The sequence below is a fragment of the Rhipicephalus microplus genome, chromosome 5 (assembly GCF_043290135.1).
Source record: "Rhipicephalus microplus isolate Deutch F79 chromosome 5, USDA_Rmic, whole genome shotgun sequence".
NCBI lineage: Eukaryota > Metazoa > Arthropoda > Arachnida > Ixodida > Ixodidae > Rhipicephalus > Rhipicephalus microplus.
The window spans coordinates 204,432,640-204,576,818 of NC_134704.1; the positions used below are offsets into that span (position 1 = coordinate 204,432,640).

At 45.3% G+C, this 144,179-nt stretch overlaps 1 protein-coding gene across 1 annotated transcript; it reads right to left on the reverse strand.

Moving 5' to 3' along the window:
• Positions 1–5,362: 5,362 nt before the first annotated feature.
• Positions 5,363–80,947, reverse strand: LOC119173557 (lanC-like protein 3). The gene is made up of 5 exons (XM_037424360.2): positions 80,117–80,947; positions 77,435–77,561; positions 50,114–50,237; positions 28,760–28,975; positions 5,363–17,832 (listed from the first exon to the last, which is right to left on the reverse strand). The coding sequence occupies exons 1-5, from the start codon at positions 80,545–80,547 to the stop codon at positions 17,471–17,473; spliced, it is 1,260 nt and encodes a 419-aa protein (XP_037280257.2). The 5' UTR covers positions 80,548–80,947; the 3' UTR covers positions 5,363–17,470.
• Positions 80,948–144,179: the final 63,232 nt, after the last annotated feature.

A 144,179-nucleotide genomic window follows, 5' to 3' on the forward strand; every position in this document is an offset into this window, starting at 1 on the left:
TGGGAGGATGCCAAGAGCACTTTGCCATGTGCTTGAAACAGAAAGCGGCACTCACTTTGAAGTTATTCTGCTGAATAGAGGGTACATCGACAATAAACAGCATTCTGGAATGTTGCACTTGCCGATTTAATTACAACGCATTAGTAGTCGAGCAAGACAAAATGCTTTCGTACGTTGTTTCTGGCATACGTAGAAACAGTTACACTCGCGCTTACATAACCAAACAAACCACACTTCGAGAACATACATGACGTATGCGCACATAGAAACACGACGTGGCTAGCAGACGATGCACAGAGCAATCCACAGTTTATCTCTTCAGCCAGTCGCCTCCAGGCGGCGACTCTGCTCGATCTCGCAGCCAATAGCACGAGAACAGAACGACCTATCGCACTCCCACCAAAGCGGGAAGGGAAATTGCACACTCAACCAAGGGTGTGCTGGTGAAACCCACACAATCCTTAGCAGACAGGCAGACGCTGCAGTGACACATCAGTTTCGTATCTTCCGTCAAACAAAACTCAACATCACACGCACAAACAATGTTGTCATTAATTTTGGAAAGCGAGTCGAGCGTTTGGAGGCAAGCTATAAAATTCATTTTAAAAGAATCTGCAAAAATTTCAAGCTTGCAAATTGGCATGGATGGCACAAGCATGCAAATCAATGTACCTAGTGAATTTCATTGAAATCCATTGACCTTGAAAAATTGCCGGAGTTGGACTTTAACTAAAGATATTTACGAAGCCACGTACATTTACCCCTGACAGTGAAATTTTTGTTTGAGACTTTTTCTACTGTAATTTGTGGTCTTGTGTCTGGTAATGCTGAAATTGAACTGTAAATGCTCAACCGTAACAAAGAATTATTGCTAGCATTATTAATTTGTGACCGGTTTAGACGCCACTTCAAAAGGCCTGTGCACAAGCATGAGAAACCAGTGCCCCGCACCGGAGGAGCACTTGAGACCACGTGCGACCAACACAGTTTTCAAATGCGCGGAAATGAAATGGCGTGGGTGCTATAGGAATGTCTCCCCCTTAGCAACAAGAAAAGGATTCGTGCCTTAATCAGCGAAAACCGCCTTGAGGGCAGCTCGACTAAAGGGCGAGAAACAATAGCCCTCGTTGGGTAGCAACAATGGTTTTGTTAAGGTCTTTAACGTTCACAATGCTAATTTTTTTTTTCTGTATGTGTGTAACCTCTGTCTATGCCATATTAGTGGCAATGCCGCGAAGAGCTAACTCAGATAAGCACTCACGGTTACTTTGAAACTTTCATGAACCGTCCAGAAACCTTGCAGTGTTAGTTTTGTGCCTAGAAAGGGCTTATTTTGAAATAAAATTGCGTTTTAGTGGTCCGCATTTGGTTAGCACACTTCTAGTTACCCGCCTAAATAATACGTCTGACGTCACTGCTGCCGTGAGCAACCTTCTCTGGCTTTCCTGCGGCCGCGGACACTATAATAGGAGCTGAGGGAAAATAGCAGGAGCCACAGCAGTAACAACAACCATAGAAAAATTTTAGTCATGACTAGAGCCATGACCTTCATGGTTGCAAGCGTGCTTGGTTGCACTGGGCTTCGCTAGATGGCACAGCCTGTGCAGTTTAACCAGGCGAAAACCAAAATTTTGAACCACTCGCGCCATTTCCCATAGTAACGTCCGGCGATTAATTTTTCCATGAATCAAACAGAAATGAACAAACAGCATTTTATGATGTCTCTTGATGCACTGAAGGTTCTTTATTTGGTGCAGCTAAATCGACAACTAGTGATTCATTATAGGCGGTTTGTCTGACATCATCGGGATCATTTTCTGAATGTCCTACTGTGGCGCATTTGTTCACGTGCATTTACCTTAATTTCTTCATAAGTAAGCACTGCTGTTGATAATATTGTCATTTTAGAGATCGTCATACATTGAGCTTTCACTCTGACATAAACTATTTGAATTTAGTGTCTCTTTAAGGTATGTGGCCATGTGACAAAAACTCTTCTTTAAAAGCAATAATGATTAGAAATTATTAGTCTGCAATATAAAGCACATCTTTTTAGACACATGTGAACATTATAAAGCAAGTCGTATGTTTCATCAATTTTTCAAATAAAAATTCCACTAAAAGTATGGCTTGCACAAACACTCCTAACTAAAGTTTTACTCACTGAAAACATTTGATTTTTTGCAGAAACATAAGCAACGTATTGGTCTGTGCAAAGAACAAAAAAAAAGTGATCTGATGAATAAATAAATAAATAACCAAAAAATGTATGCACTCGCACTACGGGCACCTTATAACACCCAGCTGCATTACATCTTGTGGCATGAATTTGCTTATTGAGGTTCATTGCACACCTGCTAGAGTGACAAGGAAGTGTGCTAAGTTTTAATTAAATATGTTCATTAGCAAAAGAGATAAGACTGGTCGTGTGCAAAAAAATACGAAAAATACAATTGCCGATATGAACTCGACAAAACAAATATTTAAAACAGGTGTAGTGCTTACGCAAAATGATCAGAAGGGCTAGAATTCTCAACATTTATTGCCAGTTCGATCGTGGACTTTACTACCGAGAGCCTTTTTTCGAGCAGCAAGAATAATTTTTTTTCTAGCTTTTTTGGCAGCATCAGTGCCACAATGGGGCGCTTTCGCACTGCGGTGCTAATAACTTGTAAGGCATGCTTTCGCAGTGAAAGGGCCAGGCTTCAAAATTGCTTAACATTATTATTTGTTCTTCTATTTCCAATACTAAAATGCCACGTATCATAAAAAAAAAGCAAATTTGATGGTTTACAGGCTGCTTGTGTGTGAAAAAAACATGTACCAATTTATGCATTCATCTAGTGAGAAGCTTACGACTTTTGCGATTGAAAATTATGTGTTGACGATGTTTTTAGAGCAATATGACATGTTTTCGATTGCTAATCCTACCAGTCGAGTCACTCGGTCTACGGAAACTTGGCATGTAGGCAAGAAAGAGGGTTGTGCTTTATTTAAAAATGAACGTGCTTGCTATGTCCACAAAAGGAGATTGCCAGGGCTGTTTACTGCCTCATTGGCAAGTTTTTCCAGGTCGGAGCCTGTTTACTGGCCCTTTAACATAAAAGAAACAAGTTCTGTATAAAACACTGCAATGAAACAATGAAATATTCAGTATTTAAAAATGCCAGACTCAAAAGCGATAAACTTTTTAATTGAATTTGAAAGTTACACAGATTTCATGTAAGAAATAAATAAAATCACAATGCAGAGGAGCCTAAAAGCATAACCGATAAAGCAGTTCTTTCAGAGCAGAGGGAGGCTGCACTGTGCTGCTTGAAGCCTGAAGAACAGCTCAAGCAGATCAACAGAGCTCGCAAGATGGCAAAGGCCATCAGCAGGAGAATTTCTTTGAAATATTTTTCCACTTCATTCAACACTCTTGTCTCGCTACTCTCGCAGCGCCATCAATGAGGACAGCCTGCCGCTGCTTGCCGAGCTGAGGGGTGGCAGGCTTTTCGCTAGTGTGTACGTAGCAGGTGCATGGCACTGTGATTCTTGAGAAAGACCTTTGTTGTCAGTGGGAGAAATAAATACGAAATAGAACATTTCTTTTTCTTGTCTGCTGGGGTTTCGAATTCAAAGGTTAATGACTTTTGTTACCATGTGCCAATTTTAACCATTCTTTTTGCGTTCATCTCAGTGTTTGGCACTACTACGCAAAATCCAGTACTGATGAATGCAGACAAAAAAAGCATTGCAGGGCCCCCTTAAGCGGACAATATGCCTCCCACTAATACCCCATCATTATAATGTGCAAGCGATGTGTCCCTTATTGTTTCATATATTACAGGCACTAGAAAAGCGTTAAGAGGAACATGGCTTACAGAAACAAGCGTTACCCAATGAAATTAGTCTGTTGTTGATACTACATACATACTTTTAAGAAAGAATAGAACAAAATCGAGGTAATTTACGGTGATGCCGAAACCTCCACCAGAGCCGGGCACTGTTCTGTACGTACAGAAGATCAAGCAATGAAGTGGGTGCCACATATACTATTGACAACTCTACGTTGATCACTTTGTGGGCAAAAAGGACTGACTGGACAGATGCATGCATTGCCTTATTTAAAAATGGCCGTGTTTGATCTGTTCACTAAATAAGATCGCCGGGGCTGTTTAATGCTTAATTGGCAAGCTTTTCCAGGTCGGGGCCTGTTTACTAGCCCTTTAACATAAAAAAGTAACTTTTATATTAAACACCGCAATGAAACAATGAAGTCTTCAGCATTTCAAAATTCTAGACTCAAGAGCGATAAACTTTTAGTTTGATTTCAGAAGTTACACAGATTTCATATAAGAAATAAATTTACAAGGTAGGGGGGGCTAAAAGCATAATTGATGAGGTAGTAATGTAAATTTGGATGGAGCGTAAAATAATGCTATTGCCATATAATTACTCAATACTAACATCTTGCAGTGAGTTACACGGTGAGAAAACTAAATAACCACATTACACTAGAGAATATAAAACATGAAATGCAAGCTTGTAACTGATGTGACAAGACGCAATGCCCAAAACCAACACTGTCAACGGCGAGAACAGCTATTTAAAATCTAGTGCCCACTACAGCAATAGAACGTCATATGGATCACATGGCATCATCAAATCATTAACATGAACAAAACCTCTAACATTAGAGCGAGCAAAAAGGAGGCAGAGATGGTGGCTGAGGATCACGCGTAGTGTGTTTCTAAAATTTTAGAATTGCTACCACATAAATAATATTATAGGCATTAATAAAAAAAAAAGTAGTTACTATAAGGTAGATGACCGAGCTAAATAGTGTATGTTTTTGTCAAAGAGCTTTCTTTGATGCTTCGAAGGAGCCACAGTGACCAGTCAGTCAAGTATTGTGCCGCAACATCACGGTCAGTTGAAGAGGACACAGAAGTTGGGCATTCTGATGCAGCTATGCTCCCCACTACGGCACACTCCACACAATGCACCAGTTATTAGTAGCAGCAGCAGCAGCAGCTCTCTGAATAAAAATCAGCCTTGTCTGGCCATTGCAGAAGAACGGAAGTTTCAGAAGCATCCTGGATGTTCAGCTTTGGAACAGACGTGTCATTACGTACCACTATATAATGGTTCTTGTTTATTTTTGAAGTGCTTAGGATTGCACAAAGGCTTGGCAATTCTAGAAAGCCAAACTTGCGACACCTCTGCCACAGAACCGGATGATGTACAACCTGCACCGCCAGGTCTGCTGCTCACACGTTCCAGCTTATCGCACACCCGATATTCCTTCAAGTCTCAATTATCGCTTCTTCCACCCTAGTGTCTGTATGAAGCCGAAATTCAATGAACACATCACAGCTGGAGACAGCACATGGTTTACTCCATTGGAGAGATGAAAATAAAATTTTGTTTTCAACGCATTTTATGTTGCGAATGACGAGATAAAAGTTCTTTTATCTACAATAATGATACAACATTTGTACTACAGATATACCAAACCTCTTTGTCCACGAAATATATTTCGAGTGGGCATAAGGGGCAACACGATTGTAACACTAGTATTTGAGGAAGCAATGTGTAACTTTCAAAAGGCTGCCTGAGGCTTTGTCGGGCACATGGTTCAGCTGGAGAACACCAAACAGCTGCACAACATGCATGGCATACTCGACGCTACATTGGCTTTTCCCAGTGGGACGAGGTCAAAGAACAGAAAAAGGACACTGTGCAGCTGAGGTGAAGCTCATGTGTATGGGATGCACATACTTTGGATATTTCTTCACATACTAAGCACTGGAAGCTCAGTCTGTGGTTTCAGAAAAATAAAGTGAGAACATAAGAACATCTGCCTACTTAGATAAGGCAAAAGAAGCGTGCATGAATACACTTTCAACAATAAATCACCTATACAATTTTCTTCCCAAATTTAAGAACTGGAGAAGACAATGAGCACCATCTCAGAAAATGTAGAGCAAACTGCAGAACATTCAAGAGAATGAACATATAAAAATTAATAGTTGGAGGAACTTGAAAACCTTACCTGGAATACATGTAAATGACAGAGTAACGCACATTTCAATTTGCAGGAAGATGTAGAGGCTGAAAAAAAAAACTTCATTTTTTTGCATAAAATTCAGTACTTTCCAGACACTTGCAATTTGGATGCACTGTATAATCCAGATGAGATTGAATAACCTTTCAAGTCGGGAATATTCTCCTCTAAGTATGCATAATTACTACCTCCGATCAGCAACTGCATTTGGTCACGACTGCTGGAATTAACCGTCCATGAAAAAAATGACACACTTTGAGCCCAATACATAAAAACCGATTCATTTTGCCACAGTTCACAGGCAGCGTGGTTTTGACCTACGGTCAATGCTGATCTTATGGGTCAACCCGAGGACAAATAGGAAACATCTGCCTGTGATTCAAACTTGTCACTCCAACACAGCAGTTCCAACCACACGTGGGCAGTTGAGTGTCACTGACTTGTCATTTCATAAAAGACAAATGATGACAGTATGTATGAGCCTTGCCTTTGTGTGCCTTAATGTACTAATAATCACTCGTGGAATGTTGCATGCCAAAACCATGATATGATCGACACGCACTAGAGGAAGGCCACGGAAATTTGAGCCACCTAATATTTTTCAGCGCTCACCATCAGGTCTCCAGCATTCCGCCTCCACTGAAGTGAGACTTCAATGGCTGGTATAATTTTTATGCTTTGCACTAGCGAAAATGCAGCCACAAGCAGGTTTCCATAACAAGCATTTACAAACTGCCTTTCGGTTTTTTATTTTACTTTCACTGCTCGGAAATCAACAGCTGTATAGGTGCATCCTCCTGAAGGAATGTTGCATCATCAAACCTCATTATGATGTTCTGTTAATCAGGCCTCCATTGTGTCTGAAATTTCATGCCATGCCCATATCATAGTGAAAATAATAAATTTTAGACATACTTTGTAATATTTACGTTAAATATGCCAAGGCCTGGCTACAGACAGTATTGAAGGAAAAAAAGTGCAATCCAGGTAGCACAAATTTAGGTGTACATTACGCAAATGCAACCAACTGGGTTGCAGTAGGTCTTATTCTATATGTGATGATGCTATGGGAGGGAGAAGTGGTCATGTGACAGGTGGCACCGTCCCTTGAGAGAGTCACACCAGTAACATTCAACTAGGCCTTAACACCGGTAAAGGAGATACAACACTCCCACACTGCAGACATTGCATCTATGTACATATTTGGGCTAACAAATGGAACTTTGGTATGTATACCTAGGCCCATTGCTAGCAGGGTAATTTAGTTTTATGAAAAGAAAACCCACAGGAAGCCACGCACCTTGACAGGTAATCTTCCTTAAGGTGAAAAGCATGTGGCATTTGTACAGAACTAGCATGTGGGCCTGAGCCTTTGATACCAGGGACATTTGTAAAAAAAGTGATGCAGGTTGCATTGCTACAGGTGGGGGAAAACATTAGTACTACATTCACCGAAAACGAAATGATTCTGGCAGCTATGATGGCTGTTCTTTTAGTTGAAATTAGGCAGAAGGAATGTAACCAGGGCTTAATGCAGACGACCAGAGGTCAGTTAGGGCCACATGAGGGATAAGAGGAGATGCACATTACAACCAAAGACAGCAGAGAGTTAGATGGAGCAACAGAACTATGAAGCTGATAAGCATAAATGAAAGTGCTTGCACAAAGTGGGGCGAAACAGGGGGCCGTGCAGCACACCCAAGAAAAGCTGGTTGATGACTTATCACTAGATGTCTGACAGAAAAGATGAATCAGCTGTGCTTCCCAAGGACCAGATTAAAATCTTTATGCCTGGATTAGCCAAAGAGCAGTTACTCCTCCCTTCAAGAGTTAACATTGGGATGCTAGTTTTGGTATCACATGGCCTAGGCGCAATGTGCATTAAACACTTCAATGGTTTGTCATCATTGTTCAGAGTTTTTGTGGGCTACCCAGATCTGTAATAATGTAATTGCAGCAACAGACGTGCTGCACATCACTTGTCCAAAAGAGGAACAAGCATATGGGAACCAACAAGCTTCTTGAAGGTTTCAGCAATGTGGAACATCCTGCTGAAAAAGCTAATGAAAAAGCTTAAAAATTGAGACTTTTTTGAGGAACATGATAAGAGCTTTCTGGGTTTCTGGTAATGTAAAACTAAAGAGAACCATTTTAAGGTGAAGCAGAAGAAATAGTGTGTATATATTTTTTTTAAGATAAAGTACCGCAAGCTTCATGGGACAGAAGCATCGCGAGAGTGGACACTCACCTTCCAGGTTCACTATGTATATATTAATACCAATCTAATTACTTAAAATGTGTAATTTACGATTACCCCAAGTCCACACAATTGCCCCTACACAACTAGGAAATTGGTGCCTTCTGTCTCCAACAAGTAAGCCAACGACTTCCAGCTGTCCTCATTTCCAGTGCCAGAAGACATACAGTGAAGACAGCTCTGACAGTGGATTCTACACCACCATCCCCTGAAGGCTTTCTATAATGCAATATAGAGGTTTGAAATGCTACAATGTGCATGCTAATTTTGATTGTCTGGTTCTTTTTGAAGAGGTATTGCCACTAAGTGCAAGTAAACAATAACAAATGATATGGTGGCTAGAGGTGTCGGCATAGGCGGAGCTGCGCCGTGCAAGTCGGTGTGGCATTAAAAGGTGGCGCATTGTCGTCTGCGAGAACTCTTGCATTTCAACTATACGAACAGTGCATACGCATGAGGCGGCGAGTGCGTGCGACCAGCTATCGCAATATGACATATCTGCGTGTATGGATTGCACGAGTGTGCATTCATCACGCGTCTGCAGAAATGCATTTCTCGGCTGTCTGTGCAGACGTTCAATTTTTCAGCATTCAGTTTTGACCATGAAAAGCTGAACAGCTCTGATGCGATGGCACTTCTGTCAGCTACAAGAGCCAGCGGTGCATTGTCTTGAAGGAGTGCTGCATCTCCAGCCCACCATTGCTGACACCTTCGCCTCGAGCCACTATACAAACAATGCACTGCAAGCTTACAACGGCATTATATGATGACTTCGTTCTGGGAAAGCCACATTTATGCGAAAATTAATGCCTCATACCAAAGCACGTATAATACCTGCATCACATACCTACCTCCTGGCCTTACCACTGTAGCACAATGCACATTCCGAAACTTTCACTACCTAATTACAACAAGTAATATTACAAGAAACTTTACGGGTAATCAATGGTGGCACATGTGTACACCAAGGTGCTCTTAATTCTTCTCCAGGCAAGTACACAACTCTTGCATGAAGTGCAGCAGCCTAATTAAGCAAGATGTGTAGATACCAGATGCGGCACATCATGGACACATAAGGTGAGAAGAGTGCGACTTGTGTTTGTGGTCGCAAGGGCTCCTGATGTTTACCTCAAGGAACGTCATGGTACTTTAGAGGCTAGCATTACAAAGGCATGGGTCACACGACTGTCATCAGTGCTGTATGAAAACATTACAAAAGTGTAGGAGCGAACAGTAAAAATTGCATCCACAGGCACTCAGGACACCGCCATCACCAAACCTAACCAAGTAGCTGCAGAAAGAAGGGAAAAAAAAGCGAATTCTCTAGCAGCCAGATCACCAGTAAAATCAATCACAAGACACCTTAGCAATGCTCCATATCAACACGAGACAATGTCCACACCAACAACTAGAGAACACACAACATATTTTTTTCCCCTTCTTGAGCATTAAAAGATTGAGACTTTATTATGTGGGCAGTTAAGAGTGCATGTGTTGTTCATGAGACATACATGGAGACACTACATAGGTATCACATAGAGAGTGCATTTTACGACAGTGGTGTGTGCCTTGGCGCATTACACAACATTGAGAGGAGAGAGCATGTGAGCAACAACAGACACCAGCAGCAGCAGCAGCAGCAGCAGCAGCAGCAGCAGCAGCAGCAGCAGCAGCAGCAGCAGCAGAGTTGCGTGCGGCCACACAGAAAGGCCCAATATATATCGACCGCAGCTTTCTAAGCCATTTCCCGGCAAGATCCCTCAGAGCAGTGCATTTCTTCAGCAGCCGAATGGACAGTTGCCCGTCTGAACAAACTGAGCGGCAGAGTGTGGTGAACTGAGTGCCCCTGTTCTGTTCCCGCTGTATACTGCCCCTGCCTTTTCTAGGGTCTTAGATGGACTGCACCTCTGTAACCAAGAAAGCAATGGACTTCCTTGCTTCAATAAGCTGGGCTTGACAAGTTCTACCCAACTGTAGCACATCTTGGTTTTTTAGAGAACTAGTCAAATAGACGTCACACTCGAGTCCACTGATTCATTGGTCCCTGACACTAGATACATGACAGTACTTTTTAAATTTATTATCGTAAGAGTCAAGTCAATCCTGTGCACAAAAATGACCAGCCCGGTTGGTTGGTGAGCATTAAACATCCCAAAGTGACTCGAGCTACGAGAGATGATGTAGTGGAGGGTTTCGAATTATTTTCATCATCTGAGTCTTCTCAATATGGACTGAAATCGCACAGCACTAGGGCCTCTATGATATTTACCTTTGCCGAAATACGACCGCTACGGTTGGGATCTAACCCATGTGTTTCAGGTCAGCAACCGAGCGAAAATGATCATTATTCAAGTTGATTGCCTCCGTAACAATGAAGACTATAAATAGATCACAGGATTCCGTCAGTTCGGAAAGCAAAGCAGAGAGATAGGCTTTGCAATGAGAAACAGTATTGAAAAGTTGCTATTAAAGACAACAATAAGTAAAACAAGAATTCGCACTCAATTTGAAACTGACTTTGTCAAAATGAAATACACTTTTCCACGGACATAGTAGGATGTCCTTCGTGCAGATTACCAGTGTTAATAAAACATGGGCTCTTTCCAGCTAAGCACCCGATTCCCATGAACAGAGGGCCACACAGGAGTCACTAACCTTTGTTTAGTTTAGCCCCCCCCCCCCCCCCCTTGTATCTCCTACACAGGGGCTCAACAAAAAGCAAATCCACCTCACAACCTGAACAATCATCGACATCTGAAGGTATACTACAGCTTCCGCCCCTTCGTGGAGGGTCATTCCAACGACCAGGTCAGATGCACCTGAATCTGGAGTTTCCACCATTCTTCCACGTCACTAAAGGCATCAGCAAGAAAGGCCTGGTTTTAATGTACAGACATTGTGATGATGCAGCAGACCAGGCAACAAAGAAAAACGGCAAAGACACTGCGCTTCATGCAGCAGTGAAGCTACCGCATAAGCTACGACAAAAGCAGCCAAGCAGGCTCGGCTACGGTGAGCAACTAATAGAACCGCTTAGGCAGGCACTGCATCCAGTCCAAACCAGAAATTCCTAAACTTGCGAAAAAAAAAAAAGGTATTCAGGAGGCCTGTGAAGTACGCTAGAAGAGTTGGCTGTATTTTGTCTGTAAAGACTAGTATAGCTTCTAGCCAGTCACAAAACCAGCTTGCTGCCTCTCCTTTGTGCAATGAGTGAAATTCATGCATGGCCAAAGTTGAAGTGGAGATGGCAGTTTCCAGTAATGACACGAAATTCTGCTGGAGCAAACATATAGATTAAACAAAGTGTGAAAATTGGGTCCAGAGGAATTCCCTCTTCAAGAATTTCTCATCACCTCAAGCTAAGTGAAGAAACATTGCTGTATGTCTAAACAAGCCACTCGTATCATCGTAGCTGAATTGCATTAGCGAAAAGAGCGTACCATATATTGCCGCGTCTAAGACGATTCGTAATAGAAGACGACACCCCCCTCCCCAACTTTTGACCACGAAATCAGAAAAAGATATGCAAGTAAATTATTTTAAGCAATGGCTCACAATGACAAAACAAAAAATTTATTGCCAGCAAACTGCAACTTTAAGCCTTCATGTAGCAGTTGTGATCACACACTTCACGAAAGCTTCGTGCACCATGCTGTCTGGCAGCTCGTAACAAGCGTCGGACACCCACTGTGCCACAGTGCTCAAAGGAGGAGCCCGCCTCATACGCCCCGTCGGCGTCTGGGAATTGTCGACCTGGTTGGTCCATCCAGTCTTTGTAAAGTGCTGCCACCCGTTCCTTAAATGGCTTGTTGAGTACCTCATCGAGTGGTAGTAGCACAGGGGTCAAGCCGGCTGGGTTTATCACCAACTGGCGATCCGCGTTCACCACAGTTCTCTTCAAGCATTCCATGATGTGCCCTCGGAACAAGCCCAGCACAAGCATGCTTTTGGGCCTGAGGTGACCACCTGGGCGCCGGAGCCAGACGAGGCGTAACCATTCCAGCACAGTCTCCTCCGTAAGAAAGCCCTCCTCGATGACGCAAAGAATGACTTTAGGGGGGGGGGGGGGGGAGAGGAATTTCTCTTTGGGCATCGTCTTACACTTGAAAACAATAAAAGGTGGCCGCTTGTGGCCATCGGCGGTGCAGCACAGCATTACCGTTAAATGGTTGTGCTCATTGCCAGTAGTAATCGGGCGCACTGGCTGACATGGTCCTACTAGGCATATCTAACAAGACAGGTGTTTGATCGACGTTGCCAATCTGGCTGAGCATGTAGGCATGTTCCAGCTTCCATTCACTGACGAAGTTCAAGAAGGCCTATTTTTTGTCGTCATATTCCTTAGGTGTCTGACAAATTGTCGTGCACTGCCTAGGCTCAGCCGTGCCTATTCATGAAATTGGTCACCCCTTTCTTGAAAATTTCAAATTCACTGTGAGCGATTTCCAATGCATTCCCAATGCTGCAATCCTTTACCTAAATGTCCTCATAAGACATGCAAGGTTTTTCTCCCGCTGTTCGCAAACCCATTTGTGGACAGCTTCCTCGATGGCAGGGTATTTCCCTTCTGTGGGTTCCCGGAACAACTTTTGCAATCCAGTGCACGGGAGAAGTTTATCTCTTTGTTGCCGCCAGCACCGCACACATTTCTCCAAAACGCCGAATTCACGTTCTGCTGAAAGGATGTTTGTCGAATCAGCATAAAGCATCACAATGCGCTTCAACGCGGCACTGTAGCTGCGTCGATGTGTTGGAGCCATTTTGATACAGACGGGAGGGCGAGCACAGCGTGAGCTTGCCAGGCCTATGCAGAACGACCACGCACTGCCCACAATGCACTCCGATGGTCGCGAACTGATCCAAAGCCCATGCCAAAGCCCATGTCGAAGCTGAAGCCATTCGTCCAGCCTCCTAGAACTGTGCGTGCAAGAGGATCTCTGAAGGCTACATTCGCCACGTTGACCTACCGTACCGTATGAACAATCAGTAACGTACTTAGAAATTAGGTAAAATATATTATGTTAATTGTTTTTGCTATATAAAAATATAAAATATATGCATAGTAATAACCTTGGTAAACGTTGGATGCCTTGTGATTATTTTTTTTTACGTATAAGCCTACCCCCATAAATTTGGCACTCCAATTTAATAAAAATTCGACTTATATGCGGCAATATACGGTATGTATTTGCCATATAATATTTTCACCGCTACTTTAAGGAACTAAGTTAGCACACAACAATAATACTAACTACAACCAGTAACATACTAGTAAATCAAGCTTATGATGGAGCACACACAAGTTGTTAATTATTTTCTATAGTTTCCTTGCTTTTAGGTTTTTAAAATAACGGTTTTCATGCACTTTTCTCAAGCTATGACATCATCACTTACCATGGCAGTTCCCACGGAACGTAGCTTTGCAGTTTCTTAGAAAGAAATCGCGACAGAAACAAAAGCTTAGTTGACAAGAATGACCACAAAAGAGAGACAGAGCCTGTTCTGTTTTCTTTTCAATCAGTTCCACGTCTTCATGCACTGTTTACGACTTGAGCCTCTTAACACAGCAAATTCCAATGCCTTCGCAGTTTTTGTTTCATTCAGTTTAAGTATTATGAGCCTGTACTATCATCAGGGCCCCCTTCGACCAAATTTAGGCTCATGAGAGATACAACATGTACCCCAAAGCCAGTAAAAAGCCTTCTAGTGGTGTGCCTAAATGAATAATGTGACCCACCAGCTAGAATGCTTCATAGAATAAGTTTTCACCATTGCCAAAAAAGACCACTGGCCACTGAAATAAATTGTTGTATGCCATAATGCCGACGTGAATTAACCAAAGGTAGCATTTCCAAAGAGCTAGCATTCCTGTAAACAGTGCATACAGTAAAACTACTTTATAAGAGACATTGATGTAACAAACAGGTATAAGAGACACCAGTGTGCCCATGTTAAAACAGGCATTGATAGCAAAATGCAGACATGCTACCCTGCTTTTAAGAGACATTTTGTCTCTTATAACTACGAATCCACCTATTTTACTGAAATTTGAAATGTGAGGTTGGTAGTTGTCGACTAAAAATTTGAACCCAAAGTAGTACCGCCATTTATGGTGGAACATAAAAAAAATTGGGCCACTGTGGCAGGAACATTAGATTTGCTTTCTGGCTTTACCTGTAGTAAAAGATCATTCCAGACATCTGTTTCAATTTAATTTTACATTCTCGACTTTTATAACATTGCTGTTTGCCATCAAGGGTGCCCCTTTGATGAGCAGCTTTTTCTTCGAGAATCAGCATTCGCATAAGAGTCATGCACACCATTACAGAGGTGGTGGTGGTTCACGGAGGAGCTAATTTTCTTTTTTGATGCGTCCGTTCTTTATTATTTGACGGCTCCACACAAGGACTGGAACTGAATTCAGGGTGCTTTGGCTCCTCCTTGCAACACCCTCACGGCCTTCGTCTCTCTCCATGTGAGCATTATGAAGAGTACCGACACTTCCCAGGGTCACCACCCACCAAGGTTTCGTTACTTACTATGTGAGCGGCCGTGCAAAAAGGCACCACCGGCTCCTCTGGGCTGGGTGCTACAACTGTGCTCAATTACTGTGCTCTATCATCCGCTTGTTCGCAGTAGCGTTGAAATATGCCAGCAGTGCAACGTTTATACCAAAAAAACAAAAGAGACTCAGCACACTGAGTCAGTACATCATAAATGTCATGTTTACTTTGAGAAGATTGACGCTAACAAAGCGGTACTGTCTAAAAAATGAAAAGAAAAGCTAGGCAGTCTTGCAAAGTGAACAATAACTGTTTTTTATCTATGACATTACACAAAGGTGCGAGTCCTATAATAAAGCAGCATTTATCCTTCAGCAAGGTCAATAAAAAATTATAGGTAAACTTAGGCACCATTCTTCAACAGGCACGCATTTCGTTTTTGTAGATTCCACAGTGCTGCCAAAAAAAGTTGTTGTCAAGTACAGTGTGCAGCAAAATGCGGGCAAGTTTTGACGTGTGATGCTATGCACAAGGATTTTTGTGGCCTTAGGTCAAGTCAGGAAACTTTCTCGAGCTTCTAGCAAAGATAAGCAGACTACCCAATCTGTCAATAAATTTGCACCATAAAATGAATGCACACATATTTTTAAATGCTAAAAAGTGGGGGTGCTGACCTACATTTGAGTGAACTTACCATAGCGTAAATACGGCATCTTGCACAAAGCCTTTACTAGCTGGCCTGAAATGATGGTGCCTGCAGCCAACTTCCATATATTACAGTCTCTAAAATGAAAATAATAACCCCACTTGCAACACACAACAACAAACCAAATGTCACTGGTTTCATTGCTTTGCTGGTTAACCACTTTTTAAAAAAATATTTGGTCTGAGTTATATGAAAAACCCTGTATACTGCCTTGGTGTAACGATGAGGTCAGGTTAGGATGACCGCACCATCTCGAATGACACATCTGACATGACAGCTTGTTTCTTTTGCATTCAATGCTTGCTGTAAATATGCTTATTGTAATCACTAACAGCCCAGTCTGAAATGCATTGTAAATGTGTTTGTAGATTCAAACGAAACTTTCGTTCAGCCAACAAGAGCCGATATTATGTGAGTACCACCTATGTGCTACCTACTTGGTCAGGTCTCTAATACAGCAGGCCACTTAAAACTATACTGCCACAAAAATTTACTGCATAAATAGCAAATGTTAGTGTAGCGCGTGGTAGCCTTGCTGCATTTATCTGATCAATGTTATCTGCAATAATTCATTCTGGGCACTAAACAAGAAAGAGAGGTCTACAGTCATCTATAAAGAGCACTGAAGAGAACTAGAATGAAGAATTCATTTTAAGAAATTTTTATCACAGTTGATTTTGTCAATTCATTTGTTAAGACTCTTTGTGCAAGCTTAGAAATGACACCCTTGTAATGGTGAAATAGACGTAAATAGTATATGCTATTAATGAGCTGTGCTAAAAAAAAATTCAGTGCGATTCCATATTACAATACAAAGTAGCTTCAAAAGCAATATTCTTCTTTCGTAACTGCATTCTAAGCACTTAAACTGAGATTTAGCTCGATAGTAATTAACTTCTGTACACTGCAACACACTGAGCAACAGCTGAAATACTACTGCTTTCAGTGAACTCCTCAACACAACAGCACTTGTGCATAATCTAGTCTATCTTCGTTTGAAGCAGCAAAGTACTAAGAGAGCTCAATGCTGAATACAGAACATTACCTGTTTATGCATTATCTGTTTATGAATACAGAACATTACCTGTTTATGCAACATTACATTACCTGTTCTAAAAGGAAGTTGTCATTCCGCAGTTTTATGCCACTGGAATAAAGGTGAGTCATGCCCCCTGAAGGATGACACTAGAAAAGTGGAGCTTTGTAACATACACACTCACTTCTAGAGTGCCAACACGCGGATGCTGAAGCCCAACTCGCCAAAAACAAAGCATCGATTTAAGCAATTCTTTCATTTCTTCATATGATCACTCGATAGAGTGCAGTTTCTTGACACCACCACACTCTTTGTGCTCTACCGATGACAATGCAAACCCCTGCGAGTTTGCTGCAACAGTGTCAAAAGAGGAAGGCCACTGGTACTGCTGTTAGTGGCAGCTGCTTACAAAGCAGCAACATGTGGATAACAGAGGCCGTTATGTTTCCAACAAGCATGCACAAAATTTGAGAACCACATGTCCATTCAATGTTAGCAGAGCAGTTTTTGCTTAACCCCAGCAGCTATGACAAGCAACTGCACTGGAGTTTTCTAAAATGAGCAACAGTGCCAACTTACACCTACCTCGAGTTAATGTGACATTACACTACCTCTTGTTGAGAATGTTTGTATGTGTGCCTAATGTTATACGTGCCTAATGTTATACTAACCAGGTGAAGCAGACAGAACACATGACTTAAACACTTACATATTGTCAAAAAAATTGTACTCTCCTTCAGAGTCAGCTCTGCTGACTCACCTCATTTTCAAATGCCCCCTTCTCAACTTGCCTCCTGTGCCTGCTTTTTGTCGGCCGTGCTGGTTGGCCATTCAGACTCCCCATTCTTCGGCCAATCAAACAGCAGGTTTCTGCGAATTACATGGCAGATTAGGCCTGGAACATTGCGGAGTCCTCCTAGAAGGGATCGATGAGTGGAAAGGTGGCGCTGCGTGGTTCCAAAAGATCGGCCAAGAAGCACGCTGTGCCGGCCAGCCCTTCGAACAAACTGTAAGGGCAGTCGGGCGTGCGTGCCTGCTTGAACTCGTCGGTGAACATGAACTCGGCAAACTGGCGTGCTCGGTGAAGCCAGCGCAGCTCGGTCGTCAGTCGATAAAGCAGCAAAAAGGCGTAGCCGCTGCCCCCGATGCCGTGGCAGATGCTGGGGCCCTTGCGCAAGAGGCCCCGCTCCCAGATCACCTGGCCCGAACGCAGGCACGACTCCAGGTAGCGTGGGTCTTGCCAAGTCAAGTACGCTTTTGCCATCAGCTGCATCACACCTGGATAGACAAAATAGCAGTAAAAGTAATGGTAAACCATAGCAAGGGTGGTTTTCTGACTACACTTTCTTTCAGCGCTGAGGACATTAAATAAATGAGCAGGGGTTATCATCCAATTTCTTAATCGACCATGTTTCTGATAGCCAGAATACAAGCTAAGGGTAGCCACTTGGTGTGCTGACGAATGCTCTGCACAGCATTATGCCTGTGAAACAAACACATGCTATAAACAAGTTCAGAAGATTAAGGCTTGAAGAGATGAATGTTCTTGAATGTTTCAAAGAGTCCGCTTGCCAAAAGGTTGGCTTCAAAAACAGCCTATGCTCGAGAACATTATACTGTAGACAGGTGTCAAAGGCACTGCGCGAGTGTCATGTGGGATTTTCGCTGTGTGTTTTCGTAAGCTATGAGCCCAGTGAAAAGTGAGAATAAAACAAGAATGATGATGAGGACGAGTGGCTTTGAAAGGAGTGGGCTGATCTGTGAGACGAGGCAGCATTTCTTTTCTTTTTTCACGGCACCCAATGATTATGTGTTAGTCATTATAAGAGAACAGAGTTTTATGTTTCTTCATTATACTTGTTTCTTTAGCTATGGTTCAAAATCTGTCCAGGGCAGCCACTTTAGCGGATCATTCTGCCAAGGCTCTGAAGCCAAGGTGTGCACAGTGCTCACTTTTAAGCCCTCCTACAGCGCCATCGCCGCACTGCCCCTTCTGCTAAAAAACAACCTTTTGCATTTAAGCATATAATGTATGTTTTAATGACATATTTTACTTGCTGGCATCCTTCGATTATCCAAAACTTGGTTCTTAAACAAGCTAGTGTGTCTCGCACTCCGCTGTGAAATGTCTCCCCATGCACATGTCTTATCAGTATCCTTGTAAAACGATTTTTTTCCAGGTGTTACTATCGGGTGCTTTTTGTTAAATGTCATACTTGTCTCTTGAAATCACCCTTCTAATCTTAGTATGCCTTGTTTATCTGTGAATACCTGACATTTCCTTATTGTCTCATGTGCTCTGACTTTCTTCAGTTCTTTGGTAAGCTCCACATTTTGTTCTTGCCAAGTAATACGATTCTTCCCGGCCTCAATCTCTTGAGCTCTTAGAGGACCATATACTTTGCCCCGTTGAACATTGCTGTAGAAGCAAAACACCCAAGCTATTACCCCTTTCTTAAAACACTGCTCCTTTGGTCAACCTTTCACTCACTTCTGCTGTCACCTATTTTTTCAAAGGATAGCACAATGTATCATCATCCATATTCCATGTCATTCTTAGAACGTTGGTTTCACTTAATCATGTAGGAACGGCATTTTGATTCTCAAAAAAAGTATCTCCACCTCTTCCCTGTTCCATCTTCATTTCGTTAGGTTTATTCCTGCTCTGCCAAAAATTTCTTTTGCGTCGCCGTATAAACCTATTGCTCGAGTTTCGTGCTTTGCTCCAATCAAGATATCATCAACGTAAATTGAATTTGGAAAATTATTCACCATTTTGGGAATGTTTTCCTGTTCTTGATTCAGGCAATGCTGTATTTATGCTACCAGCAAGAAACTGCTTGGCATTGTCACCAAATGTCGCCCTGGCTATCCTTCATGCAAGGATGTCTTCTTTAGTTAAATCGCACTGTTCGTTTTTCTACCCCCCCCCCTCCCAAAAAAAAAAAAAAAAAAACGAAAGACGTCTAGATCTTCTTCGTGAATACTGATCTGCAAGAATGCTTTTCCCACGTCTGCGGTCATTGCAACTATGTGTTTGCGAAAGTTCATTATCAGTGCCAGTATGTTTGGATTCAAGTTTTCTCCTGCCTCTAGGTTTTATTTCAAAGACATTTCTGGTGTCATTCACGACGTAGCCTCAAACACTATCCTCTCTCTTGTTGTCAGTCAATCTTCTTTAATGACTGCTTGATGAGGCATGTAGTATGCAACGTGCTCAGATTCATCCGACGTCGCTAGCTTTGTTACTCCCGATGTAGAGTACCGTATTTACTCGATTCTACCGCGCCTTCGATTGTAACGCGCACCCGATTTCCACGACGAAAAAAAAAAAGTAAGACATCGATTGCAACGCGCACCCATTTTTCTCGCTGGCCCGCGCAATCACACCACTCGAAAAAACGACTCCTTTCGGAAGCGTTTTCCATTTAAATATGAGGTACGGGCGAAACTTGTGCCCATCTGACGTGTAACAGAGCATTGCCGTCACTGTAGTTTTACCGTGGACCGATGTCAGCACGCAAACTTGCTTCGCCCCCTTCTTCTCGACAGTTGTGGTGCCAGGTATGTCGAAGTAAAGAGGCGTCTGATCGGCATTCCCGATTTGCCCGAACAGGTAGCCGTTGTTGTGCCGCAAGTTTAAGACGAACCTCTGAAAACTGTGAAGCATTTCATCCTACTCCTCCGCAAAACTTTTCGCATATGCCCATTCCCCTTCGGAGGAAAAAGCCTTTTCTCTTCATAAAGTTAGTTAGCCAGTACCTGCTCGCTTTAAACTGGCTCCGCATTAGACCTTTTTCTAAGGCTAATTGCGTAGCCTGCGCTTGGAGTTCTGTCGTCACGGGCTGCTGTGCCGCTTGCTGCTCAAGCACATACTCGCCGAGCAGCTCTTTAATTTGCGGAAACCGACCCTGCTGTGGTTCACTGAAGCCATTGTGTGAAGCTTTGCTGTCGACAATCTTCTGCTTTTGTTTCCGCCAGTCCCGCACGCACGTTTCGGGAACTCCGAACGACCGCGATGCTCCCGATTTCCGTCCGTTTCTGCACACGCGATGACTGTTCTTTTAAAAGCAGCATCGTGGTACACTCGAGTTTTTGGAGTCGGCCCTTCCATGCCGTCGATGCTAATGCACTACAAGATGACAAACTCCTCAGCACACGTACGAAGTGCCGCACATGGGAAACACATAGGCAGAAATGGCCGACGCGCCATGCCGACGCACGTAGGGGGCGGCCATTTTGGAAATACCAATGGCAATAGAATGACCATATTCATTTTTTTTTTCGTACTCAATTCTAACGCGCATGCGATTTATGAACTCGCTTAACCGGAAAAAAGGTGCGCGTTAGATTCGAGTAATTACGGTATTCTTTCATAGCACGGTTGTATCTTTCTCTTAGTGCAGAGTATTTCTGAAGCCATTTAGATATTTGCATCAATTTCCCAATTGCCATTTCTTTGTCATCTTCCATGTTCACCATTTCTTACCATGGTAGTCTTACTTTGTATCTATCTCCATAACTCTCCACCGTCTTTTCAAATGATGCAAAAAGGTGCTCAACTCTATGCAACCTGTTCTTTGTTTCTGTTACTCCAGTGTTTTCGAGCTCCCAAAATTTTTGGATGGCATTCGTTATCTTGTCTGTTCTTTCTGTAGCGTAAAGAACCATGACTGATTTTGCTTCTCTGACATACGATTCTGCATTACATGGTCCGCATACAATTCAAACCAGAATGCTTTCTACAAGCATTGTGTGTTCCTTTAGTCTTTTCCCTTGTCCAGTTATTGCCTGTCAGTAGAAATCAGATCCTGGGAGCTAGCTTGTTTCTTACGTCGTAAGTTTTTTATGGTTGTCGTCAGCGATTTTCATTCCCATCTTTTTCTTATAGGACTTTGAATAGTCATTTAGGCTACAGAGTCTCGTTCTTGATATCATGTCTATTTTAATAGCCTCCATTACTAGTGATTCTCCATCTGGATTTTCCTTCTGTGCAATTTCGACAACGTTCATAACACTTTCACTTTTGTTTCCTCCAAATGATTCAACTGTCAGTTTTTCTTTGCAGAGTGCCTTGCAACCAATTCTTCGTGACAGACTGGTTTGCATGAATGATCTTTGGCTTCTGCTGTCTAATAAAATTCTTGCGTACTCTCTTTTACCTTCACCTTCTGTTCATGTCATGGTCGTCTGCAACAGAACACGATGGCATTCTTTTTGCAGATTAGAAGATGCTAGCATGTTTCACGATTTGTTAACAGCCATATTGTCATTCTATCCCTCACTTTTATTATTATGCTTGCTGGCTTTACTGACCTTTGTTCTGCACATAGAAGTTGCGTGTCTTGCTTTGCAACGCTTACAAACCACCGTGTCTTTACAAACTCTTGCACTGTGATTTGGTCTCGTGTACCTAAAGCACCTGTTTCTTCTCGAAGTTTTTCTTTTTTGTCGTCATATTTTAGTGACCCTCTACAGTCTTCAGTGCTGAGAGAAACAACATCATTTTGTGATGGAGCTCTCAAATATGAAAGTTTTGCTTGTGAAGTTTGATCGGTTGGTCCATTTTCTGCGAGGGCGGTCTTCCCCGTCTTCGAAACTTTCTCTGCACCTTACTTGTTCTTGCAAAAATGTTATCAATCTTTTTAGTCTATCTTCACTAGTACCGATGTTGCTCTCTCCTTTTGAAGTTGCTGCTCTCTCTTGCGTACTTTGCCTTTTATTCTCGTGAAATTGGTATTCAATGAACAGTTCTTGTGGTGTGCAACGCTTTACGATCAGCATAAGCATCATAGCGTACAAACGCACAACAACTCCAAGCGCTCCCAATGCGTTCGTGTGCACTTGCACTGTCTGGCAAAGTTCGCGTAAGCCTTTGACATCTTTTGGATTCTTAACTGGTGCTGATTTGATCAATGCATTCATGTGAATTTCTTTCAAATGTTTTTCATAGCCAAATTCCTCTTTCAAAAGCTTAACAGCTCTCTGGTAATTTTTATTGGAGTGTTGTCCTCTTTCAATAAAAGCTGCTGCCTTTCCGTAAACGACAGATATTAGGTAGTGGAACTTTTCACTTTCCGTAAGTTATGCCGAAGATGTATCGTGCTTTCAAACTGCATCCAAAATCTTTGCCACATCAGCTTGCTGCAGTTTAACCTGAACATGTCTATTTTTGGCAATTTCCCGTAACAATCAGTAATCTGATTTCCTGACACTGTCTGTTCAGTTCTTGTTATTTCCATGAACAGTTGTCCATCATGCACGGTGACTCTTTTTGATGCGGGACTCTATTCTTGAAATGGCCGTAATAATCTTTACATCATATTCTACTATTCTTACGAGTTCATCTGCTGCTGTTTTTTCTGTCATAAATGACTCCATCTGCCCATTTCCCGCTTTCAAACTCTCCGCGATGTTGTTGATTTGGCTAAGGGTTATGCTTAGAGAGTCTACGCCTTCTCCATCATTCATCTTTCTTTCCGCCTCTGAGATGAGATTCGTTATTCGTGTCCTCAACATTTTCCTCTTCTGCAAAACGATGTTTCGATTCATGGTGAACAAGATGCAGGCTTGTATTCACGATGTAACGATGACCTCTTCCTTGTCGAAAGCTCTCGGCTCCACAACTGCGGCTCCCGGTGTCACGTCTGCTGCCTCGATTTCTTTAGCTTGGGCTCTGGCATCCCGGTTTTCTCGATGAGGGGAGGATGGTCAAAGCACCATGTTGCGAAAGAACAGACCAAAGAGCCACGACGGTTAAAACCGTCTATTCAGATAATTAGAGCGTGAGTAATGTAATGTTGATAAGTCTTCTTTCGCTTCTGATTCTTCGTTGTCTTCCTTTTTACTTTCCTGTTTCTACACCCATAAAACCCGGGATACGAAAAAACCTTTATATGTGAGACGGAGCGAACTTCCTTAATTTCTTTCGCATCTGTAGCCTCCAGGAGTTTTGTGAAGCCGCCGAGAGTGAAGCTGATGTGAGAGACCTGACCCTAGCAGTGATTCAGATCATGCAGAATGAAATCTTGACGATGCCCAGATATTCGTTGTGCGAATCATCTGCGATGAATGCCATGTTGACTCTGATTTCGCCTTGTAACAAAGCCAGCCAGTAGTTTCTCCCGTTCTCGACACTAGGCCAGATCATGGAGACCCTTCATAAAGTGAAGTACACAAGGCTTTCTCACAAGCCATTACAAACATCAAACGTCTTGTGCATATGGAACACCCACCGCTCTATGAAGTGAGAAATTTTCAACATATTTTGACTAACCAGTATAACGTTCTAAGAAGAATTGATAACGAAGAGGAAGATGCAGTTCACATTGATCATTTGGAAGCAGAGATGGAGGAAACCAACATTTATGAGCGCCAGATTATTCTAGCAAGGGTGAGAGTAGAGTATAAGATCGAAGATGCATTAAAATCTCGGCAAACTGACGTAGAATCAACATAACAAAGGATGAGAACAGAAGTAGAAAGAAAAATACTCTCTTTATCGGCAACAACCCATCAAGTATTATGTACCGGATAGCAATCTTTTCCCACAGAAGCTAGAGGAGTCGTCCTCGGGACAAATACTGGAATATATGGGCAGCATACAAACCAGGGTTTCCACGACACAAAAGGCAATCTGAAAACCCAACACCGAAGAACATCTGCCCAGTCTAGAGATATCTTTCACAGCTTTAGGATTCTCGTCAATGAACTGTTCCCGCGAAGCCAATGACAAGACAGCGGCTGCACCTCAGGCGTAGCTGGAGAAATATTACTGCACAAAATAAAAACAGCATGCATCTGGACAATGAATGATCCTTCACACCTTGATGATGATCGCATGCCAAAGAAAACAGATTTGGATTTCATGTTTGCGCATTCATGTGCCCAGAGGAAAGAAACCAGAGCCAATTAATGAAGTGAAAAGAAATGAAAAAAAAAAGTAAGAGAAGACCGTGATGACACAAAAGCAAGCCCCTTGTACTGGTCAAAGCATCTGCTCATAGAGACAGCTTCAGAAGTCAACATTGAAGGGAATGCGTACGGTGCGCTTTACTTCCGCAAGCTGCCAAATGGCGAGACGTCACAGCGGCGAAAGAGAGAGACCAGACCAAGCCAGAGCCAGAAAGCTGATGCTTACAAGTTTAATGATGCCAGAGAGAAAACGAAGGAACAGGTTTTTCAGAAAGAGCGGCACAGTATCTTTACGGAAGAGACTTCAGTGGGATTCATCATTTATATAGGTATAGCCCACAACGACAATAATACAAAGAGAGACACACACACAGCGCTCTCTTTGAGTTCTTGTCGTGGTGCTCTATACCCATATAAATGATGAGCCCCAACCAACTAGCCCGGCAACGTGTCTTAGCGAACTTCAGTGGGAGTTTTTATGCCAAGAAAACCTGCTCAGCCACATAGCAGGTTGTGATGATAATGACAAGAGCGCCATAGGGGCAAAATCAGAGCGGGAAATTAACTGGAAAAAGAGAAGAAAGAAGACTGGTGCAGCGAGCGTGCGTGGCCGGCTTCGATGGTTGTCGGGGCTTTCGACCCCGTGTCCTGGGTGCTCGCCCCAGTCGAGCAAGACCTGGATGCCAACAAGACGTCATGGTGCGGGACAACGACTTAAGCTCGAGCCAGCGAGCTACACGAGAAGGTGTGTCTCACCGTAGACGCTACTGCAATGGACTCAACGCCACATTGCCCGGTGCTGCGGTCACTGCAACGACGGTGCGCGTGAGTGTGGATTTCTAGACTTGGTGTCGCAGGAGGGAAGCATGCTGACCGTAACGACATAGACTTTCTCCTCGCACGAAAGGAACTTTATTGTAGACTTTCCATTTATCATTGTGAGATTCTATCATATGTGTTGCTGTCCTCGTCCGATAAAAAGAACGGCTTCGTGTTATCGGGTTGTCTAGAGTGCGTCCGATGACCTGGGCCCATTGAGTAAAACCCTTACTCACCACATGTGTACATCATCAATGTCAACACACTAAATAGCACAAGCAGGGCAAAAGCGCCGAAAACAGCGCTGGAAGATCATGTGCAGGAGCAGACCCGGATGACGCCACTATAGCACTGACTTGGAACTCTTACTATTACGAAGAACATTGAGTACTTGGAACCCATTTGTGCATTTAGTTTTGTTCGTCGATGTTGGGGGTGCAAGGATGTTGAAAAGTGCATAAAAAAGGAGGAAGCAGGAGACTTAAAAAGGTCAAGCACATTCACATGGGCTTCATCAAACGTGGAACTGACATGCCTTTTTTTTCTTACCCAAAACAAAATTTTCCACATAACGATACACAAAAAAAACTTGGTCACGGTCGAGCCCTTCGTTGACTGCGCTGTCAAAACCTGGCAAGAAAATATTGCACAACAAGGGGCAGCTTAAGACCCAAAGAAAATGCCCTGCTTCGGCATGTAGTACCTTTCTTTAGATAAGAGTATAGCCCAGATAAAGCTTTAACGATGATAAAAACTTGTAAATGGTCAAACCGGCAGAATTCTGGAATGACAAACTTCTCCACTGGCTTCAATGCAACTACAAACAGCCTGATGCAATGATTACTGAGGTACAGAGTAAGAAGATCTTCAATGTTAATAGAAAAACATTGCCAATGATGTTACTCCAAGGCAGAAACGTAATAACACCCAAAGAATTTTTTGTTTCAAAAGGATTGTTCACAGCTATGTGCAAAAAAAGTTTGTGCGAAAACCTGTTTACTTCATTTTGCCAAGTTCCCCTCTCAGCGTGATAAGTGTGGTGTGCTTTTGAAAAGTGCGTGTCACAAAGAGCAAAACCTCATTGAGTGCACATGCGGTTCAGCTCTAACGAGAATGGCGATATTGAAAAGTGGCGTGCACAAGGACAGGTGGCGCAATAGTAATAATAATTTGAGCCCACTTATAATGAACCTGAGCCTGACATGGCATCCGTTCGCTGTATTCCGAAATTGCGAGTGAAAACACAAAATTTTTTGCCCAGAAATGTCCATGATGCACGTGTTTCGAAGAGCAGTAGCGACAAGGGCAGTCTCGAGTTTATTTCAAGCGGCAGCGTGCTCTTCACCGAGGCCCATGGTATAAGCTGCACGAGGCACTGGCTCCAAAGTTTCGTTGTTCTTGCATTCAGCTTCCTACAAATTGCTCTTTCTGCGTACTTCATTCACAATGCCTTAATCCGTGCAAGGTTCCGCGGTGCCGGCATCATGAAACCATCAAAACAGTTGTCCCACCCGCTCTCCCATGTCGGAGTCTATGACACGCTGCCACGAATCGCCGCAATTGTGGTCCTGTTCGGAAGCTTCGGGCTCGGCATTGGGCCCGAGGTCGACGAAGTCGGACTCGTGAAAACAGTTTTGCGCGCATGTAGCCGTCATCACCGTCCACGAAATATTCATTTCCACAGCTGAATACCGGGACATCCGAAGTGACAAGTTGGCTGCCAGGTGGTCAACAGCTATGAGCAAGCACTTTTCATCGTGGCACCTAACGCACAGATTATGCCCAAGCCAAGCGGTCACACTTTCTACGTTTTGTTGAGCGACAGGAAAAAAGAGTGCAAGGCCTCCCGTCCGCCATCCTGACAACGCACGCACACGAATAGCGAGCAAGACACGCACACGCGACACACATGCCAGAACACGTCAAACAGCTCTGGGCCTGTTTCTAGTCAGAAAATGAAACTTCTGAATTCGAGCCAGCGTGGCTGGCATGACAGATTGGTGGAGACGGGCGAAGGGATTGTGGTCAAGAAAAGAGAGCAGATTTGTGAGAGAAGGGCAAGGAGTTGCAAAAGAGTGAAGAGAGGGGAGGATACAACGGGAAGGCAACCTTGAAAACCAAAACATGTGGAAAGTAGGCCGGTCAGGTAGCTTGCTTGAAAGGTCCGCGAAACCCGCAACTCGCGCGTAGAAAAACTTGAAAGAGCGCCAGCGCGAGCAAAGGTCAAAGAACGGCCGCCTGAATCGGCGCACCTGACTGTGTTCCTGACTGTGACTGTGTTCAAATAATCGCACCTGACTGTGACTGTGTTCAAATAATCGGCGGCCATGGTTAAAGAATCGTATTAATGCGCCGGCGGGTTTGCATGGTCTCACCAACTTCGATATTTCGCGATTCGGTCCGTGCAAATAATAGCCGTTTTTATGCTTCGGAATGCGTGCAGAGGGCTTGCCCAGCCCAGTGCGAAGTGAGCAAGAACAGGTCCTAAACATGAAACAAATCGCGAATCATTAGAGTCGGTGGGATAGCATCGCGTGTGCACTAGAACGATACGACAAGACAAGACGCAGATGATCGGATACAGTTGGCGGCCGACGGTGTTGGCAAATGGTCTGGTCACTCCAGGCCGGCGACGCCAACGACAGTACCAGCGATCAAAACTGAGGGGAGAAGGCCGACCGGTCTTTGAAAAGTCGGTGGGAAAACACGGGCCTTGTCTGGCGATGCGGGGTGCTCAGAGTAGCGGGGGGACAAACGAGAGAGGGGTATGTAACAAAAAAGCGGGCGGGGAGAGCAGCAACTAGAGGGGCGCGGAGGCAGGGTCGGAATTTACCAATAAGAATCTATGGTTACCTCGCCGATGCCTGACCGGTAGTCGAAAGTGGTTTCTCAGGAAGTCAGCACAGTGCAGACTCCGTTCGCTGTAACCGATCGGTGGTGCTCAGAGACATTCGTTGCAAATGGGATTTTGTGCCATTGAAACGATGTATATTTTCACGGTCACCCGGATCTTGTCCGTTTTAAGCGAAAGTTCGTTTTAAGTGGGGCCGTTATCTGTGGACTCAACTGTAATACAAAAGAAGAAAGGGCCAATCACATGCCAACATGCTGGTTTAGCCGTCTCCAATCAGGACGAGACAAGTGGGCCGGAGTGCCAGGAAGAACCTGAGTAAAAGAGAAGGGGAGTTTGAAGAAGACGTTACATTACTGATGTTCACAACCCTGTTGAACAGTGCTTGGGTGGTAGGGCCACTGTCAGGCACTTAGTCTGCCTTGTACCATCCCTTGAAATACATTATGTTGAACAAACAAACACGATTTCCAATGCCCGAGGTATCTACAAGTGGTTACATGCAGACCGTCTCGTCCCCAGCTCTGTAGCTGGTCCTCGCGTTTCCCATTCCCAAGCTAAAGATGTCTTCTCATCGACAATTCGGACTCATTCTCGCACTCGACCAATGCAGACACGTACCTGGTGCTCCGTGGCACCAGTGAATGAGCTCGTCCTGAGAACGGCGCGGCTTGGTGACATCCTCCAGGTCGCACGGAAAGTTGCCCCGTGGTGTCTGCACGTGCAGCAGGAAGTCAACCGAGGCCCGGATGTCATGCTCCACTGTTTGGTCTCCCGCAACAAACCACGGGAAATGGAGCAACGTCATCAGTATGGATGACAGGCCATGGGCAGCACCTGCACGTACAGTATTGTGCACACAGAAAGAAAATATGTCGGCACACTTTGGTAAGAACTGAATCAGAGCCAGTACAGTTAAACCTGGATATAACAAAATTAATAAATTCCCACAAAAACTCATTATAAGAAGATCACTGGCACGCGTGCTATTCTGACAAATATCGGTGCACTTTTGAGGTGAAGCGACTGTGAAAAAAAGCACTTCTCGCAGGACCGGCCGCATTTGCTCACACCAGAGTTTTGTAGGAGTTCTGCGACATGCCAGCAGTTTCAGACATGGTCTTAGCACCATTATTGAACTGACAGAATTCATTCATGACATCAGCAGCTCTTTAGACATAGGTGACCTTATTCATTGATTTTGCCAAGGCCTTCGACACTGTATCTCATCCTAAACTATTGCACAAATTGTTTGTCATACTAAAGAATGCACCATTGGTTGGCTGGATATCTGACTTCCTTTTGCAGCGTTCACAATAAGTCCCATATACAAAAACGCTCTTTGCCTTTAACTTGACTTAAAACCGCCTTCAATGCAGTGTGTTTGAGACGGGTATGTGCATTAGTGCTGCCTTGGCACTGCCTAAATACAGCGCGTTCAAAACGCGTTTGTGCTGTATTGAAGTCAATGACAAGTCAAGTTCAAGTCGAGCAGCGTTTCTGAATGCGGGGGCAAGTCTGCTTCAACTCTACTGACTCGCCTTTGATGCCAGTTTCATCAGGAGTTCCCCAGAGTTCTGTGTTAGGACCCCTCCTATTCCTGCTTTATATTTATGACTTCCCCCTGCACACTTCTGTGGAAATACGCCTTTTTGCAGATGACTACGTCCTGCATCACACTGTTGAATCTCCACTGGATCATGCCATTCTTAATTCACTTCCTCGTTTTAGTAGCCAGTGCAACTCTTTCCAAATGATATTAACTTCTCCAAGACAGTCATTATGTCATTTACCAGATGTTCATGCCTCATAACTTTTGACTATAGTTTTAACAATGTTAGTTTGTGCATAGGGTGTCTGAATGCAAGTACGTTGGTGTTATTATGACACAATTTATCATGGTCGAAACATATGGATCTCACATGTAAGGTTATTTTAATATTGATCTCGCATGTAAGGTTATATCAGTTTAAGTTATTAATATCGTACTTGCTCCTTAAGAAAGAAAACTGCTTACTTATAAACTCTTATGCGCCCCATTCTTGAATATGGTAGTGTGGTTTGGAACCTCCATAAATATGTTACGTCAACAAACTTGAATCTGTTCAAAAAAGAGCTGTGCCCTTCATATGCAAAAGATATGACAGAGATTTTTCTTGAACGAATTTCGTTCCGCAGCTAGATCCCACTGCACCTGAAAATTTTCTGAAACTTTCCAGACTTTTGTATACGAGAAGTGACCATGCAAATGACATTGCAACTTTTTTTACCCACACTGACATGTTCAAATACAGTTCTTTCTTTCAACTATAGAAGCCTGGAATATGCTGCCTGGAAGTGTTAGTTCTCCACCACTTCAAGAATTTTCCTAAGCCTGTCCATGAATATTGATTTGTTCTTGTTTTTTTTTTCTTTTCCCACTCCTGCAATAGCCTTAATGAGGCTGCAGTATGTAAAAATAAATAACTAAATATAAGATCCAAAACAGTTGGCCGCCAGTCTTGCTTTGTATAACATTAATTTGTTGCTATCACGTTCATTGCATTGTATTCAATGCGCCGTCATGTTGTTGCCAGATGTATTCAGCAAATCGCAAAGGCTATAAGCCTGCGAACTCGCGAGGAATTGGAAGACAGAAGCGCTTGACAAGTCAACCTCTGCAGATATGTCGTCACCGTGGCCTCGCACAGTTCTCATCAGCCCCTAATCTGACATCCCCTCGGTAGTAACGACACAGTTGTCCGCATTTTTAAAGAAGAAAGAAAAAAAAGAAAGAAAGCTGAACTATGTGGGGCCACACCATGCGCACGCAGTGAAACCATGCAGGCGCGCAAGCCATTGAAAACAAAAAGCAAACGACACGGATACCGCAGAAAACTATTCCGTAAAGCAACCTTCATATATAGCACACTGCCCACGTTTGTGATGCTAACTAAAAGCCAACGCAAAAGTAGTTTTTTTTTTTTTTTTTGTATGAAGGGGGTGGGGAGCACAGTTACCCATGCGCCTGTGGCGGCAAGAATGGTGGCAACACCGGCTTGAGGGATTGGGATGCAGGCCAGCCTTCCTGCCTCTCGCACATCTGTGCAATAATGAGCACTGGTAGTTGCCAGGACCACAAGGGCACCATGCGTGCCGCCGCCACTTCATACTTCATCAACGGCGGGGCGTACGCGGAAGATGCATGCTCATACCAAAATGACAAAATCCGGGGCTAAATTTTTAGATTGTCCACAGGGAAAATTCGCTATAACGAATTTGTGACCGCTATGTAACAAAGTAACAGCAGGAGACAACCTTGATATACATATATATTGTGAGCATACAGCGGGATGCCACTTCTATAGCGGGATGCCACTTCACGGGAAAGAGTTATTGCGTATGCTAGTCGTGCTCTTACGGCTGCTGAACAGAACTACTCCATAACTGAGCAGGAGTGCCTTGCTGTCGTTTGGGCAGTACAAAAATTTCGACCGTATCTTTACGGACGCCACTTCACAGTCATTACAGACCATCACGCCTTGTGCTGGCTATCGTCACTGAAAAACTTGTCTGGTCGCCTCGGTCGTTGGGTGCTCCGTCTACAAGAGTACGATTTTGACGTGATCTATAAGTCTGGCAAAAAACACCAAGATGCAGATGCTCTCTCTCGCTGCCCCCTTCCACTGTCATCATCGAGTACGCCAGGTGATTGCTGGTCTGGTGGGCAAAACTCTGCGTCACCCCTCACATTATCACAACTTGCGGTTATCGACACGCCGGCTTCAAATCGCTACACCGAGTTCGCCACACGCCAGCGTGATGATCCATATTGCAATAGCATTATTCAACGCCTAAATGGTATATCATCTACTCCTAATGCTAGATTGCGCCGACAACTATGGAAATTTAAGCTCGATAACAATGTGCTCCATCGTTACATTTACACTACTGATGGACACCGCTGGGTTCCAGTACTTCCGCATTCTCTACGTCACCAAGTCCTCGAAGCCTTTCACGACGACCCATGTGCAGGCCACTTGGGATTTCACAAAACACAAAGCCGCATCAGGAAACGTTTCTTCTGGCCTGGCATCTCTACCTTTGTGGCCAAATACGTTGCATCTTGCCATCTGTGTCAACGGCGTAAGCGGCCAACTTCGTCTCCTGCCGGCCTTCTGCAACCCATCCTGTGTCCCGAGACTCCTTTCGCCATCGTTGGCATAGACCTACTAGGACCTCTCCCCATCACACCAGCAGGTAATCGTTGGATTGTGACTGCTGTCGTTCACCTTATACGGTACGCAGAGACTGCTGCACTACGCACAAGTTCTGCTTCAGACGTCGTAGACTTCTTTCTCAACGCCATTGTATTGCGCCACGGTGCACCTCGCGTCCTCCTGAGTGATCGCGGCAAAACGTTCCTAGCCACCATAATCGAAACCCTGCTCACAACCTGTGGTACAATACATAAGATGACGTCAGCCTACCACACTCAAACTAATGGGCTGACAGAGAGATTTCATCGGACACTAACAGACATGCTATCGATGTACATCGCACCAAACCACGACAACTGGCATACGATTTTGCCTTTTGTGATGTTTGCCCATAACACCGCTGTTCAAAGAACTACTGGCCACTTGCCTTTCTACCTCGTGTACGGCCGTTCACCGACATTTACCATCGACGTCTCTTTCCTAAATGTTCCAACTGACGCCTCGGCAACCGTATCAGAGCAGTTCATCACAAGGCTCGAGGAATGTCGGCAACGGGCTCGCCTTAATACAGAAGCCAATCAGCAAGATCGCAAGCAGCGCTACGACAGCTCTCATCGCGACGTCTCCTTCAGTCCTGGGGATGAAGTGTTGCTTTATACGCCCATTCGTACTCCAGGATTGTGCGATAAATTTCAGTCACGCTTCATTAGACCCTATACAATCAATGAACAAACGTCACCAGTGAACTACCGTGTCACTCCCAGAGACCTTTCTTCGGATCGTCGCTGTCGTGGTTCGGAGATTGTCCACGTGTTGCGTCTGAAGCCATTCGTTCGACGTTCCGTTTCCATCTAAGACGCGTCTGGGCTGGCCGCTCAAGCGTGAGGGGGAGATAAGTGTGAGCATTATTCATGCGCGTCATTGTATCATATGTACATACTCATCATCATCAGCCTGACCTGTGTTATGGGGCAGAGGCTCGACAAGTAAAAGAAGTGTCTTGCAGCGAAAACGTTGCCTTACAATATATATATCAAAGTAGTCTGCCACAGTTACTCTGTTACATAGAGTTTGCAAATGCATGTACTTCTATGGAACGATGACGGGGTTATATCGAGGAATTCATTATATGGAGGTTCGTTGCAAGCAGGTTGTAAAAGGATAATTCGCGTCCGCTTTCTGGATCGGCCTCTCCGCTTTCCGAATCCATGGCTCAGTGTGAATGTGCCTATGGACTGTTAATACATCTGCCAGTCTACCCAACATACACAGGACCACATGTCGGAGGTGCTATACTACACACCGCAATGTTTATCCAATTAATAAACTGGAGCTTGTAATGCTACATTCCTTTTGTACACTGCTCAGTTTTGTCTCATTTCTAGTTAACCAATGCACACATTCTCCTCTGATCTTGTTTTCGGCTGAAAACATTACCTTTACATCATAACTTCCAGCTAGCTTTATTGTTCTGTGAGATAGCCCGCGCATATAAGTGATCGCTACCACCTATGAGCTAGAATCAATTTGATCTCCCATTTCAGAAAATGGTTCCTCTCCCTGCTTAGGCTTCTTTAATAGCCCGACACCTACAGCCAGCATCACGAATAACGGATACCCTGCGTCCTGGAGGCTAAAACCTGTTCACGAAACGAGCTATGAGCAGTGTGAATGCAAGATTTTAACAATGAAGACCGAAAAAAAATTGTGATAATGCCATGCTTGACGAGCTTTGAATTATTTGAAGCGAAATTTATGAGCGGCTTTCTGGCCCTAGGCGAAAAGGTCTAACACACATGATCCGACAAAAACTCCAGCTTTAGATCCAAACACTGTAGCTTCTTTTTAACCAAAACTTCTCATGTAAATTTTAATCCCATTCCTACAGGAAATGCAGCATCAAACACAAGAAATGCAGCATAAAACACAAACACAAGTTTATTGAATGCGCACACAATGTGGTGTATTTATACCTTTGACGGGTGGTGGTGTATATATAGGGCAGATTGGCAGATGTATTAACACGATGCTAAGAAAGCAAAAGCATATGTCCCATCTGGAAGGGCGCCCTAATACACATTTAGCACAGCAATGCAATGAGTGTGCATGATCTCGTTTTAACAACACTACCTTGAAACATAGGCATTCGAAACAGAATTTCAAAAGAAATGTTGGAAGCCTTTTTCAATGACAAGTTGAAAGATAAGTGCGTTATAGCCCCCCTTCGGTTACCTTACTAGCGAAAGAATTTCACTCCTGTAGTTAAATCAGCTTGCGATCGTAAGCTGTGACATGTGGGCTGTTCAAACATTTTTTGGACGTTATGAAGTGACCCTCAATATATGTACAATTCCACGCATAGAACATGACCGTGCAGGAGACTACTCAGATGACGCCATACAAGTTGGTCAACGAAGAAACCTGGAAACGACGCTCAATGCCATGCTGCCCAACGTCACTGATGATGAAAACTATGACGTCACTGTCTACCTTCAGCACGCTGAAGATGAGTGACAACTCGCCCGCTTCCCCATAAACAACCAACAAACGACCCGCAGCCGCCGTTACATTCTCCGACAAACCTTATCTTCGTGAAATACCAGCTCGGTGACCGCGTTTGTGTGTGGATGCCAATATGCCGACGTGGACTGAGCGAAATACTTCTGCGACAATATTTCGGACAGTACAGGGTAGTTCAGCGTGTCAGCCCACTCAACTACGAGGTTGTCCTCAAAGGCATTATAAACTCTCAACGACGCCATGCACAACCTTAAGTGGTTCGCCTAAAGCTATTTCATGCGCGTCAATGAACCTGAGGATTGTATTTTTGTTGTTGTTGCTGTGCTTTTATGCTTGTACTTACAGTTTGTTCTCTTACTTTATTATGGTGCTTTCCTCTTTTGTTAAAGCATAGGGACGATGCTTTTTTTCAGAGAGGGGCAATGCCACATTCCTTTATTATGTTTTGTTATTTCCCTGAACACTGATAGTAATTCTCAGTGCAAAACACGCCTGTAGTGTCCGAGAAGCTTCAGGACTGACGTAGATCGTTTTGTTAAAATTACGCCCATTTTGTGAACATTATAGATTCTTCTGGAACCTACGCAGCCGCTAGCGGTAACGCTAGACTATTCGACGGCACATGTATAAATGCCGACAAGCTTCCCCGCTTGTCAGTTTATCGACAGCTGACGCTCTTTTCACCACTACCAGAACCAGTGTCTTGCTGTAATCTGACTTTCCTTATACGTGGTCACAAGTTCGGCCAAATAAACAGTTTGATTTTACCATACAGCCTGCTTCCTTTTGCGTCACGACCCCGTGACAATATCATCCTGGTTGTTCTGGCTTGTGTACAGTTCTCAGTAGAATTCCTCCACCACCTCAACTATCCTATCCATACTGGTTGCAGCTTTGCCTTCCTTGTCTTTTAATGCATATATCCGATTTTTTCCTATGCACAAACTTGCCTTCGCAGCTTTCAGGCTTCTTCTGCTTTGTACCGCATGTTCCATTTCTCTATGTTATACCTTTTTATGTTGGCTACCTTACACCTATTGATTAACTTCAAAAAGCTCTATAGCTGTATATTGTCGGTTGCATTTGAGGCTTTCATGGTTTGTGCTCTGTAAATGAGATTTTTGGTCTCCTGGGATAGTTTGCCAGTGTCCTGTCTAGTGACTGCACTTCTGACTACTAAAGTAAATGCGAAAAAAAGCACATCTACATTACGTACTTGTAAATTTAAAAAAAGTATTCTGAGGCGGCTGATATAACAGGCCACGGCTGTTAGGGTTCCGACGCACTTGCTTGGCGTAATAGGCCAAGGTCACAGATTCACTGGCTGCCGTTCGAGTTTCCCGGTGGCATAGTTTTTCTTGCACTCACGCAAGAAAAACTTCAATGCGTCAACGGGGAAGTTCAAATCTGACTGCGTTCCCTCAACGGTGCTGCTATGGAAGCACCACGAAAACTCTTGTCAGGAAGCTGCGAGAACTCACTTCCTGCACGTGGACGACAGCCGCTTTCCCCAGAGAAACTGCACTGCGCCAAATGATCTCAGTGAAAAACATAATGATCGCAGTGAAAGGCGTCTGCTGCTGCTGTCATCTGTGATGACAACAGCAGACGACTTGTACTGGACGTGCGCACAGTCCTCTGCTCACACTTCACTCAACTCCGATAATGCTTGTGCTTTGCTCTGCTCATGTGCATCTCATAGGGGCAAACTACAGCTCTGGGAAAGATTAGTGTGCAGACTACCTTTTGAAGCACAAAAACCTCATTGCAATGAAACGAAATTTTGCAGAGTTACGGACATAAACCACACCTTAATGCTGCAGCATATCAAGGAACCCCACGCGTACAACACTGATTTCTAATCACTCCTTATGGTGTCTATACAGTCAACTCCCAATAATTAAAAGGCACTTAATTGAAATTTTCGGTTAATTAGAAGACAAGAGGTGGTCCTGTCAGTTTTGTATGCAACACCATAAGAAAAATGCTCGATAATTCGAAGTTGAAAGCAGACAATATTGGTTAATGAGAAGCTATTTTTTATCTAGAGCCTCGAGGCAACCGTTATTTTAAATAAAATGTGCAATATTTCAAGCGCAAGAGCCGCTAGCGCAGAGAAGCTTCACGAGTACACCAGTGAGTATCAGCCGGAAGACATCTTTAACGAACACGAGACTGCGCTTTTTTATTGACAAGACTCTGACGTTTAAAAACGACGATTGAGCTGGTGGTAAACAAAGTAAAGAAAGAGTGTCTGTTATGATCGCTACAAACACGACTGGCACTGAACGATGTTGCCTTCTTGTGATCGGGAAGGCCGCTATGCCTAGGTGCCTGGACCGTTTATGTTGACTATGCTTTAAACAGAAAGGCGTAACTGACGTCTGATATTTTCAGGGACTGGATAAGCAACCTTGATCAGAAGTTCGCATCATCAAACAGCAAGGTGTTGTTCTTTGTAGACCAATGCAGAGCCCACATGGACGTACCAGCCTTGAGTGTAATCCATCTTGCATACTTTCCAGCAAATACGACGTCAGTGTTGTAGCCCATGCATGGACCAGAGCATAATAAAAAATGTAAAGGTCCTGTACAGGAAGCATCTTGTCCAGCGCATGATTCTGAGCATGGATAAGACCTCGCGATTCGAGTTGAGTTTAATTAGTGCCATCGACATGCTAGCACGAGCGTAAGGCCACGTGAAAAATGAGACCATTACCAACTGCTTCAGGGCCTGTGGTTTCGTGGCAAATACTTCGGGAGAGGCTTCTCCTTGTCCGCTGGTGGAAATGCTAAGTGAGCTCGACGAAAGCAGTTTTGACGCCGCTCTCGGTAACTCCTGCTTTGAAGATTACGTTGGCGTGGACAGCACAGTCGAAACGTGCGGTGCACTGACGGACGGCGAGATTGTGCAGATTGTTCGGCCCCACGAAAGCGTTCATCAAAGCGACGACGAAGATGACATTAAAAGCGAGCCACAACTGAAGGCTGCCGATGTAGCTGCGGGCCTTGCTCTTGCACAGTGGTTTTGCTTTGGGAAAACAACGCTGAAGAAGCACTTGGGCACGCCTACTCCTTGCAAAACTTGCTTTCCGCAGCTAGATTCAGCAAACAGAAGCAGACGAAGATGACCCACTACTTTTTGTAAAGAACTGCCAGCTTTGAACCTAAGAAAGATGCCATTTTTTATGATTTCTGCTTAACTAGAAGTTCATTTATTTCGAAGCTTTGTGTGGTTCCCGTGAACTTCGTATTAACGGGAGTCAACTATATTAGCAATTTCGTAGTTCTGAGCCATAATTACTTGACACAATATCACGCCAAATTGAAAAGCCGTACGCATTCACAAGTGTAACACAATGTTCCCACCTACACGATGCCCACAGTCTTGCACAAGGGCTTTATTTGACGGGCTGTAACTACAAGTAAAACAAAATTATGCAACGTGTTTTAGGGCCGAAGTTCCTAAAGGAGTGGGTCATGCATCTCCTGTATGCAGTAGCGACCTCTCGTTTTAGTCCTGGAATGTCTGCTGGATGGCGGTATTTATATATGATGAATATATAATGAAAAGATGCAAGATGGCGCAACTTGGAGTGTTTGCTAGATCGACGGACATACAGGCATGCGAACAGACGGATGGACAGACAGATGGATAGAAAGACAGACAGACATGTGAACAGACAGACAGACGGACGGACGGACGGATAGACGGACACGGCCAGCGGATGATATTAGGTTTACCGATAAAACCCTTCGAAGCTTCACCCCACTCACCATCATTCAATCCGTGGATATGCTGTGATGTTTTTATTGATTGTGAAAGTTGATGTGCCAGAGAATAAGTGAGAAAGCTTAAAAAATATCAACTGTGATTGTATGCTTTTTGTTGAAGTTAGCGCTATCATATCTCTCTGAAACAAAGATCTGCAAAGTAGGCAAGAAAACTTTTCTAGGTTGAATTTGTCATTTTTGTAAAAATATGTACACCCCAGAGACACTAAAAATAACCAAACGCAAGTGGAAACATGCATATATTTAGATAAATAGACTTGAGGTGGGTAGCTCTAATATATCTTGTGTCACCAGGACCTGCAAAAACAGCAGAACAGGTAAGCATGGCACTCCACCTCTTCGTCATTGATTTTCAGTGCTTAAAAATTTTTTTCCCCAGTAAAACGGACTGCCAATCTCTTTTTCGCGCAACAGCTTAAAAAGTTTTAAAAGCAAGAGGTTGATCAGCCATGCATTTTTTATCTTATGTAGAATTACCCACTTGAATACATTTTAAATACATTTTAATACATTCAACTTGAATACATTTTAAAACGATTCATGAGTACATTGAGTATTGACTTCCTCAGTGATGTAAGCGACATTTTTGTTTTTGGAGCAGATTCGGAAGGAGAAAAAATAGTCTTCTGAGTCAGCAATTAGTGTTTTTGGAGCAGAAGAAAGTGCTAGTTTCAAGCAACTATTGAAGTTTTTGGAACAGATGCCAAAATATACCAAATGACTCCTGGAGCTTAAAGCTTCGTCTAAGCTTCTTACAGCAAATATAAATACTTATCAAACACATTGCATATATAATAAGCAGTTTAAATAGCATGAAACAAATAATTTAGCAGACAGATGTTCACTGAATATTCAGTAAGATGAGCTACCTATATTTGAAGTGGCAATACTTGTGGTGGATATCATATAAAATTGATGCAGCAGAGCACTAAATTGGAAAAGCAGCCATCAACACATGTACTATTGCCAAAGTAGCAGTCTATAATTGGTACGAGTACAGTATGCTATTTTCATAGTTCACCTAAATAACCAGCCTTGAAAATTTTAAAAATAAGCTAAATGAGCCATAAATTTCAAATGCCAGTTATTGTGACATCATTTGTGACATCATTTCGTCAGTTATTGTGACATCATTTCGTCTGGCAGCGGGGGCAGTGGAGTGCTCGGAAGAGCAGAATCTGAACAGCTTGTATATGCAAGGCGTGCTGTCAAGATTTCACAGCAGACGATGGAATTGATCCTATCAAGCCGCCTGCTGAACAAGGAAGCCTACCGACAAGGAGCGCCTACCGACACGTGCAAAACGGCTACCATCAGTGCGCCCCGCCCCCCACCACAGAGTACTTAAAAGGACCAGGAATCACGGTGACTGCATCATTTCGTCTGGCAGCGGGGGCAGCGGAGTGCTCGTAAGAGCAGAATCTGAACAGCTTGTATATGCAGGTTGGTTGTAACCTCTATTTTTTTCGAACTTAGCTGTTCTTTAGTGCTGCCTCTGCTGCCCCTGCTGCTGCCGCCGTTATTGTTGTTCCTGCTTGGGTGTTGTAGCGATGGCTGCTGGGGAAGGAGATACTTGCTTATCATGTTATCAAGATTTTCACGACAATGAATCAGTGATGAAGTGTGCTGAATGCCTTCAAAACTACCATTTTGGGAAATGTGCCGAGATAACTGAACGCGTGTACAAGGGTAAAAATGAAGATGTGAGGAGAGAACTGAAATGTCCCGCATGTCGTATATCTGCGTCTCGCGGCTATTCCAGCCCCGATAAACAGTCTGGCGCAGCTGACAGTTCTCAGCAAGCAACTGAGTGAAATAACTAAGAACCTGGCCATACTTACAACAAAAGTAGACGACCTATCCGTTCTAAAACAAACAGTAGCAAACATTAAAAAGTCAGCGCAATACATTTCAGAAAAGCATAATAATTTGCTTGAAGTATCTACAAGACATGAGAAGGACATTCAGAACCTTCGAAAAAGAGTCGATGCTGTCGAAAAGAGCCAAGAAAAACAAGAAATAACCAAAATTAAGCGAGAATTGAACGATTTGCAGCAGTGTAGCCGACGCCACAACTTGGACATCCATGGCTTGCCCTACAGCGAAAACGAAAACTTTCATGAAAAACTGGACAACCTTGCTCAAAGGCTTGGATTACCACCCTTAAGCGACAATAACTCAGAAACATTCCATCGCCTTCCGCTCGGCAAAAAGAAAGACAAAGTGACAGTTACACTAATACGCTTTCATGCGTTGGCTACCAAAGATGCCTGGCTTGCAAAACGTGGTAGTCTGAAAGACATTGGAGACAATATTCGGTTTTTTCCCAATCTGACGGCCCTGAACAAAAAATTGCTGTGGCTTGCTAAAGAAAAAGCAAGGGAAGCAAACTATCGCTTCGTGTGGTCTTCAAAGGGCAGGATCTTTGCAAGAAGTAGTCGAGAGTTCGACGGAATGCCGTCTGGTCAGGTAAAGGCATTGTTGAATAAAACAGGTCACTGACCAATGTCAAACAAAACAATGACGTTTCGGGACCCGTACGGATCCCTTGTTCACAATGGAATGACGGCTGAGCAACAGGTTCTTATGTAACGTTGAGCGCATGACGCAAAGTCCGGGAGTACACGTGGTTTAGTGTGCCAGATGATCTATTGATTGTGTTACTTGTCGTCTGAATGATTAGTGATTCGAGGTTCAGTCTGGTTGTAAAATTCTTCTCCGTGGCCATGATGCGTGCGTTGTCCCAGCTTATCTCATGGCCCCTCTTCTCGGCATGCTCTGCGAGTGCATTTGTCACTGTGTGGCCCTTGGCGACGTCATTCTTGTGTTGCATCAGACGTCTGCAGTAATTTCCACTCGTGCCAATGTACACTGATTCGCAATCGGCGCATGGTATCTTGTATGATGACCAAATGCCGATTTCACGGGGTGCTTTAGCTGCAAAGATTTTGGGATGAGTTGCTTAGACTTACAGGTTACGTTGAAACGCAGGTGCGTCTTGAAAGCTGCCAGTCGTGTAGATGCCAGTCGTGTAGAAGAACTGACGAATCCTGGTGATAGCCGATTGTCCATACTTGTGGCGGATGCTCACGTAGTCGAGAGTTCGACGGAATGCCGTCTGGTCAGGAAACGTCATTGTTTAGTTTGACATTGGTCAGTGACCTGTTTTATTCAACAACATCTTTGCAAGAAAAGAACCTGACGCCCGTGCAATAAGGATCGCCTCAGAAGACGATGTAGCTAAGATCTCATGAACTGCTGCCAAGAGCAGCAAGAAGTGACTGTAATCTTCAGTAGCCATGACATCATACTTTGATGCAGACCTCTTTAATAAATAACTTAAGAAGCAACGATAGTCACCCTCCTAATGGAACCCTTTCCCTATACCATTTAAGCGCGCAAAGCCTTAAAAACAAAGCAGAGGAATGTGAGGCAAATTTGCAAATATTAAAATACTGCTTTGACATCATCGGCTTCACAGAGACGTGCTTTAGATCCAATAAGGATGTCAGGCATTTTCCTGGTTACGACATTTCTATGTGCCGTGAAAATAAACGGGGAGGTGGTGTGGCCCTGTATGTAAAAGCAAACATGCTTTATGACATTGTTCATGAGTTTACTGTTATCAATGATGCCTATGAAGCAATTTGTATTGTTACTAACAAGGTCGCTGTTCTTTTATTATATCGTCCTCCTCATAGTAAAGAAGAAGCATTTTTAGAATTCGTTGCGTGTTTTTTGGAATTTGCTGCTCTCAAGAAATGCAATGTGATAATATTTGGTGATTTAAATATAGATTTACTTGCAAACAGCAATGTTAAAACAAATCTGATTGAGGTAATGTCGTCTTATGGGTGCGAAAATGTCGTTAATCAACCAACAAGGGTCACTAAACAATCTGCCACATTGCTTAATGTCTGTTTGACAAGTTTTCATCCGGAAAACATAGTGTCTGGTGTGTTTTCATCGGGAGTGAGTGACCACTTACCATTTTTTGCTCTGTTCACCCTAAAAAAAACAAGTATCAAAATCTAATTACACGCGTCGGATAATAAACCCCACTAGCATTACGAACTTCCATTCTTTAATGAGTGAAACTAGCTGGGATGAATTGTACCGCGAATCTGATACATCAAAAGCCTATGATATCTTTATTCGAAAAATCAGTGAGAACTATAATTACGCTTTTCCACGTGTTATGGTTAAGAAGCACAGAAAAGCTAGAAAAGAGTGGATCACACCGTCATTATTTAAACGCATTAAAGAAAAACACTTCATGTTCGCTCGTTTCCTGAAAACAAAGAGTCAGGCAGATTTAGTCGCGTTTAAAAAGTATAAGAATAAATTAAGCTTGGACCTAAAGAAGGCAAAAAATGCATATTATCAAAATAAGATTTCACCACTAATTAATAACCCTAAACGGCTTTGGGGTGCTGTTAACAAAATTATAGGAATTGAACAACAACGTATACCTACTGAACTACACATAAATGGAACAGCCATCTCTGGCACGACGCTTACAAATCAGTTTAATATGCATTTTTTGACATCAGGTGCTTTTCTTGGCCCCAAGGTAGCATCATCTTTGAAATCTGCTATTTTCTACATTCCTACAGCCTACAAGGATTCTATGTTTTTAACACCTACCTCAGATGTAGAGATAGCATCTGCGGTGTTCGCATTGAAAGACACGTGCTCGCCCGGTTACGATGAAATCAGCGTTTCGCCGGTTAAAGCTGCTGTCACATTTCTGCCCCACTAACTTATATCTGCAACAGAATGTTGGAGACTGGAATTTTCCCTGAGAAAATGAAGGTTGCGCGTGTTACTGTCATTCATAAAGGCGGCAGTAAAAATGACTTGAATAAGTATCGACCAATATCGGTACTGCCTCTCTTTTCGAAAATCGCAAAACGTTTGTATGATTTCATTCAAGTTAAAAATATTATCTCGAAACACCAGTACGGCTTTCAATGTGGAAAATCAGTGGAATCTGCTCTACTGCAGGTAAAAGAAAAGATACTTAGTAATTTCGAACAGCGATATTTTACAGTTGGAATTTTTCTTGACTTTCGAAAAGCGTTTGATTCGATCAAACACCAAATCTTGTTTCATAAGCTAACACCATATGATATCTGTGGACTGGCCCTAACATTATTAAAGGGTTACATCGAAGGCAGAATGCAATATACACAGCTTCAGGAATTAAAGTCAGACTTAGGTAAGATAAACTTTGGGGTCCCACAGGGATCTATTTTAGGTCCTTTGCTCTTTCTTTTATATATTAATGATATTGCTAACATTTCTTTTACTCCCGCCATTGCTATGTACACCGATGACACTAACGTTTTCTTTTCTGGTCCAGATCTTAGTTTATTAGAGCCCCGTGCTAATATCTGGCTAAATGAACTTCATACCTGGCTTAATGTGAACGAAATAAACTTAAACGTAACGAAAACACAGTACGTAATATTTCGCCCAAAAAATAAACCACTTCTTCATAACGTAGAATTGAGTATCAATAACAATATAATAACGCCCGTCAACTCTTGCCGCTTCTTGGGAGTCGTTTTTAAATTTGACCTCAGCTGGTCTGAGCACATAAATTATGTTTGTGCTAAGCTATCTAGATCTCTTGCTATGTTATACAGGCTAAAATATTTATTGCCGCTGCGTGTTAGAAAACAATTGTACTTCGCTTTTATTCATTCCCACTTAACATATTGTCACCTAGTCTGGGGTACGCGCAACAAGACGGATGCTGAACGTGTTTCCTCTATACAAAAAAGGAGCCTAAAAATGATTTCTTCCCATCCTCCCTCATCAACTGACTCTCTGTACAAAAGTCTGAACGTACCACCACTCTCAGAGATATATCAGCTTTCTTTGGCAGCAATGATTTTCCGCGAATTCAAACATGATCGCACCATGTTCTCAAGCAAATATCTAAATAGACAAGTGGCATATGACCTTCGCACTATTTCATTGATGGGATCAAGACCAAGAACTAATTATGGTACTAAAACTATAGATTATCAGATTATTTCATTGCTGAATGCATACCCATCCCTAATCGGATTGGCTAATCAGAACTCAAGTATGTCTCGTTTTAAAAAACAAGTAAAGCTACTTTTCCTGCCTCCTTGAAATTACAATTATTTTGCTTTCAACACGAAAATATGTAATTTTGTATATTTATGTAACTTTATAAAACTGTTAAACCTGAACAATGTAAAATTTGTATAATTTTTGTCCGAATGTGTTTTTTTACTGTTCGTTTTTTGTTTATATAAGTTGTGCGATGAGCATTGTACTTATTTTCTCTGATTTTGCTCCTGGCTGTCCGACGTGCAAGTCCGGTGTGAAGGCCTCGTCAGGAGACATACGAGTCTCCTTTTGCCTTGCCTCGTGGACATATTTCATGTGATGTAACTATGTCCGAAATAAACTGAAACTGAAACTAAATGGACTCAAAGCTGATAAAGTGGAAAGTGCAGTAATGTCATCGATGTCTGCTGATTCGAAGCATTTCTTGGGGCAGCAAAATTTACATTTTGATCCATTTTGGAGAACTTTAGAGCAGCAATATTTTTCTCTTTTGGAGCAATCCGGAGCAGGTAACTTCCCATCCTGAAGGAGAAGCAAGTCGCATTTACATTCAAGAATATGAATAATTATTTTGGGGCTCTTGTGAACAGCTAGAAATATTTCGATTCATTGCAAACCTCATAGAGCCAAATATCTTAGGAGCACTCCCTATTTCAGTTGATGATGCAAAAATAATGTCATGCTGTTCTTGTTCATCAACTTGTTCAGTGACTATTTTTGTAGCAAATAAACAGAATACTGGTTGAATAAAATAGTATATGAAAGAACATTCTAAATGCACCCTTGTGCTTATCAGCCGATTTGGTAGACAAAATCTGTGGCGTACAATGATAGATACTCACACAGTCCCAACTGCATTTCTCTAAGATGAATTTAAGGATAAAAAAAGTTCTTTTTCTTCACAACTGATTATACTGCTGGATGTAACATGACGTCATTTTATCGCTCTTGCTTAAACTAGACGTCAAAAAATCTTCAGGTATAGATGGGATCCCAAACGCAATTCTACACCGATATTCTGAGTGGTGCGCAAAATTTTTATGTCTGATATTTCAGAAATTCTCATCAGACACAGAAATTCCAAGAGACTGGAACTATGCCCGAATAACCCTGATATTCCAAAAGAGGGACCCATCATCTGTTGCATCCTACAAGGCGATTTCCCTTTTCTGCACTTGTGCCACACTTCACTTCTGCACTTCACTGCCACAACTCAAGGGACGCAATGATGGCGCTTTTATCACTAGTGCTGTAGCAACGTGCGATAAGAACTTCGCTCATGAAGCACTTATCATTACTCGATGTATTTTTTTTTTTTTTCAGTTATACCTCAGATAATACGAAGTGTGTTAAAATGTAAAATTCACTCAATAGACACTTGTATTCTTTTTTTTTCTCATGATTTGAAGCGTTAGACTGTATCATGTTAGATTATATCAAGTGTGACTCAGACACAGACACGGATACAGCCGAAAACTATTCAGTAAAGTCCTCTCTATATGCAGCACGGCCCAGATAGGTGGCGCTAACTAAAAGCGTAGAACTGCCAACTCAAAATTAGTTTTAATTTCTGTTTTTAGAATGAACGGGGCGGGGGCACATGTAACGACGGCAACGTCGGCTCGTGCGGCGCAGGCCCGCCTGCCTACCTCGCTCTCAAGCGCGCGCGTCGCCGCTGCATCGTGTTTTATCGGCGGAGGGGCAGCCACGGAAGATGCATGCTCATACCAAAATGTCAAAATCAGGGGCAAAATTCCTAGATTGCCCGTGGGGATAATTCATTTACAGTTGAATCCCGCTACAACAAAACTGACGGGGAGCGATAAAACTTTCGTTGAAGAGAAAATTTCCTTGTAGCGAAATCTAAAAATGTAGCTGATGTTAGCTAGCAAAACAAAGGAACGTTTGTTTTCAAAATTCAAAATGTGTCCACTGCTTCCTGTTCTTTCCCAGCAGCGTCACGATGCGATTCTCACCCACGCACAGCGAGGCCATGGTGACAAGCTCCCTGAAACAACACCTACCACCGCTTTCGTGAACAAACGAAACAGTTGCATTAACACGTTAACACCAGCAGCTGTCCGCCGTCCAAGTGTATCCGGCCGAGATGGAGGCAAAGTATCCTGGAGCGGAGACTTTTGCCTCATTCAATGCCATTCTTATCATCCACCACTCGCGGCTAGCTGATTTTGTTGATAATGCAGACAAACAGCTGCTCTAACTAGTTACCACAATAGCCAACGCGAAAAAATGCAATACGCATTGACATTGAAAAAGGCATCCTTCCGCACAGCTGCGTGAAAGAAAACCATGACCTGAGCGAGTGAGCTTGAGCTTCAGATTGTCTGCGGCTCAAAAGCAAGCCAGTGGCAAAAGCAGTGCAGTCTCATTCCCATCACTATCGAGCAATGGCGGCGCCCATGCTAATAGCGGAGGTTTCCGGTGGTGCCAACGCGTGTTTTAGACTTTGTCGACGTATTTTCAGGTTCTGAAAACGCGCCAAAATGGTGAAGATTGTGTTTACTGTATAGCAATAAATATCCGAGCCTGGAATCGCATCGTGAAATTTCGTTGAAACGGGACGGCAGACGAAGAAGTGTTCGTTCTGGAGACAATATTTATGCATTGGCTACTACGAACTGCTGACGGGAAACCGTGAATTTTTCGTTATAGCAGAAATTTCGTTGAAGCAGCGTTCATTGTAGTGGGGTTTGATGGTATCAAAGTTGTCTCCGGCTGTTACTTTGTTACATAGAGGTCGCAAATACATGTGCTTCTAAGCAGCAACAGTGGGGAATGAAAAACTTCATTATATCAAGGAATTCGTTATATGAAGGTTCATTATAAGCAAGTTTATTTGTATAGTAAAGACTATTATGCATTAGTTTATTGTGAAGAAGGCAGCTGTATTGGAAAGCAAAATGTCAAATTTGATTAGGCGTGCACGAATATTCGAGAGTTTAGAATATTCTTTGAATATTGCATTTGTAATATTCGTATTCACTTCGATAACCACATGCTCAAAAATTTCAAATATTAGAACTAACTCGAATATTCGATGTTCACGATTATTTGTTTGCATATGTCACGGTGGAGAACTTACGATTTTGCGTATTTGCAATAAGAGCCTCAGTATATCATGCAATAATTTTGACGGCAGTGCGGTGATGCCTGGATGGAAACTCACGGGAGCGTGATGATGGCTATCGACAAATGCGGCGACACGTCATTGGGACAAACCTACCAATGATAAACATCTCAATCAATCTGATTGATGTGTGGGGTCCAATGTCCCAAAACCACCATATGATTATTACAGACGCCTAAATTTTTGGAGGGCTCCGGAAGTTTCGACAACCTGGCGTTCTTTAAAGTGCACCCGAATCTGAGCAGACGAGTCTACAGAATTTTCGCCTCGAAAATGCAGCCAAAAATGCAGCCGCTGCAGCCGGCATTCAATACCGCGACCTGCGGGTCAGCAGCTGACCACTTTTAACCAACCTGATAACTGGCTAACCTCCCTGTCCTTCCTCCTTCCTTCCTCCTCCTCAATAAATCTACATCATGTACTGACTGCATGGCAGTATGTGTGCCTTAGCAGTTTAGCGCTGTTACGGTTCATGTAAGCATACTGATTACGGCATCAGCTGCCGGCCCTTGTGCGCGGGCCCAGAAGTGTGTATCACTCGTAGAAATGAATGCAACTCGCCGCCACCGCATTGGCTCGACAAAATTGACGTACGATAATAACACGTTTAATGTATAGCCATGCCAGTTTTTGCAAATGGATCACCGCAAAAATGTAGGCGCACATGTCAATGCCTGACGAGTCGTCAGTCAGCTGTGCCGCTACTTCAGCGTGTATACTCTCTTCAAAGTTCTGGAACGATTTCACGGTAGCGGATATGTTCATGCAAACAGGCTGAAGTGTTTTTTTGTACAATCGCAAATATAAAAAAGACCATGCAGTTTCCGTATCGTTACAATGGCATCATCACATATAGTCCTCCGTTGCTAATGGTGGTGCACGTAAGGTGACGGACGGATTAATGCCCAGTTTGGCTGCATTCCCAGCATGGGAATGGCTGCTGCATTCCCTGCAGCACCTTTGAAAATCTGTCGTGCACGTATCGCGCTCGCGCAGCAACGCCTCCTGCACTCAACTTTCCATTACATCATTGCAGTGATCTCGCTCTTTTGCCAACGGCAGTTTACTGCCGTCAGCAGCGGTGCACCGAAGGAGGTCGCGATGCAGCAAAATAGTGCCCTTGCCGCTGGGAGTTGTGGCTCCGTTAACAAAAAGGCACATTTGGGGCGTCTTTATATCAGACATCAGTAATCAGCCATCTTGCACGCTTAACTCGCCTTATTGCTGCGTGCCCGCTACACCTATCAGCATAACACAGCAATCGTGATCTAAAAATGGTGAGCACGCATCCAAGCAAGCGAGATAACGAGTATTGCTGAGTAGTTGAAAAATGCCCCAAATACTCCTATTTCTCTTAGTGGCTTGACCGGTGAGAACAGAGAAAAAAATTAAAAAGAAACTATAAAATCGGGGTCTTTTGTGCCAAAACTGATAGTGTGGAAACCTGGATAAATTGTGATTACCTAGGCTGCTTTAATGATTGCTTTTAAGTACCCGGGTGTTCATTGTTACACAATCAATCCAGTGGCCTCATGCTCACTAGTCATCATAGCGGGTGCGAAAGCTTTTCTTTTTTTTTTCTAATAAAGAGCTACCACAAAAAATAAAAAAGATACAAGAGGTTTGTTCAACTTGTGGATTGAACCTAAGATATCACAGTCACAAGCTCAACTATTAGTCTTACACTTTTTGGCAAGTACAGATGCGACATTTTAAAAAATTTGTGTGTGCAATAACCGACTATAATAACGATTGTACTATTTCCAACATAAAGATATGATTGAGTAAAAGATTACTGGTGGAAAAAATTGCACCTATTCATTGTTCGAAATTCGATTTGTATTCGCAGCTATGTATTCGTATTCGAAAATTTCAATATTCACACACTCCTAAATCGGACTTTTTGTGTTGTGTTAGTCGGTGAGTGCAAATTTTCTTCAGCACTGCTCTTCCCTCGCTAGAGTACTCATAAAACCCGAGGCATTGTAATCTCTGATTTAAATGCCCTCCTCCCCCGTGTGTTGTCACATCACTATGTGTGGTTGGAATGTGACAGCATTTCATCTTTGTTGGCTGTATGCCGTGAAACCAATACTGCGCCTGTTACATTGGCATTTAACTGTAATCGAACTTCGCCGTTTGCTTGTCTTCGCGCCAATTATGGGATATAGTTCAGCTGCCAATATTTCTAACTGCAGCACTCACCCAGGTACTCGACATCGTAGTAGGAGTACATGAGTGGGCAAGGGCTGCGGTGTTTCTTGGCGTATTCTCTTCCAGACTGCACCACCGAGTGGAGTAGCAAAGCAATCTTCTCGTCCGGTAGCACCTGCACCCAGAGTTACACTACAATAAAACTCAGCATCACTGTGACACATGTGTAGATTAATGGATGGCCAGGAGATAGTGATACTGTAAACAGTAGGCCATCAGGCCCGCGAAGAACATGAGAACATGTTGAGCCCTTTGCTCAGAACGAACTGTCATTTATTGTTTCCGAAATGGCCACCCCGTTTGCTGCGCAAGGCTTGCACAGCTCAACACAACAATCGGCGCCGCGTGGGGGCGCTGCATTTGAGCCAACATTGTAACACACTGTCATCCTCATTGAGACTATGAAACTACAGTATTCTATTAAGGATAGGATCGTGGTTCATCTGAGTTTTAAGGTTGTTTCGGGTGGACTACGTTATATAAAATGCACTATAATTTGGTGTTATACGAACGGTTCACCAGCCACCACGGATGATACAAACGCGTGATTGACCACTGCATCCGAGGGGTGGAATGAGAATTTTCTGCGGGAGAAAGGCCCGTTCACACCTGACCCCAAAGGGTGTGAATGCGGCTTACCTCCCTCACTTTGCCGCCTAAGTGGCCACAACGACATCGCTCAAAGGAACGTTACGTGAAACCTCATAATGTAAACAGCCGACCATAAATTCAAAATGACGGCAAAGGCGTCGACGATTACCCAAATCACCGCAATCGCAAACTACCCCCGCAGCACGATGAGGCTCACGGCCTCGACAGGGACGTTTTCATCGAGGGCCTGGTTTAGATTACAATCTCAGAAAAACAGCAGAAGTAGACAGTGCAGCAGCAGTGAGTCTACACACCTCAACCTGTCTCACTTTTCGACAGCCAGCTGAACCTGCTTGTGTCGTTTCTGCTGATGTATCTCCCGAAAGAACAATTCAAGAGGTGCGAACTGTATCATTTCAATGCTTTGCAATAATAACTAGAATTTGGTACAAAATAAGAATCGGAAATGGAATGACTTCTCAAAGTATCGAAGGCGGTGGTAGTGACGGCATGCACAAGGAGCAGAACGAATGTGAACGTTTTAGTGCACCCGGAGGTGGTTTTCCGGTCACTCTGGCGTTTTCAATTTCACTTCGCTTGCACTAGGATCGATATTTTTTGTCAACTTTGTGGCGAAGCGTGTGATCTTACAGCAAGTTTTGCCACTTTCACTCCCTTTTAGCAGCAAGAGTGAGGAAACCGCGACATGGTTTTATTCCTCTTTGGCAGCTTTCTTGAGAGACAGCGAAGGCAGAAAAGTTCAAGAACATCGTGGACTTTTTCAACAAGGAGCAGTTGACCCCAATAGTCCTTGTTCATCTCTATTATCAGCTTTAACTTGTTTCGGTTTATACAGATTTGGGATGATACGAAAATTTTGCATGCTCCCTAAGAGAATGTATCATCGAGATGGTACTGTATGTGCCCGTATCACTTTGCTGGGCCTTTGTATCCACTCGCATAATCCTCCCACTTTTTTTTGGCGGAAAACCGATGCAAAGTTGTGGGGTGCAAGAATTACGCAGGAAAAGCTTTCTGCGGAAACGTACAGAGTGATAAAGAAGTGGCTGCAAATCGGGATTCTCCCACCAGCAACTAACTGCTGCAAGCTTTGAGAAATACTAATCAATACTTACCTCAACAATAAAAGCACAGGTTCAACACAAGGCAAGTTTTATTTGAGACACAAAAGGTGCAAGCAAATAGTCGAGAATTAGAATACTGTACGCAAAGCTTGTGCGCGTTGTGGTAGCGTTCCTCGCTCAACAGGAGCCAGCAAAAGATTGGTGTATAACGCAAGTATTTGGCTGATGGCCATTTAACACAGATTCGTCCACAGTTGCAGTTGCCTTCAGACAAAACAAAGTTTACCGTCTGTCCCAGTTTTAGGCACACAGAAGGCCCAACGCGTCTTGAAGGCTTTCAGCTGCCGTCACAGTAGCGAACACAAAACTCGTCGACTCCGAAGAGCCCATCAGCAGTCCTTTTGCCATTGTTTAAAGCATGATCAATCACTTCTAACTTGAAAGCAGCGGTGTAGCTTCCGCATCGCCCTATAATGTAACAAAATGACGGACACAACGTAAAAAACCCGCCGCAACGCACACTTGCCACTTTGACTTGACTTGGATTGTATTGAGTTTCCATGATATAATAGTACGCTTGATGCTTAAGAGATGGTGCCAGATGGCATGCGCTATCATCATCAGTGGCTGGAACGAGCAGAGGACATTACTGCAGCAATTTTCGGGGTGCGATAATTAATTGCAAAAAAAAAAAGAAATTGTAGCTTTGTTGGCCGATGTAGGGCGTGCAAAAATTGCGTGAGTGTGAGGATTAGGTGAGTAAATAAGGTAGTAAATTTGAGGGTAATTCAAAGCAAATGCCAATTGGGTAAAATCATTTCAAAGTAGAATAGCACATATGACATATTATGAATAAATATTACCATATTTGTCATGGATCAACTAACTTGCACGTCTTTTTTTAATTGAAGCAAGGCATGTGCCAATGTCATTCTAAGAAGAGAAGCAGTTAGTATAGTAGCAGAATTTGACTTTGAGTAACATGCAAGTGATACCCTCTAGATATATGTGAAGTTTTAAAATTTAATATACTTGGAGCATATGAACCAGTACAACGAGCTTTTTAACCTTGAAAAATTATGAATCGATGAGTTCATTTAACAGTCGAGTGTGACTTCACAGCACAGTGGATTTTCCCTAAATAGGAGTATTCACTGTAACCTCACTACTGCAGTGAAACCACACTTAAAGGCAGGTTACATGCAAACTAATGTACACCTATTTGTTTATTTCGAATACTTTAATATTTACAAGAATTTAAATTCGAATCAAAGCAAACATGAATATTGTAATATTTGCAGGACTATTCGAAGTGCTCAAATATTCCCACAAGGCCACAGTTTTCATCAAAGTACAAATGTTAACTTTACAATGCTTGCTTGCAGCAACAAATTACAGTCAAGGAACAGGAACTTGAGCTCGTTTTAAGAAACGAAAAAGTGCTGCAGCAAGTGGTCCCTCTATCATCAAGTAGTCCGCTAGTTCGGTCTGCATAAGAGGCGTAGCCAGAATTTTTTTCGGGGGGGGGGTTACATTGACCCGCCTGAGGGGGGCACAGGCATCAGCTTTCTTCTGTGACGTCACTATCGGCAGTAGTTTGATTGTGTATATAGATATCAAAGTCATGAGACTGCCCCCTCTCCCCATGTGTATGCTTGTGAAGAGAGTAAGTAAAAGTAAAGTAATCGCTGTAAAACACAGTAAAGGACAGGTAGAGTGACCGTTTGGAGCAACGGCCTCTCGTCGCATTATAAAATGGACTATATAGTCTTTGAAAACGAATCATTGTGATGACCCGCCAGATCGGAGAAGGCATCGTTAATTGTGAATCTCTGTTAAGCGTGAATGGCCGAGTTCTCGTCGTGGCGAAGGGCGTTTCACAAGTCAAGGACGGCTCCGCTTACAACACCGAAATAGAGGTATACATAGCATGTTTTTGTACATTCATAATTACATTTCGGTTTTGCTCACTTCACTGAGCGAATAATTTGTTACTGTTAATGTTTACGACTGCATGCCTATGGGAAGGATTTTTACGTTAAACTCTATATGTCAAGCAGCGCTGACACAGTGATAGCTTTTAGTCAATGTTTTTTTTTTTTATTTATTGTGCGCATCAAAGCATGCTAGCAATATGCAGAAATTTTTTGTAAGTTATGCTGCGCATTGGCAACAGAATTTGCACGCGCTATTTTTCTGGCAGACTTTCTCACAACTTTGGGTGACACAACAGTTGTACTGTGACTTGATAACAATGAATTGCTCCAATTATAGAGGTTGTATTGTGAAATCTGCAAGTGCAAAATAATCAATGTTGTGAAATGTTCAGTTGATCTCAATCAAAAATGCATCTGGGACCAGACTTTACCTACTCACATAGAAACAGCTTGTTCGTCCCGTATATCTCTCTCTCTATGTGTATGTATGTACTTATGTGTGTATATATATATATATATATATATATATATAGATATGCACTAAAATAAATAGGCACAAAAACGCATTACGCTCTCGCTTTTTTTCGTATATTTCGTTGCTCTTTTCCCTGAAACGATAGCGTTACGACAAGTTGTCTTCCATTGTTTGCAAGCGTGCAGCTGTGATTTCCTTTTATGATCCAGAACTGTACAAAATATTTCACGAAGCAGCATAGATATGACATGTATATACTGTTCTAACTAGTACGTGCATCCATGCTTGCAGCAGTTACACTGACGCGAACAGAAGCAGCTTCGTACCACACAAAACCTCGAGTTATCTGTTCACTAAAGAGAGATTGAGACAACTTTTATGAAAAAAAGTGGTACATCACGGGTGGGGCCCTTCTTCCAAGGCTCCACTGACTATGCTGATTGGTGGGCCAGGTCCAGGGTCATCAGTTTGATTTCCAGGGTCCGTTCAGCGAACACAATGGGGTACTGTTACAGGTCACTTTCAGCAGCTGTAGGTCACGTGTGTTAGTGTAGGAGTATCCCCGCACCACGGGCAAGTGTTGTGATATCCCTCCAGGTGCATGGGTAAAGCTTATGCAGACTTGGGAATGTATTAGTCTGCAGGCGGTGCTAATCACAAGCTTGACGTTTATCGAGGTCCTTGTGAGGAAGTGCCCTGATGCGGCAATCTTTGTCAAGATTGCCACGCCCTTCATCTGTATCCTTTTCAGCGGTGGGCGATTGTGGTACTCGGCTGCTGAGTATCCGAGCTTGGAAATAAACTAGATCATTGCCCTTATAATGTAAATGCAAGGTAAACAGTGGTAGCGGCCTCGGTACCGAAGCAGCAAGAGCAGGCCGAGTATACGGGCAGCGTCGCAGCAGCAATCAGGCAGTCCTAGCTCGTGCCTCGCGCCCACGTGTCGATGTCGCTGCAGTAGTGGGCATTCCTCTTCCCTACACTTCGTCCCCCGTCGGAAAAGGAGCCATCCTGGCGACTCACGGTGAACAGAGTACGAGCGGGTCGTAATAAGGTTTCAGCCGCTGCACGTGAACAATTTCACGTCCCCGAAAGCGCTGGTCTGTGGATGGCGTAACGGGTTCGACGATGTAGTTAACTGGTGAAGTCTGCGAGACAATGCAGTAGGGTCCCTCGTATTTTGAAAAAAAATTCGAGGAAAGCCCTGTAGGCACAGCGGCAACCCAAAGCCACACAAGAGTGTCCGGAACAAAGTTGGGGTACGGGTGGTTATCGTCACGCCGAGATTTTTGTCTCCACTGGTCGATGGTTGTGAACGACTGGGCGAGCTTACGGCATTCCTCGGCGCGGCGGGCAGCTTCAGAGATGGGCGTAGACTCGGAGGAATCGGGGTGGTAGGGCAGAATGGTATCTAGGGTGGTGGAAGGGTCTCGGCCATATAACAGGAAAAATGGCGAAAAGCCCGTAGTCGCCTGTGGAGCAGTATTGTAGGCGTATGTCACAAAAGGCAGAATGAGGTCCCAGTCGGAGTGGTCTGAGGCAACATACTTTGATATCATATCCCCTAGGGTACGGTTGAATCTTTCCGTCAATCCATTCGTCTGCGGATGGTAGGCGGTGGTAGTCCGGTGAATAATACGGCATTCGGCAAGGAGTGCGTTGACGACATCAGAGAGGAACACACGTCCTCTGTCGCTGAGAAGTTCGCGCGGTGCGCCGTGACGGAGAATGAAGTGCCGCAAGAGAAAAGAAGATACGTCGCGTGCTGTGGCAGCAGGCAAAGCGGCTGTTTCTGCGTATCGCGTCAGATAGTCGACAGCGACAACAATCCAACGGTTTCCGGAAGCCGTGAATAGAAGAGGCCCGTACAGATCGATCCCAATGCGGTCAAAAGGCCTGGCTGGGCAAGGAATTGGCTGAATCGGACTAGAGGTGCGATGAGGCAGAACTTTCTGTCGTTGGCACTGCGGGCATGACTGAATGTACTTGCGCAAAAAGGTGTACATGCCTCGCCAATAAAACCGGGAGGAAATCCGAGCGTATGTTTTGAAGATGCCCGCATGTGCGCACTGAGGGTCAGCGTGGAAAGCTGAACATATTGCAGCACGAAGATGGCGAGGTATGACAAGTAGCCACTTTCGGCCCTCAGACTTGTAATTCCTGCGATAAAGGAGGCCATCGCGGACCTCAAAGTGAGCCGCTTGACGGCGCAACGTTCGAGAAGATGGAGAAGTCGACGGATCTGAAAGGAATCGCAGAACAGAGCTGATCTAGTCATCCTTGCGTTGCTCAGACGCCATGTCACAGTTATCTGGGAACGCAACCATTTCGTCCATGGCAGATAAACATGCAGAGCTTTCAGCGGACATAGGTGAGCGTGATAAAGCGTCGGCATCAGTGTGACGTCGGCCAGACCTGTAGACAACACGCATGTCGAACTCTTGCAACCACAAAGCCCAGCGAGCTAAACGGCCGGAGGGGTCCTTCAACGTGGATAACCAACAAAGCGCATGGTGATCGGTGACTACGTCGAAAGGGCGACCATATAGGTACGGTCTAAATTTACTTAGAGCCCATATAATTGCCAGACACTCCTTCTCTGTCACAGAATAGTTCTTCTCCGCTTTGGTGAGGGTACGGCTTGCGTATGCGACTACGTACTCCTGGAATCCAGATTTACGCTGCGCGAGCACGGCGCCGAGTCCAACACCGCTGGCATCGGTGTGTACCTCCGTCGGAGCAGTCGGGTCGAAATGACGCAAGATTGGTGGCGAGGTTAACAGACGGCGCAACTTTTCGAAAGCATCGTCACAGGCGGGTGACCAAGCGTAACTTTTCGAGTCACTGCGTAGAAGTTCAGTCAAGGGGGCGGTGATCATAGCAAAATTCCGAATAAAGCGGCGGAAATAGGAGCAGAGGCCAAGAAAGCTGCGCAGATCCTTCAGAGACGCAGGTTTAGGGAACTCTGCAACTGCCCGAAGCTTGGCTCTGTCAGGAAGAATACCCTCTTTAGATACAACATGACCGAGGATGGTGATCTGACTTGCGCCGAAGCGGCATTTCTTAAGGTTGAGATGAAGGCCGGCGTCAGTTAGGCACTGCAGCACTTCATCTAGCCTGCGGAGATGCGTTGGAAAATCCGGGGAAAATATAATCACGTCATCCAAGTAGCACAGGCATGTTTTCCACTTCAGGCCACGCAAAAGATTGTCCATCATCCGCTCGAATGTTGTGGGTGCGTTGCAAAGACCAAAAGGCATGACACAGAATTCGTAAAGGCCATCAGGTGTGACAAAGGCCGTCTTAGGTTGATCTTCAGGTGCCAGAGGGACTTGCCAGTAGCCACTCCGTAAGTCAATAGAAGAGAAGAACTCCGCACCTTGGAGGCAGTCAAGGGCATCGTCGATTCTCGGTAACGGGTAAACGTCCTTTTGAGTTATTTTGTTAAGACGACGGTAGTCAACACAGAAGCGAATTGACCCGTCCTTCTTCTTAACGAGAACGACTGGAGATGCCCAGGGGCTGTTCGAAGGCTGGATGACGCCACGCTTGAGCATGTCAGCTACTTGGTCATCGATAACCTGGCGCTCGGCTGCGGACACGCGATAGGGTCTTTGACGCAATGGCGCATTGGTACCCGTGTTGATGCGGTGACACACGGCTGACGTGCGGCCGAGGGGAGTATGCTGGCAGTCGAAGGAATAACGGAACTTGTTCAGTAGTCGTAGAAGCTGAGCACGTTGCGAAACGGTTAACGTGTCGGCGATGGAGCTGCTCAGTACGTCCGGCCTAGTAGTCTGCGGCGAAGAGGCACAGGTCACTCCGGCGACTTCGTGTTCGGCGGAAGGACCAGCCGGCATGTCGATAATTGCAGAAGGGTCGAGACTGTAAACACGCCCAACGCACTCACCCCGGAGTAGTGTTACAGGACATGACAACAGGTTCGAGATAAGTAGTCTGCTGACCCCGTCATGAAGTTCTAGAAGGGCATAAGGTAGCGGCGAACACTTGCGACGAACGAAAAGAGCAGATGGCGTGAAAAGGGCACTAGACTCGGCGAGAGAGTTGCAAGACACCATGGTAAGGGCAAAAGAGTGCGGCGGTATGATGACGTCTTCAGCAACAAATAGTTTGTCCCCGGTTTCATGAGCATCATATAATGGAGCGTCGTCAAACACTTCAAATGCCACCTCAGCGCGCGAGCAATCGATGACGGCCTTATTAGCGGAGAGAAAATCCCAGCCCAAAATGAGGTCATGGGAGCAGGAATCCAACACTAGCAATTCAACGACATAAATGAGGCCATCAATCACGATGCGAGCAGTACAAGCAGCGGCCGGTGTGACGTGATCTGCACTGGCTGTACGAAGTGATATACTAGCTAGTGGCGTCATAACTTTTTTCAGCAAGCGGCAGAGTCTAGCACTTATCACTGAAACTGCGGCACCAGTGTCGACAAGAGCGAGTGCAGCGACGCCGTCCACATGTACGTCCAGAACATTCGTAGGTGAAGTGAGAGGCCTTGGTCTTTTCGCTGGCGACGCAGTTCCTGCCTCTGGAACTGCGGCAATTAGTTTTCCCGCTCCGGCGATGAAGGACGACGACGCATCGGCGATGGCGAGCGGCGTCGAGGTGATGGCGAGCGGCGGTTAACAGGAGAGCGGTGGTCGGCGTACGATGACATCTGGTCGGGTGGCTGAGAGCCTGTGAACGAACGGCGCGGTGGCACATAAAGGGCAGGTTCGAAGGTCTGGTCGTAGCTCTGTCGGTAGACAGGAACGCGCCGATGGCAGTATCGCGCTATGTGGCCAGGTAGCCCACAGGCAAAGCATATTGGGCGATTGTCGAGTGTACGCCATTGTCCACTACCCTGGACGGACCTTGACTGAGCGAACCGGGGAGTGGGTCGGAATGGCACGGCTGAGGGAAGCGACGTAAAAGTCTGAAGAGGTGGTCGAGCCGCTACTTCAGCATAGCTTAGAGGTGCATTTACCTCGGCACAGGCAACAGGGCTCGGCAAGGGTGAAGTGTCACGGGCAGATGGCAGAGCCGCGCAAACTTGCTCCTGGATGACCTGGCGAATGTTTGCTGGCAGAGGTGACGCTGGTTGGCCGGCTGTTGATAGCAGCGATAGCTGACGAGCGACCTCAGCACGAACAAACTCCTTAATCTGCGATAGCAGCGACTGAAGGTCAGATGTGGTGGTCAGGCTGGAGAGGGTGTCATCCGGGACGTCAGGGCGTCAAGTGAGAAGACGCTGTCGTCGCAGCTCGTCGAAACTCTGACACAACTCAATGACCTCAGAGACAGTGACGGGGTTCTTGGAGAGCAGCATTTGAAAGGCGTCGTCGGAAATGCCTTTCATGATATGTCGCACCTTGTCAGTTTCGGCCATCGACCGGTCGACACGCCGGCAGAGGTCAAGGATGTCCTCTATGTAGCTGGTGAATGTCTCACCAGTTTGTTGGGACCGGCCTCGTAGGCGTTGTTCTGCGCGAAGTTTGCGCACACCAGGGCGTCCAAAAACATCTGCGATGCAGGTTTTGAAGGTAGTCCAGGTGGGGATATCCGCCTCATGGTTTCTGTACCACTGCTTGGCAACATTCGTTAAATAAAACATCACGGTGCCAAGCTTTGTGGGATCGTCCCATTTGTTAGTAGTGCTGGCTCGTTCATACGATTCCAGCCAATCCTCAACGTCTTTCTCGTCGGTGCCGCTGAAGATGTCGGGTTCTCGCAAGAGCTGTGCACCGGGACAGCTCCTGCGTGGCGAAGCCGGTGGGGGTGTGAAGACAGCGTCGTCAGGCATGACGGACGGCAGCTTTCGGTTACGCAGTTCCAGGACTGAGGAAGACCGCAGCACTCTCCACCAAAATATAATGTAAATGCAAGGTAAACAGCGGTAGCGGCGTCGGTACCGAAGCAGCAAGAGCAGGCCGAGTATACGGGCAGCATCGCAGCAGCAATCAGGCAGTCCTAGCTCGTGCCTCGCGCCCACGTGTCGATGTCGCTGCAGTAGTGGGCATTCCTCTTCCCTACACCCTCCAGGCCTGTATGGGCAGGACACCAGACTAAACCATGGTCAAAAAGGAGTTAGCTACTCAACAGATTGATGGCCCTTGTTAATATGCCCTTTAGGTACATGTGACAAGCTGCCCGAGAGTTTGAGACCACGTATGCAGAGATGCCTTGCTGGTGAGAGCGATAGCAGTTGGCTCGGCTGACGCGGAGAATGAGACTAAGTATGAACGCGGAGTTGACAAATTTACCCCGGTTGACTACAGCGAGAGTGAAAGTGGGAGACTGCCCTTGCTGTTTAGGGCAGGGAATAACGTCCATATAATAAACGCAAGGGTGGTACTTCAGTCATTGCAGCCTCTGTACTAGAGCTTTTCGGCGTCCTCAATGCTTGTACGAATGCACATCGCGTGGGATGCATTGGCTGCATCATGATGCGCTGTCTGAGATTTTGTGAGAGTAGGTTAGTGACTTCTGAACAAGATCCCCTGGTGATGAAGGAATAAACTCCAGTTTTCTTCAGAGCATAGTCACCATAATCAATTTCTCAGAACGTGTGAACTTCAACGAGAAATGCCAGCGCATGCAACACGAGTTTACTTACGCTGTTTTGTGCACCATCCGTGCCTGTTTCACGGATGTTTCACGAATGGCGCTTGTCTGTTTCAGGTATTGATGCGAGTTACTGGAACTTCACTGCTGGCATCAAAACGCTACAGAACCTACCAGCTTTCTGTAGGGGCCCAATCACAAACGCGAGACATTTCGCGCTTATACTGGGCAAGCGCGACCTTACCGACACCTGAAGGAAAGCGGAGGAAATGTATACCTGCGAATCATTCCGTCAGGGGAAGAACAAGCGCTAGTGTTTGAGGCGGAAGATTACCAGCCGACATGTATCGTCGCTAAAGTTTTCATTTCTCGCATTCAGTGTCACTGTCTGAACATTGCTGAGTAGGTTACTTCCTAAAGCAATGCGAAGTCAACCCCTTGAAATACGCTGCCTACACGTATTGGTGGGTAGTTCGTGTTCTGTGTCAATCAGCACTTTTCTATGAGACACGATAGTCGCGCCTAAACGCCGTGAGATAACGTTGGGTGATGGTTGTTTCTCGAAAGGTGACCCTTGCCACAGTTCACACTCAACAACTGGCAAAAAGGCTACAGCAGCCGAAGAAACAGTTGCAAGTTGTCGTTCAGCACTGCCCGAATATGACTCATGTGCCGAAAGAACTCTTGAAAAGTGATTAGAGCATGATGCACGCACGGAAACCGTGATTCCTGAAAACGGCATTGGTCATTATGTGTTTAACGGACCAAGACGCCAGGAGTTGCAGGACGACAAGAATAGACAACGTTTGTTAATGACGCCACCTTTTCCTCAGTTAGTAGGCGATAAGTGAAGTTCCAACCTCTCTGGCTAGAAATGTTTGCCTGGCTGGTCTATCGCAAATATCAGGTGGGAGCTCTCAGAAAAACATGTGCTTTTAGGAACAAAACGTTCAGGCAAGGAGACTCACCAAGCTTTTGCTGCCCTGGTTCTCTTTCCGTTCAGACGTTGGAAAAACACGCTCAAAAATTTCAGAAGCTACCACGAGTGAGACTACCACAAGACCACTGCTCTATACGCGTGTAAGTCTTCGGGTCAATTGAAAAACTGGTCCACCGTGGGCACGGTGGACCAGTTTCCGAGTGGGCACGGTGGACCAGTTTCCGAGTGGGCACGGTGGACCAGTTTCCAGCATGTTGCCTTACAAGCCTTTCGCCTACCTTGTGCAGGGTTTGCTGCTTGGTCTCGCCCATTCATCGGAACAAACCACTGCTTCATGGGCTACCGACACGTGCCTCTACTACTCGGACGCACCAACATTATTTAGTTCGGCTTCCCCTCCCCCATCGGCCCTGCATAACACCCCAGCTGATGCACACGTGACATCGACAAGCCAGCCTTTAAAAGAACGGTTTCAGGCGTTCTTCTTCAGTGAGCACGATGGACCAGCTTCTAGCATGTTGCCTTACAAGCCTTTCGCCTACCTTGTGCAGGTTGGTGATTATTATTGTTCTATCAAAAGTGACTGTCGTGGTCTTCTGGTTCTGCCGTGCCCACGGAAGTGCCTTCACATTGCCTATGATGTATATTGGTTGTGCAAGCTACTTGTGTGCGGTGACGTTGAGATGAATCTCGGACCCTCTTCGGATGTATCCGACAGTATGTCCGCGAAAGATAGTACTCGTGAAATGTTAAAGCTAATTTTGGAGGGCCAGAAGGTGTTGACTTCCAAAGTGGCTGCTTTACGAACTCAGCAGGATGGCATGCAAAGATTACTTACGGACTTGTCTGTGCGAATCAATCAACCAGAAAAAAGGGTAGACAAGATGGATAATGTTGAACGAAAGGTTGAGTTTCTTCAAGAAAAAATTACTGACTTGGAAGACAGAAGTAGGCGTTTAAATCTTATTGTTTTTGGCATCAAAAAAAATCCCTCGGAAACCACCGAAACATTAAGGAGGGACGTTTTAACTGATCTTTTTGCCAATAAACTTCAAGTACCATGTCGTTCTGTCGGTCGAATTCATAGAATTGGAAAGCCGGGCAGCCAACGTCCAGTTATCGTGTTCTTTCAGGACTACAACGAGAAAGAAAAAATCTTAAAAAACGTGCACAAACTTAAAGGTTTTGACGTATCAATACAAAACGATTATTCGAAAGAGACTCAGGAAAAGAAAGCTTTTGTGGGAGAGCGCAAAGTCTGAAAAAGGTCAGGGAAAGAAGGTAACCCTCAATTACGACAAAATTCATGTAGGCCAAGATACGTACAAATGGGACGATGCAAAGAACGCGAGAGTTAAAATAACCAGCCAAAAAATCCGCCCACCCAGTCCCTGACTCGTGACTCCTGTTGATAAAGAACTACAAATTTTGAACTTGAACGCTCGTAGTATTGTCAACAAGGCGCAGAAATTAGAAGCGCTGATTTTGGGCTACAATCCACATGTGGTTGTTCTAACCGAGACTTGGTTGCGGCTTGAAATTTGCGATGAGGACGTATTTCCGCCGTCATATCGGGCATATCCACGAGATAGAGCTTCTAGAGGAGGCGGTGTTGCTATTCTTGTCAGACACGACATAAAATCTTTTCTATTACATCAGATTCAAGACCACGAAAGTGTCATTATAAAAATTTCTTTTTGGGGACGATCATTCGCCGTTCTTGCAGTTTATCGCTCACCCGATTCACCGCCCGATTTCTTTCGGTCACTTTACGATTACATGAACACATGCAGGCATGATAAGGCAATACTAACAAGCGATTTCAACTTGCCAGGAATATATTAGAGCTCTCCTATTCTGAACACAAAAAACTATGAGCATACATTGTACCTCTTTGATATTATGATAAGCCAAAACATGCATCAAATTGTTACCCGGTAACCGACACGGGTGCATGCCGCGAGTGCGTCCTTGCTTGACCTGGTTTTTATAATGAGATCGATTGAACTTTTTTCCGTATCGGTCGACCCTGGCCTTTCTGATCACTACATGGTTTATTTTTCTTGTCCCATGCAGGCTGTTTGCGCTATGCGCCATGCCAAATCAATTACTGTGAAATATTTTTCGCATGCAAATGACGAGAGTGTTCTGGACCACCTCGATCTTTCCCTCAGGAGCTTTCAAGGAACTGACCCTGAAGTATTGTGGAACAAATTCAAAGAAATATGCCTGCACTGTCTAGATAATTTTATTCCTAGCAAAGTAAAAAAAACGCGCAAATCAAATCCTTGGATCACACGAAATGTCTTGCACATGAAAAGGAAACAAAAGCGGCTTAAACGCAAGGGTGCGCCACGCAATATTACTCTTTCTGCCCAGGACACACTGAACGAGGCTGTGAGAATAGCTAAGTTTAGATACTTTCAGGATACTCTACCCAACATTATTACGTCTGCCCCACAAAAATTTTGGAACTTTTTGAGCAAAAAGACCAATTGTGTTGAACAAATAACACATGAAGGAGAAACTATTGTCGACAAGAAAACTATTGCCAATCATTTCAATTTGTACTTCCATAACGTTTTTTCTGCCTCTAACGAGCCACTGCACCAATTTTCTCGAAATAATGACGACGTTCCAGATATTTTATCTCTACCCGGTATTGTTTCGTTGCTCCTGAATTTGAAAACTAAAACTTCAACCGGTCCTGACCAAATTCCCAACACTTTTTTACGACGATATGCCGAGATGCTATCGGAATTCCTTATAATCATTTTCCGCGCTTCCATCCGTTCCGGCCGCTTGCCTCGTGACTGGAAAGTGGGACGCATTGCTCCAGTGCACAAAAAGGGTGATTAAGATTTGGTGCCAAAGTATCGTCCAATTTCTATAACGTCTTCGTCTTGCAAAGTGCTTGAACATATCATAGCTAAATTTATTATAACGTTTCTTAATGAAAATAACATACTTTCGGATGTTCAGCATCGTTTCAGGAAAGAGTTTTCCACAGAAACTCAGTTAATTTCTGTTGTGCACAGTTTTTCACAAATTTTAGATAAGGCAAGTCAAGTTGATGTCATCTTCTTGGATTTCACGAAGGCATTCGATCTTGTTCCTCATGATAAGCTTATTTAAAAACTGAAATCGATTGGCCTTCCAGAATTTATAATTTCCTGGATTTCTTCCTATTTGTCTGACCGCGTTCAGTTTGTAAGCATTGCTGGAAATTGCTCTGACCCGCTCCCTGTAACTTCTGGGGTTCCCCAAGGGAGTGTCCTTGGGCCTTTATTATTTTAATTTATATTAATGACATTGTTGATACTGTTTCTTCGCCGATTCAGATCAGACTGTTTGCTGATGATTGTGTGCTGTTTAATGAAATAACTTCCTATGACGACCAGGTCTAGCTAAACACTAACCTCCAAAATATCTTTGCATGGTGCGAGCAATGGGAGATGAAGATAAACACAGACAAAACCGTCTTTGTGCGAGTAACCAACAAAAAAATATTTTACCATTTACATATCAATCTGGTACCCAGACACTAGCTGAGGTTGTTCAGTATGAGTACCTTGGTGTCACTCTAACAAACGACCTCAGCTGGAATAAGCACATCTCTAATATTTGCGCATCGTCTTTCCGTAAACTTGGTCTTTTGAGACACAAACTAAAGCATGCTCCTTCTTCTGTAAAAAAACTAACTTATTTGTCTGTTATACGCCGCTCATTGGAATATGCCTCAATCGTGTGGGACCCACACACAAAAAGAAACATTGAGGCTCTCGAACTAATACAACGCAAAGCGGTACGTTTTATTTACTCCAAGTACTGAAGAACTGATTCCCCCACAAACCTTATGAAAGAAAACAGTATACCCACACTTGAAAAACGTCGTAAAACTCACAGGCCCAAATTTCTTTTTCTTTTAAATAACAACAAGCTGTCAGTAAACCGTGATTTGTATCTGAAACCGCTTACGACAAGACAAACTCGGCATCGACAAACTCATTCATTAACACCGTATTTCGCCAGAACAAACATTTTCAAATACTCGTTCTTTCCTCGAACCATAAACGACTGGAACTGCCTACCTCAATCGTTAACCAGCTCTGTAGAGGCACTTGAGCGTATTTAACCATGACCTATGTTTTTGTATTTTTTGTATACGATGTAACTTTTTTGTTCTTGCTGTTTTACACCTGTGTGCAATGTTATAATCTTTGCACCTCCTGCTGGGGCCCTTAAATGGGCCTGCAGTATTTTGTAAATAAATAAATAAATAAATAAAAGATAAGCAACATTATTCCAGTACATAATATGTCTATTTGCTGCGTGCACTGAGTTTATTTCATTTTTTGTAAGAAACTATGGTTACTACATTTATTGTTCTTAATTTTACATGATAGCATGTCCACCCAAGTTTCTGCATTCAGTGCATTTCTTGTGCGTTATGTCAGTAGTTGCAGAAACCGCTTGGTGTGCCCTTCTCCTTCGAAAGTCATGTCAATTCAAAGGGACGAACAGATGCGAATCAATATATATATCTGTATTTTGTCATATATAATTTTTCAGCATTATGTTCCTTATTCTAGCGCTGTTTGCCACACTGCTGAGCAATAAAACTTCTGCTCACTACAGCTGCCCGCACTGCATTTCTTATTACGATGCTTTAGGTTTATGACCACCAGGTCACGGGATCGAATCCCCGCTACGGCGGCTGCATTTTGGATGGAGGTGAAAGCACTGTAGGCCCGTCAGCTCAGATTTGAGTGCACATTAAAGAACCTCAGGCAGTAAAAATTTTTTCACCCCTTCACTACGGCATTTCTCATAATCATATGGTGGTTTTTGGACCTTAAACTTGACATATAAATAAATCAATCAGCTTTATGACCACCATCTCTTTATTTATCAGCTTAAGTTACATGAGGAGTATGTCAGTAGGCCTTTCTAAGGTTATGATTGACCTGCACGTTTACCTGTGTTGCATTTTTGTCATGAGACACTTCGGAGTACCTTTAGCCATTAAGGCATAGTAAAGATATGCATCAATATATTGTACACTTGCATACAAGCAAAGTTCAGTGGATTACCCAAATATCATAGCACATGTGTGGATATGGCGTATGTGTGTGTGTTTGCATGTGTGTGCATTTGTTTAGATGTTAGCAGAACGAGCAAAGGTTCCATGGAAATGTTATTCTCTGGCATGAGTATATTTTAGCCCACGTACGAAGAGTCACACTGTAGTATGCTTGAACGTGGCCTATCAGACCTTCGAACTGTGTCTGGCCTTCATCATTAAAATGAATCTCTGCCTGGTTGAAATTATTGTAGTGATCGACTGCAGTGAGATCTATTCCGGTGGATACATGTATGACCACCGCTGCAGCATTAAACGCGTTGCCGAGCCAGCTTAAAACGCTCCCGGCTGAGATTCCTGCCCAAAATATCACAGAGTGTCAATGCTTTGACAACCACCACAACAAACTTTCCCGTGTGCAGACATTATTCACTGTAAAAGCGCTTAGGAATGATCTGTGATAGTAGCTTCACTTCGTTTCTAGGGGGCTCACACGAAAAATTTCAGGGGTGGGGGGAGGGTCTTCTCACCTCTCCAACCCCCCTCTCCCTTGGCTACGTCACTGTTCTGCATGAACCCAGCTTTCAAAACTTGTGCAAACAAGCAGTCTCCGATCCGGTGACAAGTTAAACATTTCTCTTCCCTGAATAAAGATGCCCCCTGAATGCATATGGGTGAATTAAACTATCTCTGCAATAAATAAAATCTGTTGTAACTGGTAAAGTGCACAATTCTAGTGAAGGTAGAATTGTGCGTTTCACAATTTTCAAACTATTTTCACCATTATGGGTTCATTGTTAGTAGAGAGAACAAATGGGTAAGTTTCATTTTTAAATTTCCGGCTGAAATCACGTGACATAACAAATTTCAAAATACAGTTTTTGTATTTTCACAACATTGGCCAAACGAATCTTTTTTTTTCAAACTTCGTGTGATAGGTCTATGGCACCCAGAGAATGTACATATTTATTGATAAAAAGCTAGCCAGGACCCAGTAGACGCCTTCAAAATTTTTTGTCACGGTGTTTAATACAGGAATCTCAAGGTGGCGTCTCTACCCGCATTTTCTTGCGCGTTTTTTTGCTTATCAAGCGTTGTGTCGTGGTGTTTTCAGGACTGAGAAATTCTACTTCACTAATACGCGAAAAATTGCCAGATGTTGAAGAAGTACTGTACCCTAAATTGTTTACACATCCAACAAACTGGTGCTTGTGTTTCATACTATACAGTCGTACACTGTTCAGTTCATTACATTTCTGATTAACCAATGCCAACACACATCTGATTTTGTTCTTGGCTGAAAACGCACCATAACATTGGAACTTGCAGCTATATCTTTTATTGTGTCAAAGTCCGTGCACATAATTAGAATCACTGTCACTTCCAAGCTGGAATCTGCCTGTCAATCCTTTTTCAGAAACGGTTCCTTTTCTTGTTTAGGCTTCTTTATTTAGCCTGATGCCTGCATCACAGACAACGGGTACCCTGCGCCTTGTAGCTGAATCACGTGTTTATGAAACGTGCTATGAGCAGTGTGAAAACAATATTTTAACAGTGCAGATGGAAAACAATTTATGATAATGCAATTCTTGACTACTTTGAAATGACTTGAAGCAAAACTAATGAGCAGCTTCCCAGCCCCAGGTGAAATGGTCCAACACATGTGGTCTGCCAGAACTCGTTTTAGATACAGAAACTGCAACTTCTTTTCCTGCGATGCTTCAGAAGTAAAAGATAATCCCTTGCCTAAAAAACTAAAAGCCTCTAACAAATTTTCTAAAGTCCACCTTGTGAACATCACAGCCCAAAGTCAGGTAGTCGTCTACGTATCTGTAGACCTTGTAGACTACACCTTCAGCACAGATGTTATCAAAGTAAACACTGCATCCATGATATAGTGGGTCTGTACGTGGCTAGAGATGGCTGTTAGCCATAGAGATTTATTATATCCACTACAGAGAACTTTGGCGCTAGTGTCTATGGGAGCTACAACACATGGCACTTCAGCGAGCATGAGAATTATGAATAGTATACGAATTTGCCTAGTCTTCGCACTTTAGTTTCTTTCGGCTTCGTGTGAGTTGAAGCTGCTTTGTCACGAAACAACAAATGGCAAATGTTCTTTAGTTGCGCTTCAGTACATTAACCTCTTAGGCTAACCTTTTCAAATTGGGTCACTAAGTTGAAAAAGGTTCAATCTTTCCTATGAAACAAAACCGAAACACAGCTATAAACGAGGCCTTAAGAGGAATTCGCCGCCCGCAAGTACGAAGACTAAGCAAACACGTGTACTACCAATCATTCCCGTGATCACTGAACGACCGCAGGGCCAGAGTCCCCCCTAGTTATACAAAGAATCGATTACAATGCGGTCTTTTTCGACTTGTGTTCGGCTTTCCATAGAACCCCATGCATATGCATACCGCTTATTGTGCAGTCCCCCAAGATGAGAGACTGGTTATAATGCGGTTGTTGGAAAATCTTTGTTACAGTCACAGTAGCGAGCCAGTGCACATCTGAGAGGAGGTGTGCTGGGTGTGCCACTGGAGAGTGGGTGACGAGGTCGTTAAGGAGGAGGAGGGAACACGGAGTGGACAAACAAAGGGCAGAGGGAAGAAAAAGAAAAAAAGACCACGGCATGCTGCAAAGGCTCACTGAGGAAGGTGGCCTCGGCAATGGACAAGCCGTCGCACCGACACGGATTTGCCTACGACAGCAAATGCAGTCAGCCCCTGTTCTTGCGCATTTTGACGATGATGCTGACACAGAGGTGCACACTGACGCCAGTAACATCGGCTTCGGCGCAGTGCTTGTCCAGCATCAACACGGCAAAGAACGAGTCATAGCCTATGCCAGCCGCTCACTGTCCCGTACCGAGGTGAATTGCACGACCACAGAGAAAGAGTGTCTCGCAGTAGTGTGGGCGATCACCAAGTTTCGCCCGTACCTCTATGGTTGTCCATTTAAAATGGTGACGGACCACCATGCCCTCTGCTGGTTGGTAAACATTCGTGATCCCTCTGGAGAGCTGGCCCGATGGAGCTTGCGTCTACAGGAATTTGATGTGACCATCGTATATAAGTCTGGACGGAAGCATGAAGACCCTGATACGCTGTCGCGTGCACTATTAGTCAATCAAAAAGAAGAGGACCATGACGGTTACCTGGGCGCCCTTAGCTCATCTGACTTGAGCAGACGCCAGCGAGAGGATGAAAAAATTCAAGCGCTCATCGACTATCTGGAGGGTCATAGCGCAGTAATACCTCGCCATCTATCTCGCGTCGTGACGTCTTTCTGCCTCCGAGATAATGCCCTGAAAAAAAAAAACGCCCGTTCTACGAGCCGCGCTTACCTCCTCGTCATTCCGAAGGACATGCGGGACGAAGTTCTCTCTGAGTGTCATGACGAGCCCACATCTGGTCATCTAGGTTACTCGCGAACGCTCGCCAGAGTAAGTGAGGCGTACTACTGGCCCGGACTTTCGTCAAGCGTGAAGCAGTATGTTAAAAGCTATCATGAATGCCAGCGTAGAAAGTCGTCACCAAGCAAGCCGGCTGGATTACTTCAGCCAATTGATCCACCCCACAAGTCATTTGACCAAGTCGGCATGGACATTCTCGACCCATTTCCTTTATCGTCCGACGGCAACAAACGGGTCATTGTTGCAACTGACTATTTCACCCGCTATGCTGAGCCACAGACGATACCACGAGCCACGGCTTCTGAGGTAGCACAGTTTTTTTTGTGCCACATTGTTCTGCACCACGGTGCTCCATCTACAGTGATAACCGACAGAGGAACAGCGTTCACTGCACAGCTTATTGATAAAGTTTTTCGACTAAGTAACACTAGGCATCGAACGACGACTGCTTACCATCCGCAGAGCAACAGCTTAATTGAGCAACTAAATAAGACAGTCACAAACATGATTTTTATGTACATTGACGTCCAACACAAAACATGAGATCACATTTTGCCTTATGTGACGTTCGCTTATAGCACCGCCGTTCAAGAAACAACCCGATTTACACCGTTTCGACTTCTCTGCGGCCGCGAAGTTCAGGCGATGCTGGATGCGATGCTTCCTTGTGAAGACGCCGATCAATTAACAACTGAAGCAGAAGAATTTGCAGAGCGTGCCGAGGAAACTCGCCAGCTCGCCCGGCTACACAATGGTCAGCAGCAACAGGTCGATGCACGACGTTACAATATGCGTCACAATGACGTATCTTACAGTCCGGGAGACCAAGTTTGGGTTTGGACCCCTGTTCGACGCCGTAGCCTCTCCGAAAAGTTGCTCAGCAGATACTTTGGTTCGTATAAAGTATTACGCCGCGTGAGCGACGTAAACTGTGAAGTGGTTCCGGACGCTACGTCGCCACGATGGGTACAACGAAAACAACCGACCTCTGACATAGTTCACGTGGTGCGCATGACGCCTTATTTTGCGTGTTCCTAAAAGACCACTTTTCCTGTGTTTTTTTTTTTATTTGTGCTCCGACCATTGCTTCATCATTGGTGAACTTATCGCGTCTAACATTTGATTATTGGTGCCCTTTTTCATTGTTTTTAAGCTACTTTGTTTTGGTTTTTTTTTTTGCAATAACTTTACAGCGTCGGGACGAAGCTCTTTCTTTTTTTTTGTTGAAGAGGAATATTGCCACCTACTTCTAGTAGTGGGTCGTATGCCAAGGTGAAGGCTCACACCACAGAGAAGAAAGAAGTGCGTGTGGGCCCCCACTCTGGCAAACAAGCCCAACCGACGCGCTTGGTTAGAGCCCTGTTGCTCAGACGTCAATAAACCTTGTCGACACCCCCTGGAGCGACGTGACAATATCCGTGAGGACATTTTTCTTATCGTGCATGATCACTGATCAACGAGGCTTTGCACTCCACGAATAAAAAGGAATGATCTTATGAGGCTCATAACGGTGTGAGCGAAATGAGTAGTATAGTAAACATTTATGTGAAACAAATGTTTATCGCAGTACACACCAACTTGCTGGCAGAGCTTATTTTTGGACATCAGCGATGATAACAGAGCAGGGCATGTGTGAGCCCATGCCTCTCTCATACTTTAGGAGGCATGTTTTGGCTGTTACGGCACAGGCACCTGGCACCATGATGTATTTGAACGAGCATAGTGAGATCTCCCCCCCCCCCCCCCCCCACCGGCCAGCCTACTGGAAGTTTATCATTTGCTCAAATGGGAGGAAGCCCCCATAAAAAAATAAAAGCACCTACAAGCAGGAAGCAATGGTTGAAGTTAACTATTCTGTATGATATATATGATATTGGAGCTTAAGTTTACTCAAGATATCAGCCATCAGGACGACAAGCCTAAAGGAGGGAATACCCTACTGTGCCACGATTAGAGGCACAGCTAGTACCCGTGCTCAAGGCAAAATGAAAACATCTGGCAGCTTGGAAAAACAGAGTGATGTAATAAAAACAAAATTAACCATGGAAAAAGAGCAAAAAAATATATATCACATGTGAAACTAAAGAAAACTAAAGAAAGTAAAAGTGCAAACGCACACCAGAGCTATTATAGCTTATCAAGAACAGGCAAGGCTTGCATAGACCACAAAACACTTCAAAAGTTATGTGATTAAATATACCGTAGCTTTCCATATTCAAAGAGAAGCAAGACCTTGTATAAAGGCTAAATACTCAAAATCTGGGAACCGGATTATTTTATTTATTTATTTATTCAAAATACCTTACAGACCCAACAGGGCATTGTGTAAGGGGAGCGTAAAAGGAATACAAACACAAATTGGTACAATTTCCATACAAACAATAACATGAACTAATTGTCAATCATTATACGAGTCCTAACAGGAATAACAATCAGAAATTATTAATAATAATTTTAATAGGAATAGAACGGCAATCAAAATCAGATGAGTATGCGCGTGAGGTAATGACGTAAAACAAGCTAAAAAAACAAGCACAAATTGTGAAAAGGCTTCCCATTATTCACAAGAAAACATCCCTGAAGAATACACAACAGAACTGAATGGCATGTTAGTATTCAAACCATCAAAAAAAAGTTAAAAGCAAGAGAAAAAAAAGCGAGATACTAGCAAAAAACGCGTAGGTGCTGATTTTGATATGAATAAAACGACCAGTTAATCCTGGAAATGGGTGAGTAGAAGGTGCCGGAATTTTTCCCGATTGCTTTCAGCTATGGTTTCATCTGGAAGGCTGTTCCACATGCAGATGACACGGAGGAGTGCAGATGAGTTAAAAATGTATGTTTTACCATATATGCGTGTGAATGAAAAATGATTATTCAGTCTCTTTGATGTGAATGCAGATGTTTGCAATGTCATTGATAATGGCCTTGTTTCATGTACGTATTTATGAAATATTGAAAGGAGATTTAGATCACGTCGGCTGCTCAAAAGGGAAAGTGATAAGTTTTTTTAATTTGTGTTATGCTTGCACTATGATCGTAGTTTTGTGAGATGAATCTAGCGGCTCTATTCTGAATTGATTCCAGCATGTTAGTTAAATAGCTGTAATGAGGGGACCAAACTGCAGAAGCGAATTCTAACTGAGGGTGAACAAATGTTACGTAAGCTAAAGCACGTATATTTGTGGGCGTCTTACGTAGATTGCGGTGTGTTGCCTACTGATCGTGAGGCGTCACTGCAGATGTTGGTGATGTGGGTAGTCTAAGAAAGGTTAGATGTGAAGGTTACACCTAAATATTTAAAAGAATCAACACTAGATACGGGATCGCCATTAATAAAGTAAGAAAACTCAGAGTTAGAATGTTTGCGAGAGAAGGACATTACTTTACATTTACTTGAATTAAGGGACATTAGCCAACTATTACACCAATTGCTGATGAGGTCGAGGTCATTTTGAATTATTACGTGATTGCTCGGTAAATTATACAGTCGTCAGCGAAAATGCGCACTTGTGAGTATAAATTACTTGGCAAGTCATTCATATAAATAAGAAAAAGCAGTGGACCGAGAACACTTCCTTGCGGCACACCAGAACAAACGTATGAAAGTGGGGATGAAAAATCATTAGCAATGGTGAATCGCTGCCGGTTAGTAAAAAAGTTCCGTATCCATGACAGAGTTGATGAATCTATACACAAAGAAAAGAGTTTAGAGATTAAGCGGCAGTGAGCAACATGATTGAAACCTTTGGAAAAATCCAGAAAAAGACAGTTAATTTGCAAGTTTAGATCCAAGTGATGATGCAGGTCAGTCGTGAATTCGAAAAGCTGTGTTTCGCATGATTGGGCCTTTCTAAATCCATGTTGGCTTGGGAAGAAAAAATCATTCTGCTCGAAGTGATTGTAAATATGGGAGGCGATTATATGCTCAAGCGTCTTACAGCAGATGGATGTCAGAGAAATGGGTCTGTAATTTTGAAGTGAGTTTTTATTGCCGCTTTTAAACACCGGGATGTACTTTGCAATTCTCCAGTCATGTGGAAGTTGTCCTGTTGATAGTGATTGCTGAAAGATGTGACATAATATTTTACTCGAGGGTGAGGCTGTACTTTTTAGTATCTTAGTGTTAATCTCATCAATGCCCGCTGACGTGCCCAGTTTAAGATTATTTATTATAGATGCGATTCCTTCAACAGTGATTTCAATGGGCTGCAAAAAGGGATAGTCAATATCGGCTACATCGGGGACGTTTGTATGATATTCAGTGGTGTAAACTGATGTAAAGAAAGTATTGAAAGTGTTAGGACAGTCTTGATCTGGAATGGGAATGTGGTCATCATTTTGCAACGTGATTTTGTTATCGTGACGTTCTAGGCCCACTTGTTTCCAAAACTTCTTAGCGTTAGTGGTGAGCAGTGACGGTAGATCATGAGAAAAATACTTATCATGGGCGGCGCGTATCGCGGAGTAGTAGCTATTCAAGAAGTTGCTATACCTTTTCCACAAAGCAGCAGTTTGCGCGTGTTTAGCCGCCGCATACAATCTACTTTTTTTTATCTCTTAATCTGTTAAGTGATTTATTAAACCATGAATTTTGTTTATCATTTGTTATTTTGATTGTAAGAATATGTTCACTAACTAATGGAGCTAACTTGTTTTTGAAGAGTGTCTAGTTGTCTTCTACGGATCAATTATGAAAGGAGGGTAAAAGTACACTCTCAAAGAACGTACATAATTAATCATTTGTAACAATGTAATTACCTCTATTATAATCGCGAATAGTTTTCGTTCTAGCTCCAGCGAGACGAATTGGGACGCTAAGAATCATTTGAATTATCCGGTGGTCGCTGAAGCCATCTATGTATGTTATATTTGATATAGTATTTGGTGCCGTTGTTAATACCAAGTCAAGTATATTCGAGTCACAAGTGGGTTGGCTTATGATCTGGGCTAGGTTAAAATCTAATGTTAAGGCAATAACGCAGTGGAGACATGGCAATTCCATGAAAGAAGCTTCCAGTTTATTGAAGGAAAATTAAAGTCGCCAAATAAATAAACGAGCTCAGTAAGACACGTCTGAACAGCATGAGTTATGGTGCTTCGTAAGTAGCTTAGAAATGATGGATTAGTGTCTGGAGGGCAATAGCAGCAACCAATCAATAATTTCTCAAATCGAGTTCTGCAAACAACCCATACAATTTATATATTTGTAGCAGACACCATTAGATAAGAGGTTATTGCCTTTTAATGCCTATAATTACGCCTCCACCCCTCTTGTCAACGCATCGCAACAGTAAATGTTGTAGGTATTTTGTAGGGGACTGATTTCATTGTCTGAAATATCTGCATGAAGCCATGTCTCAGTGAAGATGATTACGTCAGAACCCGTGTCATCAATAGAAGGAACAGACCTGGTCCAGTTTTCGCAGAAGGCTGCAAATATTAGTACATGATATGGTGATTGAGGGTAAATTTTGAGGCTCAGGTACCTGGTTAAATTCACAGGTGCGAGTACCACGCCTTACTATCTGCATAGTCGCACTACCGTGCTTGTTGCGTGGTCGTAAACGTATGTTACATCATCTATGCGCAATCTGTCAACAGATAGCTTAAAGAATTTTCTTCTGGCCTTGGCAAATTCGATAAGCTTTCATCTTACCTCTCGCATAGCAGGAGAGAAGTCTTCCCGAATAGAAAACTCTGACCCCTTGAGCTTTCTTGCAGCGGACAAGATGCGCTCTTTGTCCTTACAGAAGGTCATTTTCGCAATGATAGGCCTCTTTTTGCTGTCAGCATATTTGCCTAACCTGTGCACTCTTTCGAAATTTGTGCTGGATAAGTTAATGTCAAGCTTTTGTGAACAGAATTCCACAATTTTCTGCTTGGACAAAGCCCAGTCTTCTTTTTCGTCATCGGCAATGTTAAAGAAAAGCAAGTTCGAGCGTCGCATTCTGTTCTCAGTGTCTTCGCACTGAGAAGAGATAGTGGCCAATCCATCAGATACACGGCGAAGGGCGTTAGCACTAGCTTCGGCCTTACCCGAGCTGCTTCCATACGTAGAAGCAAGTGACAGTGATGCAATCTTTGCGTTCACCAACTTAATTTCGTCTTAAATGGCTTCCTGTTTCATTTTCGAAATATTATGCTCTGCGAGAAGTGTTTCCTGCCTTTCTCCTGGCTTATCAATCCTTTTTTGAGCAGCAGCATGACCAGCTTTCGCACTAGTTAGCTTGGAAAGCAAGCCTGCTTGTGCCTCTTCCAATTTTTTAATTGTGTCTAGAGCAGCAGAAAATACCTCTTCTTGAGCTTTAGTCATTGGTCCCGGATTTGGCTCAACATCGCCAGACAACATAAGTGTTAAGGCAGACAAAGCATAACACATTTCCGATGCACAAACTATAATTCGCTTAAACTCATCTTCTAGGTCTCGTGGGCACGACACCGCCAACAAACAATAATTATTGGATTTAACACAAGTAGCACCTTTCAGGTAACTAACCTGGAAAGGCAATGGACGTAAGCTTTCCATCCTGGGAATGGTGTCGTGCCCGGAAGAAGCGGCTGCTGATTGACGATTATGAAGGGTGTCAGCAGCGTCCAATGCAGTTGTGCTATGTCCATGTTGCCAGATGAGCTGCCCGCCTGGCTCCAAACTTGGCATCTTGTGCAACCATTGCAGCCATCCTGGAGGGAAATCTTCTGCAACTATGTTGCACGAACCGAGCAGTCCAGAACATATGATCCAGGTAAAGGCAACCTGGAAAGGCAATGGACGTAAGCTTTCCATCCTGGGAATGGTGTCGTGCCCAAAAGAAGCCGCTGCTGACTGACGATTATGAAGGGTGTCAGCAGCTTCCAATGCAGTTGTGCTGTGTCCATGTTGCCAGATGAGCTGCCCAGCTGGCTCCAAACTTGGCATCTTGTGCAACCATTACAGCCATTTTGGAGGGGAATCTGCAACTACGTTGCACGAACCGAGCAGTCCAGAACATATGATCCAGGTAAAGGCAACCTGGAAAGGCAATGGACGTAAGCTTTCCATCATGGGAATGGTGTCGTGCCCGACACCATTTTGTTCAAAGCTTTGCACCGTAAGACCATAAGCTTTTTTTAACACATGAATAGTAATCCTGTGCATCTGCAGTCGTTTCTTGCCACAAGGCGGGGCAATGGTCGATGTAGCACATTTAGCCACACTGGCGGTACGTACCTCTCGTCCCAGCCGAGAGCGCACATAGAGCAGTCCCGTGAGGTAACCGGCCCGGCCGACAAACATCTCGTCACTGCCACAGTCCAAGAACTTGACTGGCATGCAGATTTCTGCCACGGCTGCATACCTGTGACAACAAAACAGTATACCATGCTCATGGAGTGAAAAGTCATGATTTACTGGCTTTTGTACTCAGAGGCATACCAACTCTTTCGCGAATGGGGGGGGGGGCAAGCCTACCTTACCCGTCAGCTGGTGTGTGTATATGTATGCACGTATATATATATATATATATATATATATATATATATATATATATATATATATATAAGGGAGAGAAGTGTATACCTAAGGGCTCGTATTTCCGTGTTTTAACACAATATTAATGAGATATAACAGACAGTAATGCCAAGGAATGTACAGGGGAAGTTATTAGAACCAATGGAATGTAAATAAGAAGAAAGAAGAAAGAAAAGTGGATGAAAAAATTACCAGCTGTGAGCAGGAATCGAACCTACGACCTTCGAATAACGCGTTCGATGCTCTAACCACTGAGCTATCACAGCGTATATATATATATATATATATATATATATATATATATATATATATATATATATATATATATATATATATATATACGGGATATGGCACAACGGGAGCCAACAAGGATAAATATATTTATTTCCCAACAGTTTCGGGAGGGGTCCTCCCTTCATCAGGGGATGAGTATAAGTCATCCCCTGATGAAGGGAGGACCCCTCCAGAAACTGTTGGGAAATAAATATATTTATCCTTGTTGACAACGCTCCCGTACCTTCATGAAGACTAACTGGCCCATTGAATATATATATATATATATATATATATATATGAAGCGTTTTTTTCTTAAAAAGCCAAATGCACTTTAAATGAAACAGAGAAAAACACTCGTTTTCCTACTGACAATAGGGTTGGGCATGCTGCTCAAGCAACTTTTTACCAGTATGTTCCTCTCCCCTAAATACCGCAAATCTATAATGTGGCTAAAACCTACATAGCCAAATATCGACAGTATTGTGGAGTGAAGTTTGTATTTGGCTCATACAGATTGAAACATTTCATTTGGACATGAATATCTTCCCAGTGTAGGCATTAACATTCAGAATTGCATTACATACAATTTGCATAGCATATGTTGGTTACCTTCTCCACTTAACTCCCAAATCAGGGTGAATGAATATTCAGGTCACTTTTGCACTAAAGGTGGCAAGCCCAATGAACAGCTGGGCATGCAGCCTTCTTTCTCGCTCCATATTTTCAAGTTTTTTCTGTTTTTCACCTCTATTCCTATCATCAAGGTGTTTGAAGAACAATCAGATGCAGGCTTCTTTTTGCCGAGAGCGCAAACGGCAATGCTACATGTGGCTTCTTCCCCTAGACTAGGCTGGACGACAAATGCATCTGACATACAGCCTGGGCCCCTTAATGTAAATATGGAGAAAGCATACAACCGTTCTGGACACCATTCTCAATACTTCACCTGTCTGTGCCACTGATATTCATCTCACAATTGATGCACCATCTGGTGCAAAGCTTTCTTTGAATTTTGAGCTGTTTGAGGATTTCACTTTTTGCAATACATATACCTATATGATGAAGTGGCCAAACAACACAAAAGGGTAGTTTACAAAACAATATTACAAATGGCTCTGGAACTTTTAAAACAGTTCCTGTAAACTATTGATACAAAATTTACCAGTCACGGCACACAATGAAGAAAAAAATAATCTCACAAAACTGATTAAAATTACATTCTGAAGAAAGTTGAAGAAAAAATTTTTCAAGCAAACCTTGACAAACTTGTTGTAATAAAAGTTCAGTGCCACTCTTGCATACAGCCCCGCCACGGTGGTCTAGTGGCTAAAGTACTCGGGTGCTGACTCGCAGGTGGCGGGATCTTATCCCAGCTGCATTTTCGATGAAGGCGAAAATGCTGTAGGCCCGTGTGCTCAGATTTGGGTGCACGTTAAAGAACAACAGGTGGACAAAATTTTCGGAGCCCTCCACTACGGCGTCTCATAATCATATAGTGGTTTTGGGACGTTAAACCCCACATATCAATCATCAATCAACTCATGCATACACAATAATACCACTCAACACATTTCAGATAAGCCATATTGGCACAGTAATCAAGTATTGCCACATTAATGCTGCATATTATTATGCATTAATTGCTGCTTAGCATATGCAAAATCATTAAGTAATAAAAAAAATGTATTGAATCTTTATTTTTTATCAATATGTGAATAAATATGTGCCTTCAAGCCCCTTTAGAAGCCATGCCAATAAGTTATCCTAGTGTCATAGCTGCATAAAAAAAAAGACTACATGTAGAAGAATTATTACAGTAAGGTCAAGTACTACGTACCATAATAGAAATCAATTGCACGGCACATATATATTTCAAACTGTTTAAAGCAAAATAAAGCTTGAAGACAGGCGTGGGATTAAACTTCAGAAAGGTTCGCATGAGCCACGAGAAGAGGAGAAGAAGGTATCGCTGGTTTCATTTTTTCGGAGAGAACAAAAGCGGTACGTCTGAACTATACTCGATAGAACACATTGAAAAGCATACGCGCAAATCAACGTTGCAATTGATCCGATCGCCCAGCGAACGCGGTCATGTGAACGACGCACCTGGCGAGGAAGTTGTCGCAGTCGTCGCTGCGTCCCACCTCGTTGGCGACCACGGCGGCGAGCGCCCAGACGCCCGCGCTGCCGAGCAGGAAAGCCGACTGCATGGCTCGGTCGGCGCGCACCTGCGGCTGGTCGCAGTAGCTCAGCGCGTGTCCCAGGTAGGTCTGCGCTTTGGTCAGAAGGCGCGCTCGGTCGCCGACAAAGTGCGGGCTCTGCGCCACGCGGTGCGCCATGAAGGCGACGCCGGCGACTCCGACGTAGAGGCCGCCGTCGCAGTCGTCGAAGCCCGTGCCCTGATGCGTGAAGACGCGCTGCACCGTGTCGCGGCAGCGCTCGACCCACAGTTCCCGCTCGAGCGGGATGGGCGCACCATCGTAGTCGGGCAGCGTGTTGACGAAGTAGCGCTTCGGCTTGCTCGACGACGACGACATGGCCTCGTCGTCGCCGGTACGACGGCCGTCGTCGCTCTGCCAGCGGACGCTCGTCAGAAGGTTACCCAGGCCTGCGACAGCGCACGGCCGGCTAACTGCCGCTGCCACGAGAAAGGCCCCGCGCAACTTCTCGGTCGGCGATTGCCGGTACACGGACTCCCTTTCACTCGGTCGCTACTGCTGCGCCGCCTCAACCTGCGACACAGCGCGTCCACGAACACTCACTTCAGGTACAGTGTACGCAACTTCAGGTACAGCGTTGGTACTGAACGCCTACACTACCACTACGGTGTACTTCTAGTACACTCTACGTAGTGTATATGTGTTCTGTGACTCTACTACCACTAGAGTCTACTATAATGGTGTGAGTGGAACGAACGGAGCGCTCTTGCTGAGGCGGCGTTCGTTGATTGAATAGGGGGCGCTGCGGGCGAGGTGGATTGGTCACGATCAAGTGTGCCAACGCGCATTGGCATGACGATAGTTATAGCGCGAGAACAAAACGACGACACAGAGACAAGAAGGACACGAAAGACAGCCGCGCGTTCTCGCATTTCGCCCTGTTTTTTACTATTTACAGGATCTACATACAGACCCGAGGGTAGAAGAAAACAAGTAAGAATACATTCGAAGTGTCTTACAAGGCTTTTCAACGAATGCGTGCGTGTATTTTCTGTGTTTCCTTTAGAACACGGACAGCGATGGGTCAATGATACCAAATGACTGATTGGGTCACATTTCTCTAAGAAACGAATCACCGAAGTGTCGTGGCGGCCACTGCAGTTCAGAAGTGAAGGCAGTATCAATGCGCTACAACTTTTTCAATGAAAATTTGCAGCGGCCGTCGTCAGCCGTTCTGAACGCCCGAGAGTGATCGCTGCCGTTGACGTACTTCTGCACTTCTGTAGACCCCTCAAATCTGCCTTAATGCTTCAGTATCCTCTTTCATTATCGAAATTACAATATTTTGAGCATGCAGCGACCGCTCGCGAAATTACTTAGGTATGCTGAGAGTGCACTACACAGAAATAAACTACCAGTGCTGACACTTAAATCAATTTCGTGCTTTTAACCAGGGTTTGAAAAAAATATGTGAAGCTTAAATGTTATAATAAATGTTATGGTTAGGTTACCAAGGTAGGGACGAGCGCGGAGCGAGAGTGAATACCCGAGAGAAGTGCTTCGACATAATTGAAGGCTGAAAACAAGCGTTCCTAAGGTCGCTTAACATGCATCAATAGGAGAAAATGAGTAAGGGTCCAGATTTGCAGCAGAAGGTCCTACTTTACTATAGATTGGCTCTGGGCCAAGTCTACAAACTTTTCGACCATTCGTGTCAACAGAACAAGCAGCTACAGGTCAATCGGTTTATTCACAACATCCAAATGCTATGCTACTCAGAAATTGACGCTATGACTAATCCTGTGATGTCATGTGCACCTGCGCACTTTCAAAAGCTGTGCCATTTTACGTCTTTCTTCTTTTGCACTGTTTACACCCTTTATTAGGAAGTGCAGACGAGTGACAATGCAGAAGCGAACAATCTTTGCTTTCAGTTCGGCTTCACGCGCAGCGCAGCCAATAATTCTGTCCTTGCCCAACACAAGTGACAGCACGTCCAAAATGCTGTCGGCATGCAGGAGGTTCATGCTAAAGCAGCCAGTGAAGACACCCTCTAGGTAGTTGACGAATTCAGACAGCTCTTTTGACGGATAAAGCAATCCCCCTTTGTCGCAAAAACTTGTAAATGCAGACTGTGTATCCTCTGTGCCTTCTGACGCAGGAACAAGCAGGAGGGTGCGGCACGTATCACACACAGTCTTCTCCACACACTTCTTGGTAACATAGCTTGCCATGTGGTAAAACAGACGAGAGTTGCTGTTCCTTTGCACGAGGCTGTGATGCTCATCGGGGAAAGTCGGCTCCTGGCAGGCAGCATCATCCAAACTGTCGAGGTCGCCTAGTGCCATCTGCTTTTCAATTGCTTCTTGCAAGCTTGCTTGTTGTAGTTGTGCATCCCCAGTGTCCAGAAGTGCAGTCAACACCACTGGCTCCACACTGCTACCACTCACTGGTCTTGCCAAACTACAAAAGCTGAGGCAATTGACCGTAATCAGGAACTGCTCTGGTGTCGGATGATCATTGCAGCCTGATCACTGCAGCACAATCCCGAACAAGTTTTCCACCGGATCTTGGCTTAGCTTTGCAGTCATCAGGCACTAATGTGTTTGTGCTGTGGAAAACGATTGCAAAGTTCACTTTTATGATAGAATGGTGCATTCGTTTGAAAATATTCACTAAGATCACCATGCTGAAGGGGAAAAAAGTCGCAGTAAAAATTCAAAAGCTTTAGACGACGGACCGAATCCGGATTTGTCGTGGACGCGGACGGCTAATCCGCGGATGATCAGCCTGCAGGCGCATCCACACGACGGACGGTGTCCTAGGAGAAAACAGCCGGATTACCCTCGACAGCAGGTTCGCCACTCACGTGCGCCCGCTGAAAGCAGACCGGTTTGAGAGTATTCAACATGAATGCCCGCAAGAAGCGACGCTTGACTGCGATGACTGTCGCGTTGTGACAAATGAACGAGGAGTGTTATTCTGTCCGAAGAAAAGGGAGTTGCTGGCAGAATGTTCTTTCAACTACACTGTTCCCTACTTGTAGAACTTCTGAACGCGTCTCCCTTCCTTTTTTAGAAGCGGCACGTCGCCGGTTGCAGAAGTTGGAATAAATCACCACCATGACGGCTAAGAATCTCGCGTGTTAAGCGACGGTGGCGACATTTCCCGAACCACCAAAAGTGATTTCTGCATATTTATTCACCTGAGAACAAAGTCTCCGGAAACTAAGTAAACCATGCTCAAGCGCAGATGATGCCGACCAGTCCTGCAGCTAGCTGTCCGCGAGCCATGGAGGACATGCCGCGAGCAGACGAAAAGTGTACTGGTTGCCACCGACCCCAAGCTATTCCGCTGAAGTACCGGCTCTCCCCCGCCAGAATCCCGATGTGAGAAACAGGTTGCGGTCATCCATCCGCGAGCCGCGCGGACGAGTCGCGGACGAGGGGAATCGCTGATGTGAGGTCACGTGACGCGCCGTCCGTCTCGCCACATCGGGATTCGATCCGTCGTCTGAATGCACCATTATGTTTCTCACATCGGGATTCTGGCGGGGGAGAGCCGGTACTTCAGCGGATAAGCTCGGGGTTTCTGGCAACCAGTACACTTTTCGTCTGCTCGTGGCATGTCCTCCATGGCTCGCGGACAGCTAGCTGCAGGACTGGTCGGCATCATCTACGCTTGAGCATTGTTTGCTTAGTTTCCGGAGACTGTTCTCAGGTGATTAAATATGCAGAAATCGCTTTTGGTGGTTCGGGAAATGTCGCCGCCGTCGCTTAACACGCGAGATTCTTAGCCGTCATGGTGGTGAAATATTCCAACTTCTGCAACCGGCGACGTGCCGCTTCTAAAAAAAAAAAAAGGCGGGAGACACGTTTAGAAGTTCTACAAGTGGGGAATAATGTAGTTGAAAGAATATCCTGCTAGCAACTCCCTTTTCTCCTGAAAGAATAACACTACTCGTTCATTTGTCACAACACGACAGACATCGCAGCCAAGCTTTGCTTCTTGCGGGCATCCATGTTGAATACTCTCAAACCGGTCTGCTGCCAACGGGCGCAGGTGAGCGCCGAATCTGCTGTCGAGGGTAATCCAGCTGTTTTCTCCTAGAACACCGTCCGTCGTGTGGATGCGCCTGCAGGCGGACCATCCGCGGATTAGCTGTCCGCGTCCACGACAAATCCGGATTCGGTCCGTCGTCTGAATGCACCATAAACAACATTCCTTGAAATCACTTACCTTTGTGATTTCAAGAAATAAAATGTCATCTCATTGGGGGAGGGGGGTTGAAGGGCATGTCGGATCGCAGTATTTTATAGAATTTACAGTGTGTATATTTCTAGACACTGTAATAGAAATCACCAAGAAAGAAGCATTATATAGGCCGAATAAGAGAATAAGGGATAATTCTCAAAATATTAAGGAACACCGCTAGCTGTTCGATGCAAAAGGCGAAAATCTTACACTATGATAGAGTGTCTTTGTAGTAGCATGTAAGTTAAATAATAATAATAATAATAATAATAATAATAATAATAATAATAATAATAATAATAATAATAATAATAATAATAATAATAAAAGAATAGGCATATAAAACGCAGTACCCGAAATATTCCGGCGAGCAAGCTTAAAAAAATTCATCAATTCTGTTCTTTTGCAACTCTCCTTCAGAAATTGCTTGGTGGTGTTTATATAAAACATGAAGTGATGCACGCCTTGAAAACGTACTCTCAAGCTTTTTGATGATATCATACAGGATATTGTGACGAAAAATAGTTTAACCATGATAGCATGTTATATGCCAGTTGGCAGTTCATCCCTCGCAACCTGCTGTATGGTTACGAAAAGACATGTTTATTACAAATGTTGACTGCCATATATTCGTTTCAAATATATCCTTGCAGTCTTCCACCAGCCACTTTTTCTTCCAACTTTTTTTTTTCAGCTCTGCAAATAACCGCATACATGCAGCCTACTGATCAGGCCATGCTTTTAAAAGAAACCTTGGTGACCATGGCGGAGCCACAAAGCTCCAGGGGAAGTGATCTTAAATGAAATTAGAAAAATGAGCCCCGTAACTGTCTCTCAGGGGGAGGACACCTCAACAGTAGCTCACGAGGGGTGGGGTTGAAGGAGGGATTAAAAAAATAGGATTAAAAAGGTAAAGAGATAGAGGGAGAGGAAGGAGAGAGCGAGGCGCAGGTTCAGGGAACGACGGAAGTGAGGAGAAGATGGGAAAGACGGAGACGGTCGCAAGAGTCCGCGGACGGGGCAGTAGGGACGAGAGCTGTTGTCGGCGTCAGGAGATGGCGTAGGGCGGGCCCAGTCGGCCAGAGCTATGCTGTCGTCAGAGATTGGCGTCACGAGTTGGCGTAGGGCCAGCCCAGTCGGCCAGAGCTGCGTTGTCGTCGGAGATTGCGAGGGCACAACCTGTCAGCACGAAATCCAGCAAGCCCCACGAGGTTCCACGGGGCAGCTCACTAGAAACCTGACAGCGTTCGCAAATAAGGGAAACTGATAAAAAAGAACAACAAACAAAACAACGCCGCGGGTGAAAGGCGACAAAATGGAAGGTTGGTGTAAAGGAAAACATATACTTGGCGGGCTCGAGAGAAAGCACTTTTTATTAGCTTCGAACCGGAGTTCAGGCAATCGACGTCGAACATGGACGGTTTAGAATGAACCGCAATGAAGTAGGGGTAGTGGTAGTGGTTGTAAGGAAAGGAAGAAGGCACCTAATTTCTGTCTGCCTGAGCGGCGACACGGCGCCGTGCCGTATAGGGCTGGGGGGGGGGGAAGGAGGGATAAAAAGAATGGAAGGGAATAGATGAATAAATAGAGAGGCAAGCGACGGAAAATAGAAGGAGAAAGGAAAGTGGGGATCTGGTCGAAGCAGTCCAAGGGCGGAGCACCACAATGCGAGAGCTGCACGGCGTCAGGAGACCGCGGAGGGCGAACCAGTCGGCGGGAGCTACGCTGGCGTCGGAGATCGCGAGGGCACAACCGTCCAGCTTGAAATCTACCGAGTGAATCCCATGAAGTGGGGGAGAGCGCTGACGCAGCATTGGGGGGCGGAGACCGGCCCCGCCGCCCCTTTGCGCCACTCGGAACAGCTACTGGGCATAACACAGCGCTTTTGGGTGAGTATAGAGGGTGTGTAGTATAGAGGTAGCGGCGATGGCGTAGTGGTTAGAGCATCCGCCTCGCATGCAAGAGGTCCGTGGTTCAAATCCCGGTACCGCGCAGTTCCCAACCGGATTTAAAAAAAAAAATCTTCGTGTTGATGGAACTGCATTAAGAGGCCTGGGGTGCGGCCTCACCGGCAAACACCACCGAGAACGCACTCCCTCACCAGAGAAGGATTGGCCACCCTGGTGCAGTATCTGGCCACTACCGCCCACATGCTTACGTCAAATAACTCACGGCCCTCAGTCCCCAGCAGCTGCGAAGCAACTGACCATGGCGGCGGTCAGATCTGCAACGCAGCAGAGGGTGCTAAGAATCTCTGGATCCGGACAGGCCGCCATTGGAACCTGAACTTGGCAACGTTTAATGCTAGAACCTTATCTAGTGAGGGAAGTCTAGCTGTACTATTCGAGGAGCTAGAGGGTGTTAAATGGGATATAATAGGGCTCAGTGAGGTTAGGAGGACAGATGAGGCCTATACGGTGCTACAGAATGGGCACGTCCTTTGCTACAGGGGCTTGGCAGACAGAAGAGAACTGGGAGTGGGGTTCCTAATTCACAGAAACATAGCTGGCAACATAGAGGAATACTATAGCATTAATGAAAGGGTGGTAGGTATCGTAATTAAACTGAATAAAAGATACAAGATGAAGGTAGTACAGGCTTACGCGCCTACATCCAGCCATGATGACGCTTCAGTTGAAAGCTTCTATGAAGACGTGGAATCGGCAATGAGTAAGGTAAAAACACAGTATACTATAGTGATGGGCGACTTTAATGCAAAGGTAGGGAAGAAGCAGGCTGGAGACCAGGCAGTAGGAGATTATGGCATCGGTACTAGAAACGCCAGAGGAGAGCTACTAGTAGAATTCGCAGAACGCAATAATTTACGGATTTTGAATACCTTCTACCGAAAACGAGAAAACCGCAAGTGGACATGGAGGAGCCCTAATGGCGAAAATAAGAACGAAATAGACTTTATAATGAGTGCACAACCTGGAATCGTGCAGGATGTGGAAGTGATTGGCAAGGTACGATGCAGTGACCATAGAATAGTACGGTCTCGAATTCGCCTAGACTTGAAGAAGGAACGACAGAAACTGATACGCAAGAAGCCAATCAATCAGCTAGCACTGAGAGGGAAAGTACAGGAATTCAGAGTGTCGCTGCAGAACAGGTACTCGGCTCTTAGTGAGGAAACGAACCTTAGCGTAGATACAATGAATGATAATCTAACGAGTATCATTACGGAGTGTGCAGTGGAAGTTGGAGGCAGGGTAGTTAGACAGGACACTGGCAAGCTTTCCCAGGAAACGAAGAACCTAATTAAGAGGCGTCAAAGCATGAAAGTGTCAAGTACAACAGACAAAATAGAACTGGCAGAGCTTTCGAAGTTGATTAATAGACATAAGGTATGCGATGTAAGAAGGTATAACATGGAGAGAATTGAACACGCTCTGAAAAACGGAGGAAGTGTCAAAGCATTGAAGAGGAAACTTGGGATAGGCAAAAGTCGGATGTATGCACTAAGGGACAAAGAAGGCAAAATAACTACCAATATGGATAGGATAGTTAAAATAGCAGAGGAGTTTTACAGAGATCTGTACAGTAGCCGTGACAACCACGGCCTTAATACTATAATAACTAGCAGTAACCCAGATTACACCCCACCAGTAATGATAGAAGAAGTCAGGAAAGCTTTGGAGAGCATGCAAAGGGGCAAAGCTGCTGGTGAGGATCAGGTAACATCAGATCTGCTGAAAGATGGAGGACAGATTGTGTTAGAAAAACTAGCCACCCTGTTTACGAGGTGTCTCCTGACGGGAAGAGTACCAGAGTCTTGGAAGAACGCTAACATCATCTTAATACATAAGAAAGGAGATGACAAGGACTTGAAGAATTACAGGCCGATCAGCTTGCTCTCTGTAGTATACAAGCTATTTACAAAGGTAATTGCTAACAGAGTAAAGAAAACATTAGAATTCAATCAACCAAAGGAACAAGCAGGATTTCGAACAGGCTACTCAACAATTGACCACATTCATACTATCAATCAGGTAATAGAGAAATGCTCAGAGTATAACCAACCCCTATACATAGCCTTCATAGATTACGAGAAAGCGTTTGATTCAGTAGAAATATCAGCCGTCATGCAAACACTGCGGAATCAGGGCGTAGATGAAGTATATATAAACATTCTGGAAGAAATCTACAGGGGATCAACTGCTACCATAGTGCTTCATAAAGAAAGCAACAGAATACCAATCAAGAAGGGTGTAAGGCAGGGGGACACAATTTCCCCAATGCTATTTACCGCGTGCTTACAGGAGGTTTTCAGAAGCCTAGAATGGGAACAGTTAGGGATAAGAGTCAATGGAGAATACCTTAGTAACCTGCGCTTCGCCGATGACATTGCATTGCTGAGTAACTCGGGGGACGAATTGCAACTCATGATTACGGAGCTAGACAAGGAGAGCAGAAAGGTGGGTCTTAAAATTAATCTGCAGAAAACGAAAGTAATGTACAACAACCTCGGCAAGGAGCAGCGCTTCGAGATAGGTAATAGTGCACTTGAAGTTGTAAAAGACTATGTCTACTTAGGGCAGGTAATAACCGCAGAGCCGAACCACGAGATTGAAGTAACTAGAAGAATAAGAATGGGGTGGAGCACATTTGGCAAGCACTCTCAAATTATGACAGGTAGTTTGCCACTATCCCTCAAGAGGAAGGTGTATAACAGCTGTATCTTGCCGGTACTTAGCTACGGAGCAGAAACCTGGAGACTTACAAAGAGGGTTCAGCTTAAATTGAGGACGACGCAGCGAGCAATGGAAAGAAAAATGGTAGGTGTAACCTTAAGAGACAAGAAGAGAGCAGAGTGGATTAGGGAACAAACGGGGGTTAAGGATATCATAGCTGAAATCAAGAAGAAGAAATGGACATGGGCAGGGCATGTAGCGCGTAGACAGGATAACCGCTGGTCATTAAGGGTAACTGACTGGATTCCCAGAGAAGGGAAGCGGGTTAGGGGGAGACAGAAGGTTAGGTGGGCAGATGAGATTAAGAAGTTTGCGGGTATAAATTGGCAGCAGCAAGCACAGGACCGGGTTAACTGGCGGAACATGGGAGAGGCCTTCATTTCATTTTTCATTTCATTTCATTTTATTACCTTAAAAGCCCAACAGGGGCATTACATAAGGGGTGGGTTTACATATGTTCATTATACATTGTTAGAAATGACATTTGAATAAGCATTTATTAAACATGACGTGGAAATATGGTTTACATGATTTTGTGGTATATACAATCAGTTGGAAAGATGAAAAATGACATCCAGTAATTGTTATTCTGAAAAATGATGAGATATCTCTTGCATGAATGCGGGTGCGCTGGTTAGGGCGGCAATTTGGTGAGGCAGGCTGTTCCAATCTATGGCTGTGCGAAAGAAAAAAGAACCTGAAAAGGTAGTAGTACGAGTGCGGGGGCGGCCCACATGGTTGATGTGCCCAGTTCGATGCGATGTTCTGCCAGGGGGAATAATGTACGGCGTTTGATTGAGCGAACAATGATAAAACTTATGAAAAAGAGATAGTGATAAAACACGGCGACGATGGGCAAGGGTCGGCAGACCTAAGTCCTTTCGCAATAAAGACACGCTGACATGATATCAATATTGAGAGTGTATGAACCTTACAGCACGGTTTTGCACGGTTTCGAGAGCGTTGCTTAAATATGTTTGGTGGGGGCTCCATACTGCGCATGCGTATTCGAGTTTAGGGCGGATTATGGTTTGATAGGCTAGTAATCTAACATGCTTTGGGGCTTGTTTTAGGTGGCGTTTAAGGAAACCAAGTGATTTATTAGAAGATGAGATGACGTTAGTGATATGTGCGTTCGAAGATAAATCTTTAGTTAGGGTAACACCGAGGTATTTGTATGAGGGCGAAGCTTCTAATGATATGTTATTGATTGAATATGAATAGGACAGAGGGTTACGTCGACGGGAGAATGTCACAACTTTACACTTAGCGGGGTTTAGTGTCATTAGCCAACAGTCACACCATTGTTGCAGACGGTTAATATTTGCCTGAAGAGAAATTTGGTGAGATGTATTAGTAATGGTTTTGTAAATGACGCAATCATCCGCAAACATACGGATATTACAGGTTACATGACCAGGTAGATCGTTAATATATATTAAAAAGAGGAGAGGCCCGAGAACAGATCCTTGAGGAACACCGGAAGTTACACGCAGGGAGTCAGAGGTGCTGTTGTTAATAAAGACAAACTGTGAGCGGTTATTAAGGAATGCTTCAATCCATCGTAAGACGTCGGGGTGTACATTTGCCAAAGATAGTTTTAGTAGCAATCGTTGATGTGGTACCTTATCGAACGCCTTCGCAAAGTCTAAAAATATCGCGTCTGTCTGTAGGTTAGTATCGAGATTTGTGTGAAGATCATGCAGAAACGCTGCCAATTGGGTTTCGCAAGAAAACCCTTTGCGAAATCCGTGCTGTGAAGGATGAAAGTATTTATTCGAGTCTAAAAATTTCATGATTTCTGTATAAATGACATGTTCCATGATTTTGCAAGGTACGCTTGTAAGTGAAATGGGGCGATAGTTAAGTGGGGAATTCTTGTCCCCTGATTTATAGATTGGAACAACCCTTCCCACCGTCCAGTCATGAGGTATGGTGCCTGTGGAAAGTGACTGAGAAAACAATAGACATAAATAAGCAGCACTGATATCTTTAGTATTTTTTAACACTTTTGAGTTTATGTTGTCTACTCCGGCTGAAGATGATAGTTTGAGATTGTCAATTAAAGAGGAAATACCATCAACATGGAAAGTTATAACTGGCATGGTATTAGGTGTGCTTGACGCTGTAGAAGGAAATGGTAAGCTAACTTCTTTGGTGAATACTGACGCGAAAGCTGCATTGAAAATGTTAGCGCACTCCACGTCGTCGACCGTTTCACCGTCTTCGTTAATTAGCGTGTTGCTGTTTATATCTCGAGGATTAATCACCTGCCAAAATTTCCTTGGATTGTTGACCAGCATCTTGGGTAGGTCTTCGTGAAAGTACGTTTTTTTTGCTTCCCGAACAGCTGACAAGTATGCGCGTTCCGCTGTGTAATATTTATCCCATGCGCATACATTTGTGGTACCTTTTGCTGCTCGGTATAAACGTTTCTTTTTGTTATCCAACCTTTTTAAAGAATTGCTGAACCATGGTTTTTCTGGTTGCGTTCCTATCGCTATCCTTGGGATGTATCTGTCTGCTAGGCTGTTAATTTTTTCTTTAAATATTTGCCAATTTGTATGGATGGTGCGTTTATTGAAAGACGTTTCAAATGAAACTAAAAACTCACACAGGTTATCGTACATAGCTTTGTAGTTTGCTTTCTTGTAAAGATGTATAGTTTTTTGTACTTTCAAGCGCGGAACTGCCCCAAAGTTAAAGGACGCGTGAATGACCTTATGATCACTGATTTCTTTTAGGTAGGCGATCGATGATAATTTGTCTGGTTGGTTTGTTAGTATTAAATCTAATACGTTAGCTGTGTTTTCCGTGATACGCGTTGGTTGAGACACTAGTTGACTAAGATTAAAATCAAGACAAACGTCAAGAAAGTTTTTTACCTCCGTCTCGTTTACTAAGTGGGGAGATAAGTTGTGCCAATTAATGTCTGGAAAATTGAAGTCTCCGAAAAGGAGAAGGCTAGCCTTGGTGTGCTTCGATGTTATTTCGAAGAGTGCATTGTTTAGCTCAATGGCAAAAGCTGGGCTACTGTGGGGGGGTCTATAGCAAACGCCCACAAGTACTGATTGTGGAGCGGCGTGACAATGAATGAAAAGTAGTTCTAAGTTCGACCTGATACTAAGAACAGAGCACGATAGTTCCTGGCTGGCAGCTATGAGGACACCTCCGCCTCGTGCATTCGGTCGGTCAGCACGAAACAGACTGAAATTAGGCAAATCTGTCAGTACTTCCGAATCTGAAATGTGGTCGCTAAGCCAAGTTTCGGTAAGAATTAACATGTTGCTTTTAGATGTCAGCACAAGGTTGGACACATGTTCACGTTTTGAAATGAAGCTGCGTATATTAGTGAAGATTACTGAGATGGGAAGACGTGACTTGCCTGTTGGTTTCGGACGACGGATTAATTTTGTCTCGATTTGTGGTTGCTATGCTTCTTTGACTGTTTGAGAAGCTTCATCGTATACGTACCGCTTTGGGCCCATGAACAGCGTTTTGAAACGCAAGGAATAGGGTGCAGATTTATCTTTAGCGAAGGCGACAAGGTGTTTACGGGCGTTCCTAACAGCTGGTGAAAAATCTTCTGCGACGCTAAAGTCAGTGCCTTTGAAGTTACGTCCTTTTGAAAGAACAGCTTCCTTCGTTTTATAAGACACAAATTTTACTATAATTGGGCGTTTGCGGTTACAGGAATGCCGACCAATTCGGTGTGCCCGCTCCACATCCTTGGGCTCAAGCTGTACCTTTAGGTAATCTGAGCAATGACGTAAAATAATTTTTTCAGAATCTGATGATGGCTCTGATGCAGACGGATCTGGAAGGCCGTAGAAAACCAAATTATTTCGCCTAGATCTGTTTTCAGCATCGTCTACACGCGCTTCCAGTTTATGGATCAGCTGCGCCGTACGTTCGCTGTCTGCCTGTATAGATTGCATGTCTCCTTGCAAGGCTATCACACTTTGGTAATTACCCTCGAGGTCCGTCAGCCTTTTACTTAACGTGTCCAGCAACGCGGTCGTAGCCATAGATTGGTTCTTTAGTTCCTGCATTTCAGCGATCATCTTAGCCTGACCAGCGGAAATCTTCTTCATTTCGGCAAGCAGCGCGGCATTATCGGGACCAGGATTGCTTTCAATATCACCGGAAAGCAATAATAGGGATCTAATCACGGAAAGACACTGAAAAACAATGGAAAAGCAGCACTGCGGGCTCGGTAGCTGCACAAGACAATAATTACTTGTTTTTTTAGCGAAAAGAGGATGAGATTTACAGACCTGCATGATGAACAGAAGCGGATTAGTGGACCGCATCATGGCAGTGCCACCGAGCCCACAGCGCGCGGGGGGTATTCGCTGCTCCTTTATAGGCCGCTGGCTGGCTGTTGACGATGGCGGTAGGGCGAATGGCATCTTGTCGAGGATCCATGCTTGGGCTGGTGGCGCCATTGAACGGGACGATTGGTTGCCGATTCCGATTTGCAAATTGATGACACAGCTGGTGCACGGGTTCGCCTTGGCCAACGAAGCGCTCGTTGATTCCGCGGGAAAGGGCAGCAACATTCGCATGACGAAGGACGTCATAATCTGCATGATGAACAGAAGCGGATTAGTGGACCGCATCATGGCAGTGCCACCGAGCCCACAGCGCGCGGGGGGTATTCGCTGCTCCTTTATAGGCCGCTGGCTGGCTGTTGACGATGGCGGTAGGGCGAATGGCATCTTGTCGAGGATCCATGCTTGGGCTGGTGGCGCCATTGAACGGGACGATTGGTTGCCGATTCCGATTTGCAAATTGATGACACAGCTGGTGCACGGGTTCGCCTTGGCCAACGAAGCGCTCGTTGATTCCGCGGGAAAGGGCAGCAACATTCGCATGACGAAGGACGTCATAATCTGCATGATGAACAGAAGCGGATTAGTGGACCGCATCATGGCAGTGCCACCGAGCCCACCATCCTGTGTTTTCCGTGATACGCGTTGGTTGAGACACTAGTTGACTAAGATTAAAATCAAGACAAACGTCAAGAAAGTTTTTTACCTCCGTCTCGTTTACTAAGTGGGGAGATAAGTTGTGCCAATTAATGTCTGGAAAATTGAAGTCTCCGAAAAGGAGAAGGCTAGCCTTGGTGTGCTTCGATGTTATTTCGAAGAGTGCATTGTTTAGCTCAATGGCAAAAGCTGCCATTGTCCTGCCTTTGTCCTGCAGTGGACGTAGTCAGGCTGATGATGATAGAGGGTGTGTAAAAGAGAAACTGGGAGAAGGAACAAAAAATGGCAGCATGATGGAGTGTGGGGCGAAGCATCCGTCCGTCCATTGGTTCTTGCTTCCGTCCGTCCATGCGTCCGTCTCTGTGACCATCTGTGCGTCCGTCTCTGCGTTCGTCCATGCATCCGCCCCTGCGTCCGTTCATGCGTCCATCCGTCCGTGCAGCCATCTGTGCGTCCTTCCATGCATCTGTCTGTGTGTCCGTTCGTCCATCTAGTCAACACTCCAAGTACCACCATCTCGCATCTTTTCATCTTATATTCGATGGATGGATGGATGGATGGATGGATGGATATGGCTGTACCCTTTAAATCGGGCGGTGGCTAGCGCCACCAAGCCGTAATACTTAATGAACAAAAAACTATATTTATTTTTTTTCCATAAATAGTGAGGTTAAGGATTCGTACTTTGCAGCGAAGGGTTCAATTTTCACTCGTGCCTTGACTTTAGCCACCAATCAGATAACCTCCTTCAAGTTAATTCTACCCGCTTAAAGTCTATTTTGCCCTCACTGTCCCTAAACCCCAGTGCCTTCAAAAACTCTGCGCCATCAACCTGAACTACAGGGTGAAGCCCTTTACAGAACATTATCAAGTGTTCGGAAGTTTCTTGTTCCTCTCCACACGCACTGCATACCGTGTCTAGCCCTTCGTACTTGGCCCGATATATCTTTGTTCGCAATACTCCCGTCCTGGCGTCAAACAGTAGAGAACTACCCCGAGTATTATCATACATCCTTTCCTTGGCTATTTCCTGCTTAAAAGTTCGATAGATCTCTAGTGCGGAGTTCTTAATCATGCCAATTCTCCACATATCGGTCTCCGTTTCCTTCACTTTCTTCCTAACCGATAGTTCTTTTTGGTTTGGGCACCTGCTGTTTTCCAAGTATTTACCAGTCAACTTCCTGGTTCGCTTCCTCCATTTTGTATCGACATTCTTCATGTACAAGTAGCTGAAAACCTTCCTAGTCCAACGCTCTTCCCCCATTTCTCTCAATCGCTTCTCAAATTTTATCCTGCTGCTAGCTTCCCTGCCCTCAAATGATGTCCATCCCATATCACCTTGTACTCCCTAATTTGGTGTATTCCCGTGAGCTCCTAAAGCAAGCATACCTATTCCACGTTGCTTAATTTCTAATCTTGCTTGAACTTCTGATCTCATGCACAAGACCGCATTGCCGAACGTCAGCCTAGGAACCATGACCCCTTTCCATATTCCTCTCACAACATCATACCTATTGTAATTCCACAGTGCCCTATTTTTCATGACTGCTGCATTCCTGTTACCTTTAGTCGTCACGTATATTTCGTGTTCTCTCAGATACTCGGTCCCATTGCTTATCCATACGCCCAGATATTTGTATTTATCTGTTATCTCTAGCGTGACCTCCTGTATTCTAAGCTCACTACCTTCGTTGTCATTGAAAATCATGACTGCTGATTTTTCCCTACTGAATCTAAAATCTAACCTATCTCCCTCATTACCGCGGATGTCCATCAATCTCCGCAAATCTTCCTTGTTGTGTGCCATTAGCACTATATCATCGGCGTACATTAATGCTGGTAGTGCCTGATCAATAAGTTTTCCTTGTTTGACTAAAGAGAGGTTGAAGCCCAGTCCACTTCCCTCTAATTTTGCCTCTAATCCCTGTAGGTACGTCATGAATAATAAGGGTGACAGGGGGCACCCCTGCCTAAGCCCCCGTTTTACCTCTGCAGGCTTGGATACCTGTTTTTCCCACTTTATAACTACATTGTTACCTTTATAGACACCCTTTAAAAGATTAGTGACTACATGTTCCACACCTAGTGTGTCCAGTAATCCCCACAAGTCCTCTTGAACCACGCTATCGTACGCTCCCTTGATATCCAAAAATGCTAGCCACAGGGGCCTGTGTTCTTTTTCTGCTATTTCGAGGAACTGCGTCAGTGAGAACAGATTTTCTTCCAACCTCCTGTGTTTCCGAAACCCATTCTGCAGTTCCCCCAGCACCCCCTCATCCTCTATCCACGCCTGCAGTCTTTCCTTTATAATCTGCATCGCCAGCCTGTAGACCACTGTTGTCACTGTTATAGGACGGTAGTTGTTTATGTCAGCTTTGTCCCCCTTTCCTTTATAGATCATGCTCATCCTGCTAAATTTTCATCCATCGGGAACTTCACCATCGATTATTATAGTACTCACTGCCTCACTCAAAGCCTGCTTAGACTTCGGACCTAATGTCTTTATCAGCCTAATTGGAATGCCATCTGGGCCTGTTGATGTACTACTAGGAACCCTTTTCTGAGCCCTTTCGCTCTCTTGTTGTGAAAATGGAGCCATTGCACCACTTGATTCGTCCTTGTCTATTGTGGTTCATAAAGTCATTCTTTGTTGAAATTTTTCTGTCACCCTTGTTCTTATATATTCAATAGCTTCGTCCCCTTCTAGCCTAGCACCTTGGGCTGTAGTTATAAAGCTCTGCTCTAGGCTCGTCTCATTTCTTAGGGAGTTTAGATGGCTCGAAAATTTCGCAGCTGCCTTTCTATCTTTTTTATGTACTTCTGCCAGCCACTGAGCTCCCTTCCTTCTAATTTTTTCATTAATCAGAAGGGATGCATCCCTTCTACAGCTTAGAAAGGTTGCCCATTTTCTTTCCACATCATCTGTCGGTTCACTCCGCTGCTTAGCATGTCTTTGTTCCCTAGAGGCTTCCTGACGTTTTGCTATGGCTCTCTTAACTTCCTCATCCCACCAACTTTTGGGTTTGTGTCTTCTTTTCCGGGGTGACTTGTCACGCGTCTTAGCAAGCTCTAGCTCAAAGAGTCTAATTAGATTCGTGTATGTCCACACTGTCTTATTATTCTCCGTGATTACTTTCTCAATTTGTTAAGTGGCTCTTTCAATTTGACTTTCTGAATAAAAAATTTCCTGTAGTTGCTCATCTTGTCTACTTCCCACTTTCACTGCTCTTCCAAAACTTAGCTTGATACGTTTGTGATCGCTACACAGACTTCTGGAACCAACTTCATCTATGTGCATTCCCCTGAGCTTATCATACATCCTATGTGACCTAAGTGCATAGTCTATCGTCGACTGAAGCCTTCCTACCTCCCATGTTATTTGCCCTTCACACTTCTCGGTACTGTTGCAAATGATCAAATCAAGCCTTTCACACATATCCATGATCATTTTGCCTGTCGGGTCGGTATACCCATCTATATCTTCTATGTGCGCATTCATGTCTCCTAGAATCATTATCTCGCACTCTCTTCCTAACTCCTGAATGTCCTTAGATATACACTCTACCATTGCCTGGTTTTCCTCTCTGGCCTTTGCTCCCGTCCACAAGTACATGAAACCAAGGAGTGTCATTTGACCTGCCACTTTCCCTTATAGCCATAAATTTTCCTTGCACTCCTGCTTGACCCTTTGCCAGTCTGTACTTTTATGAATGAATGCCCCAATTCCACCCCCCTTTCTGCTGCCTTCTGTTCTATTACAATATTCCAACGCGTAGTCCGGATCGTTCGGAGGTTGTTCCATGTTCCTGAGATGTGTTTCTACAAAACCGTACACCATCGGCCTCTCTTCCCTTAGTTGTTCTTCTATCTCTTCCCACTTCAGCCTGTTCCTACCACCCTGCATGTTAATATACCCTATGTCTGAATTGGCTCGGCGATCGTGGCTACGCCTATTTATGCCCTGGACTCTACCTATCTTAGATATTGGTGCCATTTTGGAATCGTATCTGTCCATACCACCTGTCGAAGAGTCTCCCTGGTTGTTTTCCTCGTCACTAGCTATCCTGCACCCCGAAGGGCTCGCTTGCCGCCCAAAAAAGCTACTGTGCGTCCTGCAAGTCGCCAACCTACCTCATGACCTAGCCGCCCATCGAAGTGAATTCTGTCTCGTTGAACCCCCCCCCCCCCCCTACTATGCACCTCTCTGTTTATTTCCACCACCTCAAAGCCTTTCTTTCGACTCATCCGCCATATCTCTTGGTTTGCGTTGACCACCGCTCTTTGCAGGTTGCTATCATGCACCGGTACCTCCGGTATCGTGCATATCACTACCTGCACCTTAGGAGAAGTGGCACGCATGTCATCGACACCTTTCGCCAGTGTGGCTGCTAGTCCTGCGGCATCTTCGTTTAGGACATTGTTTAAACCGCCTGAAATTATCACGAGGTTTCGTCTATCAGCTGTCGTTTTGAGCTTTGCGCTCGCTTGGTTCATGACTGCTTCCAGCTTGCGTCCTGGGAACGGCCCTACTGCAACCCTCTTGTCACCTCTTACCCTGTCTTTGATGGCTTCTGTGCATCGATTTAAATTTGAGTCCCCGGCGATTATCACATGCTGTGACTTTTCCGCTGGAGCGTTCTGCACCTGGGGGCTACTTGCACCTGTGACGCCGGCTGCTTTGTTCCCTCCCTGCCCCACCACTACCTCGCTGAAGCTGGGCCTTGCGACAGTTGAACCGGCTAAACCTGTTTTTTCCAAGCTTGCTTGCGTTTCCTTCTCCACCGTTCTGGTTGCCGGTTCCCTACTGTTCTCTAGGTAGGTCGCTTCTTTGTTCAGCTTCGCTAGCACTTCCTCGGCGGACTTCAGTCTTTCTCCCATTGCCCTCGTTTTCTCTTGCTCTGTCGCCAACGCAGTCTCGAGCTCGGTGATTCTCATCAGCAGTTCACTCTGGGCAACCATCATTTTCTCCCATTTTTCCTCAACCTCACATTGCCTACACTTCGCGTCAGCCTCTTCTCCATGCGCTTCTACGCTTGGGTCCACTTTCAAACCCACTCCACATCCTGAACACTTTACAGTCTTTTTAACCATGCCTTTCTGACACCAATTGTCCCTATACTCGATAATTACTAAACTCGAGCCCTGCATTACGAAAAAAAAAGAAAGTCCAAGCTCTGCTACAAATATTTGCGTGTTCAATGTACGCGCACATTTCCCACGGGGTGGCAAAAGAAAAAACAACAACAAAAAAATTCAAACAGACACACCCGCATTAACTAATAAATACGTGGTGACTGGCCCCCAAAAAAGCCGTACCATAAAATAAGTGCTATGAAGATTTCAACCGCTGCCTTATAATTATACAGACAAGCTCAAAACATGCAAAAACACTTATCTGCGCAGTCGATCCGGAGTGCTCAAAAACACGTCCATCCACCTTGACAGCTTGAACTAGAACTGAATGGATGGATGGATGGATATGGCTGTACCCTTTAGATCGGGCGGTGGCTAGCGCCACCAAGCCGTAATACCTAATGAACCAAAAACTATATATATATTTTTCCCTTAAAAAGTGAGTTTGAGGATTCGTACTTTGCAGTGAAGAGTTTAATTTTCACTCGTGCCTTGACTTTAGCCACCAATCAGATAACCTCCTTCTAGCTAAGTCTACCCGCTTAAAGTTTATTTTGCCCTCCCGGTCCCTAAACCCCAGTGCTTTGAAAAACTCTGCGCCATCATCCTGAACTATAGGGTGAAGCCCTTTACAGAACATTATCAAGTGTTCGGCAGTTTCTTCTTCCCCTCCACACGCACTGCATACTGTGTCTACCCCTTCGTATTTGGCCCGATATGTCTTGGTTTGTAGTTCTCCCGTCCTGCCCTCAAACAGTAGAGAACTACCCCGAGTATTATCATAGATCCTTTCCTTGGCAATTTCCTGCTTAAAAGTTTGATAGATCTCTAGTGCGGAATCCTTAATCATGCCCATTCTCCACATGTCAGTCTCCGTTTCCTTCACTTTCTTCTTAACCGATAGTTCTTTTTGGTTTGGCCACCTGCTGTTTTCTAAGTATTTACCAGTCAACTTCCTGGTTCGCTTCCTTCATTTTGTATCGACATTCTTCATGTACAAGTAGCTGAAAACCTTCCTAGCCCAACGCTCTTCCCCCATTTCTCTCAATCGCTTCTCAAATTTTATCTTGCTGCTAGCTTCCCTGCCCTCAAATGATGTCCGTCCCATATCACCTTGTACTCCCTGATTTGGTGTATTCCCGTGAGCTCCTAAAGCAAGCCTACCTATTCCACGTTGCTTAGTTTCTAATCTTGCTTGAACTTCTGATCTCATGCACAAGAACGCATTGCAGAACGTCAGCCTAGGAACCATGACCCCTTTCCATATTCCTCTCCCAACATCATACCTATTGTAATTCCACAATGCCCTATTTTTCATGACTGCTGCATTCCTGTTACCTTTAGTCGCCACGGATATTTCGTGTTCTCTCAGATACTCGGTCCCATTACTTATCCATACGCCCAGATATTTGTATTTATCTGTGATCTCTAGCGTGACCTCCGCTATTCTAAGTTCACTACCTTCGTTGTTATTGGAAATCATGACTGCTGATTTTTCCATACTGAATCTAAAATCTAACCTATCTCCCTCATTACCGCAGATGTCCATCAATCTCTGCAAAAGTTCGTTGTTGTTGGCCATTAGTACTATATCGTCTGCGTACATTAATGCTGGTTGTGCCTGATCAATAAGTTTTCCTTGTTTGACTAAAAAGAGGTTGAAGCCCAGTCTACTTCCCTCTAATTTTGCCTCTAATCCTTGTAGGTACATCATGAATAATAAGAGTGACAAGGGGCACCCCTGCCTAAGCCCCCGTTTTACCTCTGCAGGCTCGGATACCTGTTTTTCCCACTTTATAACTACCTTGTTACCTTTATAGATACCCTTTAAAATATTAGTGACTACATGTTCCACGCCTAGTGTGTCCAGTATTTCCCACAATTCCTCTTGAACCACGCTATCGTACGCTCCCTTGATATCCAAAAATGCTAGCCACTGGGGCCTGTGTTCCTTTTCTGCTATTTCGATGCACTGCGTCAGTGAGAACAGATTGTCTTCCAACCTCCTGTGTTTCAGAAACCCATTCTGCAGTTCCCCCAGCACCCCCTCATCCTCTATCCACGCCTGCAGTCTTTCCTTTATAATCTGCATCGCCAGCCTGTAGACCACTGTTGTCACTGTTATAGGACGGTAGTTGTTTATGTCAGCTTTGTCCCCCCTTCCTTTAGAGATCATGCTCATCCTGCTAAGTTTCCATCCATCGGGAACTTCACCATCGATTATTATCGTGCTCACTGCCTCTCTCAAAGCCTGCTTAGACTTCGGACGTAATGTGTTTATCAGCCTAATTGGAATGGCATCTGGACCTGTTGATGTATTACTAGGAACCCTTTTCTCAGCCCTTTCTCACTCTTGTTGTGAAAATGGAGCCATTGTACCACTTGATTCGTCCTTGTCTGTTGTGGTGCATAAAGTACTTCTTTGTTGAAATTTTTCTGTCACCCTTGTTCTTATATAATCAATAGCTTCGTCCGCTTCTAGCCTAGCACCTTGGGCTGTAGTTATAAAACTTTGCTCTAGCCTCGTCTCATTTCTTAGGGAGTTTAGATGGTTCCAAAATTTCGCAGCTGTCTTTCTATCTTTTTTACGTACTTCTGCCAGCCACTGAGCTCCCTTCCTTCTAATCTTTTCATTGATCAGAAAGGATGCATCCCTTCTACAGTTTAGAAAGGTTGCCCATTTTCTTTCCACATCATCTGTCGGTTCACCCCGCTGCTTAGCATGTCTGTGTTCTTTAGAGGCTTCCTGACGTTTTGCTACGGCTCTCTTAACTTCCTCATCCCACCAACTTTTGGGTTTGTGTCTTCTTTTCCGGGGTGACTTTTCACGTGTCTTAGCAAGCTCTAGCTCAAAGAGTCTAATTAGATTCGTGTATGTCCACACTGTCTTATTATCCTCCGTTATTACTTTCTCAATTTGTTTAGTGGCTCTTTCAATTTGACTTTCCGAAAAAAAAATTTCCTGTAGTTGCTCATCTTGTCTAGTTCCCACCTTCACTGCTCTTCCAAAACTTAGCTTGATACGTTTGTGATCGCTACCCAGACTTCTGGAGCCAAGTTCATCTATGTGCATTCCCCTGAGCTTATCATACATCCTATGTGACATCGGTGCATAATCTATTGTCGACTGAAGCCTTCCTACCTCCCATGCTATTTGTCCTTCACACTTCTCGGTACTGTTGCAAATGATCAAATCAAGCCTTTCACACATATCCATGATCATTTTGCCTGTCGGGTCGGTATACCCATCTATATCTTCTATGTGCGCATTCATGTCTCCTAGTATAATTATCTCGCACTCTCTTCCTAACTCCTGAATGTCCTTTGATATACACTCTACCATTGCCTGGTTTTCCTCTTTGACCTTTGCTCCCGACCACAAGTACACGAATCCAAGGAGCGTCATTTGACCTGCCACTTTCCCCTTTAGCCATAAATGTTCCTTGCACTCCTGCTTGACCCTTTGCCAGTCTGTACGTTTATGAATGAATGCCCCAATATCACCCCCCTTTCTGCTGCCTTCTGTTCTATTACAATGTTTCCACGCGTGGTCCGGATTGTTCGGAGGTTGTTCCGTGTTCCTGAGATGTGTTTCTACAAAACCGTATACCATCGGCCTCTCTTCCCTTAGCTGTTCTTTTATCTCTTCCCACTTCAACCTGTTCCTACCACTCTGCATGTTAATATACCCTATGTCTGAATTGGCTCGGCGCTCGTGGCTAAGTCTATTTATGCGCCAGACTCTACCTATCTTAGATATTGGTGCCACTTCGGAATCGTATCTGTCCATACCACCTGTCGAAGAGTCTCCCTGGTTGTTTTCCTCGTTACTAGCTATCCTGCACCCCGAAGGGGTCGCTTGCCTCCCAAAAAAGCTACTGCGCGTCTTGCAAGTCGCCAACCCACCTCATGACCTAGCCGCCCATCGAAGTGAATTCTGTCTCGTTGAAAACCCCTCACCTATGCACCTCTCTGTTTATTTTCACCACCTCAAAGCCTTTCTCTCGACTCATCCGTCATATCTCTTGGTTTGCGTTGACCACCGCTCTTTGCAGGTTGCCATCACGCACCGGTACCTCCGGTATCGTGCATATCACTACCTGTACCTTAGGAGAAGTGGCGCGCATGTCATCGACGCCTTTCTCCAGTGTGGCTGCTAGTCCTGCTGCATCTTTATTGAGGACATCGTTTAAACCGCCTGAAATTATCACGAGGTTTCGTCTATCAGCTGTCGTTTTGAGCTTTGCGCTCGCTTGCCTCATGACTGCTTCCAGCTTGCGTCCTGGGAACGCCCCTACTGCAACCCTCTTGTCACCTCTTACCCTGTTTTTGATGGCTTCTGTGCATCGATTTAAATTCGAGTCCCGGCGATTATCACACGCTGTGACTTTTCAGCTGGAGCGTTCTGCACCTGGGGGCTACTTGCACCTTTGACGCCGGCTGCTTTATTCCCTCCCTGCCCCTCCACTACCTCGCTGAAGCTGGGCCTTGCGACAGTTGAACCAGCTGAACCCGTTTTTTCCAAACTTGCTTGTTTTCCTTCTCCACCGTTCTGGTTGCCGGTTCCGTACTGTCCTCTCGGTACGTCGCTTCTTTGTTCAGCTTCGCTAGCGCTTCCTCGGTGGACTTCAGTCTTTCTCCCATTGCCCTCGTTTTCTCTTGCTCTGTCGCCAACGCAGTCTCGAGCTCGGCGATTCTCATCAGCAGTTCACTCTGGGCAACCATCATTTTCTCCATTTTTTCCTCGACCTCACATTGCCTACACTTCGCGTCAGCCTCTTCTCCATCCGCTTCTACATTGAGTCCACTTTCAAAACCACTCCACATTCTGAACACTTTCCAGTCTTTTTAACCATGCCTTTCTGACACCAATTGTCCCTATACTCGATAATTACTAAACTTGAGCCCTGCACTTCGCAGATAGAAGCACCGCCATCTAGCGAACATTTCAAGGACTAAACGAGAGGTGGCACACGCACACTTTCCTACGGCTTGCGCTTTTTGTCTACTTCCCAGCTTTAACCACCTCGAGTTCATGGTATATACTAGTTCACTGTATTCATGGCACTGTGGCCCAACGCTCGCTAAACGTTTCTAAAACCAAGGAGGTTACGCCCAGCGAGTATAACTTAGCAACCCTTTCTTGTCAAATAGTGCAAATAGTGCTCATTCCCAATTAGCAGCAATGGCTGCTGATTGGGGATGAGAGATAGGAGAATTCGGCTTTTAGTTAACGCGCACGCTGCGAATTTTTTATTGTTCAACAACGCACAGGAGAAATCTCCCACCGGCACCACCTTGCAGGTCAAAGCGTAAGACTGATTACGCACTACGACTACGACGAGGGATGAACGAATGCCGCCTTAAGGAGCTTCGCCCCTAAAACGAGGGGCTTTGTGTGCTTCGCAGGCGGCTTACTTTGGTGTCATAAAAAAGTTTTAGTTGCGAACTTCCCTGTACGTCATACGTCAGGGGCGTCCGTCAGTAGGAGTCATGCTGCCCGTCGCGTCTTGGACACCTTCGAAGGCGCTTGTCTTCGACGTTGTTGTCCCTACGGGGACTAGTGCCAAGACCATCGTTGATACGATGGCCTCGATAGTCGGCCTCTCTGAGGTATACTGCGTGCAGCATCAGGGAGCTCAAAACTTCCAAGTCACCGTGAAGAGCATGGCCTCCATGTCTCTAATCGTCAATGCTGGCTGCCTGGCAATTGGCGGTGAGCGTGTTCAAGTCGCCCCCGTTGGCCTTAAGTGATCAACGTCGCCTGCTTGTTCCTGCCATCGTTAGTCTCAAACGAAGCTCTCGTCCAAGCATTATCCCCATATGACACGGTGCTCACGGTCACCAGTGGTTCGATGAGTGGGCGACGCGGCGTAGCTACATTTTGCTTCACTCAAATATGATCATTGAGGGAAGCAAGAAAAGTTGTAAATTCTAAAGTTGTAAAGAGTGGCATAGCCTTTTCATGTTTGAGAGCAGCCTTAACAAAGTCATGTCCAGAAAAGATTAGCGAAAGCTTCAACCAACAAATTATCAGGCTAAAAAATGCTGGGTACGAAAAACACGTGTTGTGTAGATCAGCTAACAAGCTGATTAGTCACGTACGCAACAACTTTCATAAAAAAATGACAAGTAATGAAAACAGGAAGAACATAGTGTCAGTTCCATATGCGCACAAGATTGCCCATAACTTAAAAAACGTAGGTAATCGCTATGGCCTAGAACTAGTTTTTTCGGCACCCAACAAGCTTAGTAAAATATGTTCCAAACTAGACCGTAAAGTTTCCATAGCAGTAAACACTAATGCTGGTAGTTGTACGGTAAATCACACAACAAAGTTTGTTAAGTGTAGCCTATCAGTCGTGTATTGCTTGCCGCTAACGTGTGGAAAGGTATACATCGGCCAGACGGGTCGATGTTTGAATACCCGACTTTTAGAACACAAGCGATCATTAAGAACTGACATTCATTCTCACATAAAGAGACACTGTTCCCAGTGTGGCTGCTCACCACTGTTCAGTGACACGACCGTAGTCTTCCGTCATGGAAACCAACTAACCAGAGAAATTGTCGAAGCCTTCCACATTAAAAAAAGAAAAGAAGGATGCATTAGTCAGTAATCGGTTTCGTTAAGTGACCGAGAAGCCAGCTACCTCGAAGGACTTAATTGAGATCAGTGTTTGCACGTGTCATACTCTCCTTTTTGTCGTTTCAAAATTTTGTCTCAAACACGTGTGAATTCCCGCAAACTTTTTTTGTTTTTTTTTGATTTGATGTTATCCAGGGCTGTTTTTAGTTATGTCATTTTAAAGTGTAAGCGTAACTGCCGTGTACTATCGCTTGAGTCTGCGCAAAAGCTTCTGTTGGCATTGATTCAATGTTCGTAGTTCTTTTCTGTGTCGCTAGGGTTATGGGTTATATATGATGTGCTGCTTCTGAAATAAAATTAGTTGCGAGTGTAGCGAGTGTCGTGTGTTCTTGTCCTCTTCGTCCCCGTGAAAATTGCGCTACTACATCATATGGTTAAACACTGAAATGAGCAAGCCCACAAAACACTTGCAGGTATCCCGTTTTGGCGCATCGTAAACACTGTACCACAATCTCGAAGACAATTTAGTTACCTCTGTATCCGCTCTGAAACCTTGCTGAGTTCTCAACGTCCACAATATCACTGTACAGAAGCTAAACCACGAAACTTTAACATAACTCGGGCCAGCAGTGGGGTAAGAATCCCACGCGTCACTTGCGCGCACACAGCTGCTTAGAATAAAAAAAGCGAAACAACACAACTACGACAAATTATTTCGCTAATGTTTAGTAGGTGCAAAAATCTTATAGGTTAATTACTGAGAGCAAGTAACACTTCCATATTTCGCAATGCTTTAGGTTTTGAAAGACTTATGAAATGGAGCGGTGTTTAAACGAAAAAATTTAATCGAAATTTCTGCCATTCACTGACGTGTATAGCTTTCCCGCTTTTGAGACGTGAAATTTCAATGAAATATGTAATCTGTATGCTGGAAATATACCTCGTCGTTATTTTTTATTCATTTTCACAATATTTATATTCTGCTCACTTTTCTTGCTTCCCTCAATGATCATATTTGAGTGAAGCAAAATGTAGCTAGTTTTATTTTGTGTGTGATGGGCGTCGAGCCGCAGCCAGAATTACGAAAGCAGGTTGAAAACGCAAAATGTGTGCGGAACAATATTTTTTTATGGACGTCTGAGAAGGATATATTTAGGATATCCCTTGTGGGAAATTATAAATTCAAATAGTAAAGAATGTCCATTTACTATCCCTCACAGATGCGTTGATGCCCGCGGATGTTCGTAACTGTTGCGGATGTCCAACGCATATTGTGCTGGCATTGCGTCTATACAGCTACTCTACATGCAGTTGCTCTATAATCGAAAAGGCTGCCGCGCTGTTGGCGAAGCTTGCATGAGGCAAGAAAAAAAATATTTTGTGGTCTTATGTGACTTTGCACTCATTTGGGAATGTCGGGCAAAGGTGTACGAGTGGCATAGTCAATGCTGGGGTATATATTTTCAAACGGGTGTACATTTTTACTATTGATTTGTGCCACCCCTATTAGAACTCTTATAATTGCGATATGTAAAGACGCGCATATGATGGAAACTAACTGTACTTTGAATTTGCAAGCTGCATAGTATGAGAGGGCACTGGCGAAGCAAAAAAAAAAGACAGACCTATCAACAAACGAAGTCAGAGTAGTGCCGCGTTCAACGCTCATGAGTGACGCTCGATAAAAATTGCCGCTTTTTCTTTCCTTTCATGGGACTAGTGCTGTTTTTTTATTGCGAAGCCGTTGCAATAATTCTCCTGTCCAGCCGCAGAAGCAGGACACAGGGAGGAGGGTGCATCCAGATTATGAACCAGCGACTGAACCAGCAGAACCAACGACTGAACGTCGCTGGTTCTGTGACGACCACAGGCTGGTTACAGCCACGTTCTGGTGAATTATGGTCACCCATTCGCACTGCAAATTCTACGGTGTTCAGTGGATAAGCTGCGCAATGTGAGAACGAACATCGAAATGTCTTGCTTGTTCAACAAGTGTAACACGCGTTCAGAGTTTGATGTACCTGGTATGAAACACTGCGGTATTACATAGCAGTGACATTTTGCACTTTTTTAACTGCGCTTCGGTTGACCACCTCATAAATAATTGCACGCGATGCAACAGTAAAATTATGAGTCAGGATAGGAAAGCAATACGATTCAACGACGATAATTTGTGCACTTTCCCCTCTGCAAGTCAACAGAGGAAAGCAGAAATATTAGAATTCCTCTATATTTCTGAAATCGAAGTGTTTAGCACCGAGACAAAACGAACCGTAATTAAAAAAATTAATACTGCCACAGACGAATTGATGCCTCCATACAATTACCTATCAGGAAAATGGCGCAGTTGTCATGCTTTTATTCGTCAATTGGACCAAAATACATGCAGTAACTGAAAAAAAAAGACTTTCCTGCAGTTCAGCTGGAGGATTCCGGCAGTGATTTTTGCCAGTAGGAAAAAAAACATCCGCACGCTGGATTCCCGTGCGCTTTGCTGTAAGTAATGGCCTCAGCCACCACCGTAACTTTCACTCAATGCGCCCGGACCGACGAAGAGAAACACGCCGCGCACCCGCCATCTTAAAGGCCATGGCGCGAGCATACTGACACTCGGGTTGCCGCCGAACGCTCCCCTCCTCCCATGCCAGCAACTGGTTTCACCTGCCGCGATTGAGGGCTCCTTCTAGCCCTGAAAACCGGCTCCATATGGTCATCAAAACGGAGGCATCGTCTGCGCGGCGTGAGCTCACCGAACTGCGCTGAGCGCGGCGTGGTGGAAACACTGTCCTACCTCTTGTGTCAGTCATAGAGCTCCTTAATATACACTAGAGGGAACTCCTGCGCCAGTGTCTATGGGAGCTGCAACGCACGGCGCTTCAGCGAGCATGGGAATGATGTGTAGTACACACATTTGTCTGAACTTCATACTTCAGGCCTGATTTTGGCTCTGCATGTGTTCGTGTGGCTTGGAGCTGTTTTCTCACGAAACGAAAATCGGCAAATGTTCTTTACCACCTCAATATTTTAGACTTAACTTTCCCAATCGGGTCACGAAGTTCTAAAGGTTTGAATCTTTATTTCAAAACAAAACCGAAACACAGCAATGAACGAAGCCGCAAGAACGATTCGCCACCCGCAAGTACGAAGACTAGAAAACGTGTGTACTACCCATCATTCCCATGGTCGCTGAACGATCGCAGCGCCAGAGTCCCCTCTAGTTAATTTTAGGAAACTCTATGGTGTCAGTGTCCTGCTTTCGGTGATACCGTGTCATCAGGCTTCCATGAATTCCAGGACCTTTTACACCCCACCAGCTACAAAAACCATCGCTAGGGTGGCTAGAAGGGGGAGATGTGATGAGCGCGGCGCTTTTCGCTTGCCGGAGAAGGCCCTTCGGCGCACCGATGCCGCTTGGGGCGCTGATGGCAGTGGCGTGGTGCTGGGAGGGGACAAAGCAGCCGGCGTCACAGGTTCAAGTAACCCCCAGGTGCAGGACGCTCCAGCTGAAAAGTCACAGCATGTGATAATTGCCGGGGACTCGAATTTAAATCGATGCACAGAAGCCATCAAGGAGAGGGTAAAATGTGACAAGAGGGTTGCAAAAGGGGCGTTCCCAGGACGCAAGCTGGAAGCAGTCATGAGGTAAGCTAGCGCAAAACTCAAAACTACAGCTGATAAACGAAACCTCGTGATAATTGCAGGCGGTTTAAACGATGTCTTAAATGAAGATACAGTAGGACTAGCAACCACACTGGTGAAAGGCATCGATGACATGCGCGCCACTTCTCCTCAAGTACAGGTAGTGATATGCACGATACTGGAGGTACCGGTGCGTGATCGCTACCTGCAAAGAGCGGTTGTCAACGCAAACCAGGAGATATGGGGGATGAGTCGAGAGAAAGGCTTTGAGGTGGAGGAAATAAACAGAGGGGTGCATAGGGGGGGGGGGGGGGAGTGGTTTTCAACGAGACAGAATTAACTTCGATGGGCGGCTAGGTCGTGAGGTGGGTTGGCGACTTGCAGGACGCGCAGTAGTTTTTTGGGGGGCAAGCGGGCCCTTCGGGATCCAGGATAGCTAGTAACGAGGAAAACAACCAGGGAGACTATTTGACAGGTAGTATGGACAGATACGAGTCCAAAGTGGCAGCAGTATTTAAGATAGGTAGAGTCCGGGGCTGAAATAGAAGTAGGCACGAGCGCCGAGCCAATTCAGACATAGGGTATATTAACATGCAGGGTGGTAGGAACAGGCTGAAGTGGGAAGATATAGAAAAACAGCTAAGGGAGGAGAAGCCGATGGTACACGGTTCTTTAGAAACACATCTCAGAACATGGAACAACCTCCTCACAATGCGGACTACGCGTAGGAATATTGTAATAGAATAGAAGGCAGCAGAAAGCGGGATGGTATTGGGGCATTCATTCATAAAAGTACAGACTGGCAAAGGATAAAGCGGAAGTGCAAGGAACATTTATGGCTATAAGGAAAAGTGGCAGGGCAAATGAAACTCCTTGGTTTCGCGTACTTGTGGACGGGAGCAAAGGCCAGAGTGGAAAACCAAGCAATGGTAGAGTGTATATCAAAGGACATTAAGGAGTTAGGAGGAGAGTGCGAGATAATTATACTAGAAGATATGAATGCACACATAAAAGATATAGATGGGTATACCAAACCATCAGGCAAAATGATCATGGATATGTGTGAAAGGCTTGATTTGATCATTTGCAACAGTACCGAGAAGTGTGAAGGGCAAATGGCATGGGAGGTAGGAAGGCTGCAGTGGACGATAGATTACGCACTAATGTCATGTAGGATGTATGATAAGCTCAGGGGAATGCACATAGATGGAGGTGGCTCCAGAAGTCTGGGTAGTGATCACAAACGTATCAAGCTAAGTTTTGGAAGAGCAGTGAAAGTGGGAAAGAGACCAGATGAGCAACTAAAGGAAAATTTTCAATCAGAAAGGCAAATTGAAATAGCACCTAAACAAATTGAGAAAATAATCACTGAGGATAATAAAACAGTGTGGACATACACGAATCTAATGAGACTAATTGAGCTGGACATTGCTAAGGCACGTGACAAGTCACCCCGGAAAAGAAGACACAAACTAAAAAGTTGGTGGGATGAGGAAGTTAAACAGCCATAGAAAAACATCAGGAAGCCTCCAGAGAACACAGACAAGCTAAGCAGCGGGGTGAACCGACAGATGATGTTGAAAAATATGCAAAATCTTTCCAAGCTGTAGAAGCAATGCATCCCTTCCGATCAATGAAAAGATTAGAAGAAAGGGAGCTCAGTGGCCGGCAGAAGTACATAAAAGATAGAAAGGCCGCTGCGAAATTTTGGAACCATCTAAACTCCCTAAGAAATAAGATGAGCCGGCTGCCTGCCTGCCTGCCTGCTTGCCTTCCTTCCTTCCTTCCTTCCTTCCTTCCTTCCTTCCTTCCTTCCTTCCTTCCTTCCTTCCTTCCTTCCTTCCTTCCTTCCTTCCTTCCTTCCTTCCTTCATTCCTTCCTTCCTTCCTTCCTTCCTTCCATCCATCCATCCATCCATCCATCCATCCATCCATCCATCCATCCATCCATCCATCCATCCATCCATCCATCCATCCATCCATCCATCGATCCATCTATCCATCCATCCATCCGTCCATCCATCCATTCATCCATCCATCCATCCATCCATCCATCCATCCATCCATCCATCCATCCATCCATCCATCCATCCATGGATGGATATGGCTGTACCCTTTAGATCAGGTGTTGGCTAGCGCCACCAAGCCGTAACACTCAGTGAACTAAAAACTAGATTTATATTCGTTTCCCTTCAAATAGTGACGTTGAGGATGCGTACTTTGCAGTGAAGGGTTTAATTTTCACTTGTGCCTTGACTTAAGCCACCAATCAGATAACCTCCTTCTAGTTAATTCTACCCGCTTAGGTCTATTTTGTCCTCCGTGTCCCTAAACCCCAGTGCTTCGAAAAACTCTGCGCCATCACCTTGAACTATAGGTTGAAGCCCTTTACAGAACATTATTAGGTGTTCGGCACTTTCATCTTCCTCTCCACACGCACTGCATACCGTGTCTACCCCTTCGTATTTGGTCCGATATGTCTTGGTTCGCCAACTCCCGTCCAGGCCTCAAACAGTAGAGAACTACCCGGAGTATTATCATAGATCCTTTCCTTGACAATATCCTGCTTAAATGTTTGATAGATTTCTAGTGCGGACTTCTTAATCATGCCAATTTTTCATATATCAGTCTCAGCTTCCTTCACCTTCTTCTTAACCAACAATTCTTGTTGATTTGGACCCCTGCTGTTTTCTAAGTATTACGCTTCTCCCCCATTTCTCTCCATTGCTTCTCAAATTTTATCTTGCTGCTAGCCTCACTGCCCTTAAATGATGTACATCCCATATCACCTTGTACTCCCTGATTTAGTGTATACCCATGAGCTCCAAGGAAAGCCTACCTTTTCCACGTTGGTTAATTTCTAATCTTGCTGGAACTTCTGATCTCATGCACGAGACCGCATTGCCGAACGTCAGACCAGAAACCATGACCCCTTTTCATATTCCTCTCAGAACATCATACCTATTGTAATTCCAAAGTGCCCTGTTTTTCAGTACCACTGCATTCCTGTTACCTTTAGTCGTCCCGTATATTTTGTGTTCCCTTAGGTACTCGGCCCCATTGCTTATCTATACGCCCAGATATTTGTATTTATCTATTATCTCTTGCGTTACCTCCCGTATCCTAAGATCACTGTTTTCATTGTCATTAAAAATCATGACTGCTGATTTTTCCTTACTGAATCTGAAATCTAACCTATCTCCCTCATTACTGCAGATGTCCATCAATCTCTGCAAATCTTCTTTGTCGGCCATTGGCACTATATCATCTGCGTTCATCAATGCTGGTAGTGCCTGTTCAATGAGTTTTCCTTGTTTGACGAAAGAGAGGTTGAAGCCCAGTCCACTTCCCTCTAATTTGGCCTCTAATCCTTGTAGGTACATCATGATTAATAAGGGTGACATAGGACACCCCTGCCCAAGCCCTCGTTTTACCTTTGCAGGCTCAGATACCTGGTTTTCCCACGTTATAACTACCTTGTTACCTTCATAGATATCATTTAAAAGATTAGTGACTCCATCTTCCACGCCTAGTGTGTCCAGTATTCCGCACAAGTCCTCTTGAACCATGCTATCGTACCCTCCGTTGATATCTAAAAATGCTAGCCACAGAAGCCTGTGTTCCTTTTCTGCTATCTCGATGCACTGCGTCAGTGAGAACAGATTGTCTTCCAACCTCCCGTGTTCCCGCGCCGTTACATGCAGCGCCCTAAGCGTCATCGGCGCGCATTGGGGGCCGGTTTCGGTGGCCGTTTTTCACTCCTCCCCATTCTAGCCACCCTACCATCGCTACTCTGCCCTTGCGGCCATAGCGCTGCCCACATAAACGCAACGCACGTGCCGGGACTTCTGCTGCACGCAAGCGGGGGACAAACAAGCCAATTGGCGACGCTCTCTCACGCGCTTTTTGGGAGCGGCAGCTGTGCTGGCACGTGCGTTGTGGCTGGGTGGCTAGCGCATGGAACAACTGGGACCCCTGCCGCACGTGAGTGAGGAACAAATAAGTCAATTGGCAACGCTATTTCACCCTCTGATTTGGAGCGGCAGGTGTGCTGGCACCAAGGAGGATTTAAAAAATCGCTGGAGTGGAAATAACTGCCCAGAAGTTAAGCCGTTCCACTGACAAGATGGCATCTGTGGCGGCCATCTTACTAGGAGCATGATAAACTATCACCGTTCAGCGAATAAAAACGAAGCGTTTACCTCGCACGCCCAAGTTTAATGTGGGAACTTTTTCTGGTCACACAGTGCTTCAAGTGCGTCTTACATTTACTAGTTTTCCTCAGTGAACCTCTAATTAGAGGCAGAGTTGCTTGAAGATTCAGTCATCTATGCTCGTTTCTGTGTGTTATTTTGTCGGGAACAAGTATATTTTAACTTAGAACTAACGTAGCATTTGCATAACATATCAAAGCCACTTGATCTTTAAGTGGACACCATCAGAAAAGAGCATGTTTTCGCCATATTGGCAGTGGTAAGAGATGGCTTCACTTCTGTTGGCAAGGCATTGCTGGGGCTTCCACTCCAGCAATTTTTCTTTAATCCTCCTTGGCCAGCACGCACGTTGCAGCTCTGCGGCTTGCGCGTGGAACGGCCCTTACTTTCTTGAGGACACCAGCTTGACCGAGCAGATCACTGCTCGCCACGGTGAAGAGTGTCCTCCCATCACGCTAGTTTCTTTTGTTTCTCTTCCTTGACTTCACTCCCCCTTTTTTTCAGCCTAATTTCTTCGCTCTAATTGTCCTTTCAATCCCTGTTCCTCTGTGAGCGTATCGGTTGAAGTGCCCTCACATCAAAGACAGTTATTGTGCACTCCAAACCTCCTTTTCTTACAGTTCAGCCTTTTTCTAATGAATTAGCCCGCCCCCCCTCAAGCCAGTGCCACGTTGCGAGCTTCCCGTGCGCACCTTCCGGTGCCGCAACCGCCAAAACGACGAGCGTGCAGCGCTGGCGGCGGCATTCAAAACGCCATCTAAGCCTTTTTTGTCGATTTTGCTGGTAAGACTTGAGAACGATACGCATAAAAAGCCGGTTGTCATTCAATTTTATGTATTAAATGAGCATGAATATTGCGAACACGTACGAGATAAAAGTGACTCACTTTAGCCGGCAGTGTGAAGCCGAAAACAAACAGTCGCGCCGCACTGCGCGTGAAAGACGCGTGGATACGTTTATAATATTTACAGAAAGTTTACCTAATCCTGTCAACGAGGTGTTACGACATCTTCAGCTACAGAAGTGTAGAAACGTTAGCAATATACCGTTACTTACTGCAGTGAAGGTGTCGTGGAGTGCGATGAATATATCAGCCAGCGATGGACTGTGCTCCGGGCATCTGTGTTGAGTGTGCGCCATACATGTGCGTTGGGGCTATGCTACGTACGTAGCCACTGTGTGAGCAATGCATATTGTTCACTGCTGTACATGCCAAAATGTTACTTACGTGGTCTTCATTTTACGTAACCATCAATTGATTGACTCGCAATAAAAGTATTTATTGCTGCAAGCTTGTGTGATCAGCATTGTCATTGCGCTCGGCCTGCATGCCACATCACAATTTACTAAAGTAAGTACGCACGATACTTGTGAGCTTTTAATAAGTGTACTGCATTGTACCATATAGAAATGAGATGAATTGAGAGTGGGGGCTGCTACAAAGAGCGGGGTCAGCCATTACGCCGAAGCAGACGACACCGTCGTCGTCTGCTATGCGGAAGGCCAGCCGCCATATTGTAACGCCATGGTGTTTATTTTTTATTTTATTTCAGGCAACCGCTTGCCTAGAGGAAGGACGTAAAGGCAAAGAAGCCCTGACAAAGCGCCAACTCCCTGTGTGCACAATTACCTAAGCAGTTGTTTTTAGCAGTACAAAATTCGAATGCATACAATACCATCCACATTTACATTTTTGCTGACATCAAGCCGTTTGACATTTTACATAATTGTGAACTAGCACATAAAGAAATAGAAAGAGTCTATGTATGTGCAACGATGGCAGAGAAAATAAAAATAATTATTAAAAAACGCAGCAGCCTATGCAAGTTACATAAAATGAAAAGTTGAATCGGAAGAGGGCTGAAAGTCTGAGTTTCTAAAAGGAATTCGTAAATCTTCTTTTTGAAGACATGAATAGAGGAACTTCGTTCAATTAGTGTCATCACAGTGTAGTGTTCATTATGGAGGTAGAAATTCGTTAAATTTCTTTGTATACGATACCTTCTATGAAGTGTGTATCTCTTGAAGCTTATGTGTCATAAATTATCACTGTTGTCACGCTCGAGAAAAATATCAAAAATTTACTTTGATTAGTTTTACCTTAACAATACATGACCATTGCTAATTTTTATATTGGATATCAGTAATGACTAGCAGTGCATGTTTTTCAAAAAAAGGGGTGATGTGCGAACAAAAACGTAGAATTTCAATTTATCGCACAGCTCATTATTTTAATAGATATAAATAGCTGAGGTTAGATTTCGTCATCGTTCCCCATATCAGAACGTAATAAGGAAGGTGAGAATGTTCTGTTGCGTAATAAGTCTGTCTTTTTTAATAATGCTGGTAATAAGTGGCGCATTTTGCATAGTATGCCAACTGCTTGAAAGAAGTTTTTCGCAAGTAATGTATGTGCACAGACCAATCTAAATCTTCGAGAAAAAAGACATCGACAAAGAGACGTAACGCGTTTAATAGGCTATCCCTGAAAAATAACAATATTTTCGCTAGTGTATGCTTTGTTACAAGTTCTAAAAACAATCAATTTTGTTTTTATAGTATTTAGATTTAACCTGTTGGCCTTAAGCCATGTACAGGTTTTGTAGTTGTATATTCGCTTTCAACTTAAGGTCGTCAACATCTGGCCCAAAGAAGAATACATTCGAGTCATCGGCGTACACAATATTGGCGTACACAATATGTTGAAGGTATGTTTACAATATTGTTTATGTACATAGTTACCGGAGTGAATAAGGATTGACCCTCGTGGCACGCCGCATGTTTTCTTTTACCGAGTTCAGATTTCGCCTTAACAATGTTGGTGTATTGCACATGGTTTTCTAAGTAACATTTAACAATGTCTGGAGCTATACCTCTGACACTGCAACTGGATAGTTTTAGCGGTAGAGCATCATGCGGAACCGAATCGAATGTTTTTTTGAAGTCAAGAAAAAGCCCTATCGTGAATAACTTTTTTATGTATCGTCAACTATTTTATCTTTATTATCAAGTAATGCAATTTCTGTGAATTTATTCTTTCGGAACCCAAATCGATTTTTTCACGATGATGTTCTTTCGCTGAAAAAATGAGTAAGACTTCTGGAACGCATTTTATTCTATACGCAGCTATAAATATACAAACAATATTATTATTTATTATTCGTTCAACAAAGATATTTGAAGGTAGAAGATTATAATAACTTTTTATTTATAAGTAAAATAGTAAGTTTCTTATGTTTTTACAACTCAGCTGCCGCTGAAATCCAGATGGCGCTATCATCGCGTTCTATAGGCTGTTCAGCTCGAACCGGCACAGTGGATGGACGTGTTTCGCGAGGGCTTCCAATCGGCTGCGCAGATAAGCGCTTTTGAATGTTTCGAGCTAGCTTTTATAAATATTAAGGCAGCAGTTGTCATAGCCAACTCGCGGAGAGCGGCTGAAGGAAGCAGCACATTTAGATGCCGTGGAAAACACTGCCCTTTATTTCCTACGCACTCATCTTTTATAGCAACCTAGTGGTGACGTAACACGACGCATATCACGTATCTAACACCATATATCAGCGCGTGTGGCGCAGTGGCTCTTATGTTACACTCCTCCCCACCAACAAACGAAAAATAACAACGTTAGTTTAGCAGCCTCCATGGTTAGAAAGGTACCACTGGTATTTGTTCTCGTGCTTCTTCGCAGCATTAGCTTACTGTCATGGTTAACAGGCACAAACAGATTGCGTGTTGTTGTTCCACTTTCAGCGTTAGATTCAAGACACGGCTCAGCAACTGGATTCAGTTGCTGTGATTCACACTTCCTGAGTAGTGGAACTAGTTGCTCAACCGGTTGCACACCCACCCGTGAGACACCTGGTGATGCCCACTTGTTGGTGTGTACGTTTTTTTTCTCCTGGCCGCATGGGGGGGGGGTGCACATACACCGAATACGCAGTTTTTCGTAGTAGAGCTTAGACTTTTTTTGCTTAAAGGAGGGTTCGTCGTACGCGGTGTATTGTACTTATCAAGTGGGACAATTCAGCGGGACAACTGTTGTCAAAAAGACATGATTAAAAAGACTGTAAAATGTTCAGGATACGGGTTGGATTTGAAAATGGAGGCGGGTGCGGACGCGGATGCAGAGGAGGCTGACGCCAAATGTAGGCAATGTGAGGTTGAGAAAAAATTTGGGAAATGATGGCTGCCCAAAGTGAACTGCTATGAGAATCGCCGGATGGGAGACTGCGTTGCCGATAACAAGAAAAAGCGAGGACTATGGGAGAAAGGCCTAGGTTAGCCGATGAGGCACAAGTGCAAGTGAACAAAGGCGCGGCTGATGTAGAGAACGGTGGGGCTCCGGCACCCAAAACGGCGGAGATGAAAGGAAAAACAGGTTCGAAAAAAAAACAGGTTCAACTGGTCTATGATCACAAGACCCAGCTTTAGCGAAGTATAGTCGTATGTGGGGGTTGGAGGGGACAAATCAGCTGGCGGTACAAGCGCGAGTAACTCCCAGGTGCGAGACATATAGAATAAAAGTTAGGGCACGTAATAATCCCCAGGGACTCGAATTTAAATCAAGGCACACAAGCAATCAAATAGAGTATTTCAGTAAAGGCGTTCGCAGGACACAAGCTGGAAGCAGTCATGAGGCAAGCGAGCAGAAAACTCACAACTAAAGCTAATGTACGAAACCTCGTGATCATTGCTGGCGGTCTAAACGATGTCTTAAATAAAGAATTGGCAGGACCTCACTGGCGAAAGGGGTCGATGACATGCGCGCCATTTCCCCTGAGGTACAGGTAGTGATATGCACGATACTGGAGGCACCGGTGCGTGACGGCAACCTTCAAAGAGCGTTTGTCGACGCAAACAAGTAAGTGTGGCAGATGAGTCCAGTGAAAGCCCTTGAGGTAGTGGAAACAAACAGATAGGTGAATAGGTGGGTGGTTTTCAACGAGACAGAATTCAATTCGCTAGGAGGCTATAGTCATGAGGTGGGTTGGCAACTTGCAGGACGCACAGTAACTTTTTCGGGGGGCATGCGGGCCCTTTACGATCCAGGATAGCTAGCAACGAGAAAAACAACCAGGGGGACCCTTTGACAGGTAGTATAAACAGATGCGATTCCGACGTGGCGTTAGTATCTAAGACACGTAGTGACCAGGGGAGAAATCGACGTAGGCACGAAGGGTGAGTAAATTCAGTCGTAGAGTATAGTAACATGCAAACTGGCAGGACTACGTTGAAGGGGGGAGAGATGAAACAACCGCTAAGAGGAGACACTGATGGTATATGGGTTTGTAGAAACAAATCTAAGGGACATGGACGAACCACTCAGTGAACCAGACTACGCATAGAAATATTGTAATAAAACAGCGGGCAGTGGAAAGGGGGTTGGTATTGGGGCATTCATTCACAAAAGCACAGGCTGGCAACTAGTGAGCAGGAAGGCAAGGAACATTTTTTGCTAAAAGGGATAGTGGCGGAGCAAATGACGCTCCTGGGTTTCGTACTCTTGTGGACATGGGCCAAAGGCAGAGAGAAAAACCATAAAATGGCACAGTGCATAGAAAATGACATTGACTAACTCAGAGAAGAGTGCGAGGTAATTATACTGAAAGATATGAATGCACATATAGAAGATATGGATTAATATACTGACCCAAAAGGCAGAATGCTAATAGATATGTGTGAAAGAAATGGTTTATTCATTTGCAACAGCACCGAGAAATGCGAAGGGCTGATAACATGGGAGGTGGGAAGGCTGCAGTCGACGATATACTGTGCAATGATTTCACATAGAATGTATGATCGGCTAAGGGTGATAGACGTATATGAATATGGGTACAGGAGCTTAGGTAGTGATCACAAATGTACCAAGCTGAGTTTTGGAAGAGAAATGAAAATGGAAAGGAGGCAATGTGAGCAACCACATGGTAATATTTACTCAGAAAGGCAAATAGAAATAGCAACTAAGGAGATATGAAAAATAATCACCGAGGATACTAAAACAGAGTGGACATACACAAATTTAACTCGATTGTTTGAGTTAGAGCTTGCTAAAGTATGAGTCAAATCAACCGGAAAAAGGAGACACAAACCCATGAGCTGGCGGGATGAGAAAGTTAAAAGAGCCACAGTAAGACGTTAGGAAACCTCCAGGGAACACAGGTATGCTAAATAGAGGGGTTAACCGGCAGATGATGTCAAACAAAATTGGGATAACTTTATTAGTTGCAAAAGAGAAGCGTCTAATCTGATTAGTAAAAAGATTGGAATAAAGGGGGCTCAATGAATGGCGGAAGTAAACAAAAGGATAAAAATGCAGCTGCAAAGCTTTCGAGCCATCTCAATTCTCTGAGTAATAAGACAAGCACGGAACAGAGGTTTATAAGTACAGTTCAAGGGATTAGACCAGATAGGAATGAGGCAATGAAGTATGTAGGAACAACCCTATTAAAAATTCGCCCAATGTTGGGCATGATGGGAGCCACCACCCACCATCTTGTTGCGTTATGGTAATGGGTAATGATGAATAGTGGGAGAGGTGGACAGATGGTGGGCATAATGGGAAAGATGGTGGACATTGGGAATGGTGGACCTATGGTGGGCATAATGGGACCAACCATCTTGGTGGCTTATAGTAATAATTAATGATGGACAGGTGGTGGGAGTGATTGGTGGGCGAATGGTGGACAGATGGCGGACTATGGGAGTGGTGGGAAAATCGTGGTGCCGTGAACGGATGACGGACAGACGTTGGGTGGATGGAGGACAGGCGGAGGACGATGAGAGTAAAGGGCAGATGACAGGTGAATGACCCTGGGTGTATGTCAGGGAAGGGCTGGTAGATAATAATGAGTGTTGAAAGCCAGATTCATGAAATAATCAAAAAGACGTTGCGCTTCACAACTTGATGACCTCCTATCACTGATGTTGACAAGGTTTCTTGTCTGTGTATATGTGACGCTAAGATGAATGAGAGACGTGGCCTGAGTCATACGCCATGTTTTTTTCCATTCTCACTTCTTCCTTCTCCACTTCTACTTCTAACTCCTAACCATCGCTACCTTCTTACGTTACAGGATTCCCTCTCCCCCCGGAAGAAGTCGCGTCAGACACTTAACAAAACAACAAAAACGGGTGTTAAAGTGAGCGAAAAATGTCAAAATGCACCATAGTTCCATTTCAGAAGGAAGTTCCTTAACTCGCACAAAAAATCTACAGCAGAGGGAAGCAGTCCGGCCATATTTAAGAGAACTCGGGTGGACGAGGCTGGCTGTTGCGTCCTGGATGGCATGACCCCGCCCTGCACATCTGCACTGATGATGACACGACTTGAGGTCTTGTGAGGAAGGATCAAGGCTTGAAATCTGTGTAGCATTAGATTGACGGATGTCTTTGGCATCGAATCCAGCGCCGTCGTGGCAACAGACGCTTTGCTTCTAGTCGGCGTGCATGAGAGGCAAGGCTGATGGGAGGAAGTCTTTTTTCTCCGTTGTATACGTGGTAGCTTCATGCCTTTTTCGTAACTTTCTGTGGCATTCTCTCGGTTTGTTGGATCGCAGACACGGCCTTGAGAACTGGTGCAGAAAATTTTGTCGACGTTGCTTTCTGCGATGATGGCTTAGGCATTGACTTTGTCTTTGCTTGTTTAATTGCTGTTGTCTCTTACGACCTTTAGGCCCCAAGTGTACTCGTGAGGAGGTTTCACTTGATTGTCGTTCTTGTTCGAGTAGCCGTTGCAGTTCCTGGGGTTCGTGGAGTTGCCTTTGTTGAAAATTACCGTTTTGTTGCGAACGTTGGTCAGATGGGCATCTCTCAGGAACATGAGTCTGCTTTTCTTCGCATGGTGATGTGATCAGTAGATAGTCGGTGGTTGATACTGTACTGCTGGGCTTTTCATGCAATGAAAGCATCGTGACAGACTGATGAGAAAGCTCCCAAGATGGTTGTGAGTCATCATTGATTGTAAATGCTTCATTCAGTTGACAATGCGCCGGCGTTCGTGGATTCGTAATTCTTGCAGTGCTTTGACTCACATGCGTGTTATCACTTGACGATGAGAGCACAACAGACTTGGCTTCGGATGGTTCTGATGGCGCATGCTTTTCATTTTGCAGCGTGATTAGGCTGAGAATGTCTGTCGAACGACCCTGGTCCGGAACGTCAGAGTATGGGCTGGTATTGTGAGGATTCACCAGCTCGTCACGCCTAAATTCCGTCGCACATTCGAAACCGTCCGCGCCTTGTGTGTGACAAGAAGCATCAAGGAATTCGGGTGGTTCAGTAAAATGTGAAGTGTTGTCGTGCAGTGAACACGTTGAAAATGTCGATTTCATTGCACTGGGGAAAGCCGGCTTTAGACACAGTCTTCTGGCGAAATGGTCGAGATTGCTTTCGGTATACGGACGCTTTACCTTGTGCGACGTGCAAGTTACCAGTCGGTGTTCGAATGCTTGATGTTTTTTCGTAAGAGACACTTGATGGTACAATGGTGGTATATTTTCTCGGAGGTCTCGTTTGGAAAATAGGCTTATGCGGGAAGACTTCGCGTAACTGTTATGGGCGAGTTGAAAAGCCTTCCGCTGATGAAGTATGGACAGGTCTTCATCGTATTCTTTGAAACGGGTGATCATTTCTTCTTTGGTATTTTTAGAAGACTCATCATTCTCGAAGATGTAGGTGAGCTAAAATTTGAATGCCCCACCTGAGATGCAGTCAGTGAAGTTGATGATCATCTCCCGTTCCGACCAAGATTCAGTGGTAGCATGGAGCTCGAACAGGTCGAACCAGTCTTGTACGGGTCCATAGTCTGCTGCACCAGTGTACTTGGGGATGGGAAGGTCAGTAGATGCTTCTGACATGATGCTGGTCGATGCGTAATGCTAGGCGCTTGCACGGTAGTCCATGTATGCTAAGGGTGTCATGCGGAGAACAGCGTAGATGATGAGCGACTGATGAAGGGGCAGTCAGGTCTCCATCCTGTCGACTCGTGTGACGCTACGATGAATGAGAGACGTGGCCTGGCTCATACGCCATGTTTTTTCCATTCTCACTTCTTCCTTCTCCGCTTCTACTTCTAACTTCTAACCATCGCTACCTTCTTACGTTACATATATATATATACGGCCAAGCATGCAGCTACACGTTCCTGCAGCACAAAATCAGTGATGTTTCTTGCAAAAAAGGCTTGTTTTTATTTGTTCCTCTTGCTGTGGTGCCTAACATATATGCCCCACTGGCTTGCTTCATGAAGTAACTTCTTTGGAGCTTGCAGATGGGAACGAAGCAGTTTTCTTGAAGTGGCACAGCTGGCCTCATGTGGTGTGCTCTAAGTAAACTTCCAGGCATGCTATAACAAAATAGAATAAAAACAAGTGAACTGCTTTTGCTGAAAAATAGAGTCATAACATAAATTAAACCCGTCACAATCAGTTCAACGAAAGCTTAAGTTATTCCTGACCAAAAAATTGAACCCCGAAACACTTTCGAACAATTTTCTGTACCAAAAGTTAGCCAATATATATTAAATATCTTATAAAGTAGCCAAAAGTGCTCATTTTGGTTTGTGACATGAGAACGGGTATGGGTACACCAAACATTGCAGGAGCACTGATATTTTTCTCTGACATGCAGACGCAGACGAAAAAGAGAAGTAGCGTCAACGCAAATGCCAATAAATGAAAAGGTGGCGAAGATTGGGGACCTCGCCAGAATGCAAAGTGGGCTCCTGCGCCTCAATTAGAAGGTGACGCTATGTAGAAGCGTCATCTTGCCTGCAATCATGTATGATTCCCCTGTTCGGTGCGACGCGACATGCCCTGACTGCGGCCTTAAATTCCGCGTTATCTCATTGCAACGCGCGGTGTTACTTAACTTGTTGGAGGTGTTTAAGACGACTCGTACGATGGCGCTGCAAGTGCTCATAAAATCACCGCCCAACACACTTGAACTAGAAAAGTCTAATGCAGAATTCAAATTTATAATCACTCGCAAACCCATACGTTGCGGAAAAATATCCGTGCGTTCAGAACTGACTTCCCGACAGAAATAATAATATTGCTACATGCATGTATATTAATATTATAGGGGTTGACGCGCGTGTGTGCCTGACGAGGAAAACGAAGGGTTGTCTCCGCTTGATCGCTGGTGAACCGGTAACGCAATTACCGCTGGTTTTGAATGTATCTAATCCCCAGCCTCGTCGATACGGCGTCTCTTCTTTTCCGTAACATATTTGGTTGGTGGAGGTGGAACGTTCCCCGTCTTCCCCACGAAGCTTCGCAGTGGCCGCACTGTTCAGTTTCCTTCTATGGCTACCAATGACAACAACCCGTCAGCGTCTCTATCTGTAGCTCCAGTCAATACATACCTGGCGATGCCCGCCCCCCGTAATCCCGGTACATTCTCCGCACAACCTCGGTTTGACGTTGACTACTGGATCCGTATGTACGAGCGTGTTAGCCAGACACACCGATGGGACTCAACCATGATGCTCGCCAACGTAATATTTTACTTGGACGGCACCCCACGGGTCTGGTTCGACGCCCATGAGACCGAGCTCACCAGCTAGGATACCTTCTAGGAGAGACTACGCGACATCTTTGGAGACCCGTCCGGTCACCAAATGGAAGCGCGAAAAGAACTCGCCACTCGTGGGCAGTCCTCAACAGAGTCGCATGTCTCGTACATACAGGACGTGCTCGCGTTGTGCCGAAAAGTCGACGAGCAAATGACATAGTGACAAGGTGGCCCACATACTGAAGGGCATCGCGGACGACGCCTTCAACTGGCTCGTCTACACTAACGTCACGACCGTCGATATGACTTTCAAGAAATGCCACCGCTTCGAAATGGCCAAAAGCCGCCGTGTTCTGCCTCAATTTACGCGGCTACCAAACGCGGCTGTTACATCCACCTGCACCGATCTCGGTGCCGCACCACCCATGCAAGACAGCGTGACACGAATAGTTCGACGGGAGCTTGAGGCGTCAAGTTCAGCACCATTTCCTCCACATCTGGTCGACCATGGCGCCGAACAAACGCCTCCGGCGGTCCCCGTTAATCAAGCCGTCGTGAGGCAGGAAATTGCAAAGCTCGGTTTTCCTGTGGCCTGCTCCGTCTCCCGACAATGACAACAAAGCACCACGCCATGACTCCCAATTTCTTCCGCGATCCCGCGATCCGGCGGAATGGAGAATTGCAGACGACAAGCCGATCTGCTTACGCTGCTACTGAGTTGGCCATATCTCCCGCTACTGCCGCAGCACTTCGATGCCCTCGAACTGGAGCCATTTTACCTCTTCTCGCCCATACGAGGACTCCCGTCGGTATTCGCCCAGTCGTGTGTACCCTTCTTCCGACGTCCCTAACAGCCGCTCCACCACTCGTTCGCCGTCACCTCAATGCCGCCGTTCCCCATCACCCCAACCACGTCCTTATCCGTCACCGGTCAACTATGGAACCTCTCGGACGGAAAATGGATCATTAAGCTCCGGGAGGTAGTGCTGCATCACTTGCGACTGACCCAAATCCTTCGTTGACGCTCCCCATTAATACGAACTTGATTGAGGTGTTTGTGGACGGTATTTCTTTCACGGCGTTAGTCGATACCGGAGCTCAAGTGTCCAAAATGAGTGCTTATCTGTGTCACCTGCTCAAAAAGTCCTCACGCGTGCAGCAGCTAAAGCCCTCCGTGTCGCTGATGGTGGAACTGTGGCCATGACTGGAATGTGTACCGTTCGTGTTAGTATTGCCGGCCGCCATGTCCCCGTTTTATTTACGGTTCTTGAAAATTGCCCGCACGACTTAATCTTCGGCATGGACTTCCTATCCGCTCTGATAGATTGTGCCGCCGTAACTCTCTGCCTAGGACTTCCCCTTCTCCCGGATTCTCATCCTCAACTCCCGAACAGCCTGTGCACAACTGAATTCTTCCGGACACCGCCTAAAGCTCTCAGATTTGTTGAATTGGCAACACCCTCTCCCGTGCTTAACGGTGATTATGTCGTGACGCCGATTACTGATGTTCTCCTGGCACGTGACATTACTGTACCACACAGCCTCCAACCGAACATATTGTTATGGGGATTAGAAATACACGGAAAATAGAAAGAAGTGTATTTGCAATATTTACAGGTAGGTGTGACACCTCAGGGTTGCTAGGATCTCATGCGCCGAATTCACTTCTTCATCGATGCGTCCACGACGGGGCGGAGCCATTCTCACTGCCTCGTAATATCACCCTCGGCGGACGAAGCGCCGTCACGGTACCGCTAAGTCAATCAGGGCTGGCAGTGTAGTAGCGTTTTAGTCGCGACACATGGAAAACATCCGTAGGTGTTGTGGCAGAAAATGAAGGTGGTTCAACGAGAGTGAAGAGATAGTCGACGTCAGTGGCCTTGCGGAGAACTTTGTAGGGCCCGGTGCATCGTGGAAGGAGCTTCTCGCACAAGCCTTCACGTCGTTGCGGAGTCCAAAGTAGAATGAGAGAGTCAGCAGGGCAGTCAACGTCGCGGTGCCAGTCATCGTAGCAATTTTTTTGTGATGCCTGAGAAGCAGTGAGCCTAGTGTGCGCAATTTGGCAAGCGACGCGGGCTCGAGAAGCAACGGCCTGAGCATACAACGTTGGATCGGTAGTATCAGAAGGAAGGAGTGTGTCGAAAGGCAAGGCAGGGTTGCGGCCGTACAGAAGAAAGAAGAGAGAATAGCCGGTGGTGTTATGCCTTGATGAATTGTACGCAAACGTAACGTAGGGGAGCATTGCGTCCCAATCACGGTGATCAGCAGAGACGTACATGGACAACATGTCTGTAAGAGTTCGGTTGAGGCACTCTGTGAGACCGTTGTTCTGGGGATGATAGGCAGTGGTAAGGTGATGTTCGGTAGAGCAGCTACGGATGATTTCGTCGATAACTTTTGCGAGGAAGCAGCGGCCACGATCCGTCAGAAGCTGGCGCGGAGCCCCATGCCGCAGAATGACGTCATTCAGTAGAAAGTCGGCAGCGTCTGCAGCGCAGCTACTTGGCAAGGCACGAGTTATAGCATATCTGGTCGCATAGTCTGTTGCGACAGCGATCCACTTGTTGCCTGACACGGACGTTGGGAAAGGTCCGAGCAAGTCGAGGCCGACGCGGAAGAATGGTTTCGGGGGAATGTCGATAGGTTGGAGCAGACCAGCCGTACGGGGAGTAGGACTTAGAAGCTTGGGCTAGTTGGTATGGCTTGACGATAGTTATAGCGCGAGAACAAAACGACGACACAGAGACAAGGACGTTTGCGACGCTGGAAGCGCTCGCGAGCAGCGACATAGCGCCGCACAAATTTATACAGGCCAGGCCAAAAGAACAGTTGCCGCACGTGGTGATAGGTGCGTGAAAAACCTAGGTGTCCTGCCGTCAGAGCTTCATGCAGATGTTGAAAAATGGTGGCACGCAGGTATTGGGGGATAACCAACAAAAGGTCCGGGCCATAAGGCTTCATGTTGCGGTGGTACAGAATTTCGTTGCGGAGAACATATTGACAGAGCGAAGGGTCGGAGTGTCCTGAAGATACTCGCTCCGTGACCGTCCTGAGGGTTGCGTCCCGGCACTGCTCCGTGCCGATGTCGCGCAAATCGGATATGTCGAGCACACAAGAATCGCTCTCATGGACGGCAAGGCTAGAAGGATCCACCGGATAACGCGAGAGACAATCGGCACCTTGGTGTAACCTGCCAGACTTATAAATTACGTCGAAGTTATACTCCGGGAGACGTAGAGCCCAGCGACCTAGGCGAACAGTTGGGTCCTTGTGCGACGACAACCAACACAGAGCGTGGTGGTCCGTAATAACTGAAAACTCCCGGCCATACAAGTAGGGGCGAAATTTCACTACAGCCCAGACTAACGCAAGACACTCGAGCTCCGTTATCGAATAATTCGCTCAGATGTGGAGAGAAGGCGGCTGGCATACGCAATAACACGCGTTTGGCCCCCCTAGCGTTGAGCGAGGACGGCGCCGATGCCGTGAGCACTGGAGTCTGTGCGAACTTCAGTCGTTGCGGACGGGTCGATGTGAGCCAATATTGGTGGTGAAGTGAGCAGCTGGATCAGCGTGGAAAACGCAGCTGCTCGGTCTTGGCCCCACGAGAAGGGTTCATTCTTTTTGAGAATATCATTGAGTGGTCGTGAAATTGTAGCGAAATTGCGTATAAAACGTCGGAAGTACAAGCATAAGCCCACAAAGCAACGAACATCTTTGGTAGTAGAAGGAAGAGGAAAATTCTTGACGGTGCTAATCTTGTCAGGGTCCGGTTGGACGCCAGCAGCACTTACACAATGACCAAGGGCCGTGATTTCTCGTCGGCCGAAATTTCACTTTTTCGAGTTCAGCTGGAGTCCCGCTCGACGAAAAACGGCTGGAATGGTCGACAGGCGAGTTAGGTGGCTATTAAATGTTGGAGAAAAAACAATCACATCGTCGAGGTAGCAAAAGCAGATGGACCATTTATAACCACGAAGGAGAGAGTCCATCATTCGTTCGAACGTTGCTGGGGTGTTGCATAGCCCAAAAGGCATAACCTTAAACTGATAAAGGCCGTCCGGTGTGACAAATGCAGTTTTTTCGCGGTCTAAGTCGTCAACAGAAATTTGCCAATAGCCCAAACGCAAATCTATAGATGAGAAGTATCGCGCGCCATGAAGGCAGTCAAGGGCGTCGTCAATTCGGGGCAGCGGTTTATCTTGTTCAAGGCACGGTAGTAAACGCAAAATCTCCAACTGCCATCTTTCTTTTTGACTAAAAGAACAGGAGACGCCCATGCACTTGAAGATGACTCTATGACTCCTTTAGGGATCATCATCCCAGCTTCTCGTTGTATGACCTGGCGTTCGGACTGGGAAACACGATATGGTCGCCGTCTAACAGGACTAGCATCGCCGGCATGTATTTGATGACGCACGACAGACGTTTGACCTAAAGGGCGGTCATGGATGTCGAAAATATCTCGGTAGGTGGTCAGAACGTGGTGGAGTTGCGCAGCCTGGCAGGGCAGAAGATCAGGGGCAATCATCATCGTGATTTTATTGGTAGGTGCGTTTGCTCGGCTGGCTGCAATTGGGGATCAGCAGTCTTCAGGGTCTAATGCCACGATGTTACATGCATCAAGTGGGGAAACATGGCTTAACGAAATGCCTTGCGGAAGAACTTGGGTCGAACTAATAAAGTTTAGAAGCGGAAGCTGAACGTAGTTGTCCACTATAGTCACGATGGTATGCGGCACAGCAACACTTCGCGCCAAGAGCACATCTACTAATGGAGACTCTATGTAGTCACTGTCAGGAAGAGCTGGTGATATCGTTAAGGCCGCAAACGTGGTGGCTTGCAGTGACAGCCGAACATAATCAACAGCGCACAATCGGTGTGACAGTGAGGACAGCACAGCCACAAGTCGAGGCAGTTCAAGTTGGAGAACGCCGGTTGCACAGTAGATGAGAGCGGCATGAGTAGACAAGAGATCCAATTTAAGAATCAGGTCATTGGGGCACTGCTCAATAACTGCAAAGAGAACAGATGTGGGGTGATCAGTGATTGTGATGCGTGCTGTGCACATTCCTATGATGGCAAGACTTCTTCCGTCGGCGACACGATTAATGCCAGAAGCAGTCGGTGTGAGAACTTTCTTCAGGCGGTGACGAAGTCGGGCACTCATCACAGGAATATGTGCCCCTGTGTCAATAAGTGCAGAAACAGTCAGGCCGTCAGCGTTTACGTCGATCAAATTTCGTCGTGTCGGCTGTACAAGAAGATAATTTAAGGTCGGTATCGAGGATGCAGCTTCACCTCTAAGAGCTGCACCGCTTAGTTTCCCTGATGAGAATTGAGCGGGGAGGTCGGGCGTCGTCGTAGAGGAGAAGATGACGACGGGCGACGTGCAGGCGTCGAACGAGACTGATGACGTCGAGGTGACGGTGAGCGGCTGTGCTAAGTATTAGGGGCATCGAAGGTTGGAAGGCGGCGGCAGCTGTCGGGGATCGGCGCACGAGGCTGGAAAAGGCGGTGGCTGTCGGCGCGGCGAGCAGTGATACTGTGTTGGGGACGAAGACCAATGGTTGCGGCAATACCGTGCGACATGCCCTATGCGACCGCACTTAAAGCAGATCGGCCGATCATCCGCAGTTCGCCATTCGGTCGGACTGCGAGAGCGTGGAAAATACCGTTCCTGGGACGGTGACCTGGGGCGAGGCGGTGACCTTGAACGGAAGCCGAATGGTCGAAACTGAGCAACGGCGCAGACATCGAAGCCCTAATTGCTGAGTTGTTCCCGCACAATCGACTGTACCAAGCAAACCTGAGGTACTTGCGAATCGACATGGCCGTTGCTGGGAAGAGCAGGTGTAATTGCTTCGATTTCCCGACGGACGATTCACGTAATTTCAGACGCCGGTGTAGACTGCCGATAAGAGGTCAGTCCATCATCGCAGGAGGACGTCGCAGTGGTGTTCGGCAGCCGAGTGAAAGATCTTCAAATACGCCCGATTTTGGCCAGTTCAAAACGCCGGCATTCCTGAATAATTTCCTCGACGGTCGCGCAGTTCCGGTACATTAGCAGGTTGAACGCATCGTCTGCTATCCCCTTGAGGACGTGGCCAACCTTATCCGACTCCGACATGTCGTTGTCGACTTTACGACATAGAGCCAGCATATTGACGCGTGTCTACATGTGGACGATAACGATGATGGGACATTTAGTGGGCACGAGGTAGTGGGCCTCTAGCTTCTCTCTCAGGCCGAAGAAGACGATCTTGTGGCTCAGCTGTTGAGCACACGCTGCTTTCGTCGTCCCAAGGTGTGTCTGTGTTTTATTCGCGTTGTACCGCGACACTGGTGGAGGAGCTGGGCCGCAACCCTGTCTGATGCCCCACACACCCGCTGGGAGCCGTTCATCGAGTCCAGACGCACTGTTACCTGTAGAAACACCTGTGCATTGCTCCAGCCGACGGTTGCGAGGCCTCGCGCTAGAGCTGACTCACTCGTCGGAACCTGCTAGGCACCGCACACCTCAACCAATGGCCAATGCAAGCCCGCAACAGGTGCCCCAAGGCAGCTTTCCAACGCACCCGCCTCAGGTGACCCTCTTTCAACCCCTCGTTCCCGATCGCATTAGTGGCGGTGCCCATGAAGACGTTCACGACTGGCTAGACCACTACGAGCGTGTTGCCAAGGTAAATCAGTGATCGGAACAAGAAAAGCTTTCACGTGCCTATTTCTATCTTGACGACGGTGCTCGTACTTAGTATGAGAATAGAGAAGGAAATCTGTCAGCTTGGCTCGACTTTCGACAGAAGTTCGTCGATACCTTCGCCAACAACGATAGAAGGGACCGTGCGCAGCAGTCATTGGAGCTACGGGTTCAAAAACCCAACGAAACCGTTGCAATGTTTGCCGAGGACATGACTCGTCTCTTTCAACGAGCTAACCCGCACATGACGGAAGATAAAAAGTTGAGTTACCTCATGCGCGGTGTCAAGGAACAGCTTTTCGCCGGGCTACAGCGCAACCCTCCAAGTACCGTGGTTGACTTCATTAAGGAAGCTACGGCTATCGAGCGGGCGCTTCATCAACGCTGCAGGCAATATGACCGCATGTCCTGCAATGTCCCAATCAACGCTAACGCCATAACATCTGAGAATCAGACCTTCTTACGAGAGTTGATTAGGGAGATAGTTCGCGAAGAACTGCAGAGGTTGCGGAATGCGGTTGCTGAAAATCCCATCGCGTCGATCGCTGAAGTCGTACGCGACGAAATCCACCAAGCGTTGTCTACGGCTAGTCCTGATGCTCAGCAGCGTCCTATGAGCTACGCTGCCGCTCTCCTACGTCCACCACCCGCTATGCCGACGCTGTACCACCAGGTGGCGCAGACACCGCATCAACCGCCCACGCTACAGCCATACAACCAGCCGTACACAGCCACCCCATGGGCATCGACGCGTCCACCAACCCGGAAAACAGATGCATGGCGCACAGTGGACAGACGTCCACTATGCTTTCACTGCGGAGGTGCAGGACATATTGCTCGTCATTGCTGGCATCGAAATGATTCATTCCGCCCTCATCGACCTTGGTTTGACGGTCGACGTGCCAACGACGAATACACTCCGCGCCGTGACGACACCTCTTTCTATGGAGCCCGTTCTCACTTTCAGGACGGCTCTACCACTGCAGAGGAGGCAATGCCTGCTAACCCTCCTGGTCCGAGACGTCGATCCCACTCTCCGTCCCACGCGCGTTCGCCTTTGTCGCACCGCCGCACCTACGCGGACCTTAATACAAGAAGGTCCCTTAGCCCGCACCGGGGAAACTGAGAGCGGCGACCTCCGGGGGCAAGGTTGCAGGCCATAAAGATGACGACAAGAAGCACCCACAGCATGACGTTATACAGCCGATAAGCCGTGAAAACGATGAAATTGTTACTACTGACCTTAGTGTTCTTCTTGACGGCCAGAAAGTAACAGCTTTAGTCGACACTGGTGCTGACTTTTCCATTGTCAGTCAGGACCTCGCCGACAGCCTCGGAAAAGTGACGACGCCGTGGACGGGCCCTCTTATAAGAACAGCGGGAGGCCAGTTATTGATGCCCTCGGGAAGATGTGCAGCAAGGATTGACATCGGAGGTTCTCCTTTCACTGCGTCGTTCGTCGTTATCGCCGCATGCTGCAGAGACGTAATTTTTGGCATGGACTTTTTACGAAAATATGTTGCCGTCATCAACATACCAGAGAGCTTGATTACGTTTTGCAACAGTTCGGGCTTACCCAATTCTCCAGAGGCGCGACCAAACCAACTGCGTCTTACTGATGACGATGTGGTTCTCCCTCCGAGGTCATGCACGCTTGTTTCTGTGGCCGCCGCTGCTCAGTTTGACGCCGAAGGAGTTGCAGACCGAATAAGCTCGCTGCTCTTCACCCACCGTATTTCTGTCGCACGAGGTATCGTCAGAGTTGCTGCTGGTCGCACGGACTTGCTGCTGACCAATTTTAGTGCTGAGCGCCGGCACCTTCCTAAAGGCACGGCTGTCGCTTACTTCGACGATGTCGTAGATGCCGAAGGCTGCTTGGCGGTAGTCGACGAGTCGATAAATCTTGATTCAGCGTCTGTTCTTGACGTTAGCACTTCTTTGCCGAAATACGACCGACGCAGACTCCTTGTGCTACTGGCCAAATTTCAAGACTGCTTTTCAACAACACCAAGAGTTGGCAGCACGCCTCTAACCAGGCATCGAATAATTACCGAGGAAACGCGAGACCTATTCACCAGAACCCTTATCGCGTGGCTCCAAAAGAACGTGAAGCGATACAACAGCAGGTAGACAGAATGCTTGAAGATGAAGTCATTCAGTCTTCACAGAGTCCCTGGGCGTCGCCTGTAGTCCTCGTTAAGAAAAAGGAGGGCAGCCTGCGCTTCTGTGTGGATTACCGGAAGCTAAATCAGGTGACCAAGAAAGACGTATATCCACTACCGCGTATAGACGACTTTCTCGACAGACTTCGACATGCTCGATAATTCTCTTCAACGGACTTGCGGAGTGGATATTGGCAAATCGAGGTGGACCCGAGAAACCACGAGAAGACCGCTTTTGTGACACCAGATGGGTTATATGAATTTAAGGTCATGCCATTCGGTTTGTGCTCAGCCCCTGCTACCTTTCAAAGACTCATGGATACTGTGCTTTCTGGGTTGAAGTGGAAAACATGCTTAGTATATCTGGACGACGTCATAGTGTTTTCCGCGACATTTGACGAGTACCTTGAAAAACTTGAGGTGGTCTTACGAGCCATACAGTCCGCGGGCCTGACGTTGAAGCCTGAGAAGCGCCACTTTTGCTAAGAAGAGCTGCGATTTCTTGGTCATGTCGTCAGTCATGTTGGTGTTCATCCTGATCCTGAAAAAATCGCAGCCGTAGAACAGTTCCCTACGCCGGCCAATAAAAAGGCTGTCAGACACTTTCTCGGCCTCTGCGCATATTATCGACGATTTATCGCGGACTTCGCACGCATAGCATCACCACTAACTTGCCTCACGAGAGAAGACGTCACCTTTGAGTGGAATAACGAAGAGGAAGCTGCTTTTAACGATCTTCGCCAGCGACTACCAACACCCCCAGTCGTTGCCCACTTCGACGAGAGAGCTCCTACGATGCTTCACACCGATGCTAGCAATGTTGGTCTGGGAGCTGTGCTTGTGCAGCAGCAAGAGGGCACAGAAAGGGTAATCGCTTACGCAAGCAGAACGTTAACACACGCTGAGGCTAATTACTCCACGACTGAGAAGGAATGTCTCGCCGTGGTATGGGTGGTTACAAAACTTCGTCCGTATTTATATGGCCGCCCCTTCAAAGTAATTAGCGACCACCACTCACTGTGTTGGTTAACTAATCTTAAAGACCCTACCGGCCGATTAGCGCGTTGGAGTCTCACACTGCAGGAATTCGATATGGCAGTCGTACATAAGTCTGGGAAGCGACATATGGACACCGACTGTTTGTCCCGTTCACCCATTGAGTCGGCAACCCTACCCGAGGAGGAGGAAACATCGTTTCTCGGTGTCCTCGACACGACCACCATTGCGCAGCAACAACGAGACGACGCTGAGTTGCTTGGCTTAATTACCTACTTGGATGGCAGATCTCAGAAGCCGCCAAGAGTTTTCTCAAGAGCGTTGTCATCATTTTGTTTACGCGGCGGAGTACTCTTTAAAAAATTTTTCGTCGACGGGATCTGCCTATCTACTCGTCGTCCCAGCAGCCCTTCGCACGGAAGTACTGAAAGCATGCCACAACGAGGTTACCTCTGGCCACTTGGGTTACACAAAAACGTTGGCCAGGGTACAGCAAAGGTATTACTGGCCAAGACTAACCACAGCCGTGAAGCACCACGTTCGTACCTGTCTCGACTGCCAGCGACGCAAGTCACCGCCAACTAAACCAGCTGGTTTCCTGCAACCCGTACAGGTCGCAATGACTCCTTTCCACCAGATCGGCATGGACATTTTGGGCCCACTCCCCACTTCTACTGCAGGCAACCGATGGGTTATCGTCGTGACGGATTATTTGACCCGTTATGCCGAGACAAAGGCTATCCAGAGAGGTACAGCAGCGGAAGTGGCAAGATTTTTTATCGAGAATATTGTACTGAGGCATGGTGCACCAACTGTCATAATCACAGACAGAGGAACCGCATTTACAGCAGCTCTTTTGGACCATGTTTTGATGCTGAGTGAAACAACGCATCGTAAGACCACCGCATACCACCCGCAAACGAACGGGCTGACAGAGCGTCTAAACAAAACCATTGAAGACATGCTTTCGATGTACGTAGATGTCGAACACCAAAATTGGGATACAATCTTGCCTTACATAACGTTTGCATACAACACGGCTAAGCATGAAACGACCCGCATGACACCTTTCGGCCTCGTTCATGGACGGGAAGTATGAACCATGTTAGATGCAATGTTACCGAACGAAGGCGACGACATCGTCCTGGACGCCGACACGTTTACGGAACGCGCAGAAGAAGCTAGGCAACTTGCACGCTTACGGATCAGCCAGCAGCAAGACTACGATGCAAGCCGCTACAATGCTCACCGCAGAACAGTCGTCTACCAAACTGGCGACAAAGTATAGGTTTGGACGCCCGTACGAAAACGAGGACTTTCCGAAAAACTCTTAAGAAGATACTTTGGACCGTACCTAGTTGTGCGACGACTGAGCGATGTCACTTACGAAGTTGTTCCTGACTGTTCGTATAGTACAAGGCGTCGCCAGCACCATCCTGAACTCGTTCACGTAGTCCGCATGAAACCCTACGTCAGCGAGTGATTGCATGATTCTTTAATTTAGAAAAAAAACTGCATTACAGACTGCGCATCGGGGCGATGCTCTTTGAGAGAGAGGCAAAGGACGCGTGTCTACATGTGGACGATAACGATGGTGGGACATTTAGTGGGCACGAGGTAGTGGGCCCTTAGCTTCTCTCTCAGGCCGAAGAAGACGATCTTGTGGCTCAGCTGTTGAGCACACGCTGCTTTCGTCGTCCCAAGGTGTATCTGTGTTTTATTCGCGCTGTACCGCGACAATATTGTTACGGGGATTACAAATACACGGAAGATAGAAAGGAGTGTATTTGCATTATTTACTGGTAGGTGTGGCATCTCAGGGTTGCTAGGATCTCGCGCGCCGAATCCGCTTCTTCTTCATTGATGCGTCTACGACGGGGCGGAGCCATGCCCACTGCCTCGTAATAATATTTACCTGTTGTCAATTTCGGTTTCATAAAACAAGTGCTACCCCAAGGAATTTCGGTCGCCACGCTAAGACCCTTGATTGACGACCGCATCACCTGTTTTACGGCAGGCGTATGTCCCGAGCACCCACATCACTCGCAAGATGCCACGGGCCTCCATGCGACCTTACGCTCCATGATCGCCCCGGACCAAAAACCCAAGAAGTCAGCTGCGCTATGCCGCCTTCTGGCTTCATACCGCGACATATTCGACATTGACAGCCATCCACTCTGCCAGACTTCACTCGTCAATCACCGCATTAACACCGGTGATTCTCATCCCATTCATTGGCGACCATACCGGGTGTCTGCCACCGAGCGTACAATAATTACACAAGAAGTCACCAAAATGTTAGCCAAAGGAATTATTGAACCCTCTTCGAGCCCTTGGGCGTCCCCCGATGTGCTGGTTAAAAATAAAGATGGCACGTGGCGCTTCTGCGTGGATTACCATCATCTGAATAGAATCACGAAAAAGGACGTTTACCTTTTACCCCGCATCGATGACACTTTCGATTGTCTCCACGGCGCCTGATACTTTTCTACAATAGACCTACGTTCTAGCTACTGGCAGATTGCTGTCGACGAAAAAGACCAAAAGAAGACTGCATTTGTAACTCCAGACGGCCTGTATCAGTTCAAGGTTATGCCGTTTGGTCTACGCAGCGCCCCAGCCACGTTCGAGCGCTTGATGAACTCTCTGATACAAGGGTTCAAATGGTCAACATGTCTTTGTTATCTTGATGATGTCGTTGTATATTCCCTAACATTTGAGACCCACCTTCAGCGATTATCAGCTATTTTTGATATATTCCGCACTGCAGGCCTTCAATTAAACTCGTCAAAGTGCCACTTCGGACGCTGACAAATTACAGTGTTGGGCCACCTTGTCGACGCCTCTGGTGTGCAGCTAGACCCCGAGAAAATTCGTGCAGTCACCAGTTTTCCTGTATCCCAGTCAGTCAAAGACGTTCGCAGTTTTGTAGGACTTTGATCTTATTTTAGAAGGTTTTTGAAAGATTTCGCAACCATCGCTCGACCCCTCACAGAGCTTCTGAAGAAAGACATCACATTTACGTGGAGTACCGACCAAGTTGCTGCTTTTTCTCACCTAATTACGCTACTGACGAATCCACCTCTATTCGTTAGCTCACCCCTTATGTAATACCCCCTCACCGGGGTCCTTAAGGTAATGAAGTGAAGTGAAGACCCTCTTCTCACAGAGAATAGCAGGTTGGCTGTGTCGTAGTTCGTCTCCATTGTAACTATGCCGTTGTCTTTCCACTTTACGAAGAGAACCTCGTTTTCTGGATCAAAACAGAAGCAGAATTCCCCACATTTTTGTTGCTCCACCTTCTTTTTCATTGGCAGAGAGCATCCACTCAGTCTATTCTCTCGTATAGTCCCTGTTGCTCGAAAACCAAGTTCGTGTAGGGGAATAAGGAGGCTATGACTCGTAAAAACTTGTCGAAGAATACTTGGGGGTCACTGAGTGCGGCCACGGTTTCAAGAAGAGAAAGGGCCACTCGTGATCCCAGTGGTCATTTGTTTGGTGTGATCGACTTGCCACAGTAAGTGTCGAAATGGACACTTACTGTGTCGAAAAATCGGACTGATGCGTAATCAGTCCGATTTTTCAGCATTTACACTGAAAAACCTCAAATAACAAAGAAAACTGGTACTCACCACACGTGTTCCACGGAAGCCCGTTTTCCGGAGCTTTCATGACTCATAGAACGGAGAACAGAGATGCGAGTGACAATGCCAGATTGGGGGTGTCTTGCTGGGACCTTGGGTGTCCGAAACGCGCACTAGCGAGATCGGAATATCGGCATGTGAAATTTTGCTCCCCGAAAACCGATGTGTACTTTGTAAAGTACGCTGGGCGCTAATGGGTTAAGAGTACTCAGAAACAACAAGTGTTACTCCCGTGAGAGTATTGACATAGCATTCATTTCTCTTTGTAAAAAATAACCATCGCCTCCCTGGGAGTATTGAAAAAGACTATCTGTTCCTCTATCAAGAGTATTTCGAAGAAGTAAGCGTCACTCCCATAGGAGCATTGACAGAGAGTATCCATTGCTCTTTGTAAAGATCGTGGCGAAGCCTTCGAACATCTATGTTCGTGCATCTGCCCTTGTATATACTGGAGCCACCATATTCGTCATGAACGCAAAACTTAGCCGATTACTGCGCAAAGTGACCACGCCACTTTGGGGGCTCTCCCTCCGTACAGCCAGCGCCCAAAGCATTCACCCTACAGCGATGTGCACAGGCCGGCTCATAATTCATGCCGAGCTGATTCATGATCCATGATGTATGCCGTCAAATTTATCATAATTCCTTCATGCTCTCAAGACGTCATCATAGGATGGGATTTTCTCTCCCGCCATGACGCCGCCATTCATTGCGCACCAGCAGAAATAGAGCTCACACAACTTTCTTTTTTGACGCCGGCTGACAGTCCACCTGCTGCAAGCAAGATATTCGTCAGAGACGACACGCAAGTGTCTGCACACTCGTCCGCGGTGGTGTCGGTCTACTGCGCCAGTCTTTCCGACACCGCTGCACTCCTTTCACCATCTCGTCGTGTTTTCATCAAAAAAGGCTTGCTGGATCCTTTCACGACCGTACAAGTCACTCACGGCAGCACAACTATTTTTGTTCTGAACTCATCACCGCATAGTGTCACGTTGATGGGAGGGTAATGTCTCGGCGGCGTGGAACCCATCGAAGACGCAGAAGTTATGGACCAACCCGATGACACGCATTGCCCAAGTTCCAGTACACGAAGTGCTATTTCTACATCTGCATCATCATCCGCTGATGTATTTGGTCCCTCCTTTCCCGACAACCTTACGCCGATCCAGCGTTCTCAGCTTCTGGGCCTGTTGAAAGAATCGCGCTCTTCTTTCGATGTCGCTGTACCTTCTCTCGGCCGCACATTCACCATTGCGCATCGCATCGACACAGGCGCGCAACCACCACTGCGGGAACGTCCATATTGCGTATCACCCACAGAACGCCGTGTAATAAGCGAACTAGTCGACGACATGCTTCGCTGCGATATTATTCGACCCGCTCATGGTATTGGCAAGTACCTATGGCTGAGGACGCTCGACCTAAGACCGCTTTTGTCACTCCAGATTGCTTGTACGAATTCAATGTCACGCCGTTTGGGCTGTGCAATGCAGCCGCCACCTTTGAGCGCATGATGGATACCTTTCTACGTGATGTGAAATGGCACACATGTCTTTGCTACCTCGATGACGTCGCCGTTTTCGCTCCGGAATTCTCCACGTATCTTCAACGCCTGCGGCATGTTTTAACGCGTCTGAGTGACGCCAGTCTGCAACTTGACCTAAAGAAGTGCCAATTTGCAGCTCGGCAGCTGACAATACTGAGCTGCATCGTGTCCAAGGACTGAATTATCCCTAATACAGCCAAGCTTCGGGACGTGGCAGAGTTCTCCAAGCTGTCAAGGAACTGCGCAGTTTCGTAGTACTGTGTTCCCACTGTCAGCGTTTCATTCGAAACTTCGCCACTATCATATTGCCGCTGACGAAGCTTCTCGGAAGTAACGGGCCTCTTCATTCGTGGTCATCACAGTGCGACGACGCTTTCAGAGCGCTCCGTCGTTTGTTGACGTCACCTCCCATACTGCCCCACTACGACCCTACGACCCCTACAGAGGTACACACGGACGCCAGTGGTGTCGGCCTCGGCACTGTCCTTGCGCAGCACAAATCACGGTTCCCGGAATATGTCGTGGCGTATGCAAGCCGTATGCTTACAAAAGCCGAGACTAATTACACCGTTACTGAGAAAGAATGTCTAGCAATCGTCTGGGCCCTTATAAAGGTCCGACCTTATTTAATGGTCACCCATTTGATGTCGTCAACAACCATCATGCACTATGCTGGTTGTCGTCAGTGAAAGACTCCTCAGGCCGTCTCACCTGGTGGGCACTTCGCCTTCAAGATTACGACATCCGCGTGCTGTACCGCAACAGAAGGCAACATGCTGACACCGACGCCCTGTCGCGCTCTCCCTTGCCTGACGACAATGCACACAACTCAGCGTCTCACCTTGCCGTTTCTTCTGTTAGAATTCATACCCTTGCTACTGAACAGCCCAAACATCAATGAATCGCCCCACTGATAGACTTGCTGACTGATCCACCCACTCCACCCACTAGCGGGTTGCGTCGTCAAGCCCACCATTTCACCATTCCCGACAACCTCCTCCACCGACGCAATTACAACGGTGACGGCCGTCAGTGGCTACTAGTCCTACCCCACAGTCAGTGCTCTGACTTATGCGAATTCTTTCATTATGATCCGCAATTTGCATACTCCGGGATATTGAAGACTTACCACCGCATTTTCCAATGGTACTTTATGCGTGACATGTACAGCTACGTGCAGAAATTCGTTCGCTCCTGCATAGATTGTCAGCGCCGCAAAACTTCAAGGCATTTGTCGCCGGTAGGTCTGCAATCTCTACTTTGCCTTGCCAGGCCGTTTGGGCGCGTTGGCATTGATTTGTATTGGCCACTTCCACTAACGTCGGCTGGTAACCACTGGGCCATTGTCGTTGTGGACCACCTCACGCGATACGCTGAAACGGCTGCTCTTCCCGCGGCTACAGCGAGCGATGTGGCCTCCTTCCTGCTCCAACAATTCATGCTCCGACACAGTCCACTTCAGGAACTGCTCAGTGATCGAGGCCATGTCTTCTTGTCTGAAGTCGTCGAAGCCATTCTCAAAGACTCCAACGTTGTTCTCCGCAAAACTGCTGCTTACTAACCGCAGACTAATGGCCTCACCGAACACTTCAACCGCACGCTTGGTGACATGCTCTTCAAGTACGCCGCCACCGATCACAAAAATTGGGATGCCATTCTTTCCTTCGTCACCTACGCATATATTACCGCCACTCGGAGTACTACTGGCTTTTCACCTTCCTTTTTGTTATATGGAAGGCACACACCATCGACACGATACTTCCGTACAAGCCAGATCCGTCTGAGTGGGCGCCTATTTCTGCTACAGCCAAGCTCACTGAAGAGTGTAGAGAGCTTGCAAAGACCTTTGCTACGCATGATCAATAGCGGCAAAAAAGCATTCACACTGACGCCTGCACTACTGCGCCCACGTTCCTCCTTGGAGCGCTTGTCTGGCTCTCGATCCCTGCCACTGCCACTGGCCTATCTTCAAAACAATGGCCTAAATACGAAGGCCCCTAGCATGTTGTCGAACGCAATTCCTATGTAAACTACTTGATCGAACCTATAGAACCATCCTCGGACATGCGCCGTCGAGGGCGCGACATATTCAACGTGGAGCGCCTCAAGGCCTACCATGACCCGATCATAGTAACCAGCTGTTAGGTCGTCAGGTGGCCCACTTTTTGTACCCGGGGTAGTTGTGGCGAAGCCTCTGAAGATTGGGTTGTTCTCTTCAGCGCCTTCTAGTGGGTCACCCTTTTCGAAAGAAGATCCTCTCGTGGATAGAGTCGGTCCCCGCATTGACTGTCGCTGTCGTGCATCATCGACGAGTGTCCGCCAATAAACGCCTTAACAAGAGCAGCCATCACTCCCCTGGGTGTGTTAAAAAGGACTATCTGTTTCTTCATTGAAAAAAGTATCGCTCACATAAGAGCATTGACCAAGAGCATTCGTTCGTCTTTTAGTAGTTTAGAAAAGGAGCAATGAATGCTCTGTTGAGGTATAATATAAAAGAGTAACTGTTGCTCCCCTGAGAACATTGAAGAAGACTAGCTGTTCCTCCCTTCAGAAGTATTGGAAAAGTGTTACTGTCACTCCCGTTGGAGTATTGAATAAGAGTGTCTGTTACTCCTTGGAGGAGTATTGAACAAGAGTAACCATTGCTGCCATGGGAGTATTGACAGAATAACAGTTGCTCCCATCAGTTACTCTCTGAAGGAACAACTGAAAATGGGGAGTAATGGTTTCTTCCGCCCTAGTTACTCTCGAAATTGTGCAATGGGTGTGGCAAATTAGTTGCTTTCCTTTGCTTCTAAAGCACAGAAGAAGTAACCTGAACCCCCCTTTTCCTCGTTTACGTTTTAGAGTGTACGCGTTCTAAGGCAATCAGACCTGGCTTCGAACAGTTTAGCGCTTCCCCCTGAATTATCAATAAACATCTCCTTCCTTTGCTTGTTTTTTTCCTCTGCTGTAGTTACTGAGAGGCGGCTTCTTTTTCCATCACTGTCATTCAATAAATCATCTCCGCCTCTCTGTTTCTTATTTTATTGCTTTTTTGTTCCTATGACGCCCACAGATCCAATCGTATGGCATAGTGAGCCTCCTAGTTCTTTTTTCAAGTTTTTGTCTACGCTCTTCCTATACAAATACCTGAACACCTTCCCTGCTAATGTACTCTCATTCATACCCTCCTACCGCGTAATTTGTCGTCTTCCTGTTGGCGCCGAATGGCAGGTGTCTCACGGCCCTAATTTTTATATTTATGTCTGATTGCACCTTTGACTTTATGCACACCTTTGAGTTCCCAAATATAAGCCCTGGAACCATTCCGCCTTTCGACAGACCTCGAAGCTTTAATTCGATCGTACCTATTGTATCCCCACAACGCTCTGTGCGTCATTATTACAGCATTCCTCTGTCCTTTTGCTGCTGAAGTTTTTTAATGTACCTTCATTTATCAATCTCCTTCATTCACACATATTCCGAGGTACTTGCACTCGCTTACCATCGGTATTTTCTGGTCATTTGAAACCGCCTGGTCTTCGTGTTCATTGAATATCATCAATCTACGTTTTGTTGCACTAAAGCCAAGTCCTACGGCCTCACCTGCTCTTCCGCATATATTTACCAGGTGCTGTACAGCGTCTTGACTGTCCACAATTGGGAGAATATTGTCAGCATGAAATAGACCTAAAAGTTTCAGCCCAGCCATTGCGCCAGCCTATTTATGCGACAGAATACACCCATAGTTTATAATTTTTAGCGCTTTTTGCGTCCTCACCATGTACAACATTGTTAACAACGTGGACCAACGACATGCGTGTCTCAGCCCATTGCTGATTTCAACGTTGTCATCGCTAACGTTTATAGAAACTGTTCAGTTGTCAAACTCTCTGCCTAAACCATACATTGAAAGTGGCGCAAAACTTATTTTAGGTCCAGCTGGAGCTACTGCAGCAACAAGCTCCTCGTAGCACGAGGAGCTTTTTGCGCATGCAGCTGCTATCCACACAAATATTGACTTGCTTGAAAATGCGAGAACGACTAGTGTTTCTCTTTCGGTGATCGTGAAGCTTCAATAGCTGGTTCAATAAATTAGCAGGCGAGCAGTCAGTTTTTATAAGCAGACCCTCCCTTAGTGGGCCTTGCGAGGATTGAGAGAGGTACAGTTACCGTTGACACGAGACGCGAGCATGCGCATTCATGGTGTCGACAGTGCCACCGACGTCAGATTTGCGACTAGGTGCGACTATAAAATGCACCGCAAAAATGTTTTTGGTTCAGAAATGAACGCGAACTATAAAAGTCTACGTGCACATGAATAGTAGATGAACTTTTCTGGGTCCTTTGGAACGTAATTTTTAACGCAGTGCGGGCCGCTCCCACACCGGAACAGAAAAAGTTTCTCTTCTGGCCATTGGACTGCCCATAACTGTTGTTCGAGTCCGGAGCCTGTAATAGAACCCTTTCATTTGGATGGCGCATGACTTCCCGACAGCTTAACGCCCGCGGCACCGCCAAAGCATATGTTCCAATTTAGCTATATCATCGCAGAAACAACATGTATTAGTTGGCTGTACTTTGGGATAAATCTTGTTCACTAGCGCCGCGAGTTTAGGGTACGTCTCGACCTGAAGAAGCCCGAGTGTCAGAACCTGAGGACTGGTAAACTTTCTGTGTGATGGAGGGCATTGTCTCCGCGCCAGAAAAAATATTTTCTTTGTTAGTTTTAGATTCTCCGCCATGAGGCCATTCGAAGCACCTGTATCTCACATGGGCTCCTGCTTTTCGTGCTCTCAACCCAGAACAAGACCAGAGACGACCCAAGTTTTGCACTGGTGCAACCGGCAAGAGGAGAGAAATTGGTAGATACTAGCCCCTTTCGAGTGAGTGCAGCCCGTTTCAAGATATCAAACTTGATTCCCGTCAAGCATTCGTCTACTTGGTAA

Coding starts and splice junctions, on each gene's coding strand:
- LOC119173557 (XM_037424360.2), bottom strand. CDS start 80,547: ATGTCGTCGTCGTCGAGCAAGCCGAAGCGCTACTTCGTCAACACGCTG. Junction 50,238..77,434: donor GCTCTCGGCTGGGACGAGAG/GTACGTACCGCC, acceptor CTCTGGGTGCAG/GTGCTACCGGACGAGAAGAT. Junction 17,833..28,759: donor CTGGTGCCACGGAGCACCAG/GTACGTGTCTGC, acceptor TTGTCTATCCAG/GTGTGATGCAGCTGATGGCA.